The sequence below is a fragment of the Podarcis raffonei genome, chromosome 9, assembly GCF_027172205.1.
Source record: "Podarcis raffonei isolate rPodRaf1 chromosome 9, rPodRaf1.pri, whole genome shotgun sequence".
Lineage (NCBI taxonomy): Eukaryota > Metazoa > Chordata > Lepidosauria > Squamata > Lacertidae > Podarcis > Podarcis raffonei.
In genome coordinates this window covers 13398086-13519981 of record NC_070610.1, presented here as the reverse complement: position 1 = coordinate 13519981, position 121896 = coordinate 13398086, and the positions used below count along the sequence as shown (strand labels likewise).

The window sequence follows — 121896 nt, the reverse complement described above, 5'->3', positions numbered from 1 at the left end:
GAAGCGGACACGGAGCAATGGATCCAAACTACAAGAAAGAAGATTCCACCTAAACATTAGGAAGAACTTCCTGACAGTAAGAGCTGTTCGACAGTGGAATTTGCTGCCAAGGAGTGTGGTGGAGTCTCCTTCTTTGGAGGTCTTTAAGCAGAGGCTTGACAACCATATGTCAGGAGTGCTCTGATGGTGTTTCCTGCTTGGCAGGGGGTTGGACTCGATGGCCCTTGTGGTCTCTTCCAACTCTATGATTCTATGATTCTATGATTCTATGATTCTACCTCCCGAGGGAGACCCTTCCACCATCGAACAACCCTTATTGTCAGAAAGTTTTTCCTGACGTTGAGTCGGAATCTCCTTTCTGGTAACTTGAAGCCATTGGTTCGAGTCCTACCCTGCGGAGCAGGAGAAAACAAACTAGCTCTGTCTTCCATGTGACAGCCCTTGAGTTATTCACATGTGGTTACGTGTATACAGTGGTACCTCGGGTTACATACGCTTCAGGTTACAGACGCTTCAGGTTACAGATGCTTCAGGTTACATATGCTTCAGGTTACAGACTCTGCTAACCCAGAAATAGTACCTCGGGTTAAGAACTTTGCTTCAGGATGAATACAGAAATCGTGCGGTGGTGCAGCAGCAGTGGGATGCCCCATTAGCTAAAGTGGTACCTCAGGTTAAGAACAGTTTCAGGTTAAGAACGGACCTCCGGAATGAATTAAGTTCTTAACCAGAGGTACCACTGTACTATGATTTTCTGCCCCTCGGGTTGCTGATAACAGTCACAAATCCAGGCTGGAGTTTTGTTTTGTTTTGGTAACCTGACGACCCTATTTACTGCTGGTAGAAATAACACACCCCAAAGGCACTTCTTGTCCCAGGGTCTCCTCATGTAAACAATGGCGGTGGTATTCTTTGGAAAGGAAATATCCAATAGAGACTTCTGACAGTGCTCTCCAATGCTACACCTGTAAGCTCAGGTGTCCCCTTGGGTGGAAAGGAGATCATGGGGAGCTTTTATTTCCATAGAGCGCTGCCAAGAGTAGTGGTGTTTGCAGTTCCTGAGCTCAATTCACCCAGCAGGAAGAGAGCTGTCGATTTTGTGACTTCCAGAGGGGGCAAAGTACCGAAAACACACAAAGGCACGGTCACAAGAACCTTGCTCGGATTGCTACAGAAATAGCCATTGTGTAGTAAAGCCATCACGTGGGCTGCTGGAGGTTTGTTTGCCCTCCCCCGCCCTCCATCCTGCAGGAGCAATGAAGTTTGGCAGGTTTCCTAGCTTGCAGGTAAAGGGTTACAGAGTCTAGGAAGTATTAAATGCAAACTTTAAAGGCTTTTATTTTCATCTTCCGTCACATGACTCCTGGGTGCCCAATGACACTCGCGACAGTGTCTCTCATTAGGAGGTCATGCAAACTCCCGCCTGCTAAAGGAGGCATATTTAGCATTCAAATGCAGAAGCCGGGCTTAAGCTATGGGAGATCCTAATCAGGAGCCAACTCCGTTTCCCCAACAGCGCAGAAGCTGCAGGTAAGCGAAGCTCTTCTCTCTTTCAAAACTTCTGCCACTTTCCCTGCGAGGCTTTTGAAACTGAGACACCTGGCATAATGTTCTCTGTTGTAGCAGAAGGACTGTGATGCTACTTTCGGATAGAAACCTATTAAGAGTTTCACCTGTTGCTGCAAGAAGCACTCTTGGGTTCTACTTTAAAACCAGCAAGTACGTTCCTCTAGCCATCAGTGGCTCCAGACTTTTGAAAACTTCTCGTTTGTGCATTTCTTCAACAGATGGGTTGAGGTTGAATGGCGCTGTCGACAGGTGTTTATCGTGGGAACAGGGCTACTCGTGCATGAAAGGCTTTTTGAAGCACCCACACAATGTTGAAAGCATCAGGTGCCAGCCTATATTTCCTCTCCCCAATTCCTTGGCAATTTAATCCAGATTTACCCTTGGGGTGGGATCTCCTAAAGTGGGGAGACTGTCTGTTGTCGGAGACCTCTTTGTGATTCTACCGGTTTGCAAATTAAGCCCCAAATTTGGAGCTGAATATCAGGTTGACAGACTCCTGACTTTAAATTGTAACGTGCACGGGGATGGGTAGCAATTGGTGGGAATTGCTTGGGGGGAAATAATATATATTTGGCACATGTCTCTCGAAAGTTTGTGATATGTTTTGTGTGAAAAGTGGCTTCGCCTATTGATTTCAAATTCCATGAAATTCAAGAGAATTCTTCTTACCATTGAAAAGAAGTGAATGCATTAAATGCACCTTTACAAACTTGTGTGTGATAACAGATACAGTGGTACCTCGGGTTAAGTACTTAATTTGTTCTGGAGGTCCATACTTAACCTGAAACTGTTCTGTACTTAACCTGAAACTGTCCGTACTTAACCTGAAACTTAACCTGAAGCACCACTTTAGCTAATGGGGCCTCCTGCTGCTGCCGCGCCGCCGGAGCACGATTTCTGTTCTCATCTTGAAGCAAAGTTCTTAACCTGAAGCACTATTTCTGGGTTAGCGGAGCCTGTAACCTGAAGCATATGTAACCTGAAGCGTATGTAACCCAAGATACCACTGTATACAGATGAGGATCTCTGATGAGTGTGTGTTTGGCAGGGAACGTGGGCAAAAACATCTCGCATAAGAAGCTAGTGGCTGGGGGTGTAAATGGGATTTTAAGGAAGCAAGTGAATAATGATAGAGTCTGAAAAAATAGCATGCTTCTGATTCTAAATCAGGTGCTGGCTGAGCTCAGCTGGGGCCACATTGGCAGAACTTGCTCAGCCCAGCTGAGCCAGGTCTATACTGGCTCAGCCAGCTTAAGCCAGTGAAACTTATTCTGGAATAAGTCCCCCAAAAGTGTGGTTTGGGGTATAGCAGGGGCAGGATGAGCAAGGAGAGACTTACAACTACAATCATACCTTGGTTTTTGAACAGCTTAGTTCTCGAACGTTTTGGTTCCTGAACACCAAAAACCCAGAAGTGACTGTTCCGGTTTGCGAACTATTTTTGGAAGCCGAACGTCCGATGGGGCTTACGCAGCTTCTGATTGGCTGCAGGAGCTTCCGCAGCCAATCAGAAGCCGCGCTTCGGTTTCCGAACGTTTTGGAAGTCGAACGGATTTCCAGAACAGATTCCGTTCGACTTCTAAGTTATGACTGTATTCCAAACCTCTTTTAGCACAGTCATGTGACATGGCAACCAAGAGTGTGTGAGGCCAAAATTTGGCGCCCCCAAATGGATCTTCTCAATTATGGATCTTCTCAATTTGGCACCCTGTTGGCTCTGTGCAGTTTAGGGGCAAATCCACCCACAGAGCCTGCCCTAAATCAGACACAACTGGTAAATTAACCAAATTTACATTGGCAAACAGAGTGCTGTAAGTCAAGTTCTATTGTAATGGCTTGTTTTCTTTCTGCCAGACTTGAGCCACCTCAGCTGTCAGTTGTCTCAATCCTGAATAGAGTTTGGAATAGGATGAATTTATGTTAGCATAAATTCCACTGGCTTCCTATACAGTACTTAGGATTGCTCTGAAACACACTTATTATGGCATAAGCTTTCACGAACTAGCATTGTCCTTTAGACATAAACCAATGAAAGTATGTGGTATATAATAAAAGTATTAGTATTTAAGATGTTGCCAGACTCTTAGTTCTGTTGCAGGGGGAAAAACAGTCACCTTTCTCCTTCGGGACAGTTCTGTTTTGGGAGGGAGCGGCCTATAAATCTAATGCTATGATTGTTCTAGAACACAATGCTGTTTTGCTGTGCTCAACTCACTGATCTTGTTAGTTGCTGTGTCTGACAATCCTGGTATCTATTTTCCTATCAGTTATTTCCATTGGGGATTTAAAGAGACTTTGTGCACATACTGTACAGCCTTGTAGATGTTTGCATTAAACATTTGAGGTGTCCCCTCGAAAAATTAGCTACAGTGTGTTACATACTGTAACTCATGCATTTGTAGTGGCTCTGGTGTGCATCTTAGAGAACTTCGCAAAACTCTAAAAAGAAAGTGTTGCTGTCTGAATTTAATAAACAATATGGGCATGCTGACTGCAGACCAATCAGTTAATCTCCTGGATCATTGATCTGAATCAGAAACCCTAGTATTACTGATTATTTTTATTTTTAAAGGGAGGGGTATCGAGTCATGAGGGACGCGGCTCCCTCGGCCAATAAAGCGAGATGAGCGCCGCAACCCCAGAGTCGGCCACAACTGGACCTAATGGTCAGGGGTCCCTTTACCTTTACCTTGTACAGTCATGAACCTCCTGCCATTTTTTCTAGTTATGCCCAAGATTATGGTGATCGGTGGCTTCTGATTCAGGAGCAGAGGTCTTGACCATTCTAGATGAAGTCATTCTTCTTCCAAAGGTGAGGTAACTGCATCCTGAAAGGAGTTTCAGGATCCATCTTGGTATTCAAGGGTCCCCTTGTGGCGACCAAGTGAAAGGAGTGTTTTATATCTTGTTAACTACATTAGAAGGGAAGCAGGTGGCGCTGTGGGTTAAACCACAGAGCCTAGGGCTTGCCGATCAGAAGGTCGGCAGTTTGAATCCCCTTGACGGGGTGAGCTCCTGTTGCTCGGTCCCTGCTCCTGCCAACCTAGCAGTTCAAAAGCACGTCAAAGTGCAAGTAGATAAATAGGTACCACTCCGGCGGGAAGGTAAACGGCGTTTCCGTGCGCTGCTCTGGTTCGCCAGAAGCGGCTTAGTCATGCTGGCCACATGACCCGGAAGCTGTACGCCGGCTCCCTCGGCCAATAAAGCGAGATGAGCGCCGCAACCCCAGAGTCGTCCACGAGTGGACCTAATGGTCAGGAGTCCCTTTACCTTTACCTAACTACATTAGAAATTTGCTTGGAACTTGCAGCTGTTTCAGAGTCATTAATTAATGCCAATATTAGTGAGCTTATTTCACCAATGCTGAAGGAACTGAGTTTCAAAGTGCTGGTCTTGTCCGTCAAAGCCCTATATTGCTTGGGCTCTGCATATCTTGTGAGATGTCTACTCCAACCTTCTGAGGTCTACAGGGGAAGCCCCTGATGTAGGGCAGAGCCTTCTCGATGGTGGCACCACTTTTTGATACTAAGGAAAGAAAACAGGAGAGGAAGCTGGCAATCTACTCAAATCTAGGGCATGCTATGGATGAAGCCTTGACTTTGGAGTGATCTTGACTGCAGTTGTTGGCAGAACTGATGGTGTATCGTGGAATCAGTTTCAGCTTAGACTGGAACTATTAAATGGTATCAAACACAGTGGTATCTCAGGTTAAGTACTTAATTCGTTCCGGAGGTCTGTTCTTAACCTGAAACTGTTCTTAACCTGAAGCACCACTTTAGCCTTCTGCTGCTGCCACGCCACCGGAGCACAATTTCTGTACTCATCCTGAAGCAAAGTTCTTAACCTAAAGCACTATTTCCGGGTTAGCAGAGTCTGTAACCTGAAGCGTCTGTAACCTGAAGCGTATGTAACCTGAGGTACCACTGTACAGTCATGCCTCAGGTTACAGACGCTTCAGGTTGTGTTTTTTTGGGTTACGGACGCGCCAAAACCCAGAAGTACCAGAATGGGTTACTTCCGGGTTTTGGCAGTCGTGCATGCGCAGAAGCGCTAAATCACACTTTGCGCATGTGCAGAAGCGCCGAATCACAACCTGCACGTGCACAGACGCGGCGCTGCAGGTTGCGAACTCTGCGGGTTGCGAACGTGCCTCCCGCACAGATCACGTTCGCAACGGAAGCGTCCACTGTACTCACTTTAAGGGAGGGTGGTGGTGCGGGTTGTGACAGAAAAACAGATCTATCAAAATCTGTTTTGCATGATACTGAAGTGGTATCTCTGTCTTCATAGTCTCTGAACACCAGATACAGGGAATAAATATCAGAATGGGGTTGTTGTCTTTTCTATGGCCTATTTGTAAGGTATTTGGAACCATGTGGCTAGCCACTGAATGCCAGGCGAAATGAACTCTCAGTCAGTTCTTACGTTCTTGGAACTTATAGATGTTTCCCACTGAAAAGTAAGGGACAAGAAGTGCTTAGCTGAATGGCCCCTATACATATATATATCTATTTAAGGAAATACAGACGATTGCTGCTACTGTTTGCTTGCTACGTCGCCAGTGTGGGGAGGGAGTGGCCACCAAGCTCTTTTATTGTGCCTTCACTTTTATTTTAAATAACGACTGTACATAGTAGCTGGGTGGGTCCTGGACATCCAGCATTGTAAGATACTCAAAGGTAAATGTGAGAGAGATGTTTAGTGACGTCATATGTTCCTGGAACACTTTAAAAGAGAATAGCAAATATTTGATCAGGGAGGTAAATACAACTGTTCAATGTCTTTGGCACAACACCAATAAACCATTCCTAAGCGAATCTTGTCTTAGTCTGGATTTCATACCCACATTATTCAGAAGTGGCAAACAGAGCTTAGTGTAAACTGGCTTTTTATAAATTGTCTCCAACGTATATTGGAATACAGTGGTCCCTCGGGTTATAGACGCTTCAGGTTACAGATGCTTCAGGTTACAGACTCTGCTAACCCAGAAATAGTACCTCGGGTTAAGAACTTTGCTTCAAGATGAGATCAGATATCGTCCTCCGGTGGCTAAAGTGGTACCTCAGGTTAAGAACAGTTTCAGGTTAAGAACGGATCTCCGGAACGAATTAAGTTCTTAACCCGAGGTACCACTGTAGTCCTTTTGGACACTATCTCTAAAGCGTTATGAAAATATTAAATGCATATTATCCAGAAGTGCTCTTCCTGTACTTGTAACTCTCCTTTTCTCCCTGCCTGAGGGCTTCCTTGCACATTGCAGAAATCACTTTTCCACTTCCTATGCATTTACAGTAATTTTCTCTGCACCAGCAAAACTTTTTTGAGTCCCTGCTGAAGGCATTTAAACATGCCTACCCAGATGTTTAGAAAGTTTGTAGGAGATTTAATTTGTTTTAGTCTATTTTATTGCCGTTTTAACCTTCTGCGTGTTATCAATTATGGTTGTCAATTTTTTAGCAGTTATTTTTATTTTGTAAACTGCTCTGAGGTTTTTCTAAAAGCAAGCGGTACATAAATTTTGTGAAATAAATGAATAGCATCTCCTGCTCTGGCTTTCGGAGCAAAGTGTGTTGATAAACTGACCATAATGGTGTGTGGGTGCTGCTTTTAACTTACCAAGATTTAATAAAATGCCTAATCCCACAATGAAATTGCTTGTGCTTATTATAGCACAAGGGTGGCCAACTCCCAAGAGACTGTGATCTACTCACAGAGTTAAGAGCCAGTGATCTACCTGTGATCTACCACAGACATCCAGTGATCTACCAGTAGATCACGATCTACCTGTTGGACGTGCCCGTTATAGCACAATTGCAATTCAAACACATTTTACTGTCTGTTGTGGAAAGTAGCCAGTGTGCTGTCATTCTGTAGCCATTGAATGTTGTTCATTGCATTATTTATTGTGGTTCACCTGCCCTTAGGATTTTATCCTTAGAAATAAAAATAAAAGAAATAAAAAGGTGTGGTTCACCTGCCCTTAGGATTTTATCCTTAGAAAGTAGCCAGTGTGCTGTCATTCTGTAGCCATTGAATGTTGTTCATTGCATTATTTATTGTGGTTCACCTGCCCTTAGGATTTTATCCTTAGAAATAAAAGGTGTATACCCCCCCAAACCTCAGAGTGACCCTGAGTCTGCTAATACCTTCCTCCTAGACAAAGGTGGTACTGGTGACTTGGTTACACTTGCATGAGCAAAGGAATGCTTAGAACTGGAACTACAGCGAATTACAGTGATAAATTTGGCACTTTAGCGCCAACAAATGCTGGTCCAAAATCTTTTCCCTGAGGCAGCCGCTTCACGCTGCCTATTTACACAGGAATTCCCTTGATCTCTCAACCTGAGCCTCCTGGTCCACACACTGTGTTGTTTTACAGGTGAAACTCAGAAAATTAGAATATTGTGGAAAAGTTCATTTATTTCAGTAATGCAACTTAAAAGGTGAAAGTAATATATGAGATAGACTCATGACATGCAAAGCGAGGTATGTCAAGCCTTTATTTGTTATAATTGTGATGTTTATGGCATACAGCTGATGAAAACCCCAAATTAACCATCTCAGAAAATTAGAATATTAAATGAAATCAGCAAAACAAGGACTGCAAATAGAGCAATATTGGACCTCTGAGAAGTAGAAGCATGCACATGTACTCAGAACTTGGTTTGGGCCCCTTTTGCATCAATTACTGCCTCAATGTGGCGTGGCATGGATGCTATCAGCTTGTGGCACTGCTGAGGTTTTATGGAAGACCAGGAAGCTTCAATAGCAGCCTTCAGCTCTTCTGCATTGCTCGGTCTCATGTCTCTCATCTTTCTCTTGGCAATGCCCCATAGATTCTCTATGGGGTTCAGGTCAGGCGGGTTTGCTGGCCAATCAAGCACAGTAATCCCATGGGCATTACTGTGGTTTTGATATTTTTGGCAGTGTAGGCAGGTGACAAAGTCCTATTGGAAAATGAAATCAGCATCCCCATAAAGCTCATCTGCGGAAGGAAGCATGAAGTGCTCCAAAATCTCCTGGTAGACGGCTATGTTGACCCTGGACTTAATGAAGCACAGTGGACCAACACCAGCTGGTGACATGGCTCACCAAATCTCTTTTCTGATGAGAGCAGCTTTTGCATCTCACTAGGAAACGAAGGACCCAGAGTCTGGAGGAAGAATGGGGAGGCACACAATGCCAGATGCTTGAAGTCCAGTGTGAAGTTTCTACAGTCTGTGTTGATTTGGGGAGCCATGTCATCAGCAAACTTTTTCAACAGGGGGCCGGTCCACTGTCCCTCAGACCTTGTGGGAGGCCGGACTATATTTGGGGGGGGGAGAGAAAAGAACAAATTCCTATGCCCCACAAATAACCCAGGGATGCATTTTAAATAAAAGCACACATTCTACTCATGTAAAAACACCAGGCAGGCCCTACAAATCACCCAGAGATGTATTTTAAATAAAATACATTCTACTCATGTAAAAACACACTGATTCCCAGACCATCCAAGGGCTGGATTGAGAAGGCGATTGGGCTGGATCCAGCCCCCAGGCCTTAGTTTGCCTACCCATGGTCTAATTCCCCGCTTTCATCACAACTGTGATTTTCACATTAGTCTGACTATCTGTGATTGTTATTCTCCTACAGACTGTGGTGAGTCAAAAAGCAGCCTTTTCACAGAATCATAGAGTTGGAAGGGATCACGAGGGTCATCTAGTCCAACCCTCTGCAATGCAGGTATCTTTTGGCCAGTTTGAGACTTGAACCCACAACCCTCAGATTAAAAGACTCATGCTCTACCGACTGAGCTCTCTCTTTTAACAAGTTAATTTTCCCACTACCATAATTTATGGCAGGAGGGAAATCTAAATGATCTGTTGCTGTCGTCGCTGACAATTGTTTCCATTGTGACTCACGCATCACCCGTTCCATTTCACACGGTCATAAATTCCAGAAACGTTCATCTGTGTGCAAAATCAAAGAAGGGTTTAAAAAGTTCTATATAGGCCAAGTAGGTGCTACGGAAAAATTAGTGTTCAATCTTAAATACAGTCAAGGGGCAATTCTCTGTTGCCCCAGAGTGCGGGACTGGATCTAATGGGCTTAAGTTACAGGAGGGTCAGTTCAGGTTCAACATGCAGAGAAAAATGCTGTTTGCAATAAAAAATCATCAATCTTTATTATGGTCCAGAGACCCAACAAATCATTACAAAGCAATACACAATTCACACAGCCTACCTCCAGGTTAAGCAAGCATATTGTTTAGAATATAGGGATCATTTGTTCTTGCAACCACCAATAGAAACTTTGCCACTGCTAATGTTCTAGCATTTGTCCGGTCTTCCAATAGGAACCTGTCATAGTGAGCCTCTGATTTTCCTGGGAAAGGTACCAGCAAGGATAGTATCAGTTCAGCCCTGGCTTGCTCATATTTTGCACAATGCAACAAAATATATTTTATGGAATCGAAGTCTTGAGCACACAAGCAAAGTCTGTCCTGTTAGGGAACTCCTCTCAACCTGCCATCCGACACTGCAGAAGGAAAGACATTTAGTCTGGCTTTGGTGAAAAGCCTTCGATAGTTTGGTACTGTCAGGTTTTTAATGTAAGATTTTAACTTAAAGACATGCCCATATGGTACACGCAATAAAAAATTGTGTGATAGGAACCTGCTACCCAGAGGACACACAGGTACGTGTACACAAGCAATCTTCCTTTTCAGGCTTTCTACTTTATATACAAAAGGTAGGCACAATGATGTCACCTGTATGAGGAAAGGAGGAACTTGTGGCATGCTATCTTCAGTTAATTATTTCTATAAATATAAATCTACTGCCCAAATTCGTTGGACTCTGATTGACTTTTAAACAAGTTTTAACCGATTAGCCAAGCCCTTTAAACATTGCAATCTTAATGTTTCTAAGTTTGAATCATCCGAGGGTGCCTTTCGTCTGCCACTGTTTTTTTTCTGGGCGAAGGCTCCGTACGTTTAACACTCCTGGCAGATGTACAACAGGGGCAGCATTTTCCTATCGCTGTGTGCTGAGGGAACCCTACACCCACTGGTGGCAGAAGTTACTGTGCAGTAGTTAAAGGCACGAGGCTTGGAGAAAGAATTGCATGGCCAGACCCTCCAGCATTTCTCTCATGAAAATTTTGTTGTTCTCTTCGTGACCCCCTGGACCAGAGCATGCCAGGCACTCCTGTCTTCCACTGCCTCCCGCAGTTTGGTCAGACTCATGTTTGTAGCTTCGAGAACACTGTCCAACCATCTTGTCCTCTGTCGTCCCCTTCTCCTTGTGCCCTCCATCTTTCCCAACATAAGGGTCTTTTCCAGGGAGTCTTCTCTTCTTATGAGGTGGCCAAAGTATTGGAGCCTCAGCTTCACGATCTGTCCTTCCAGTGAGCACTCAGGGCTGATTTCCTTAAGAGTGGAGAGGTTTGATCTTCTTGCAGTCCATGGGACTCTCAAGAGTCTCCTCCAGCACCATAATTCAAAAGCATCAATTCTTCGGCGATCAGCCTTCTTTATGGTCCAGCTCTCACCTCCATACATCACTACCGGGAAAACCATAGCTTTTACTATACAGACCTTTGTTGGCAAGGTGATGTCTATACTTTTTAATATGCTGTCTAGGTTTGTCATTGCTTTTCTCCCAAAAAGCAGGCGTCTTTTAATTTTGTGACTGCTGTCACCATCAGCAGTGATCATGGAGCCCAAGAAAGTAAAATCTCTCACTGCCTCCATTTCTTCCCCTTCTATTTGCCAGGAGGTGATGGGCCCAGTGGCCATGAGCTTTGTTTTTTTGATGTTGAGCTTCAGACCATATTTTGTGCTCTCTTACAACAACAACAACTTTATTATTTATACTCCATCCATCTGACTGGGTTATCTCAGCCACTCTGGGCAGCTTCCAACATAATAAAAACATAACGAAACATTAAACTTTTTTAAAATTAAAAACCTTCCCTATACAGAGCTGCCTTCAGATGTCTTCTAAAGGTGGTATAGTTACTTATCTCCTTGGCTCAGGGGGTCACATAACTCCATTCCCTCCAACATTTTTTAGATGAAAATAGGAACGCCCTAAGCAAAAGTGGGACATTCTGGAATCAAATCAGAAACTGGGATGGCTTCTGTAAGTCCGGGGCCGTCCTGGGAAAATAGGGACACTAGGAGAGTCTGCATGACAGGCTGGCTAATGGTGTAACTGGTTTTAAATGGTTGAAGCAAGTTAATACAGTCATACCTCGGGTTGAAATAGCTTCGGGTTGAGCGTTTTCGGGTTGCGCTCCGCGGCGACCTGGAAGTAACGGAACATGTTACTTCTGGGTGTCGCCACTTGCGCATGCGCAGACGCTAAAAATGATGTCACACACATGTGCGGAAGTGGTGAATCACAATCCGTAGACGTGGGTTGCGTTCGCTTCAGGATGCGAACGGGGCTCCGGAACGGATCCCATTCACATCCAGAGGTACCACTGTAAAAGGAATTAATTAAAATGAGGCAGACTCTACACACTGAGTGACTGCAGTCGTAAGCAATTAAATGGATTAGGAATGTCTGCCAAAGCCCAAAATCCCTTTGCTTAAAGAGATGTTTGTGGTACCTGTGGTTGGTAAGTAGGATTTTGTGTTCTTTTCTTGACCTGCTATATGCCCTTAGCGGTTCTTATTTCCTCCCTGCTCAGTGACATCAGCTTAATGCCCACCCAGCAATGGTTTTCTCCCGTAACACCACACACCTGTCACATTTTAAAAGCCAAACAACAAATGTAACACCGTACACCCCTGCAAGTGAACTGCATGGTCGGAGACAATGTGATAATTAACAAAGAATAGCTTCTTACTGCCGGAATACCAAAGCAGAAAACAAAATCTGAGCAGATTACCCAGCCGTACTTTTTCCTGGTTGCAAGTTGATGATTAAGAGCAAAGCAAGCACTTTGTTTTCGTTCTGGCAGAGTTCCTTTAACAGTTGCCTGACAGGTAGAAATTCAGTAAGGCGATTCTTTACCTGTCATTGTATTCCCACGCCAGGTAAGACTGCACCTGTAGTGTACGTCTTTTGTGTTTTGCTTGCCATTCAGCTATTAAAGGCACAGGAGTCCAGCAGGAAAGCTGGCGACCATTCAGAGCTAGCAGCGTTCGAAACTCCCATTGTTCTACACACGTTTTGTGACAGGTAATTTGATGAATGCGAGCAGTTTCTGAGCTCTGGGAGCAGTACTGAGCACCTAAGATTTCAGATTAAAACTCCCACTGCTGGAAGGAAAGATGGACCTTTTTCTGCCTCCCCACTTCCAGCCACTCTCTGAGGACTGGAGAAGGGACTTCCAGCCACTCTCTGAGGACTGGAGAAGGGCAGGCAGGGGAAGTAAGGCTTTGTTTTTTGCAGTCTTCAGATGAGGACTAGACCATGTGAAAAATGAATATAAGCCTTTAGCTGCAGTTCATTCATTTTCAGCTTTGTATTCTTGTTATAAAAATGCGCGCCTAGACATTCTGTTGTTGCGCCTATAACCTAGGCTTAAGGTGCCATTTAGCTCCTAACTTTCATATCTCAGTTTCTTACACTGAGGGCTAGTATATTTAGAGTGGTTTTACTTCCTTTTTTCCTCACCTTTTACATCTCCTATTTTAATATTAAATTAATTTAAGAAGTATTTCAATACTACTATTTTAGTACTGCTATATAACTGTGAATCACGTTCCTGCAAATTACAGTTCAGTTTTAGTTCCATATTCAAACTGTTCAGCCACTGCACTGACAGGATGCTGAACTAGATGGGGCCTTCCAGCAGGCTCCTCTTACATAATTCTACAAAAGAGTACAGTGATACCTCTAGTTACGAACTTAATTCGAGAAGGCTACCATATTTAATTGCCAAGAAAGCCATTTCCAGTTGTTTTTGTTGTTTAGTTGTTTAGTTGTGTCCGACTCTTCGTGACCCCATGGACCAGAGCACACCAGGCACTCCTGTCTTCCACTGCCTCCCGCAGTTTGGTCAAACTCATGCTGGTAGCTTCAAGAACACTGTCCAACCATCTCGTCCTCTGTCGTCCCCTTCTCCTTGTGCCCTCCATCTTTCCCAACATCAGGGTCTTTTCCAGGGAGTCTTCTCATGAGGTGGACAAAGTATTGGAGCCTCAGCTTCAGGATCTGTTCTTCCAGTGAGCACTCAGGGCTGATTTCCTTCAGAATGGATGCGTTTGATCTTCTTGCAGTCCATGGGACTCTCAAGAGTCTCCTCCAGCACCATAATTCAAAAGCATCAATTCTTCGGCGATCAGCCTTCTTTATGGTCCAGCTCTCACTTCCATACATCACTACATTTCCAGTTTCCACCTGCCTAATGTCAGGTGGTGGGAGAACCTCAGTGAGAGCATCCTTCATCCTTCTCTGTGTTTGGGCAGGCAGTCATGTTTTTCTACAAGGCCCCTGTGCCTTTTTAGCTAGTGCGTAACAAGCTGAAATTGAACAGGCAAAGCTGTTGCATCCTGGGGAAGCCCTTTCCTCCATGAGATGCAGATCATCATGCCATCTTTTTGCCCCTTGGTCTGCTGTGCTTTTTAGGTTCCTAAGAAAACCAAAGAAGCTGTGAAGTCAATGCTGTTTCCATTTCTAGAGCTCCACTCAGCAGAGTTCTTTTCTGGAAAACTACATTTGGGCCTAATCGTGCTTCATGATCATAGCACTGATTATAGAATTGAGTGCTACAATACATCTATAAAGGAAAAGCCAAATATGGTGCCCTGGATTTCAAAGTTTTGCTGGATAAATAAACTTCACTTCTACTGTCTGAAAGAGGTTATTGTCTCTCTAAAACTTAAAAAAACGTCCTTGTTATCAGCATGTATTTTTGGTTTGCCTCCTCTGGGTGGGGCATGGAAAAGACAATATTTGCCTGCCTTGTGGTTCTATTCTTTTCACGCTTGTATGTTGTATTCTCTTGCCCCACACCCCCAAATTGACCAGATGGATTTATGTCAGGCTTTTGTTTCAGTTGTCAGAATACAGTGGTACCTCGAGTTGCATACGCTTCAGGTTACATACACTTCAGGTTACAGACTCTGCTAACCCAGAAATAGTGCTTCAGGTTAAGAACTTTGCTTCAGGGTGAGAACAGAAATCATGCTGTGGCGGTGCGGCAGCAGCAGGAGGCCCCATTAGCTAAAGTGGTGCTTCAGGTTAAGAACAGTTTCAGGTTAAGAACGGACCTCCAGAATGAATTAAGTACTTAACCTGAGGTACCACTGTACATGGAACTGTTTATACATACATATATATATATATATATATATATATATATATATGCATTGTAAAGTTTCGTAAATATTAATAAATTTACCAAATTAGCATATGCAAATTTTATGCAAAACTGGGTCCCCTCCCCCCCCCTTTATGTTGCAATTCCTCTTTTTCAGTAACGCAGAATTGGGTACCACTTATTTTTTTCAGGCTTATCCACACAAGAATTTGGTGTGGGTTTGAAACTGCAGGTGCCTTGTTAAGGCGGAACATTCTCCACATGGGCGTTCATCCCCATCCGCAGTGGGAAATTTAAATATATGTGCTCTTTTTCTTTTTCTCTCTCTGAGTTGCAACCCTGTTTCAACACAGGAATTATCTGAGTGAATGAGCATTCAACAAAATAATCATTTTTAAAAACAGAATCTACCGCCTCTTTGCCCTTGTGTCACACATTTCAGCGCAAGAAATAGCAGGCTTGGAAACCTGTAATGTATCATGTTGTGACAAGGAAGAAACATCACAGTGTAGACTGGGTTTTTCCCCTCCCAATTTCCTATTAAATAAGCTTCCAACAAAGCAACTTAAAACAATATAATCCTGAGACTAAAGTTACAGTCGCTTCACTTCAAAAATGAAACCTCTTCCCAACCTTTGGCCTAGCACAGCGTACCATAGATCATTTGTTTGCATGTCCTGGAAAGTGTCATTAAGGCACATAATTATCATATGCACCCTAAGGTGAAATAATGTGGTATCTATATAAGTAAAGGTAAAGGTAAAGCGACCCCTGACCATTAGGTCCAGTCGTGACCGACTCTGGGGTTGCGGCGCTCATCTCGCTTTATTGGCCGAGGGAGCCGGCGTACAGCTTCCGGGTCATGTGGTCAGCATGACTAAGCCGCTTCTGGCGAACCAGAGCAGCGCACGGAAACGCCATTTACCTTCCTGCCGGAGTGGTACCTATTTATCTACTTGCACTCTGACGTGCTTTCGAACTGCAAGGTTGGCAGGAGCAGGGACCAAGCAACGGGAGCTCACCCCATCGTGGGGATTCGAACCGCCGACCTTCTGATCGGCAAGTCCTAGCCTCTTGTGGTTTAACCCACAGCGCCACCCGCGTCCCTCTATATAAGTAAGTGAAGCTATTACACGCAGTGATGGAAGTGGAGAGGAGCTTCCATACCTTGGAAGTCGAACGGAATCCATTCCGGAAGTCCGTTCGACTTCCAAAACGTTCGGAAACCAAAGTATGGCTTCTCCTCCTGCAGCCAATTGGAAGGTGTGGAAGCCCAATCCAACTTCCAAAAATAGTTCACAAACCAGAACAGTCACTTCCGGGTTTGTGGCTTTCGGTAGCCAAAACGTTTGAGAACTAAGTTGTTCGAAAACCAAGGTATAGATGAATGTCTTGAAAGGGTAGCAAATTCTTTGTTGCTTACTAACTGTGGTTGCCTTCTTAACAGCAGGTAGTGGGGAGAAGTATTTGAGTTATTTTTCTGCCTCAGAAGCCAAAATAACCCTGTTGACCTTGGGTAATATGCGCCTTGACTTGGCACCATTTTGTCCTTTGCCTCAGGCAGCAAAATGTCTTGAGCCAACCTTCCTCATTGTTTTGAGGCAGCCTGCTGTTAAAGGCTCAGCTGGGAGAAAAACAAGAGGAGTGGAATAAAGAATAAGGGAGAGTATTTCCCTGTGTATACAAGCCACTCCTGTTCATTGGCACCGTGAAGTTAAAAAACAAGATCTCATTGGAAAAGTTTACATACTACTTCTGAGCATGTGGCATCACAAGCTGCCCTCGCTAGGCTGGAGCCTCACTTTTTGTTGGTAACTTTAGGTGAACAGAGAGCCTATTCTTCTTGAGAGGGAAAAATGGATTAAATGGCTAGTTGGCTGGACTCCAGACAATGCTAAATCTCTTAAAGGAACAAATGTTTTCTTCAGCTTTTAAGCATTGTTCCACTGCAGGACTGCAAAAGACTGTAAATAACATTAAGATAAAGAAATCAAACACCTTTCCATTCAATAGCAGGATGGAAATAGAAACTGTGCTTCACATTATAGTCTTTCCCCTGTATATATGGATTGCAACCTGCCCCTTGGGTCAATTAATTGGCTTTGGAATTCACTAAGACACAATTGCTGGGATTTGAACATTTTACTCCAAATGGTTGTGGCTTTATAAGAATGCAAGTCCTCCTGTCACATCTCTTATAAATGTGTCAAGGAAATTCTTTTTGAGAGAGATAAATCAATTGGGGGAAAGTATCTTAGGTCTGAGATACAGATTAAATTATATGTTCTACACAGTTGTTGAACCCTGTCTTTTTTATATAAAAAAGAGACAAAATTGAACGTGATGTTGGACTGGGAATAGACCAATTTGAAACAATTTTCGTGAGAAAAGTATTGAGAGACCACAATCTCATACCTTCCAACATTTATCCAATGAAAATTACCTCACAATGTACAAGGGAAGGGAATGAAATAAAGTTTTTAGCTGTAAGCTAACTTGAGTCCCTGTCATGGAAAATGGCAGGGAAGAAGAAGGAGAAGGAGAAGGAGAAGGAGAAGGAGGAGGAGGAGGAGGAGGAGGAGGAGGAGGAGGAGAAGCAACTGTGAGAATGATCAGGAACATACCAGAAAGTAAATCCTATTGAACTCAGTGAGACTTAGTTCTAAGGGAAAAAATGTTTAGGGATTGCAATGTAAGACTGCACAATCTTTACCCAGTTACAGTACCTGGGAGTAAGCTCTATTGAATACAGTGGGACTTACCGTATTTTTCGCCCTATAGGACGCATTTTTTCCCCTCCAAAAATGAAGGGGAAATGTGTGTGCGTCCTATGGGGTGAATACAGGCTTTCGCTGAAGCCTGGAGAGCGAGAGGGGTCGGTGCGCACCGACCCCTCTCGCTCTCCAGGCTTCAGGAAGCTCTGTGCAACCCTCGGGAGCCTGGCGCGAAGCCGCGCAGGGCTCCGGAAGGTTGCGCAGAGCTGCCTGTGCTCCCGGGCTCCGCGCAGTTCTGCGCAACCCTCGGGAGCCCAGTGGGAAGGCGCGCCAGGCCCCAAAAGGTTGCGCAGAGCTGCCTGCATTCCGAAGCCTCGGGCGCGCTGAAGAGCGCACCCGAGCTTCGCGCAGCTCTCCGCAAGCCTGGGGAGACTGGCGCAGCTCCCTAGGCTTGCGGATAGCAGGCTGTTCTGGGGGCTGGGGTCGGGGGAAGCTCGGGCTTCCCCCGCACCAGCCCTGTGCCTGGGGGGGAAATAATTTTTTTTCTTTATTTCCCCCCCCAAAAAAAAAACCTAGGTGCGTCCTATAGGGCAGTGCGTCCTATGGGGCGAAAAATACGGTACTTCTCAGTAGACAGTGTAAGCCTCCATTTACAATAAAGGAATAAACACTCCACATGTTTCCTTAAAAATGGCTGGCAGCTGAAGCATTGCAGTGACATTTCCCTTCAAAATTATAGGAAGGGCTTCGTACGCTTTCAGGAATTTTATTTTCAGTATAAACAGAACTCAGTTTCTTGCACCTACACACACACACAACCACTTTTAATTGTTCTCCAAGATATAGAGGGGAGGAAAAAGAGAAGCCGGGACATTCTGAGATCAAATGGGGTGGCTTCTGTATTTTCGGGACTGTCCCTGGAAAATAGGGACATCTGGAGGGTATGCAATCTTTCTTTTCATGCTGAACAGTTGCTGGTGTGTAGACGGACTGGATGCGTAGGGATTGTGCCAAATGGAGAAGGAACTGGAAAGTCTTGTGTGTATCCCAAAGCACCAGTCTGTAACGTCCCCTAGGCCAGAGTGATCCATTGTGAGCTCTTCTTGGCCTTTGTGTTAGATGGTAAGGTAAAAAGGTAAAGGACCCTGGATGGTTTAGTCCAGTCAAAGGCGACTATGGGGTTGCCGTGCTAATCTGGCTTTCAGGCCGAGGGAGCCAGCATTTGTCCACAGACAGCTTTCCAGGTCATGTAGCCAGCAGGACTAAACTGCTTCTTGCGCAATGGGGCACCGTAACGGAAACCAGAGCACACAGAAATGCTGTTTACCTTCCCGCCGCAGCGGTACGTATTTATCTACTCGTACTGGTGTGCTTTTGAACTGCTAGGTTGGCAGGAGCTGGGACAGAGCAATGGGAGCTCACTTCGTTGCAGGGATTTGAACCACCAACCTTCCAATTGGCAAGCCCAAGGGGCTTAGTGGTTTAGACCACAGCACCACCCACATCCCTAGATAGTAGGCTCAATGGATCATGGACTCATCTTGGATATTAACATTGCAAAGCGCTTGTACACTGTGTAAAAAGAATTTAATTGCAGAGTGTGAGCAAGAACCAGGCTTTGTTAACAATGCAGCACTTGGACATGTCTTCAGTGCTGGTCTTTATCTTACCTGATAGCCAATAACTCTGTCACTGTTTTCCTGCTCTGCAGAGGAATGGCCTAAAGCAGCAATTTGCCTGAGGCCATCCAACAGGAAAATAGCTAAGTCACGGATCTGAACCCAAGTTGAGGGTGAATGTTGTGTCCTCAGGGCCATTATTGGTTCCATGCCTTGTGCCCTTTAGTGGAAAGATACAGCTGAAGTTATCCTGCTGTTGTTGCCATTGTTTTAAACTATCCTGCCCATTTTTTCCTTAGCATAAGAAGCGATAAGTTTAGAGCAGGTGGAACAAAGTGTTCGCAGTGCGTTCCAGTGAACCCCAGAAATATTTTCATTTCTGTTTACCTTCCAGCTTTGAGAGTTGATAGTAAATGACAGTACTCTCTCAAGTTTTGCAATCTGTCACACTGAAAATGCAATCTCAGCTGTTATCTCTGTCTCCTTAGAAAATAACAAAAAGTACTGTTTTCTTCTCTAACACTCACTGCCTCCATCTATATATCCTATTTAGTTTTTAGGGAGCTAGGATTATTTCTCCCCTTTCAAAATCCTGTTTAAGTCTCTTAAAGCATGTCTCATGATGTTTGGGTCTGCAGATCATTAGTTCTGCAAACTTCATGGCAAATCCCTTCCCCCCAATTTTGTTCCAGTCTGATGTGGAGAAGATGCTGAAAAATTGAAAATACTCATTTCATGTTCCTAACTAACTATTCTAAACCTTCAATTTGCAATAGTTGCAGATAATCTCCTAGCTGTTAAGAGCTAAACCAAGGACAGTGGTACCTCTGGTTATGAACTTAAGTCATTCCGGAGGTCCATTCTTAATCTGAAACCATTCTTAACCTGAGGTACCACTTTAGCTAATGGGGCCTCCTACTGCCGCCATGCCGCCACCGCGTGATTTCTGTTCTCATCCTGAGGTAAAGTTCTTAACCTGAGGTATTACTTCCAGGTTAGCTGAGTCTGTAACCCGAAGTGTTTGTAACCCAAGGTACCACTGTAAAGATCTAGTATGGTTGCATTCTGTTCTATAAAGACCCTAGATGCATGACTCTTTGCTCTCAAAATACAATGAAGTTCATCACAGATATTTCTTTGACTAAAGCAGTTTTATTTAGTCTCTCTTTCTGTTAAGTTAAGCTTTCATGGCATATCGTTTTGCTATAAGAGCAAAAGAGGGAATAAATAAAATTAAATGTCAATTTAACAAGTTGCAACTTGAATTGAATTGAATTGTTATGTATTCAGTGGTCTGTTTTTGCCTGAGCTTGAGTCTGGAGCCCCTGGACTAAGGAATCTGAGCCTGTGTTCTGATTCATGATATCCAATCACAGAACATTTCAGGATTTGGGCCTCTGCCATTGGCCCTTAAATTCTGACTTATGATTCGCAGCTTAGAAGTTTGGACAGCCAATCACGTTGGGAGTGGGAGTGGCCCAGGCCTTCAGAAATGTATATAAGCAGTTGCTTTGCCCCTGTTTTCCAGTTCTGTTTGTTCAATACAGATTCTTGCTGTTATCACTGTGTCTTGCCTTGTCTTACACTTCATAAATAATCAACAAAACCAAGCCTTATTTACTCTGCTGCTGTTCAGGGTATAAAAAGGGCCCGGTTCACTATCCTGCTGACCAAGGAACCCTGTTGAACACTGGCCCATTTTTATTCTAACAACCTAGGCTAGATTGAGATGGATTTGATGATGTACAGCTGAATGTGCGGAACCAGCTCCACTGAAAAGCATTACTTTGGAGATGATGCAAGATGCAGGCTCTGTTCTGTGACCTTTCACCATTCACACATGCAATCCATCGCATTAAGTCGCAGTGATCAAATAGTGTATACACACATGTGAACAAGACCTTGGTCTTATGAAGAGGTCTTTTGGTTGACTGACCCATTGAGGATCATGAGTAGTTTTGTAATATTGGAAGAATCAGGAAACATACAATATCTGTTTACTAAATGCTCCCTCTGATAGGCCTGGCTCCCTTAGGCACAGTGTGTGTTAATCAGTGTTTTACTCAAGAGCCACAGCCAAAGCAGTAATAATTATTCAGTGAAATGCGTGATTACCATCACAAATGCTTTCATTCCTAATTATTGCTATTATATTCATGAGTCGGAAACTGAGGCGACTTCTAGGGAAGCAGCATGCAAAAGGTTACATGGGAATCTATGCAGAGAATTAAACTACACACCACCATCTCTCCTACAATGCACTATGTGTGCTATACTTTTCCTACTATAGTGGAACCTTGGTTCCCAAACAGCTTAGATGCCGAACAAATCGGCTCCTGAATGCCGCAAACCTGGAAGCAATTGTTCCAGTTTGCGAACGTTTTTTGGAAGCCGAACATCTGGCATGGCTTCCGTGGCTTCCGATTGGCTGCAGGAGCTTCCTGCAGCCAATAAGAAGCCGTGCCTTGGTTCTCGAACTGTTTTGGGAGTCAAACTGACTCCCAGGGCGGATAAATTTTGGGGAAGTGTGTTCTCCTTTATAGAGAGCACATGTTGCGGTGGGGTCTGACAGGCCACCCCTCTGTTGCTGGGCAGGTTAGTATGGATGACCATCCACAGTGATTGGGCAGTTGGGTTACTGGGCAAATTTTGGTGTTGCCATTTAGGGGGACGGACCAAAGGTTATAAAATCAAGTCACGCAGCACTGACCGGGCTCTTTTGCTGCATGCATCGGATCACCCGCCCACCCTCCCTAATCTTGGGCTATTGTGTTGACCTTGCTATGCCTGTCATGGGGTCGTCTGCTTTTGGGACAGGGGCCTGGTAAGAATTTTGTCCATTTGGCTGATTGGCTGGTGCCATTTGGTTTTTGCCTACTGTGTAGCAAATCGTCACAACTTGTAAGATTGCGGTTAGGCATTGGTTAAAATTGGTTGGTGGAGGGGTAAGGATTGGCGGTGCCTGCCCCTCCAATGCTGCTGCTGCAAGGGAATTCCGTTAAAGGAATCTAGGGGCTTGCCATTCTTTTGTCCGTACCCCTGAATGGGGCTTAGGGCCACGCAAGCCCCCGGGAGCATGTGGGGGGAGGGGCGATGAGGGTCTGGTGCCCGGCTCCATGCTCTCCCCAATATTGTTTTCCCTTATTGGCTTTTGCTGGAATCCGGAAGTCAGTTCTGTCCCTGGGCGTGGGGACAGATAGTCATAACCAATGCCTAAGCAACCACTCACATTTATGTATTTTGGCCAAAATTATGCCAGAAACCTTAAACAAAAATTATGTGTGAATTATGTGTGCAGGCATAGATATATTTCTTGCTGTCTTGCTGTCTCTAGAAGGGTCTGTGCTCCCAAAGCCAAGTCTGAAGAGGCAGCTGGATTCCCAAAGCCCAACATTCTCTTCCACTTGCAATGGATTGACTTGCTCTATATTCAAAAGACCACTTGCTGTTAGCATCAGTCTGTCTCAGAGGTAAAGTCAAACCATTGTGGGGTTGCAGTGCCTGCTGTGGCTGTAGAGACTGATAACAGGAGAGACATGTTTTGTTGCAGCTGGGGCAGATGAAGGCGTTTCTTCTCTCTGCACTCCTTCCAGTTCTTCCTTCCTTCCATTCCTCCTCTGATCATTGCTGCAGATGCACAACCTGACTGTCTGTCTCCAGGTGTTGTGATCAACTGCAAGGGCTACACGGTCGATGTTGCCAGCCTTCGTGTAATGTTTGCAGACATCTTTGTGACACAGATTTGGTCTGCCAGGGGGCCTGGTGCCCATAGAGCATGTCCTTGGGGATCCTGCCATTTTCCATTCTGCAGACAGGACCAAGATAGCATAGACATCTATGCTATGACACAGGAGTGCGAAGCTGCTGCAAATGCAGTACAGAGTCTCAAATCTTTGTTTGAGACTCTTCCCTTCAATGTATGTTCACCACACTACCTGTCCTTGTTAAAAGGCGGGTTGTGGCATTAACAAATCCTTTTGGTAATATCCTTTTGGTTACTGTAATGAGAGCCACCATACTGAAAGCTAGTGTGGTGTTAGTGGTTAAGAGCGGTGGACTTGTAATCTGGTGATCTGGGTTCGCTTCCCCGCTCCTCCACATGCAGCTGCTGGGTGATCTTGGGCTAGTCACACTTCTCTGAAGTCTCTCAGCCTCACTCACCTCACAGAGTGTTTGTTGTGGTGGAGGAAGGGAAAGGAGATTGTTAGCCGCTTTGAGACTCCTTAGGGTAGTGATAAAGCGGGATATCAAATCCAAACTCCTCCTCCTCCTCTTCTTCTTCTTCTTCTTCTTCTTCTTCTTCTTCTTCTTCTCTGCAGAAGTAAACAGTAGCTTTCTAAAACTGAAATCAATTGTCCCAACAATGTGTGATAATTACAGAGCATGAGAAAAGTTTCTAGTGTAGGTGGCTGCCACATGTCACAGCACTGACATTTCCTCCTGGTGTAGTTTCACAAACCTATTTATCACTTGCAACATCAAATGATGGCTTCCACTTCTGAATGGGATACATCAGGTGTCGCTCACAAGATGGTGTGTCTGTGTTGCTTCACATCACCTGAAATCCAAAAGTTTTGAGCAGGAACATTCCACACATACATTATTTGGAAAAACTGAGTTTACAGCTTTCAATCTACACTCTATGTAGAGAAACTGAGTGGTGTACCTAGATGAGTGAACCTATATGGCTTGATTCAACTTCTTCTTTCTTCTTTGGCGATCACTTGTAACTGAGTAAGATTGTCTTCCATAAACACGGTTTTAACAGTAAGTGACTGTGGAGACCAATTCTGGATCCACACGTCCTTCCACAGTGGGGACATAGGTTTCCGGGCAGGAGTTGAACATGGTGAGGGTTTACCAAGTGTGTCTTCCTCTTAGCACATTTCTCCCTTTCCTCCTGAGTTTGAGCATCTTCAAAGCCCATGACACCTTTGGTAAAGGCTGTTCTCCAATTGGAGCGCTCGCAGGCCAGTGTTTCACAGTTGTCGGTACTACATTTTAAAAGATTTGCCTTGAGAGAGTCTTTCAACTACAGTGGTACCTCGGGTTAAGTACTTAATTCATTCCTGAAACTGTTCTTAACCTGAAGCACCACTTTAGCTAATGGGGCCTCCTGCTGCTGCCACGCCGCCGGAGCACGATTTCTGTTCTCATCCTGAAGCAAAGTTCTTAACCTGAAGCACTATTTCTGGGTTAGCAGCGTCTGTAACCTGAAGCGCATGTAACCTGAAGCGTATGTAACCTGAGGTACCACTGTACCTTGTTCCCAGCACTAGTGCAATAGAGCTTCCATCACACACACCCTTTGAAACCTCCAGATGTGCTCTGGCGGGGTCAAGAGAGCCCCAAAGCAGCATGCAGGAGCAAGAGAGGGGAATTTGTTCCAATCGAGCAAGCAGAAATGCTTCTGCTGAAAGCACAATCTCCTTAGAGCTACTTTAGAGCTACGAAACCAAATACCAAATACCTCGCCCCTGCTGAAGTATTAATTATGATTGATATGACTTTATTTAATTGTGAGCTCTTAATAATACAGGAGCAGCGACAAAACGAGAATCCGATCCAAGCACAAGTTGCCCACGCCCCAAATAACTCTCCACTTTAGGATAATGACAAGGTACAAAGAGCGACTTGAGACAAACAGGTGAGAATCACATGGAAGGAGGTTAAAGGGACGATAATTTATTCTCTGCTGTTTACACAATGAGGACACCACCTTCGTCAGTTGGGCCTGCAGCTGTTTCCTTCAGATTGCATCTCCAGGAGAGTGGAGAGAGAGAGAGAGAGAGAGAGAGAGAGAGAGAGAGAGAGAGAGAGAGAGGCAGGCTTCACCCTTGGAATGCAGCCGGACTTGCTAAGCAATTGAGACAATTAGAAAGGGAAAACACTCGCCTGTCATGAACAGCAGCTCTGACTCCAGTAACCACGAAACTTCAGACTAATGTACACAGCTTTTCCCAAGCCCCTATGAGCTAGCATACCATGCCCACCAAAATTTCTCCAGTGAAAAGAGGGGCAGCCTATTTCATAATCCTAATCCTTATAATTTCATTATTTGTACCCCATCCATCTGAATGGGTTGCCGCAGCCGCTCTGGGTGGCTTCCAACATATATAAAAACATAATAAAACATTAAACTTTATAAAAACAAAACACCCTTCCCTATACAGTGGTACCTCGGGTTACATACGCTTCAGGTTACATACGCTTCAGGTTACAGACTCTGCTAACCTAGAAATAGTACCTCGGGTTAAGAACTTTGCTTCAGGATGAGAACAGAAATCGTGTTCCGGCGGCACAGTGGCAGCAGGAGGCCCCGTTAGCTAAAGTGGTGCTTCAGGTTAAGAACAGTTTCAGGTTAAGAACGGACCTCCGGAACAAATTAAGTACTTAACCTGAGGTACCACTGTACAGGGCTGCCTTCAGATGTCTTCTAAAGGTTGCATACTTACTTATCTCCTTGGCTCAAGGGTTGCATAACTCCATGTCCTGCAATATTCCTCCAGTGAAAATAGGGATGTCGTAAGGAAAAGCGGGACATTCCAGGATCAAATCAGAAACCAAGGCGGCTTCTGTAAATCCGGGACTGTCCCTGGAAAATAGGGACACTTGGAGGGTCTGGCATACTTTTCTAAGTTAAAATTTTGAAGCACACTTCAGTCATATGCCCTGGAAGACTTGTTTTGGGGAGTATAAACACACTCAGAAGAGCTGCCCCCATGTTTCTGCAGGGATCCCTGTTCTGGGTGTGGCTGCTGACTAGTAAAGGTAAAGGGACCCCTGACCATTTGGTCCAGTCGTGACCGACTCTGGGGTTGTGGTGCTCATCTCGCTTTATTGGCCAAGGGAGCCGGCGTACAGCTTCCGGGTCATGTGGCCAGCATGACTAAGCCGCTTCTGGCGAACCAGAGCAGCGCACGGAAACGCCGTTTACCTTCCCGCCGGAGCGGTACCTATTTATCTACTTGCACTTTGACGTGCTTTTAAACTGCTAGGTTGGCAGGAGCAGGGACCAAACAATGGGAGCTCACCCCGTCGTGGGGATTCGAACCGCCGACCTTCTGATCGGCAACTCCTAGGCTCTGTGGTTTAACCCACAGCGCCACCCGTGTCCCTTGCCTGCTGACTAGGTGAAGTCTAAAACTTTCGGTAAACGATGGGCAGGCATTCTCCTTTGATGTCGGGTCATCTCTACACTGGAAGCGATTGAATGATTCACTGTCACGTGCAGAGATGCAGCAGGGATTCAGAGCCAGATTGGAAGGAGAGGAAGGGATGTAGATCAGCAGCAGAGTTCAGTGCATGGCATCAACACCAGTACATGGTCCAATAATCAGTATAAGGCAGCTTCCTATTTTCCAAGGAAGCAAGGCCAGAGAATTCATTTGTGTAAAGGTGTAGCTGACAAGTGTCTCTGTAGGTCAGTAACTTGGGCTAAGAGAAGCCCTGACATTATTTACCATATTTTTTGTTCTATAAGACTCACTTTTTCCCTCCTAAAAAATAAGGGGAAATGTGTGTGCATCTTATGGAGCGAATGCAGGCTGCGCAGCTATCCCAGAAGCCAGAACAGCAAGAGGAATTGCTGCTTTCACTGCGCAGCGATCCCTCTTGCTGTTCTGGCTTCTGAGATTCAGAATATTTTTTTTCTTGTTTTCCTCCTCCAAAAACTAGGTGCATCTTGCGGTGGTGCGTCTTATAGAGTGAAAAATACAGTATTTGTTTCCCTGACAGAGCCAGCTCAGCCATTAGGGAGACTGAGGAGGTTGTCCAGGCCCCATCGCCAATGCAGAAGTGGTGCCAATATTGGCCAAAATCGCTTGAGATCTTGCAAAGTGGGCAAGACCTTGCGAGATGTAATAATAATAATAATAATAATAATATATATATATATATATATATATATATATATATATATATATATACACACACTGCCCATCTGGCTGGGTCTCCCCAGCCACTCTGGGCAGCTCCCAACAGAATATTAAAAATACAATAAAACATCAAACATTAAAAACTTCCCTAAACAGGGCTGCCTTCAGATGTCTTCTAAAAGTCAGATCGTTGTTTATTTCCTTGACATCTGATGGGAGGACGCTTCACAGGGCAGGCACCACTACCGAGAAGGCCCTCTGCCTGGTTCTCTGTAGCCTCACTTGTCACAATGAGGGAATTGCCAGAAGGCCCTCGGAGCTGGACCTCAGTGAACGATGGGGGTGGAGATGCTCCTTCAGGTATACTGGGCCGAGGCAGTTTAGGGCTTTAAAGGTCAGCACCAGCACTTTGAATTGTGCTTGGAAACGTACAGGGAGCCAATGTAGGTCTTTCACGACTGGTGTTATATGGTCTCGAGCAAGATCTCGGCCAAAATTAGCGCGCTTTTCCACCAATGGTGGAGGTGGCATGGCAGGCAGGGAAGTGGGGACAAGCAGCAGCAGGTGAGCCAGGACAGGACAAGAGACACTTCCCATTTCACCTGGTGGCAAAACAGGATGCTCTGACCCTGATTCCTAATTTGACTTAGCATGCATAGTTGACAGTTACTATCAATGGAAAGAACCCTTTTGGTAGTTCCTCCATCAAAATCTGGGGGTGGGGTGCCCTGTAAGAGGGCATTTGCTGTGCAGACTCTTAAGTTGTGGGACTCGCCACAGAAGGGCAACTGGAAACTTCACGATATGATTTTCAGTGAACATTGATTACACACCTTTCATTCTTTCTTCCTTTCTTCCTTTCCTTTCCTTATATATATATATTTTATTAAATTTTCTAAATTACATTTCAAAATATTCACTTAAACAACCTTAAATCAATGACTTCCCTTCTTCTCTTTCCGTGGTTTGTTTTGCATACCATACATCCCTGCATATTTTACATGAACTAAACTGTTCATTAATCCATTGTTGCTACATCCATCAAAACTTATTTACACTGTTGAATTTATCTTAATGCTACCAGTATTTTTAAACGCAATATTCACCCATATGTTCAGTAAACATTTTCCAGTCTTCTTTAAACGTGCATTCTTCTTGCTCTCTTATTCTATATGCTAGGTCCGCGAGCTGTGCGTATTCCATCAGTCTAAGTTGCCAACCTTCTTTGGTTGGGACCTCGCACGTTTTCCATTTTTGGGCTAACAAAACACGGGCTGCAGTAGTAGCGTACATAAATGGTCTTTTTTGACACCTGGGAATTTCCCTCTGAATTATCCCCAACGAAAAGGACTCTGGTTTTTCCCCCGAAAGTTACTTTTAAGCATTTTTTTCAATTCATTATATATCATTTCCCAATATTCTTTTGCCCTTTTACAAGTCCACCACATATGATAAAACGTACCCTCAACCTAGTTACGTCTCCAGCACAACACACCTCTTTCCCCTGAATTTTGATGTGTGCAGTGTATAGTTTTAAGCTCCACTCTGTTTTTGTGATTGTAAGTTAGAATCATAGAATTGTAGATCGTACTAGTCCAAACCTCTGGAATGCAGGAAATGTTGTGTTTTGATTGTCGTAACCTGACCTATGACTTTAGGGTGAAGGCTGGGTAATAAATTAAAACAGCAGCCACAACAACAACAACTGTTGCAAAGCAACTGTGCAGAATTTTTTTTAATAAAAATGTGAAAATGTTTATTTTTAAATGCTACTTGATAAGCCAGCGTGGGAAAAACCACACTGCCTTGATGCCCTTTTAAGCCCTCTAAGCTAGAAGTTTTCCGGATGCTTGACAACACTAATGAGGAGAACTTTGAACAAACACTCTTAAACTAAGCAATATAGAGAAGCTTATTTAATGGCAATATTTTGTGTGGTGGGCTTTTTTTAAAAAAAATACCCGTGAAGTTTACACACAGCCATACTTAATTCTGAGTGAAAGCAAACATTTAAACTTCAATGGCTTTGGTCGAGGATACCTTAGGGATTAAGGGACGCGGGTGGTGCTGCGGGTTAAACCACAGAGCCCAGGACTTGCTGATGGGAAGGTCGGCGGTTCGAATACCCGTGACGGCATGAGCTCCCGTTGCTTGGTCCCTGCTCCTGCCAACCTAGCAGTTCGAAAGCACATCAAAGTGCAATTAGATAAATAGGTACCGCTCCGGCGGGAAGGTAAACGGCGTTTCTGTGCGCTGCTCTGGTTCTCCAGAAGCGGCTTAGTCATGCTGGCCACATGACCCGGAAGCTATACGCCGGCTCCCTCAGCCAGTAAAGCGAGATGAGCGCCGCAACCCCAGAGTTGGTCACGACTGGACCTAATGGTCAGGGGTCCCTTTACCTTTACCTTAGGGATTCTCCCCTCCCCCCCAATACTATCCTGTCTCCTAAGATCAGAAGGAGAAATCTGCCTCCATGTTCTTCCTAGAGTGAAAATGACTGGGTGCGTAAGAGTCTGAGACTTTTCTCGGTGACTTTACCCATGTTATAAGACATCTTGTTACATGAAATGTGGTCCGTCCCCCCACCTCACACTCTTTTACACGTCACTGAAGACCTTTCCATTCCAGCAGGCTTTTACTTTATGAGGCAGATAGCATTTTATGAGCTTTATTTTAACTGTTGACCTTTATCTTTTCTGTGCAATTGTTTCATATATTTTTTAAAAGAAATGTTAATGTTTGATGTTGCAAGCTGCCCCGAGTGGTCCGTTTACACCAGCAGGGCAGGAAAGAGAAGGTTCAATAGCTGTTGCTTTAGCCACAGTGCAGAGAATACTACCTACATGCAAATATTAATTTATTCATCCACAAGGGGTAGGGGAAGGTTATTTTAAATGTATGCTGACTAGTACTGAAATGGAAACACTGTTTTTTGAAAGCAGTTCAAATAGTAAAACAAAGAGCAACATTTGTCCCCACTGCGGTGGTGGTTTATTTGTTTGTTTAACAAAATCAGTAATAGTAGTAGTAGTAGTAATAATAATAATAATAATAATAATAATAATAATAATAATAAAAAATTTAAAGGTTCTGCAAAACAATGCACAAAAAGCATGAAATTCCCATGCAGAAACAAGGAACTTCTTATTTATTATAATAAAAAGCCAGTGTGATAACTTTGCAAAGAAATGCTAAAGCTCCAAGTCTCCACTCAGTCACCCCAGCAATGATATTTTTTAAGAGAACAGAAATTAGACTTTTTTCCCTTCCCTATATGTTGCTCTATACAAACCCATGGTGCTTCCTCCTTTTATAACTGGGCCAATTCATTTTTTCACACACAGGAAAAAACTTCACTATAGGGGGGACGATTATATATTTAGAGGGCTGCTGCAAGAATTACTAAATCAATTGACGTAAAGCACTTCAGGATTTGAAGATTGCTACATAAAATCTGAGCATTTTATGATCAGTGTTAAAACATACCTAGCAAGTGTTCAAGACCATGGGACAACATAGTGTATTAACAGTCATTTGTCTTTTTCACTTAGAGTCTGTTATGTGAGTGGGAGATAGTGGCTTCTTCAAAACTATTATATTTTTTCCGCATTGCACTTCCAAAAGAAATAACTATTCTCACAGCTGCGAGATGTATTGTGGATTGTTTAATAAAATCTCCATGGAACACATGTGCAAGCTCCGATCTTGCAACATCTTGGTGCCCAAAATAAATTTCCTTACCATAGCAAGCAAACTTTCAACACTTATGTATGCTGGTGTTTTGTTTTGTTTTTCCTTTTGAAATGCAGCTGCAATAGAAGCTAGCAATTGAGACCTTGTGCCTTTCTACTAGTCAGCATAGTGCACCCTCCCCAAAAAATCCATTGCAAAATTCTGACCTTACATTCTGAAAGGTGAACTGTTCACATGCTGAACCAAAATAGAGTACCGTATTTTTCGCTCTATAAGACACACCAGACCACAAGACGCGCTTAGTTTTTGGAGGAGGAAAACAAGAAAAAAAATATTCTGCGTCTCAGAAGCCAGAACAGCAAGAGGGATCGCTATGCAGTGAAAGCAGCAATCCCTCTTGCTGTTCTGGCTTCTGGGATCGCTGCGCAGCCTGCATTCACTCCATAAGACGCACACACATTTCCCCTTGCTTTTTAGGAGGGAAAAAGTGAGTCTCATAGAGCAAAAAATACGGTGCATCTTAGGGTCCTTCATAAATACAGTTTCCTCACACACAGAAGCAAAACAATTTGATTATGCTTTCTTGTAATTTCTTGGGAATTACATAAATATCTGCAGAACCTCATTTACAACTCGCCCTGCTGTTGTCAGAAACGAATATAACCTTATCTCAAAAAGGAGACAAATAAAAGGTAGATAGATGGTACTATAATGGTAAAGACTTTGAGCCCCACTTTGGGTGAAAGATTCCTGCGTTTCAGGGGGTTGGACTAGATGACTGATGGTGTCCCTTCCAACTCTACAATTCTTTGATCCTGTACATGGAGGAGCTAATCCAGAGGATGTGGAAATTATTGCATTCTATTGTCAAACCTTGGTTGTCGAACGTAATCCATTCCAGAAGCCTGTCCGGTTTCCGAAATGTTCAACAACCAAGGCATGGCTTCTGATTGGCTGCAGGAACTTCCTGCACTCAAGCGGAAGCCACATTGGACGTTCCGCTTCCAAAAAATATTAAAAAACCAGAATACTTACTTCCGGGTTTTTGGCGTTCAGGAGCCGAAACATTCCAAAATGGAGGCGTTTGGGAACCGAGGTTTGACTGTACCTGGTTCATGACAAAGTAGACATTTGATCCAAGGACACTAATATGTAGCTTAGCCACAACTTGTGGCACTTGTCACCTCGAGTGATTTCTCATTGCTTAGGAAATTCAGGAATGGCAATCGTAGATGGGAGATCCACCACTTTCTAGTTCCAAGCTGGAATTAATGGAACTAATTCAACAGAAAGAATTCTACACTGCTATCAGCCACAAGTCACTCAGTTGAAGGTGCTCTACACATGTTATCATGAGTGGAGTTTGCTCATGTAAACCTGCATGCATGCAACCTGTCCACATCTTTAGAGAATGCCTTTGCCGAAGTCATATGCCTTTTCACAACTTATGCAGAACACACATACAGAGCAGGAATAAGGACAGATATATCTGAACAATTCAAAGTGTTGGTGCTGACCTTTAAAGCCCTAAATGGCCTTGGCCCAGTATACCTGAAGGAGCGTCTCCACCTCCATCATTCAGCCCGGACACTGAGGTTCAGCTCCGAGGGCCTTCTGGTGGTTCCCTCCCTGCGAGAAGCAAGGTTACAGGGAACCAGGTAGAGGGCGTTCTCAGTAATGGCACCCGCCCTGTGGAACGCTAACCCATCAGATGTCAAGGAAATAAACAACCACCTGACTTTTAGAAGACATCTGAAGGCAGCCCTGTTTAGGGAAGTTTTAATGTTTGATGTTTTATTCTGTTTTTAGTCTTCTGTTGGGAGCCGCCCAGAGTGGCTGGAGAAACCCAGCCAGATGGGTGGGGTATAAATAACAAAGTAACAGTAGTAGTAGTAGTAGTAGTAGTAGTAGTAGTAGTATAATTCCATTACTATGAATACGTGTGAATTTGCCTCTGGCTGCTTTGCTGGAAAAGGGAATTTCATCTGCTGTAATGAGGCATTTCCTGCCAGCCTAGCAGTTTGAAAGCACGTCAAAGTGCAAGTAGATAAATAGGTACTGTTCCGGCGGGAAGGTAAATGGCCTTTCCGTGCGCTGCTCTGGTTCGCCAGAAGCGGCTTAGTCATGCTGGCCACATAACCCGGAAACTGTACGCCGGCTCCCTCAGCCAATAAAGCGAGATGAGCGCCGCAACCCCAGAGTCGGCCACGACTGGACCTAATGGTCAGGGGTCCCTTTACCTTTACCTAATGAGGCATTAGTCTCCTGTTCTTTCCAACATTGAAACATAAATTATCAACGCTGCAATGTGATTTAGATACCCAAGATTGTCCTCTGGTCACACCAGTGGCGTAGCGTGGGGGGTGCAGGGGGGGCCGGCCGCACCGGCGCAACATCTGGGGGTTAGGGTTAGGGGGCGCAAATCCACGCTTTAGGGGGCGCAAATTACTTGCCTTGCCCCGGGTGCTGACAACCCATGCTACGCCACTGGGTCACACTAAGCCCCTCGAAGACAAATATTCTTTCCTCGATTCTCTAAATGCTGCTCTTATTTCTGTGCCACTATTACACAGACTGTTTCCACAACTAGCTGTGGGGTTCTTTTCCTCACCAACAGCCGTAGAAACTGATCGCTGAGGAGAAAAGTGGAGCAAAGAGCAAGTGTAACATCCTGTTCCTTGCAGTCCACAGGACTACAGCCTAGTCTCTGTGACCTGCTCACTGCCTGCATCTTCAGCAACTATCAGGAGGCTCCCTGTCTGTGTACACAGCTATTATAGCTGCTTTGCGATAGACAAGTATTCATCCACTTCTGAAAGGGGATGGAACTGGGCCAGGCAGCAAAATGGTGAAAGCAGTCTGACCAGCTTGACGTGTTTTTTATGCTTTTAGCTCCGGGGAATAAGTTCCAACTGCGCCTGTTCCTGCCTCTATCTGAATGTCACATGTGGGGACAAGATGCTTCGATTCATAAAATAGTACCCAAAAGGATCAGAATACAGTGGTACCTCGGGTTAAGAACTTAATTCATTCTGGAAGTCCGTTCTTAACCTGAAACTGTTCTTAACCTGAGGTACCACTTTAGCTAATGGGGCCTCCCACTGCCGCCGCACGATTTCTGTTCTCATCCTGAAGCAAAGTTCTTAACCCAAGGTACTATTTCTGGGTTAGCGGTGTCTGTAACCTAAAGCGTATGTAACCTGAAGCGTCTGTAACCCGAGGTACCACTGTACAGCAGGCTTGGGTTAATAGCCCTTGGCTGTAAATTGGTCTGGCATATTCTTCTTACAGTCTTGTCGTTAATCTTCAGGAAATACTCTGTGTGTTTTATGACAAAGCAATTCCTGTCCTGCTGCCCCCCTCATCTCCAGTTCTTCAGCTCCAGCTTTTCTGGTTTGATGAGAGCTATCTGGGAGAGCTTTTTTAAAATGTTAACAAGCTAAAGAGAGGACTCTGTTTCTGAAATATACTCAGAGTCGAGAGTGGATTTCATGCTCTTTATTCAGCTCATAGTGGTGAGGAGGAATGGAAGTTCCCCCAGAATGTCTGCTTTCTATACATTATTTACACAATGGGCCCCACGTGATTGGCTAATTCCAGGAATCTCCTGTAGGCCAATCAGGTTGCGGATTCACCCTCCACCTGGAGCTGGATTGGGTGGCTCCTGTGGACCAATCAGACCGCTGCATTCTGGGTCCTATTGTTCTAGGACCAATCAGACTGCTTCATTCTAAATCCTATTGTTCTAGGACCAATCAGACTCCTATATTCTGAATCCTATTGTTCTAGGACCAATCAGACTGCTGCATTTTGGGTCCTATTCAACTCAGTACGTAACAGTTTCTCATTTATCTACCTCAGGAGACACCAGCAGCATGGTTCACATGTGCCTCCAGAGGTCTTCTCCAGAAACCACAAACCCTCCTTTCCCTGATGAAATTAGGCAACAAATGCTTGTTGTAGCCATTTAATATATGATATTTTAAGATAATATGCAATAATGACAGTGTTACAAATACGTATTATACGCAGATATGCTGATCAGAGGGCTAGTTTGGCTCTGGCTGGCTGTCAGGTGTTTACCTAGTGGCATACCTGGGATGCAGGTGGCACTGTGGTCTAAACCACTGAGCCTCTAGGGCTTGCCGATCAGAAGGTCGGTGGTTTGAATCCCCACTACAGGGTGAGCTCCCATTGCTCTGTCCCAGCTCCTGCCAACCTAGCAGTTCGAAAGCACACCAGTGCATGTAGATAAATAGGTACCTCTCTGGCAGGAAGGTAAATGGCATTTCCGAGCACTCTGGCTTCCACCACGGTGTTCCGTTGCGCCATAAGTGGTTTAGTCATGCTGGCCACATGACCCGGAAAGCTGTCTGCAGATAAACACCGGCTCCCTTTGCCTGAAAGTGAGATGAGCACCACAACCCCATAGTCGCCTTTGACTGGACTTAACCGTCCAGGGGTCCTTTACCTTTACCTTTACCTTTTACTGGTGCCTGGGGTTCCTACCATGTTATGTGTGAAACGTGTTTGGAGGAATCAGAGAATTGTAGACCATGAGAGCATCTAGTGCAACCCCCAGCAATGCAGTAATCTTTTACCCTTTGAACCCATGACCATGACATTGAGTTCCTTGCTCTCAGGACTGAGCTATAAAAGCTGATGTATAACTAACCCTCCCACAATGTGAGCAATTAAAATGCAATACTGCAAGCAAAGTGTAAATAGAAAATGGATCGTTGCCACAATTGGTTAAAGTACAGCCCCTCTGCTTTTATGCAGAATTGTTTTATTCATGCTTTTGGTTTCAATGTATGATGCTGATATTAGATAGGGATGCAGGTGGCGCTGTGGCCTAAACCACTGAGCCTCTTGGGCTTGCTGATCAGAAGGTTGGCGGTTCGAATCGCCGCAACAGAGTGAGCTCCCTTTGCTCTGTCCCAGCTTCTGCCAACCTAGCAGTTTGAAAGCACACCAGTACAAGTAGATAAATAGGTACCACTACAGCGGGAAGGTAAACGGTGTTTCCGTGCACTCTGGTTTCCATCACGGTGCCCCATTGCGCCAGAAACGGTTTAGTCATGCTGGTCACATGACCCAGAAAGCTGTCTGCGGACAAACGCCGGCTGCCTTGGCCTGAAAGCGAGATCAGTGCCAGAACCCCATAGTCGCCTTTGACTGGACTTAACTGTCCAGGGGTCCTTGACCTTTACCTTTCCTTTACCTTTTTACCTTATGATGCTGATTTTAGTAATTTGAATGGCACTTACTATATTTTATTTCTTTTTGTAAGCTGCTTTGAGTTTTATTTTAAAAGTGGGGTATAAATTTTTGAAGTGCGCACACAAACACACATAACATCAGGGATGAAAAGGTTAAGCTCTGTATTCTTCCTCCTTGATCCTTACCTCAAAGGGATTCTGGTATGCTACTTGGTTGCAGAAAAGCACAAGCTGGTTTCATGTAACTGTGCATAACAAAGCAGCCCCAGTCTGGGGCCAGACTTCCTTAAGAAAAGCATTCCTTTAGGAAAGCAGGGAAATCGTTCTATAGCCTGCAAGAGAAGAGAGACCAACTTGAGCAATCCAAAACACTGGGATTTGATCCTAGGTGAAAATTCAACGCATCAGTGTACATCCAAGTCTTCCCTGCCCCAGAGACTGCAAAAGGTCAAACGCCAAGTCAACTGCGCCTTTGATGACAACAATTTTAGTTCATTCCTATGCTTTGAGGGGAGGCTGGGACATGAGCTTTAGTGCAGGGCAGCTCAGGAAAGTGCCAAAGCTGGCTTAGCATTTTTCGTTGAGATTTTAACCATGTGACATGGAGAGAACATATTATTCAGGAACAAAATGGAAGATTATAGCAAGTGCTAGGAACTGCCATCAACTAGAATTCCGTTTTTTTTAATATATAATCCTCATAGAAAGGTGCAGAAAAATCTCGGCAGTTTACAACACACACGCCATACATCTTCTCAAACCATTGACAGTTCCCACCAAAGATCTAGAGCAGGGTTTCTTCAGCTGTTTTTGGACTACACTTCTCATCATCCCTGACCACTGGTCCTGCTAGCTGGGGATAATGAGAGTTGTAGTCCAAAAACAGCTGGAGTCCCAAGTTTAAGAAACCCTGATCTAGAGCATGTGCTCATAATACATAGTATACCATATTTTTTGCTCCAAAAGACGCACTTTTTTCCTCCTATAAAGTAAGGGGAAATGTGAGTGCGTCTTATGGAGTGAATGGCGCTGTGCAGAGAGGTAGAGCTGCGCAGTGCCCCTTCAGCAAAGCGGGAGGAGGAATGGAGCCCCTTCTGTTCCTCCTCCCGCTTCGCTGAAGGGGCGCTGCACAGCTCTCCCTATCTGCGCAGCACCTCTCCATGAAGGCAGGGTGAGCCTTCATCCCGCTGCCTGAGAGAGGCTGCGTACGGCTATCCTATAAGCCAGGACAGCAAGAGGGATCGCTACACAGCAATCCCACTTGCTGTCCTGGCTTCTGCCTTAGCCCCACGCAGCCTCTTCTGGGCAGGGGGAGCCTTCATCCCACTGCCCTGAAGAGGCTTGGCGCAGTTATCCCAGAAGCCAGAACAACCACACGGTATCCCAGAAGCCAGATCCCTCTTGCTGTTCTGGCTTCTGGGATTCAAAATATTTTTTTCCTTGTTTTCCTCCCCCCAAAACTAGATGCGTCTTATCGTCTGGTGTGTCCTATAGAGCGAAAAATACAGTAATCTACCTGCCATCACACACCACATGCTCCCTAGGCCCTTCTCCACACGGCTTTGCATGCACAATTTTTTTTCTCCCAGGAACTCTGTAAACCTTAGGTTTTCTGCCTGTCACTTCCAGAGCATGTGTCTGGCATGCTGTTTGCTGGGTCAACACATTGCACAGGCCTGCCTTGCAGCATTCTAGCAAGGTAGATCATGATCATCATTGCTTCAATGCAGATATGAGGCTGAGATAATAGTGGCTGGTGCAAGGCTACCTGGTCCAATATGGCTGAATTGAGATCTGAACAGGGGTGTATTTGGGGAATATTTTGTCATAAGGTGCCCTGTGTGAGGCCAAAATCTGGCGTCCCCAAATGGATCTTCTCAGTGCTATTTTTCTAGAAAAAGAGGTGCTGGAACTCGCCATGAATGCCTCCCTTGTTCTCTTATAATGGAAATGGTGCCCACCTGAGAGGTGAGTTCCACTGTGTTCCAGCTGGAGGAAAAACCTGGATCTTCTCAATTATTGATCTTCTCAATTTTGAGTCCCCTTGGCTTGGCACGCTGTGCAGAGGAACGGCCCACACTGCCTGAAATCCAACGCTGATCTGAACTTTAAATTTCCCTGGTCATGTGTTCTCAACATCAAGTCAGCAGCAGCACTACTGATTTCAGCCAAGACAATGGACATCAAACATCTGTCAAAGGTCTTGGGCCTCTGCATGTCGGCCGCTCATGTCACGCCTTGGTCAAGACGCCATACCAGAGTTCTTCAGTGGTTTCTGCTGCCCCACCAGTAGGCAATTACTCACAACCAGCGAAGACTGCTCAAAATGCATTGTGAGTGTCTCTGGGACTTTTGTCATTCGCAGTGGTTGTAGGAAAAATAATCCCACCCATGCAGTGATCAAAAGATGGAAAAGGCTTTCGACATGGTAACATAGGCAGATCCATGGTCCACGTGGTCTTAACACATGCACTGCAGCAGCAGCCAACATGGTGCTCGTCTAGGGCTTGTTGAACTCCCATAATTCCTGGCCGCTGGCTATGCAGACTGGGGGTGATGGGAGATGTAGTCCACAAACAACTGGAGGAGCCCATGTCGGTTACTCCAGAGTCTTCAGACTCTTCAGAGTCGTAAAAAGTGAAGATGGAAAGGGTCCATTCTGCATAAAGTCAGCCGGCCTCTATTCTGAAAGTCATTCCATTTTAAACCTATGCATGTGGGGGGGGGGATGATGCTTGAAAGGCTCGCCTGCATTACTCAGATAAAAAATGTTCTGTTATTACTTTATATATTGCAGATATAGATCTTTACATTCATGCCAGGAGTAAGCTATGGTTCAAATTAAGCTGCAGTGAAACCTGTCAACATATAATCTAAAGAACATGCAGTGAGTGAGAAGGGGCAGAAATTTCCTCAAGTGTGATCTTGAGGCCAATGTGCCCCCCCCAAAAAAGGATGCATAATTTCTGAGCATGTTTATTCTACTCAAATGTTTGTTGTCCCAACTCTGCTCTGTTGTCTAGCACCAGCGCTTTTGCCAGTCAGCAAATGATCTGGTGAGCTTCCTGTTTTTCAGACGTGTAACTTCCACATAGTGCAATATTTAGGACAAGAGATTGTGACTCAACAATTTTCGGTGGCTGGCGTATAGTATTTGCTGTGACTCTATGTCATTTGCCAACAAGTGATGAATGGAAGATCTTCTGTTGTGGGTTTTGTAACACCAGCTACGAAAGAACATTTCTACCAATGAAAATGATTCACCTTAAGGCAAACCTGTTACCTTCCACATGTTGCAGAACTCCAAATCCCATCATCCAACTCCCAGTCTATAGGCCATACTGCCTAAGAGTAATGGGAGTTGGAGTTGAACAACACCTACATTTTCCCATTCTTTCTATAAAGAAGAGTCTTCTAGGAGGCTGTTATGTACTGAGTTGAAATGCAGCAGTCTGATTGGTCCTAGAACAATAGGATTCAGAATGCAGCAGCCTGATTGGTCCTAGAATAATATGCTCCAGAATGCAGAAGTCTGATTGGTCCACAGGAGCCACCCAATCCAGCTTCAGGTGGAAGTGAATCCGCGACCTGGTTGGTCTACAGGAGAATCCCGGAATTAGCCAATCACGTGGGGCCCTTTGTGTCAATAATGTATATAAAGCAGACATTCCAGGGGACCTTCCTTTCCTCCTCACCACTATGAGCTGAATAAAGAGCATGAATTCCACTCTCGACTCTGAGTATATTTCAGAGGCATTCAGACTTATAAATATTTTTCTCTTTCATTGACAATGTGGGGTGAGTTTTATGTATTATAATGTGTTGTGCCTCACCTTTCTGGCTCATACGGGGCCTCCAGGGCTCATAAGCATGTCCATAGGCGCCGACTCCATGGGGCTTGAGGGGGCCCGAGCCCCCTCAAAAATTCGTTTGGGGGGGCTCCGCCCCCCCAATAATCTCCGGCGCCCCTCCAGCAGAGCGCCATCGCCGCCCCTCCCCCAGCCCAAAATGCACAGGGGGGGCGGGCTGCATGCCTCCTGCCCTCCCTCCCAAGCAAAAGCTCCACCCAATTTCCTTTGGAGCTGATTAATAGGCGCAGCACGCTCTCCCCTATTCGCTCACGAGGAGGCGGCGCCACTTTATTTGCATATTCATGAGCTTATTTATTATTCATGAGCTTTCCCGGGCCCCCCCAATATTTTTTATAAGTCCGCGTCGCTGAGCATGTCAGAATAAAATAATGAGGATCAGAAGGTGGAAACAAATTTCCAACACAGTATCACAACAAGGCAACACACCTACACATTCTCAGGACACCTGTTTAACGGAGAGATTGATCAACACTGTTTCCCCTGTTACCTGAAGATTATTCTTTACACCCTGAGTAATCCTAAATGTTCTTATATCTGTAGGGGGCAGAGAACTCTTGTGTTAGGCCTTCAGCAGACTCTCCAAGTCTCCCTATTTTCCAGGGACAGTCCCAGATTTACAGAAGCCATCCCAGTTTCTGATTTGATCCAGGAATATCCCGCTGTTAATTAGGACGTCCTTATTTTCATCGGAGAAATGTTGGAAGATATGAAGTTAATCTGACCCCCAAGCCACCTGAAGGCAGCCATGTATAGGAAAGGTTTTTTAATGTTTAGTGTTTTATTGTGTTTTTATAGATGTTGGAAGCTGCCCAGAGTGGCTGGGGCAACGCAGTCAGATGGGTGGGGTGTAAATAATAATAATAGAAGCAATAATAATATGTCCTTTTTCATCGGAGAAAAGTTGGAGGGGATGCTTCGGTTCTCTGACATGAACGATTGAATTCCCGGTCAGTCACTTGTCTGTGGAATATTTGCTTGAAGGAAGGAAGAGCACTGGGCTGTAATGAAACTGAAAGAACATATTTCATATTTTATCTTTTATTTTATCAGCAGGGGTAGTTTGTGTCTATAGCTTGCAGGAAGCAATATTCAACATAATGGGTATGCCTTAAGACAACAATAGCTTTTCTAGATAACTCTGAACTTGTCAAAATGGCCCAAGGCTATTCTTATCAGCTTCCTGGAAGAACATCAAGGAGTACTGGCAAGATTAGGACTTTGGGAGATATTGTAGATATTGTAGCCTTTTAATCAAAACTGGTTGTGCAGTTGCATATTACGGACTTAGCTTAGTTATAATCTTTTAAAGCTCTTAGACCCATCTCCTCCATATGATCCTACCAGGTCCCATCACACATAATTGATCACAAGATGTGGTGCACACAAACCATTTGAATGGCAATGCCCATCAACTTTGGGGGGACTTGGCACCCTCTAATATTTGGGGGCTGAAGGGACCTCAGCCCCTAGGAGCTTGCTTCGATCCACACTGCCCAGGCTTGTGCGTGAGGCGGCAGTTATGAGTTAATCGGGTCCTCCCTTAAAGAGGGCATGTGTTGCGGTGAGACCTGGACAACCGACACCCTATGTTGTGGGTAGGTGGGTACGTTTGGATAGCCACAACACCCGATTGGTGGGTCCCTTGATGCAGGGTTCAATCAGGCCAATGGGACGCCAGCTAAACGGATCAAGGGACCTATATATACCTATGCACATGACCCAGAGCTTCCTCTTTCGGTTTGTGCATCGGAACACCCACCCACCTTTCCCTATATTTAGGGCTGTGCGCTCGACCTTGCTGTGCCGTCGTGTGTCGTCTGTCGTTGGGACAGGGGCACGGCAGGAATTTCCCCCACTTGGTTGATTGGCTGGTGCCATTTGGGTTTTGCCTGCCGCGTAGCAAATCATCACAACTTGTAAGGTTTTGGAGAGGCTCTGGTTCAGGTGATAGGGATGGGAGAACGCTCTTGCCATCCCTATGTGAAGGGTATTCCGTTAAAGGAATCCAGGGACTTGATGGTTTGGTCAACCCCTGAGAGGGGGTTGTGCCCGTGCCTGAGTCCAGGGGGACATTTGGCTGGCGGAGATAGCCTGTTCCTGGCTTTCCGCTTATCCAGGTGTTCACCCTAGGCTGACCTATGCTGGTGCCCTGGGTCAGCGCTACCTGAAACAGTGCAGGGAGCTAGTCGAACCAGAGCCTATGCAACTATTCACTTTTGTATCAATCCAGTATATTTTCTTTTAATTGTCAAATGATTCTATGATTGCGAATGATTGTGGCAGCCTTTGACTATGTGCAATAAAACTGACTGACTGACTGACTAAAGTTGTGGCCTAAATTCTGCCAAAAACCAAACCAAACCATTTGAGTCTTGTCTGAATGTATTTAGGGGGGAGGTTTCTGGGTCTGAACACACAATTAAGCCCTCTGTGAAAATGTTTCAATGGAGGAAATGGCAGATACGAAGGACCCACTGACGGGCCCCTGCTGTCAGTGGGCCCTGGCAGGATATTAGCTTGCAGTGACAGTGTACCAAGCAATGTTTGGTACTCAGGTCTAGCTGATCTCTTAATTTCCCATAATGCCCCAGAATGATGCTAGGTTTAAAGGTCTCAACACGCAAAAGGTCTCTGCAGCTACAGCAGGTGCTGTGATTTTCCAGAGGTTTGACTTCACCCCCAGAGGCACACTCCATTGTCTCTGGAGACAGACTCATGCCAATAATAACAACAACCAATCCTTTGTCACACAAGGATCTTCTTGTCTAGGCATCACTGAGATTCCTTACGTCTGAAATTATATTGTCAGAAGGCGACAAGCGTAATAATCATCTGATTATTTTGCTACCTTTATCCCGAATTGTTTTTTTTTAAAGGACGATATGAAGCCAGAAGTAGTGAGGCTGACCCAACAGGTTCAGAACAATGCTTCCTGTGTGTTTGTGTGTGGTGAGAGTTGTCGCTTAGAAATCCTGACAGTGATTAGCCTCTGGCACAAAGCTGTGGTGCTTTCAGATGGCAGCCAAATGGGAGCTCCAGTACTGGAAATGTGGCAGAAAATCCATCAGAGAACAAGTGTCCCAGCACAGGAGTTTGGTGTAAGTCATGGCGGAAATGAAGATGTTCTGAACTGCCTCCTGCCGTCACATGTTGGCTTGGTCTTATGGGAGTTGTAGTATAATCAACTGGAGGACACCAGGAGGGCTTTAAAGGCTCTGTCATCTGGTGGTGGTTTTGATTTGAAAACAAAAACAACCCGCGCTACACCTTGGAAGCTAATACCAGTTTGCCGACATTCTAAATATTTTGGTTTGCTGGTTTATAAAAATAAATCTTTTTTTTTCTTTTTGCGTGTTCAGACCCAGAAACCTCCCCTCTAAATAAATTCACACAAGACTCAAATTTTGGTTTTGGTTTTTGGCAGAATTTAGGCCACAGCTTTATTGATTACAGCAAGTGACTGGTTGCATAGGCTCTGGTTCGACTAGCTCCCTGCCATGCAGGTAGCGCTGACCCAGGGTTCCAGCATAGGTCAGCCTAGGGTGAACACCTGGATAAGCGGAAAGCCAGGAACGGGCTATCTCCGCCACCCAAATGTCCCCCTGGACTCAGGCATGGGCACAACCCCCTCTCAGGGGTTGACCAAACCATTGAGTCCCTGGATTCCTTTAATGGAATACCCTTCACATAGGGATGGTGAGACCATTCTCCCATTCCTATCACCTGAACCAGAGCCTATCCACAACCTTACAAGATGTGACGATTTGCTACGCGGCAGGCGAAACCCAAATGGCAACAGCCAATAATCCAAGTGGGGAAAATTCCTGCCGTGCCCCTGTCCCAGCGACAAGCAGCACACGACGGCATAACAAGGTCAAGCACAAAGCCCTAAAAGTAGGGAGAGGTGGGCGGGTGTTCCGATGCACGCACCAAAAGAGGAAGCTCTGGGTCACGTACATGGGCATTAATAGGTCCCTTGAACTGTTTAGACTGCATCCCATTGGCCAGATTGCACCCAGCTTCGAGGGACCTACCAGTCGGGTGTTGTGGCTGTCCAAACGTACCTACCCACAACACAGGGTGTCGGTTGTCCAGGTCTCACTGCAATACGTGCCCGATTTACCATGCATTTATGATATTTTTAATTTGTAAACCGTGTTGTGACCATTTGGTAAATGTGGAAGTGTAATCTCTAAACACAGAAATAAAATGGGTGCTGGAGTCAAGAAGCAACAACCCTCCTCTTGAAAGTAAACTTCTAGATACCAGCATTGCAAGTTGAAACCTGCAGAACGCAACCTCATGCTTTATGCACACTGATCAAATTTTTAATAGGTGTCCCAACATCTTCACAAAATGTGACATAGAGAGCATGTTACCAAGGACAACTTCCAGAAAATAGAGACTCCCCAATAGTTAATAGGGACAGTGGGGGCCCTGTGGTCTAAATCATGGGTAGGCAAACTAAGGCCTGGGGGCCGGATCCGGCCCAATCGCCTTCTAAATCCGGCCCGTGGATGGTCTGGGAATCAGCGTGTTTTTACATGTATAGAATGTGTCCTTTAATTTTAAATGCATCTCTGGGTTATTTGTGGGGCCTGCCTGGTGTTTTTACATGAGTAGAGTGTGTGCTTTTATTTAAAATGCATCTCTGGGTTATTTGTGGGGCATAGGAATTCATTCATATATATTTTTCAAAATATAGTCCACCTCCCACACAAGGTCTGAGGGATAGTGGACCGGCCCCCTGCTGAAAAAGTTTGCTGACCCCTCCACTGAGCCTCTTGGGCTTGCCGGTCAGAAGGTTGGTGGTTCAAATCCGCCCGGCGGGGGGAGCTCCTGTTGCTCTGTCCCAGCTTCTGCCAACCCAACAGTTCGAAAGCACACCAGTGCAAGTAGATAAATAGGTACCACTGCGGTGGGAAGGGAAACAGCATTTCCATGTGCTCTGGTTTCCGTCACAGTGTCCCATTCCTCCAGAAGTGGTTTAGTCATGCTGGCCACATGACCTGGAAAGCTGTCTGTGGACAAACGCTGGCTCCCTCGGCCTACAAGCGAAATGAGTGCCACAACCCCATAGTCGCCTTTGACTGGACTTAACCATCCAGGGGTCCTTTTTTATTTATTTACCTTTATATTGTCAGGGGTGTTGATTCAGCCTGCCATGGGATAATATAATAATTAAGCCATCCAATAAGCTGCCCAGGCCAGGAGACCAATATTATGAGGGAGCATCAATTAATCTCACATGGTCCATGAGCTGTGCCCCAGAAACCCTTGGGGTTAAGCAGAGGTTGCTGAACCCTAATTCCCAGGGCAACTGTTTGCAACTGTTGGACTAGATCTGAATATGCCTGTCATTTCCTGTAACTCTGTAGTTGCTGGAAGAATCACCCTAAGTAGTCAACAGTACAAAATCCTCTCATTAGTTGATGAAGATGGTTGTTGTGTGCTTATGAGTCCAGGGAGTAGAATACGTGATTATATATATTTCCCACCACTGGAACCTCAGACTAATTATTTGTCTGAGTGGGAGAGAACAATAGCACCTGAAGGTCAATTCTCTCCTTCTGCTGGAAAAAAAAAATCCATTCCTGACACCCTTCTATTTCTAAACAAAATCAGATTAGAAATTGATCTTGTTTATATTAATTCTTTAGGGACGCGGGTGGCGCTGTGGGTTAAACCACAGAGCCTAGGACTTGCCGATCAGAAGGCTGGCGGTTTGAATTCCCACAACGGGGTGAACTCCTGTTGCTCGGTCCCTGCTCCTGCCAACCTAGCAGTTCGAAAGCACCTCAAAGTCCAAGTAGATAAATAGGTACCGCTCCGGCAGGAAGGTAAATGGTGTTTCCGTGCGCTGCTCTGGTTCGCCAGAAGCGGCTTAGTCATGCTGGCCACATGTCCTGGAAGCTGTACACCAGCTCCCTCGGCCAATAAAGCAAGATGAGCGCCGCAACCCCAGAGTCAGTCACGACTGGACCTAATGGTCAGGGGTCCCTTTAAAGGTAAAGGTACCCCTGCCCGTACGGGCCAGTCTTGACAGACTCTAGGGTTGTGCGCTCATCTCACTCTAGAGGCCGGGAGCCAGCGCTGTCCGCAGACACTTCCGGGTCACGTGGCCAGCGTGACAAAGCTGCTCCGGCGAACCGGCACCAGAGCAGCACACGGAAATGCCGTTTACCTTCCCGCTATAAAGCGGTACCTATTTATCTACTTGCACTTAAGGGTGCTTTCGAACCGCTAGGTGGGCAGGAGCTGGGACCGAAAGACGGGAGCTCACCCCGCCACGGGGATTCGAACCGCCGACCATGCGATCGGCAACTCCTAGGCGCTGAGGTTTTACCCACAGCGCCACCTTTACCTTTATATTAATTATTTATCCATGAGCTAAAAACTGACCCTGTTGCATGCTGAACATCATGCTGCATTTGCTTCTGTTCAGTAACCTCTAGGACAATCTGTATTTCTCTGTTACAGTTCCATGGTGCTTCAAAAATGCAAATAAAGACAGTGTTCTGTTGATAATACAAACAGCAGAGTCCAAATAGAATCTATCTCATTTGCCTATTTACAGCAGGATTAGAAAGCTGGAAAGAGCAGGGGTACCTCAGACTGGAGCCATTAGCAGGAAGGCTGTGTAGTGTAGCCAAGGAAACCTGGGTTCAAATCCTGCTCCATTATGAAGTTCACTGAGATCATCTCTCGGGATTTTCGTGGGATATATAGGGGTTTTATCCCCATTTACACTGGCCTAAGGAGGTTGGAGGAGAAATGGGATGCATATGTAATAAATAAAACAGTTGCTAGAACTGGAGGGTGAAGAATCAAGGCATATTTTATTCCTCTAAGACAGTGGGATGGAAAATTGGATGGTCCACACCATCCACCATTGCTGAAATAAGGAGAACCATGTCCTATTTCATACTGTCGAGCCTAGTATGGCCATAGCCACACACCATCTAATATCTGAGATACTATGGTTGCCTCTGTCGTACAAAGAGTTGGTGATAACATTCTGTTATGTACTGAAGTTCTCACCTTGGGCCAGCAGGGGGATACTGTAGATAGTTATGCAAGTGAAGGATCGAAAGTGACGTTCAGTGATTGGATAGTTTTAGAAAGTTGCTACAGTAACGTTGTACTGGAGCTGTATATAAGCAGGCTGACTGAGCCCTTCAGCTCAGTTCTGTCCTGGCCTGTGAATAAACAGGAGCTGTTTGAAGAATCGCTGTGTCGTCTGATATGTTCACCCACAACTTAACACATTCATATTTTTTATTTTTTAAGTCATGTTGCCAGTGGAACCATTCTTTGCAAAGAATAATTATTATTATTATTTCAGAACCTACAGTGAAATCCTAACCATGTCTACTCAGATGTAAATCCTATTGAATTCAGTGGGGCTTACTCCCAGGTTAAGTGGGGTTAGGAGTGCCGCTCTAGCCGTTTAAAGGAAAACACCAACATTAGTAAGCAACACTAGCTCCCAAAGTGGGGTGGGGAGACAGGCATAGGCAAACTCGGCCCTCCAGATGTTTTGGGACTACAATTCCCATCATCCCTGACCACTGGTCCTGTTAGCTAGGGATGATGGGAGTTGTAGTCCCAAAACATCTAGAGGGCCAAGTTTGCCTATGCCTGATATAGGGATATAAACATATAAGGAGTAGCAGAAGTAGCTTATTTTGGTTTCCTCTGTCACTTAAAGTTGCGGGGTGGTGTGTGTGTGTGTGTGTGTTGATGTTCCCATGTTCTTATTTTTTAAGTTACCCTCGTCATCCTTTCTCAAGTGTGTGTGTGTGTGTGTGTGTAATTTTTATTAAATTTTCTGTTTTACAATTTAAAATACTTATTTTACATTCTGAAGATATCAATGACTTCCCTTCTTCTCTTTCCATGGTTCATTTTACATATCATAAATCCCTGCATATTTTACAAAAATGATACCATTCAGTCTTCCATTACTGCATCCATCAAAACTTGTTTACACTGTTGAATTTATCTTAATACTGCCAGCGTTTTCTGCTGTACACAATTATTTCCCATATATTCAATAAACGTTTTCCAATCTTCTTTAAACGTATGTTCTTCTTGTTCTCTTATTCTATATGTTAAGTCTGCAAGTTGTGCATATTTGGTCAACTTACGTAAGTTGCCATTCTTCTTTAGTTGGGATCTTGCTCTTTTTCCATTTGTGGGCTAACAAAACGTGGGCCGCAGTAGTAGCATACATAAATAACCTTTTCTGACACCTGGGAATTTCAGTCTGAAGTGTTTAAAGCTGGGGTTGCAGCTGGAAAATGATAAGGCTTCCTCAAGCTGAATGTTGAACTGCCCTATATGGGAATCCTGTGCAAACCAAGCAGATTACGAAATCTATGTTCTTTCCTGCGCCTTCGAGAGATTCCTTCTGCTGCATATTTCTGCAATAGATGGAGCGTTCGCTACCCAGAGGGGGGAAAGTCACCAATCAGCTGCTAACACTCAGGTTGCAACATGGCAGCCCAATGCTCTGTTGCCCTGCCACTGGCTTCAGATGGCGTCAAACTAAGCTAGCAGAGGAAGAAGTTATTCGTATAGACAGGTTGTCCTGAACCCTTAACCAAGCTGTCATTCTCATGGACCCAAGTCATCTGACAGCCTGTTCTAGGACCTCCTGAATATTGCAAAGGCTTTTGAACGAGGAGAGGAAAGGCAGAAAAGGCTTTAAGACTGTACTCCAGTTACCTGGGAGTAAGCCCACCTGGACTGCTTAGTCGAACTACACAAGATTGCACCGCAAGCGTTCTGGACAGTATTGACCGTGTTAACCGTATTAACAGCATGAGGTGCGTGCAGAAAATACCATTTTTTATTTCAGGATCTGTGATTATTTGAGGCCAAGTAGTTATTGAAGCCATTGTCAGGCTTCTTGTTTAGGATGGCTGTTTGTGAGAAGCATCACTACATGTGTTGTCCCTATGTGCTTTGCTGAGGGGGGCACCTGTAAGTGGGCTGTCCGCATTGTAATGGGAAATGCAGTGTTGATAATAGCGCATGAGTGGAGTTGCTTGTTCTCACAGCCACCCTTTGGACATATATACTGCAATGTGGATATTTTTGCACTTTTACCCAAGCCACACCATTGCCCCAAACACCATGGTTAAAAACACACATATTAAAAACGCTGTGAAAAGGGCTTGCTGATCAGAAGGTCGGCCATTCGAATCCCCGCGATGGGGTGAGCTTCTGTTGCTCAGTCCCTGCTCCTGCCAACCTAGCAGTTTGCAAGCACGTCAAAGTGCAAGTAGATAAATAGGTACCACTCTGGCGGGAAGATAAACGGCGTTTCGGTGCGTTGCTCTGGTTCACCAGAAGCGGCTTAGTTATGCTGGCCACATGACCCGGAAGCTGTACGCTGGCTCCCTCGGCCAATAAAGCGAGATGAGCACCGCAACCCCAGAGTCGGCCACGACTGGACCTAATGGTCAGGGGTCCCTTTACCTTTTACAGTCATACCTCAGAAGTCGAACAGAATCTGTTCCGGAAGTCCATTCGACTTCCGAAACATTTGAAAACCAAAGTGCAGCTTTTGACTGGCTGCAGGAAGCTCCTGCAGCCAATCGGAAGCCATGGAAGCCCCGTCAGACGTTTGGCTTCCAAAAGAACATACGAAAACCAGAACACTCACTTCCGGTTTTCAATCATTCGGGAGCCGGAACGTTTGACTCCCAAGGCGTTCAGGAGTCCAAGGTATTTATTTAGAAAAACACCACCCTTACTCTGATAAATGCCCATAAGGCCTGCAAATGCTCCCATTTTTATTTTGCAGTTCATGAGATAAGGCTCTCTGATGAACAAAACAGCGATGAAAAACAGGTTAGCTGAACAAAAAAGCAGCGCATGAGTCCATTAGCACTTGCAGTTCTGAGGTGAAACGATACGACAGCAGTATATTGGTGCTGTCAGCCCCTAGGAATGCTAGTCAAACAGGCTGTGCTGCTGGCACAGCTATGGTTCACCTCCAAACTGGCTCTGTGTTGCATGGTCCGGTCATGTATTTTTGGAGCTTTGATGCAATGTTGATGACCACCCTTGGTCTACATAGACCACATGCCTGAGCTTCCAGCAATCACAGTGACTTTTGAGTAGACTACTGTTGTTTTTTCAAACTGCGTTTGAGGTGACCCTGGAGCCCGTAGGAGCTCATCGCTGAGAAGATTGGTCATGACAGAAAAAGCTTCCTCTCCAAAGACCAGTAGAAAAAAGACAGTCACGGAACTGCGAAATTCCACAAAACAAATGAAATACCATGGAAATCCCTGAAACGAGAAGTAATCGACTAGAAATATTATCTTATGAAAATAAACTAAATAATAAAAATCAAAGAGTTTAAGGGGAAAATAAGATGGAACAAAGCCTTAACGGGATGCCAGCTACAAACCTCGTATTCAGTTTCCTCAGAAGGAAATAGAAAAATCATAAACCTTAAACAACCAAAATTCACAAGAAGGGGGTAGAACTCCCAAAAATTCTGAAGTATTTATAATCCTTGGTCGACCTAGGTCAAGCAAAGCACAGCAATAAAGGATTGAGGACTCAAAGGTACAATTTCTAATATGAATTTACAACCATCTCGTCCTCTGTCGTCCCCTTCTCCTTGTGCCCTCAATCTTTCCCAACATCAGGGTCTTTTCCAGGGAGTCTTCTCTTCTCATGAGGTGGCCAAAGTATTGGAGCCTCAGCTTCAGGATCTGTCCTTCCAGTGAGCACTCAGGGCTGATTTCCTTAAGAATGGAGAGGTTTGATCTTCTTGCAGTCCATGGGACTCTCAAGAGTCTCCTCCAGCACCATAATTCAAAAGCATCAATTCTTTGGCGATCAGCCTTCTTTATGGTCCAGCTCTCACTTCCATACATCACTACTGGGAAAACCATAGCTTTAACTATACGGACCTTTGTTGGCAAGGTGATGTCTCTGCTTTTTAAGATGCTGTCTAGGTTTGTCATTGCTTTTCTCCCAAGAAGCAGGCGTCTTTTAATTTCGTGACTGCTGTCACCATCTGCAGTGATCATGGAGCCAAAGAAAGTAAAATATCTCACTGCCTCCATTTCTTCCCCTTTATTTGCCAGGAGGTGATGGGACCAGTGGCCATGACCTTAGTTTTTTTGATGTTGAGCTTCAGACCATATTTTGCACTCTCCTCTATCACCCTCATTAAAAGGTTTTTTAATTTCTGCTCACTTTCTGCCATCAAGGTTGTGTCATCTGCATATCTGATATTTCTTCCAGCAATCTTAATTCCGGCTTCCCAGCCTTTCGCATGATGAATTCTGCATTTCTCATGATGAATTGGTTTTTTGCCTACTGTGTAGCAAATCGTCACAACTTTGTAAGGTTGGCAGTTAGGCATTGGTTCATTCTTTGGTGGAGGGGATTATGGATTGGCTGTGCCTGCCCCTCATTTTTGTTGTTGCTGCTGCTAGGGAATTCCGTTAAAGGAATCCGGGGGCTCGATTTGCTCTGTCCAACCCCCTCTCAGGGGTAGGGCCAGGCCAGAGTTCCTGGGACCGTCTGGGGTGAACTAAGAGGCGGAAATCTGCCTCTGTGCTCCCCCAGTATGTTTTCCCTTACTGACCTCTGGAGGTTCCAGTTGTCAGTCCTGTTCTTGCCGGTGCTGGTTCAGGTAGTCCGAAGCAATGTCTAAGCAACCACTCACATGCTGTAAACAATAAAGTTGTGGACAAATTAATGCCAAAAATCTTAAACAAATATTCTGTTTCCTGTGTGATTTATTTCAGAGGGGATTTGGGGTACTTCACACGCAACGTCTTGTCTAGCGCAGCAGGACTCAGGAACTAGGCGATGCTGAAAAGTTGATCTGCACCTGCCAGGTGTAGCACAGGGGAATCTAAAAATCTTGGAATATGCGGGCAGACTTCAATAGACATAGAATAACTTCGTTTTTGTGACTTGCTACTGTGCCCTGGCACGTAGTTTGGGTTCTTGCATGAGGGTGACCGTATGCCTACAGCAGATGGGTATCTACTAATCAAATCACATCACTGTCATTTCAGATGCCTCTGCTCAGCCAGAAGTTAAAATCATGGTCCTTCAACTCTCACTGATTTATTGGTAAGTAGGATATTAAATTACATCTGCCGGTGGCCCCGCACAAAGTGTGTGTTTTGTTTACAATTCCAGCTGTCCCTCTTGTTTGATGCCTTGCTGAAATAATGTTTGTCTCCTCCTCTGAGGCACTAGTCTTAAGCTCTTCCCAAATTCCTGCTATTTTGGAGGCGGGGGGGGGGGAGAATTAAATCACATACCAGGAAATTGAAGTGGTGCAGCTACAGCTGTTTCTGGTGCTGTTGTGCAGCAAACCCACTTCCCCTAAAAATCAGGGCAATGTGACAGGAAAATGCAGAGGAAAGTGATGAATAGCAATTGTCCGATGTTAACGGTGACTAACCTCTATGCAAATTAATCAGATGAATGCTCAAAAAAAGAGCTGGCGTTGTCTAACCTTCCCGCAACGTTTTGTGCAAACAAATTGGGATGAATGCTCAATAAAGGGGTTGTCTTAAAAGTGAACTATGTCTGGTTGAAGGAGATCAACAGTAAAGACCAAACAGTAAAGGAACTGGCCTCTAAGACCCTCAGATTAGAGCGTTTTTAGGGCAGCCACTGTTTTCAGGGAGAAAAATTTGAGAAGTAACAGGAAAGGTCAAAACCTGGCACCTCTTCAAAGACCAAAGCTAGCTAACTAAAGAGAAAATGTATGAAGATTTCCCCAGAAAGCAGTTCTGTGGATCAAAAACCACTTCTCAACCTACCTAGTTGCAGAGAAAAGTAGACTCCAGGGCTGTGAAAACTCTCTACCTTTCACATTCTTTCCCTCAAAAAAACCCCGGGTGCCACGGTTTACCTCTCACCGAGTTAAAATTCTCAGTGACAGTGCCCAGAATTCTTTGAGGGCAAGAATGTGCCTCCAAGGCATAGCCTAAGTGTAAAATAATAGTGATAGCTTCTTCCCTGAGCAGAGGAAATAGCTATTAAGTCTGTGGTGTAAATATGTCCATAGATTTTCAGGCTCCATGGTAGACACTGTAGCCCCACTGGCTAGAGACAGGCCACCTCTCCAGATGAGTGGAATGAGGAATAAAGCAAATATATGTTTGTGAACAACACAGAGCTTATCTGGGATTTTTTTGGTCAGCCAAAGGTTCGAAGCAGTAGGCCAAAGGTGGTCCAGGGATGGCCATGTCACCTAGACACATCTTTGATGCAAAGACGATCCAGCCTTTGTTAGCTTTTCGGTGGGAATAAAAGTGGGTCAACCAGCCGCTCTGTGAAAGATTAACTTATATGCAAACATGGTGTTGGTTACTCAGAAGTCCGAGTATTCAAGGAAAAGGCTTACAAAAATATAAAAAAGAAAAATGCAGCTCCTTTAAAAAATCCAAAAAAATAAACCCTTAGTTCTGAACACCTGACAGAATTATATGTTTTCAAAATGTTCTCAGGGAAATTTGAAGAGCTTTCCAAGTTTGGAGGGTTATTTCATTTCCGACAAAAAGCCACAAAGTGCTAAGAAGCGGTTTGTGCCGGTATTTCAGATTTGAATTCTGCTTTTTGTACCAACCTGGGTTAAAATTTGAACCAGTCCCTATACCTGCGTTTGCCATGCTCCCTCTCTGATTTCTATCTTAAAACCACAGGTTGTGTTGTGCGGATAAACAGGCCTTCGCCACATAAAGCAAAGAGCAGCTTTTTAATGAGAGTGGGCGAACATTCCTAATGTTTGCTGCAGTGATGTAATTAGCATGCATGTAATTACAGAAGTCTGAATGTGCATCTCTCTACTCCCACCTCACTTTTCAGGAAGGACTTCTATTTAATTTGAACTCCGGCTTCAGGGCTTGTTTGCAAGGTGGCGCTGGTTAATATTTAACCAAGGAAATACTCTCCATTTTCAGTTTTCTCCCACTGCACAACAAGGAAACACCTTTGCTTTTCATCTCCTACTTGACCCTTGCAATATTCCGGGAATCAGCGTGTTTTTACATGAGTAGAATGTGTCCTTTTATTTAAAATGCATCTCTTGGTTATTTGTGGGGCATAGGAATTTGTTCTTTTTTTCCTTCCAAAATATAGTCCGGCCCCCTACAAGGTCTGAGGGACAGTAGATCGGCCCCCTGATGAAAACGTTTGCTGACCCCACGACCAGCCTGTCAAGGGATTTCCTGATTGTGCTCACATATTGTTGCTTCCCTAGATTTTTATCTCAGAAATCTTTGAAACCCACTGTGGGGCTATGTTATCCTATTTCCCACCTTCAATCAACACCCTTCTTTTATATATATATATATTTATTATTTTCTTGCATTTCTATTCCGCCTTTCCTCCATCATGGAACCCAAAGGGCATCCATGTAGTTTTAGAAGACATCTGAAGGCAGCCCTGTTTAGGGAAGCTTTTAATGTTTGGTAAAGGTAAAGGGACCCCTGACCATTAGGTCCAGTCGTGACCGACTCTGGGGTTGCGGCGCTCATCTTGCTTTATTGGCCGAGGGAGCTGGCGTACAGCTTCCGGGTCATGTGGCCAGCATGACTAAGCCGCTTCTGGCGAACCAGAGCAGCGCACGGAAACACCATTTACCTTCCTGCCGGAGCGGTACCTATTTATCTACTTGGACTTTGAGGTGCTTTCGAACTGCTAGGTTGGCAGGAGCAGGGACCGAGCAACGGGAGCTCACCCCGTCGCAGGGATTCGAACCGCCAACCTTCTAATCAGCAAGTCCTAGGTTCTGTGGTTTAACCACAGCGCCACCTGCGTCCCTTTAATGTTTAATAGGTTATTGTATTTTAATATTCTGTTGGAAGCCGCCCAGAGTGACTGGGGAAACCCAGCCAGATGGGCGGGGTATAAATAATAAATTATTATTATTAATTATTATAGTTTCCAGAAGGTCTCCCATCCAAACACTGAGCAGACCCTCACACTGCTTAGCTTCAGCAATGTGGTGGCCTCGTGCCTTTTGACCAACTATAAGCGCAACATACACATGCAAACTACAGTTTCGAGCCTTTTTTAAAGCTGTGGCCCTAGCTGTCTTGCCAAAGGCAAGGTGGTTCTTTTAAAATGAGATTCAGAAGCAAAACAAAATACACAAGTGAGTGAGAAGATTAAAGATGTTATTCTAAAACAGCAAGCGATGTACAGTGGTACCTCGGGTTAAGAACTTAATTCGTTCTGGAGGTCCGTTCTTAACATGAAACTGTTCTTAACCTGAAGCACCACTTTAGCTAATGGGGCCTCCTGCTGCTGCCGCGTCACTGGAGCATGATTTCTGTTCTCATCCTGAAGCAAAGTTCTTTACCCGAGGTACTATTTCTGGGTTAGCGGGGTCTGTAACCTGAAGCGTCTGTAACCTGAAGCGTATGTAACCTGAGGTACCACTGTATACATACAGTCCTCAAGAAGCGGCGAAGTGACTCCCCCAGGTAGCCTGTTTGCACGGCCCTGCGGCCAATCAGTCTTTGCAAAAGCTTCCAATAAATTCTGCCCAAACCGTCTGGTTTTATAGATATGCCTCACTTTCTCAAAACAACGTCCAACATCAAAGGAGGTACCCAACTGATTAAGGCAGCTGTGTGTGGGACTTCCCTTCCAGCTGTTCTCAGGACGTTAAAGACTGTTTTCACACCATCAAAAAACTTAACAAGAGGGAGGGAGGGGGAAGGAACAGAGGGAGGAAGGGCTCCCTGTCAGATCACTAGCTCCTCAGTACATTTTCTCTCTTCCGGATGCATTTCCCATAACCTAGCCAATTTAACCATCGTGCTTTGTCATTGGGACAAGTTGAAATGAGTGGGACTTTGCTTGAATGCTGTTGATGGAACTGGCACCGTCCTATTGATTTCAGCTGGACTTAAATTCAGCTCATGGGTCCAGTGCAACTGCCAGCATGGAAATCATTCCCCAAATATGTCCATATTCAACTGCCACTGCAAGGAGTGGGGCAGATATGTTATGTAAAAAGAGCAGTAGCTCCCTGTTTGTGGAATGTTCTCCCCAGGGAGGTTTGCCTGGCACGTTTATTGTGCACTTTTAGGTGCCAGGCAAAAATGTTCCTCTTCAACCAGGCCTTTGGTTGATCAACATCTGGTACGTGGGTGGCGCTGTGGTCTAAACCACAGAGCCTAGGGCTTGCTGATCAGAAGGTCAGCGGTTCAAATCCCCGCGATGGGGTGAGCTCCCGTTGCTTGGTCCCCGCTCCTGCCAACCTAGCAGTTCGAAAGCACGTCAAGGTGCAAGTAGATAAATAGGTACCACTCCGGTGGGAAGGTAAACGGTGTTTCCGTGTGCTGCTCTGGTTCGCCAGAAGCGGCTTAGTCATGCTGGCCACATGACCCGGAAGCTGTACGCCGGCTCCCTCAGCCAGTAAAGCGGGATGAGCGCCATAACCCCAGAGTCGTCCATGACTGGACTTAACAGTCAGGGGTCCCTTTACCCTTTTAAATGTGATGTGGGAGTCAGTGGGGAGAGGGGGATATTGGCTTGTTTTTGTTCTTGTTTTTAGTCTGTATTTTGTTTTGTTTTTAACTTGTATTTTTATGTTGTGAGCCGCCCTGAGATCTATGGATAGAGGGCATTATGCAGACTTAATAATAATAATAATAATAATAATTTATTATTTATACCCCGCCCATCTGGCTGGGCCTCCCCAGCCACTCTGGGCGGCTTCCATAAAAACCAAAAATACAGTAAAATATCACACGTTAAAAACTTCCCTGAACAGGGCTGCCTTAAGATGTCTTCTGAATGTCAGGTAGTTGTTTATCTCTTTGACATCAGCTGGAAGGGCGTTCCACAGGGCGGGCGCCACTACCGAGAAGGCCCTCTGCCTGGTTCCCTGTAGCTTTGCTTCTCGCAATGAGGGAACCGCCAGAAGGCCCTCGGCGCTGGACCTCAGCGTCCGGGCAGAATGATGGGGGTGGAGACGCTCCTTCAGGTATACTGGACCGAGGCCAGTATAAATAATAATAAATTAATATTACTATTTTATAATCTATAATCCAACAATCCCATTCAAAAATAAGGAGTCAGCTATTGCTGCTTCTTTTTGCAACATTTCACATCCTGCATGAAATACCTGATTTCTCATGTCTACTCTGCCTGTTTTCTGTCTTTTCAGATAATTAACAAAGAAGAATCCAGATGGGGTGCAGGTGCTGTAAAATGATACAAAGGTACAGACAGACTGAGGCTGGATCTATACAGATATAAAAAATGCTATGGGGAGAAAAGATTGTGGGGGGGGGGGGAGCTCCCAAGGCAATACTGTATGCCAGGCATCCCCAAACTCAGCCCTCCAGCTGTTTGGGGACTACAACTCCCATCATCCCTAGCTAACAGGACCAGTGGTCAGGGATGATGGGAATTGTAGTCCCAAAATATCTGGAGGGCTGAGTTTGGGATGCTTGCTGTATTTCATTGACTTTGGATTCCTCTCTACAGTGCCATCTAGTGTCACATTTTTATAATGCATTTTTAATGTTATAAATTGACCTTTGTAGCTGAGTCCTGAGTGTCATTTGGGGTAGGGCGAAAATGATAATAGTTATATGTTCTATGTTTAGTTATATAGTTCTATGATTCTATGATTATATATCTGTAAGGATATCTCTGAAGCTGCACCAATGTTGCTGCACTCCGGATCCCATCAGCCCCAGCCAGCATGGCCAATGGTGAGAGGTGAATAGAGATGTGGAACAGCAGCATCTAGAGGGCCTGGGATTCCTAGCATTATTTTAAGCTACCGTATTTTTTGCTCTATAAGACGCACCAGACCACAAGACACACCTAGTTTTTGGAGGAGGAAAACAAGAAAAAATATATTCTGAATCTCAGAAGCCAGAACAGCAAGAGGGATCGCTGCGCAGTGAAAGCAGCAATCCCTCTTGCTGTTCTGGCTTCTGGGATAGCTGCGCAGCCTGCATTTGCTCCATAAGATGCACACACATTTCCCCTTACTTTTTAGGAGGGAAAAAGTGAGTCTTATAGAGCAAAAAATACGGTTTATATCTGTAAGGATATCTCTGAAGCTGCACCAATGTTGCTGCACTCCGGATCCCATCAGCCCCAGCCAGCATGACCAATGGTGAGAGGTGAATAGAGATGTGGAACAGCAGCATCTAGAGGGCCTCGGATTCCCTACCATTATTTTAAGCTACGGTAAAAATTGGTGGCATTTCTGAAACTTTCAACAAAGACTGCATGTTTGGAGCACGAAACTGACCCTTTTTTTATTTATCACGAAAAGAAAATGCTAACTGCTGCTCTTAACCTTTTTCTAGTTACATCTTTGAACCCCAAGACGTGCCAACATCCGGGTACATCAATGAAATAAACAACTTCAAGTCCGACGAGCAAGACGGAGGCAAATTCAAATGCAAGCAGAACAATGACATCCAAGTACACAAAAACGAGCTGCAGACCGGGGAATTACAAACAGCAGCAAACAGGCACAAATTAAACAACAATAAAGAGGCCGTTCTGAACCACAGAGGCGGCGCTCTTCGTGATGAAGGACTTGGGAATCTTGCCGAAAAGTGCCATTTCAATGTGAATGGGATCCATTCCCATTCTGGTGCGAACCTTCATCCCAATCCCAGCACAAACCGAAACAGAGAGATCAGCACGCACACCTGCTCTGCTCAGCGAGCCGGTTTTTCAGTCCAAGGGTTGCCTCAGCCAAGCACACGCAATAACCATGAGATTCTGGAAACTGAAGTTCTCGCAAAGGCATCTTCAGAAAAAAGAAGTGCCCTATATGAGGAATCTCAGAGAGCTCCAGGAAATGACACGCACCTGCCAGGACCCACTGATCCCCCCAATGGCGGCTACGCTGGAAAACAGAGAGCTGCGGGAAATGAGAGTCCATCAAATAACCACATACATACAGGCCAAAACACAGAACACACCATGTTAAGCAGTCAGCAGAACCTGCCATTAGGTGAGTCTAAAAGCTGGGATTCAACAGACAAAGCCTGTAGAACAGGCCAGCCAAAGGTGTGTTTCAAGGACAATGTAACCGATAGCATCCCGTCTCCAAGGACCAAGTCAGATGCGGTGCGAGAAGCTAGATTTGATTGCCATAATGACATTAATGGAGAACTGGAGGAGGAGGTTGATGCCGAAGTAGCAGAGGCTCTCGCAGCCCTGGAGGCTGCTACGGCAGGAGAAGATTTTGAGGAGGAAGAGGACTATTAGGTGACAACCAAGACGCCAGTAATAAGCCTCGCTTCTGGGGCTGCATGAAATGCTGTGTTTCCAAGGCCTGCCACTGCAGGTGTAAGCCTTTGCCCAGGACTCCCACAAATAGCAGAGCGGGATATATCACTAGGCCAGGTGAGCTAACAAGAGCAGCCAGTGTTGTGCCCGGTGCATTGCACCTAAGCTGATATATCACAATTAACATCAGCCGGTCTAATGCTTACATACCAGCCCACCTGCACCATGAGGTACCTGCTACTGCCAGCCAAAGCAGTCTCTCTTGTTTGCCAACATGACCACTCTGGCTGCTATGAATGCAGCCAAGAATAGTTACCAAATATGTCCCACTCTAGGGAGAATATTGCCCTCTGGGTCAAGTTTGCTTCCAACTGGAGAAAAAGGAGGAAATATTTGGTTAAGGAAAGCCCCAAGCTTCCCTGTAGTCCAGTCACCGGGGAGTAATATTGATCTCTCAAAGAAGCCAGTATGTTGAAGGTTTGTCTTTTTCTTGATCTACCAGGGCTTACACGCTAGGCTGTGCAAAATGTCTCAAAGCAAACCTGGAAAGTGGCACTTTTAAACAGAGCTCACCCAAAACTGCTGCTCTTTGTGAGATTTTTCAGCAGTGCCAAACGTGCCTCGCCTTTTTGACATTCTTCTCGTGCTCCAGGTGAAAATGTTTGTTTGCTTGTTTACGAGGACCTGAGTGACATCACCAGACAGACAAACCTAATTGAATGCGCTGGTTTATGGTGTCATCACACTCGCTGTTCAGTCACTAATGATTAACTCACGAAAGCTGGAAGCAGCCGCAACCAGGGTGCTCAAAAGCATCAGGTATATAAATGGATATTTGCACAGTCTAAGGCTGCCTTCACATGATAGTTTATTCCACTGCCCTGACCTTTCCCTAACTGTTAATTTACACATTATATTTGAGCTTTCGTGTGATGTAAAAGCCTCTTCTGGAGAACCAACACAATATGGTACATGTTTAGTGCCCATTTCTGTGTTACTTGATTCCAGAAAAAAATATGTTTGAGGCCCCTTAACCTGGAAAATTGCAAGAGTAAAGTGACAAAACTTGGGCTGGTATACAGCTTTTTCCAGCTGTTGTCAAAGAGGCATCATGGGGGAACAAAAGCACACATGTGGAAAGGCTGAGGGGAGTAGTGGCATTGTTCAAAAATATTCGTTGTTGTGCCACAGTATGTTCACTGGTGTGAATGAAATTTAGCGTGACAGTCGAAGAGCCACAGTTCCATAACATAACAGGTACTGCAGTGTGAAAGGAACATTCGAAAATAGGACACAAGTGCTAGCATTATAATCAGGAAAACTAATACAATATTCCCCACATCCGAATGCACGCAGAGCTTGCTTTGGGGAAACTTCTGCCACAGTGAAATAGTAGATGCTTCGCTGATTGCCGCACAAAAATCAGGGCTGGAGACATTTAGCTCTAGTGCCATGTATTTCCCCCTTATAAAAGTACTTAAAAAAAAAAATCTTGATTAAACATTTATCTTGAACCACTGCCTACACGTTCCCAGTTGGTATCAAAGTATCAATCCAAGCTAATTATGTGCTACAAAAGTTCCACCCAATTGCATCCGCCTTTCTGCTGATTTCTAATGGCGCTTCCCATGCTGTTGGGAATGTGTCTTCGTGCAGCAGCAAGTGCCACTGAGCCACTGAGTTTCCTTAGGGATAATGATGACAAGTGTTAATTCTCAGCAATGCCAGAAACGAGCATTCCAGCAAGCTCACGAGATCCGCCCTGTGGAATGAAACAGCACGAGACCGAGGTATTTTCATGTGGCGGTCGGAAGTGCGATTAAGTGCAAATTAACACGAAACTCAAAATGTCAGATGGTTGTGAGCACAGGGCAGGTTTGCACATGCATTTTGATTTCCGGTGTCCTTATCGCTCAGTGCGCTCACGGTGGAATGCCTCAAAGGACTCCGTCCGAGAGCATCATTTGGGACAATTTGAAAGCTCTGCCTCCGGTGTGTGTTTGAACATTCACACATGCAACTGTACTGATAGCAGCAAGCTGCAGAATCACGGTGCCTGTTGACCACAGGTGCAGCTAAGCACCGTATTTTTCGCTCTATAAGACGCACCAGACCACAAGACGCACCTAGTTTTTGGAGGAGGAAAACAAGAAAAAAAAATATTCTGAATCTCAGAAGCCAGAACAGCAAGAGGGATCGCTGCGCAGTGAAAGCAGCAATTCCTCTTGCTGTTCTGGCTTCTGGGATAGCTGCGCAGCCTGCATTCGCCCCATAAGACGCACACACATTTCCCCTTACTTTTTAGGAGGGGAGAAGTGAGTCTTATAGAGCAAAAAATACAGTACTTAAAAGTCTTGGGATGGAGCTGTATGACACAGCTCCTCAAAGAATTTGTATATGCTAATTTATATGTATAGATGACTGGGGGATTAAATGGCAGGTGACTGGAATCTCACCTAGGCACCCTATAAGCAAATGTTTTACATGGAGTTTTAAAGAGGGTGGGTGGAAGGGATAGATGATCTGGGGCCCACCACAAAAGACCTGTTCCTCAGACCTCACTGGGCCACCCCCTATCAGAGCCCCTGTTGTCAATTGCAGAAACATTCCCAGAAAAGCATTTTTAGACACCTGCTTTTATTGAAATTTAAATATAACACGACAAACAGAAACAAACATTTCAGTAAAGCAAGAACCAATGGAGGACAAGAATTTGGCACTTGTACACATTTTATTGTAATTGACACATCTCAGGATATTTTCCACTGGGCAATCCTTGGAATGTTTTCCTGTGCCTCCCCAATCTGAAATAGTCCTGTTTAGGGCCAACTAAAATGCATTATTTTTAACAACAACAATAAGAATTTATTATTTATACTCCGCCCATCTGGCCAGGTTTCCCCAGCCACTCTGGGCGGCTCCCAACAGAATATTAAAAGCATGATAAAAGATCAAACATTAAAAGCTTCCCTAAACAGGGCTGCCTTCTGATGTCTTCTAAAGGTCAGATAATTGCTTATTTCCTTGACATCTGATGGGAGGGCATTCCACAGGGAGGGCGCCACTACTGAGAAGGCCCTCTGCCTGGTTCCCTGCAACCTCACATCTTGCAGTGAGGGAACCACCAGAAGGCCCTCAGTGTCTGGGCTGAACGATGGGGGTGGCCGAGGCCATTTAGGGCTCTAAAAGTCAGCGCCAACCAATTGTTCTCGGAAACGTACTGGGAGCCAATGTAGATCTTTTAGGACCGGTGTTATATGGTCCTGGCAGCTGCTCCCAGTCACCAATTTGGCAGCCGCATTCTGGATTAGTTGTAGTTTCCAAGTCACCTTCAAAGGTAGCCCCATATAGAGCACATTGCAGTAGTCCAAGCAGAAGATAACTAGAACATGCAGCTACTCACCTGGTCCTTTAGATCTACATTTTTCCTGTTCAGAACCAGGAAATATCCCTATCCCCTGGAAACATTGCTTCTGTTTTGTCAGGGTTCAATCTCAACCTGTTGACCACCACCCAGTTTTTAAAACTTCCAAAGGTTTAGGCATGTTAGTCTCTGTGTAGCAACAATCCTATAGAAAGGGTCTGGGGGCCATTTTGAAGATGAACCAATTTATTGTGGCACCAGCTTGCGTCTGGGCTAAGGGAAGAATGGTAAGCAATAAGGTTAGAAGCCAAGAGACAAAGTTAAAGCCGATTTGTCTGAACTCTCCTGCTGCCTGATTTTCCCGGTTTCTCTCCCTCCTTCCTCCATGGTTTCTGCATCAAAATGGGGGTTGCTGACCAGCAAATTAAGCGAGTAGGCAAGGACAAGAGGGGTGTCCCAATGAAAGCAGCCTCCAAAACAGTACAATGAGGATTCATGAGGACATGAACCAGTTTTCCTATGACAGTTTGAGTAGAGCCATAGAAACCTGGTCCCAAATTTAATTTACTGATATTTGAGAAACACTTGGCATACCGGAAAATATTTCTTCTTTAACTATTGGCCAGATATTCCCTGGAATTTCAAACTACTGTATTTAACCTCATTTCGTTAGCTCTGATTTTGTATTTGTCAAGAAAATCTACTGTAAAGTGTTAATAAATTGTTTTAAATATATCAGTTGACTTTTATCTTAAAGCCTCTCTTTCTCCTAAAATGTCCTTGTATGTGTGTGGGTTTCACCCCCATACTCCCCCAATCTATTTTATTGATTGAGAATGTGCAGCAGCCTAGTCACTTTCATGACTGAACAAGGATTTGAATACAGATCTTTCACATACTTTGATGGTGCTGTGTCAGACAATGTAGTTGTTTTGCCAGCAGCAGCGATTTCACAAATGACTGCCTTTTCTCTGCTTTAATTACTCCTTGCACCCCATCTTCTCCATACATGAAAAAGGGGAACAGACAATAAATGCAGGGGGGGCGGTATAAGAAAGGACAGGGGGGAGGCCAAGATTACTACTGTTTCCTAAAACAGCCCAGTCATCCAGCATTCCTTCAAAGCGCTCTCTTACACTCTAGGAAAAAGCAATGTAGGAAAATGTTTTTGCGGTTCAATGCTACGAAAAAGGAAAATGGATAAAAACACCTGGTATTTTTGCATGCTGTACACAAGTTAATACAGTTGCCCAAACTCCAGATCATTTTTCTCTCTGCAGGTGTACAGCAGAGCCATCTGCAGGACTGAATAATTACTGCAGCTATTATCACATCTGGAATAATTCTAATGTGGTAGCAGTGAATCATTTATTAAAGCAAGAGCCAAGGCTACCAGCTGGGATTAATTACTTTTAAAAGGTTCGTTAAAAAGCAAACGGTAGCTGTGCTGGTTCACAGGGAGGCAAAAAACACCCCTCCAAAATCCAACCAAAATGTCACAAAAGTGCATCTACAGCTATTGTGCATGAACAACACTTCCTTTGCCTATATAAAGATCCACATTGAACACTGGAAATAGAAATAATGAGGCATTGTTGTGAAAATGGGACTTTTAACCTTCTGAAGGCAGAAGCAGCAACTGCAACATTTTTTTTAATGATTACCAAAGTTTATTGATTGCTATTAAATATAACTACAGTTGTACCTTGGAAGTCGAACGGAATCCGTTCCGGAAGTCCGTTCGAATTCCAAAACATTCGGAAACCAAAGCGCAGCTTCTGATAGGCTGCAGGAACGTCCTGCAGCCAATCGGAAGCCGTAGAAGCCCTGTCAGACATTCGGCTTCCAAAAAGAGTTCAAAAACCAGAACACTCACTTCCGGGTTTCAATCGTTCATGAGTCGAAACATTTGAGTACCAAGGTGTTCGACAACCAAGGTACGACTGTACATTTAAAGCACATTTGAAGCACTTTCTTCCCTTCAATAGAATCCTGGGCACTGAAATTTCCACTTACAGAGTTACCATTCCCAGCCATCCTTTAAAAACTACAGTGTCCAGAATTCTTGGGGTGGGGGCGAGAGAAGAATGTGCTTTGAAAGTTCTTTGTAGTGTGTACACAGCCTCAGGCTTCCAATTTAATATGAGATCCAGCAACCAAATGTAAAAAACTTTGCAAATAATAAGGAATAGTGTTTATTCAGGTCCAGGTATGTGTCAGTTGTGGTATTATTTCTTTGAATGTCGATTTCAGGTTTTATTTTTACTGATCTTTTCGCTAAAGCAGACTGTATCTGTGGCATGGGCCAATTTCGAAGAGGAAAGGTTAAATAGGTCAGCGTAGGGTCTCTCTATGTAATAGATGGAGATAGAAGAAACGTTAAAAATGGATCACAAAGAAAGTAGCAGAAGAACATTTCAATCCTGCGAGACTCACTCCAACATTAAGATCACCGGATTTAAAATAGAAAGTGACCTTAAGGTCAGAGAGAGAGAGAGAGAGAGAGAGAGAGAGAGAGAGAGAGAGAATCAGTCCCACAGGACTGAAGTGTTCCTTTGCTATTTCTCTTATTTTTAGTGCCTGGTCTAAATCTATCTATTACACAGCATAGGGACTCTAGCTTGGCCCATGCAACATTTTGTCTTCCAAATTGCGTCATGACAAAATATGCAGCCTGCTTCAGCCAAAAGACTGCATTCGGGAAGAGAAGCTGGTGGTAATCGTCATTTCCCAGAATTAGCCTTCTTCATGCGCACCCTAGGGTATGAAGTGGTATGGTTGGAGTTCATCAGCAGTTTTAATTGAACTTGCATGGTTTCCTGCGAATGCAACCCATTTGAAAGGTGACTCTAATCTGGTGTGAACATAACATTGGTTCTCCTTCGCTCTCAAGCATGCCATGGCAGTGACGGTCGTCACTTCTTCTTTTATATATATAATTTTTATTAAATTTTCTGTTTTAGAATTTAAAATACTCATTTTACACCCATAAGATATCGATTACTTCTCTTCTTCTCTTTCCATGGTTCATTTTACATATCATAAACCCCTGCATATTTTACAAAAACGATACCATTCCGTATGCCATTATTGCATCCATCAAAACTTATTTACACTGAATTTATCTTAATGCTGCCAGCATTTTTAGCGATACACAATTATTTCCCATATATTCAATAAACGTTTTCCAGTCTTCTCTAAACGTATGTTCTTCTTGTTCTCTTATTCTATATGTTAAGTCTGCGAGTTGTGCATATTCTGTCAACTTAAGCTGCCATTCTTCTTTGGTTGGGACCTTGCTCGTTTTCCATTTTGAGACTAACAAAACACGGGCCATAGTAGTAGCATACATAAATAACCTTTTTTGACACCTGGGAATTTCAGTCTGAATTACCCACAACAGAAAGGACCCTGTTTTTTCTGGGAAAGTACTCGATGGTTGTCACTTCTTACTGGTCCCCAACGGATGTTGGTATGGGGATATATCATTTCTGACCATGGAGGTGCCATTTAGCTTTCTTTGCTACCCTACAGATTCTAATTCCAATTAAATTATCTGAGTGCCAAATATGTAGTCAGTGTAGCATCAGGCACACAAGAGAGAGGTGTATTAGCAAGCCTGGGAGAACTTCAAGGTTTGCAAAGTACAAAAAAATATTTAGCGGAGTGAGGAAGCTCATGAGAAAAAAACCAGCAATGGATCAGTGAATATTGATTATGGGCATTGGGTACATAATGCTGAATGACAGTAAGGGCGAGGAAACAGAAAACTGGAAGACAGAGGGGTAATGAAATACAGTTGTACCTCGGCTCCCGGACGCTTGAAAACCCGGAAGTGAGTGTCCCAGTTTTTGAACGTTTTTTTGGAAGCTGAACGTCTGGCACGGCTTCCGCTATTGTTTCTGGCATGCCTACGCAATCGGAAACCAATCGGAAGCCGCGTCTTGGTTTCTGAACGTTTCGGAAGTCAAACAGACTTCCAGAACGGATTCTGTACCAAGGTACAACGGTATAATAATAACTTTATTATTTGTACCCTAAAAAACCATCAGATATGTAAAGGAGAACTGTGATAAGGAAATGGAGTTTAAGAAAGATTTTGAACTCCTTGATAAAAATTTCAAATAGGGAACAGAAGTCACAGAAGAAGAGTAAAAATAGGGAAAAGTGATGAGCACCTCTGAGAAAAGAGTTTCCATGTGCTTTCATAACTACAGAGTGTGGAAGGCCGTCTGAAAGACAACGAAGTTTGTACCACCAAAGAAGAGAGACCGGCCTCAATGAAACATTTTCGTTTCAGTTCCAGTCGTGAAGGTCCAACTACACTGGATCTGGATGGAGAAGCTGATCGTGCGACAACAGGTTGTGTTGAGGAGGTAGAGGCCGCAGATTAGTCGCTGCCAGACAGGTCAGGATGGGAAAAACCAAAGCCTCCGAGACCAAAAGATGCTACTAGTAGGTCTTCTTCCCTTTTCTCCCTCAGCTTCTTCAGGATATGGGGAGAAGAGGGAAAGAAGGAAGAGCATAAAGATTTCCTGGAGGCCACAGTGCTGTGAGAGAGTCGACTGCTTCTGCTACTGGAACAGTGTGCTTAGATACTTAGCAGTTCATGAGAGACATGAAGACACCGGCTTAATTTTCTAGGCATAGTCCATTTTTGCTAGCATTTACCCAATGCTGGGACACGGGTGGCGCTGTGGGTAAAAGCCTCAGCGCCTAGGGCTTGCCGATCAAAAGGTCGGCGGTTCGAATCCCCGCGGCGGGATGCGCTCCCGTTGCTCGGTCCCAGCGCCTGCCAACCTAGCAGTTCGAAAGCACCCCCGGGTGCAAGTAGATAAATAGGGACCGCTTACTAGCGGGAAGGTAAACGGCGTTTCCGTGTGCGGCTCTGGCTCGCCAGAGCAGCGATGTCACGCTGGCCACGTGACCCGGAAGTGTCTCCGGACAGCACTGGCCCCCGGCCTCTTGAGTGAGATGGGCGCACAACCCTAGAGTCTGGCAAGACTGGCCCGTATGGCCAGGGGTACCTTTACCTTTACCTTTTACCCAATGCTGCTAAGCTTTGGGAGCAAATGAGAGCACAAAAATGAGGTTTGCTTCTCAGCTTTGCAGGACGTGGGGCGGGAGGCAGTGGGAAGGCAAAGAAGTGAAGCCAAATTCTTCCAGCCTGGGTTGGAAAGAAGAGAGGAAAATCTGAGGAATCTTTGTGCTTTTTTTTGTATTTTACATAAAGCAAACAAGTGGGAATGCAAAAGCTGATAAGAAAACAAAATGGTGGGAAGGAGCCAGGGACTAAAGGAGAAAAAGGAACAAAAGGCAGAAAAAAGTATCCTCTATCGGCCTTTGGGTGTCTTGGGGACATTTTCAAACCACCCCAAAAAACAAAACCACAGTAAAAAGGACAACTTTGAAGCAACACACTAGCAGGGAATGGAAACCACGAAGCTAAAAGCAGAAACAGACCGGATTGCAAGGCCTCAGAAGTCTCATCAAAGTCAAACAGCAATTTCTGCCTCAGACCTTAGGAGGAGCTCAACTCCCATCTGATCTTATTTCAGCCTCATTTGTTCAGTGTGCAGTTTCTATTCATTTGCTACATTAACAAGATCCATCATGCTTAATCCTGCCACACATTCATTCATTTAGAAAGGCAATGCCTGAAATGTGCGTTTTTATGTCCTGCTCCTTTGATCAATTCCCAACCCCCGTCTTTTCTGTTTAAATTAAATTAAAGTTGTACTAGGGGTTTTCTTTGGCTCAGTTAAAAAACACTTAGGCCAGCCCTGCTTTTCCAGGAATTTAAAAAGTCAACATCTTATTGGAAAGCAAATGACGTCTGACTTGAAAAAAAGCAACAGGAGAACATTTTTTTAAAGAGTTTTGTATTTTTATTGTTCAAGTAGTACAAAATCTATATACTAACCGTATTGTTAAAATACATTTAACACAATGTGAAAAGCAAGCTTCAGCCTTACTATGTCAGTCTGTATATCATACAATCATAATGATAGAGTTTCATGTGTTATAAGACAGTTCTGCAACACTCTTGTTCAAGCATAGCAGACACCACAGCCGCAATCCAAATATTTTTGTCAACTTCAGCAAATATACACACAAGAGTATGAACAAACATTTCCCCACTAAACAGATCCTCAATGCAGTCTGCTCTAGCCCAACCAATCACAAATCTGAATTAGGCATGGCGAAACTATTTGATTCAGTTCGCATTTAAAGGCAAATAAAGAGAATTCACATTTCCCGAAACGCTATGTGAACTGCCATCTTTCAAAATTCACACGTTTCCAGAATTGGCAAAGCAGTTCTCCAGCCAAGTAATGTGTACAAAAATGCATGTTGCGGGGATACAATTGTGAAAATGAGCAAAAATGCGTTATGTCAGGGAATATGTAAATATAAGGAAAACGTGGCTCACAAAAATATGTATATTAGGCAAAATCGCATACATACATGTAGGAAAAATTCACACAAAAATGCTGGTGAATTTTCAGAATTCTTTAAAAAAAAGTTATTGCAAACTGATGTAGAAAACTGAATTTAAGACTGGTAAAATGAGAAAGTGAAGCAGATTCACCAATCTCCTATCTGGAATCAGACCCTTCTGAAGAGGCACTGGATGAATCAGGTGTTAGATGCAAAGGTTCGCCTTCAGAGGTAGGATTGCATCCTGTTTCCACATGTAGATTAGGCTCCGGAATTGGGGTTCACATTTTTTTTTGCATACCTAACACATTTGTTAAGCACAATCGCATTTTAAAATACCTTCCATTAAAATTGCAGGACTGTTATGGGTGTTAGTGCTTTCAGAAGGTGAAATGTTTTCTCAGCAACCTTTATTCACCTCTACTGGCTATTTTTTTTAAAAAAAATAAATAGCAATTTATGATACAGTGGTACCTCGGCTGTCGAACGTAATCCGTTCTGGAAGACCATTCGACAACTGAGGCACAATGGGCTATCAGCAAGTTCAATGGGGAAAATTGGGAAGCACGCCTCGGAAGCCGTTCAAAAACGGAAGGAATTACTTCTCGGTGTTCGGGTTCTGAATTGTTCGGCTCAAAAACCGAGGTTCCACTGTACTGAGACAAAGTGATCCTACCAACCAGGAATCGCATAAGCCAAAATCCTAGGCCACCCTTACAATGGTGTAGCATCTGTTGCTAACATCCAGGGTGGCGCCAGCCCTTGCCACCAACACTGCTGGAGCAATCCCACCCCCAGCGGAACAAAGTAGGGCCACGCTGAGCCGCCTGAGCAAGGAGGAGCCTGACCAGGCCGCAGGTGGGGTCACCTGGTCATGTCTGCTCAAAAACTGTGCGCCTGGGGCACCCCTGGCACCCCCACACTACACCCTGATCCTTAACTCCTATGGGTAAAACGTAAAGGGACCCCTGACCATTAGGTCCCGTCGTGGACGACTCTGGGGTTGCGGCGCTCATCTCGCTTTACTGGCCAAGGGAGCTGGCGTACAGCTTCCGGGTCATGTGGCCAGCATGACTAAACCACTTCTGGCGAACCAGAGCAGCACACGGAAGTGCCATTTACCTTCCCGCCGGAGCGGTACCTATTTATCTACTTGCACTTGACGTGATCTTGAACTACTAGGTTGGCAGGAGCTGGGACCAAGCAACAGGAGCTCACCCCGTCGTGTGGATTCGAACTGCCAACCTTACAATTGGCAAGCCCTAGGCTCAGTGGTTTAGACCACAGCGCCACCCGCATCAACTCCTATGGGTAGGTGTGACTAATTCATCATACCCTCCATTTTTAAAGAGATGGGTTTGGTTCCTCGTGTAGCCCAAAGGACACCGTCTACGCATGAGAAGGAACTATTTAGCAAGCTTCACAAAATTATGATAAACAATCGCTTTCTTTGGATTTGCACCATAATTATTATGACACTGCAAGGTCACTATGCCACACTGTCAATCTTAGGTATGAGACAACATCAAAAAGCCAATTTGGGGTAAGGGGTATTCTTCATTCCCTCATTCAGGGGCAAACGTTTTCTGCAAAAAGTGCTTTCCTCCTCCTGTTCGGCTCAGTCCTAGACAAATGTACTGGATATCTGGCAAGGGGTCTGTTTATTTAACCAAGTCATACCTAATTTTAAGGGAGCTATCACAATACAGTGCAACCTACATTTTCGTCTACTTTGAAGCCATTACTGTTAAGTGTTGGTGTTGTTATGATAAAATTTCAGGTTTATGAAGCCCACAGAACTTGTATTATGCTTATCTGAATAAGGCTTTTGGGTTTGTTTGTTTTTTTGTTTTTGCTATTTTATTTTAAACCTTAAATGGAGGGACTAAAACTACATTTTCAAAACAGGCTTTGGTTTTATTTCTTTTTACCTTATTTATTAAATTTATATACCACCCTTCACCCATAGAGCTGGTGGTGGCTCACAACACAAAAATACAAGATAAAAAAACCACAAAACGCGTAATAAAAACAAGAACGAAAATGAAACAATAACCCCCTCCCTGAAACACATTTATAGGGTTTAGCCCTGGTTAAAGTTGAAGTATTACTTCTCACGCCTTTTATATGAGCCCATTTCCATTGTGCTACAAATATATTTTTTGATGTGCATGAATAATCAATTTCTGCTAGTAGATACTAATTTAAACTACATAGAGGTAGGGAAAGTGCTCCCAAAAAAAACAGAAATCTCTGAATTGCAAACTCCTACTTTTGCTTGGTTCAAGCTGATAAGATTTTATTTACTGTTAGAGTGGATAGCTTCCTAATCTGGGCATCTTTATAAAATTAGTTATGTATATACAGCGAATCTGTTGCAAAGAAAAGAATGAGGGGTTTTTTTTAACTCTGATAGTCTAATCAGTTATCTTCCCAGATAATGCCCTACCACTATCACGAAAAATATTCCTCACAGTTTAGAGGCCATTTGGCAATGAACAGTAGCAGCTTCTCTGAAACATGCCACTAGTGGAGAATTTCAGAAGGTTCATTGCCTTCAGAGTTTGCCTTGAAAAGCACCATCAACCAAAAGTAAAAATATTTCTCTCTATATATATTTGTTTATTTGTTTCATAAAATTCATACACCGCTTGATTATACAAAAACCTCATAGTGGTTTACAAAAAAAAGGATAAAATTATCAATAAAAAAATTGACAATAATTTAAGGCCAATGCATGCAGAAAGTCATCAACTGCCTCCACAGTAATTCAATCCCAAATCTGCAGGAGCAGAATATGGTGTTTTGGGGTTCTTTCGAGATTTAATACAACATCTATCAAGGTTCATGACCAAAACAGGTTTGTTAGAGATCGTAGAGCAGGCTTCCTTCACCTCGGCCCTCCAGATGTTTTGAGACTACAATTCCCATCATCCCCTGCTAGCTAGGGATCATGGGACTTGTAGGCCAAAAACATCTGGAGGGCCGAGGTTGAGGAAGCCTGTCACAGAGGTTGCTTTGAGCACAAAAACGGTAATTGTGTAAGTACACTGAGAAAATACAATTAAGCAATGCTTAATTCAGCAATCATTGGCATTTAGCAATAAATGCAAAATATAGCTCGACTTTGGTCACCTCCCTTACAGAAACAGCCAATGTATCAGACTTTGCTCCTTGGTACATCAAACACACGACAACACATTTTAACACTGCAATACGGCAGCAGAGGCATCTTGGCAAACTGATTATTGTTTGTCACTTCTAAGAAGGATTTCATTCAGTTCAACTTTATTCAAAGTGGAAAAACATAATGTTTTATAAATATAAAAATTGCTGACTGGGTGCTCCAGTAACTCGTCAAATAACTAAACTGTCCTTAAAATTTTAGTTACTAGAGCACGTAAAATACCTGGGACCAAAACCTGCATGGATTCAGTCACAAAAATTATGCGCAGCGCTAGTGCATTTATATACTTCTCTTCGGAGACCTCAGTGTCCCAGTTTTGAATTTTCCCCAAAGCTATTGTGTGTGCTTTTCCTCAAAAGCCTCCATCTGCAAGAGAAGAGAAACAGAAACGTGCCTCACTTTAAGGGACAAACGGCCATTTTCCAACGTGCATCTCTTTGGCAGAGAGCCTTCTTGGTGGTGGCGCCTGCCTCGTGGAATGCCCTCCCATCAGATGTCAAGGAAATAAACAACTATCTGACTTTTAGAAGACATCTGAAGGCAGCCCTGTTCAGGGAAGTTTTTAATGTTTGATGTTTTATTCTGTTTAATATTCTGTTATGAGCCGCCCAGAGTGGACAGAAACCCAGCCAGATGGGCGCAGAATAAATAATTTGTTATTGTTGTTGTTCCTTTAATATTAAACTTGGCCCAATAACTTTGATCATCGTACAAAGCATCAATATTCTGCAATTCAGTGCTCACATTTTCAAGGGACACTTACTCAGAGTAGACCCACTGAAATTAATGAACATGACTACGCTAGGTCCATTCATTCCAACAGGTCTGCTCTGAATCAAAGTGATAATGCCACCCATTATCTCCATGCATATCCACAGACAGAACGTTAATAAAGGTAAAGGGACCCCGGACCATTAGGTCCAGTCGCGGACGACTCTGGGGTTGCGGCGCTGATCTTGCTTTATTGGCCAAGGGAGCCGGCGTACAGCTTCCGGGTCATGTGGCCAGCATGACTAAGCCGCTTCTGGCGAACCAGAGCAGCGCACGGAAATGCCGTTTACCTTCCCGCCGGAGCGGTACCTATTGATGTACTTGCACTTTGACGTGCTTTCAAACTGCTAGGTTGGCAGGAGCAGGGAACAAGCAACAGGAGCTCACCCCGTCGTGGGGATTCGAACCGCCGACCTTCTGATCGGCAAGTCCTAGGCTCTGTGGTTTAACCCACAGCGCCGCCCGCGTCCCAGAACGTTAATACCTAGAGACAAAAGACGCTTTTGGAGTTTATGTAATGATATTATCCCTCACAGACCTGAATTTTGTCAGAAACATGGCAATCTTGCGTTTTATAAACCTACCTATAAATTATTTAAAGTCCTATGTTCAGAACTGACAACATACTGACCTCTGCTTGGACTCCCATCACATTTTGGGTCCAGCTGTCATGCTGAGCCAGATCTCGACCTATCCTCCTGCTTGGCAGGTGTGCGCTGCTGATCATCTGGTACCTGTTTGGCAGCAGGTGTGACTGGCGCCTCTTTCGAGGCTTCTTTGACAGGGGTAGCCGGCATTTCACCATTGACACTTTCGACGCCACTGACAGACATCAAGTTCTTACGTTCCTTGGAAGCAGATTTGTGTTCCACCTTTGTGACTCTAAACCTGTAGGGACAAAGCTGAGCTATTAAAGCAATCCAGCATTTCACTACCGCCTCTGCAAAATTAGGAAAGGTTTATCTAAATTTACAATTGTATTGGTTTTGAAATGACTGAGGGGCTTATTGCTTTGAAAGATGTCTTGATGATATTGCTGGGAGACTGTTTTGGGGGGACAGGGGGCGGACGGGTGGGGGGGACTCCCTGGTCCTGAATGGGGCAACTGTGCCCTTGAAGGAGCAGGTACGCAGCCTGGGAGTCATTTTGGACTCACAGCTGTCCATGGAGGCACAGGTCAATTCTGTGTCCAGGGCAGCTGTCTACCAGCTCCATCTGGTACGCAGGCTGAGACCCTACCTGCCTGCGGACTGTCTTGCCAGAGTGGTGCATGCTCTGGTTATCTCCCGCTTGGACTAATGCAATGTGCTCTACATGGGGCTACCTTTGAAGGTGACCCAGAAACTACAACTAATACAGAATGTGGCAGCTTGACTGGTGACTGGAAGCGGCTGCCGAGAGCACATAACACCGGTCTTGAAAGACCTACATTGGCTCCCAGTACGTTTCCGAGCACAATTCAAAGTGTTGGTGCTGACCTTCAAAGCACTAAACGGCCTCGGTCCAGTATACCTGAAGGAGCATCTCCACCCCCATCCTTCAGCCCGGACACTGAGGTCCAGCGCCGAGGGCCTTCTGGCGGTTCCCTCACTGCGAGAAGCGAAGATACAGGGAACCAAGCAGAGGGCCTACTCGGTAGTGGTGCCCGCCCTTGTGGAACGCCCTGTGGAAATAAACAACTATTGGACATTTAGAAGACATCTGAAGGCAGCCCTGTTTAGGGAAGTTTTTGATGTTTGATATTTTATTGTGTTTTTAATTTTTTGTTGGAAGTTGCCCAGAGTGGCTGGGGAAACCCAACCAGATGGGTGGGGTATAAATAATAAATTATTATTATTATTATTGTTATTATTATTAACCATCTAAACGATATGTGGAGAAGTAGGCGGTTAGAAATTATCGCTGCGCTTCAATTACAAATTCTAGAAGAGTAACTATGTTGACAAACTAATGGATGCTCTTTTAAGAATTTGTCCCATCAGAGCAGAGTCTCAAACATTCTACTGCTACGGTAGTTCTGAACACAATTCAACTGTTTTAATTCCCTAAATATTATTCCCCCACCTCTCTTTTGCACTTTAGTCACTGTTCTTACCAGCACTACAAACATGGGACTTCATCAGAATATAGATTGTAAGCCAGGAGCTTACAAACCATGCAGAAACAAATGTGTTATAACACACCTAGAAATTTGTCTTTGGCTTTTTCCTGTAAAGCAGTTGCAGCAAAGGGTCTTGAGTCCTCTTTCGGTTTTGAAGCGGGCACGCCGAGCCCGACAGAGTCAGGATGCCCTAGAGTTCCCTGCACCAACGCAAAAACCTACGGGGAAACTTCTCCATTCGCATGGAGCCTCCAAACTCATTTTCTGCACCAGTTCGTCCTCAATAGAACCACAGATAAAAGGAACGATATTCCAGCTGCTGTGCATCTGGGATTACAAAGGACTAGGCCTGCACAGAAAAGAAGCTGGCCAATTTCTGCTGAAGAGATAGACTGGCCTGTTTCACATTGTAGTTGAACTAAACTAGACGTAGGGTTGCCTTATCCTGAAGAGCAAAAAAGAGGACAGCTTGAGGCCTCTTTCCCCAGCTCGGGTTGGCAGAAGCCACGCCTGAGCCCACACCCAACAAACAAACAAACAACACCCCAAATGTTCAAGTTAGAAGGAGAAAGTGTGATGGACCTTTAATACCAAAATCCCAGGCATTTTCTTTAAAATATAAACACCACCACCCCCCGGATGAACATGTTGCCTCCCGCAAAAAAAGAGGACATATCCAAGATTTCCCAGATGTAAGGGAACCCTAAACTAGAGTTTAAATGTGAAGGTGCACTACGAACACGCACGCCACCGAAACTGCGAATCCACCACAGTACTGAGAATCAAGAAGAGTTTGGATGAAGAGTTTGGATTTGATATCCCACTTTATCACTACCCGAAGGAGTCTCAAAGCGGCTAACATTCTCCTTTCCCTTCCTCCCCCACAACAAACACTCTGTGAGGTGAGTGGGGCTGAGAGACTTCAGAGAAGTGTGAGTAGCCCAAGGTCACCCAGCAGCTGCATGTGGAGGAGCGGAGACGCGAACCCGGTTCCCCAGATTACGAGTCTACCGCTCTTAACCACTACACCACACTGGCTCTAGTCAAGTCATGGTTTCACCTAAAATGAAATTATAAATGGGCACACCTTCCAACAGACAACACTGTAACCTCCCCATGCCGAGCTCTTCTTGGTTCTTTGGCTTTTTTAGCTGGACTGAACAGGTGCCACCTCTTCTGATTGCAGCGGCTACAGTCACCCGTTCCGGCAACTCCACCAACCGTATGCAAATGGCGGCCTCGGCAAGTGTGTTTCAGCTGAGGACCTCCGGACGATGAGGGAGACACTGGACTTGTTGGACTGCCTGGCGTAGTCGGACTAGTAGGGCTATATTTAAAGAGCAAAAAACACAAACGTTACAGGACAGAAACTTAGTGTGGTATGGTGGTGGACATGTGGTGGACAGAGGACGAGATGGTTGGACAGTGTTCTCGAAGCTACTAGCATGAGTTTGACCAAACTATGGGAGGCAGTGGAAGACAGGAGGGTCTGGCGTGCTCTGGTCCATGGGGTCACGAAGAGTCGGACACGACTAAACGACTAAACAACAACAGCAACTATCTACAGTGCCGCTTGTACACATTCATCACCTTTTAGAAAAATATAACAACAATAAAAAATCTCTACAGTGGTGCCCCGCAAGACGAATGCCTCGCAAGACGGAAAACTCGCTAGATGAAAGAGTTTTCCGTTTTGGAGGTGCTTCGCAAAACGAATTTCCTATGGGCTTGCTTCGCAAGACGAAAATGTCTTGCGAGTTCCTGCGGGGTTTTTTCCTCCCCCCCCCCTTTTTCTAAGCCGCTTATCCGCTTATCCGCTAAGCCGATAAGCCGCTAAAAGCCGCTAATAGCGCTAATCCGCTAATCCGTCAATGGGCTTGCTTCGCAAGACGAAAAAACCGCTAGACGAAGAGACTCGCAGAACGGATTCTTTTCGTCTTGCGAGGCACCACTGTATTTAAAAGAGGAGAAAAACAATGCCAGCCGTGGAGGGCCGGTGCTGTCACAAGCACAAGTCAATCCACAGCTGGCTTCTCAACAAACTTGCAATGCCAGTTTCTCCTGAGCAAGACCCTGGAGGGAAAATGGTTTGAACAGTGAGTCTGCTTCCAGAACAACTCTCCCCCATCAAATGTTTGCATCTGTACACAGCCTAAGTTCAAGTATGTGTGACCAGAAATATTCTTTCACCTTACCTATGTTTCCTTGCCTCCTCTCTCCTGCTCTACTGAATGTTTAAATTGTTAAAGTTCGCCAGAGAACTTACCTTGATGATGCAATTATAGGTCCATGCATATGTGCGAGCATATTTCTTATCTCACACGGACAGGATTTTTGTAAAAAGATGCCGCTATCTCTAGCTTAATGTAACATGCACCCAACTTTTAAAGACACGTACATGAAACTTTAAGAACTTCACTATTACAGTACAATCTGTCTGAGAAAGCCTGCATTTGCAAACTTCAAACAAACCACCTTCTGCAACAACCTCAAAAACCACTAACATCTTGTCTCCACTGAATGTGGAGCATAAAATAAAAAAAAAAGGTTTTACCTTTCAGGATCATATACAGAGTTATCTGCCACCATGGCCTTCAGAACATCTGCGTTAGCTGCAAGAATGACATAAATAAGAAACACTTAACATTTTGGAGTTGATCTCTTTGAACATGGTTGGCCTAACTTGGACATTACGCACACTTATATCAATAAGATAACATGCCGCAAATAACTTTCGTTCTACTCCTGACCCCAAAGCAGTTTGAATCCTTGGGGAAATATCTCTTTGGCATGTATGAATGAGAAAGTGTATACGATGCGTGCTGTGAATTAAAAGTCCTAAATTAAATGTCTTCATTACTTCCAAAGGTTGCATATTGGCGGTGAGAAGAGGCAATTCAAAAAGTGGGAGGGGTCTCTCCCCCCCCCGCCCCCATCATTCCTCCTCTCTCTCATTTACACATATATCTTGAAGCCATTTTGATTGAGAAAAGCATTGGAGAGAAAAAAATGATTGCCAGGGGGTGATCTTTGTGGATCTAGCAGCATATGGTGCGGGGTGTTTCATAAATATTCCTCCCCCTCCGGCTGCTGATACATGCCTAACTGATACCTCCAATTGGAGCCAAAGGAAGCTTAATAAAAATGAGCCTAAATTCTGCAGATGGGAGGCATAGTGAGGGGAGGCTGTGGGACAGAGGTTCCTCATGACCTGCACATATTTTTTAAATAGCCCTATTGCATACCTTCATTTTTCATAATGTAGTCAACTATTTTCCCCACGGTGTCACCATTATCATTCGTACTTTCGTTCAGCTCTGGAAAGAGAAAGAAAGATTCGGCTTGTGGGCTGGATAAATAACCAACCAGGACTGGAGATGTAAAGAATCTGGTAAAGTTAAAGCTATGGTGGCTGGGGTGGGGAGCAATGTCTCCCTGAGCGGGGAGGAATAGAAAAATTGCAACAATGCCATGTTTTCCTCCTTATCAAACCTTACTTTGCTGCTTTATCATAAGATGCACTGTTTTTTACCATTTGACATATTGATGAAATTTACTGCCTAAAAATAAAATGTATGCACATAACTTTTTTAATAACTGAAGTCTTGCTTTCCCAGTGTGATGGATACGGCCTGTTTTTGTGGACAATTCTGTGAAGTTCAGGTGTAATGCTTATCAGTTCTGGCCTTGGATCATGTTCAGCAATACAGTAGTACCTCAGAAGTCGAACGGAATCCGTTCTGGAAGTCCGTTCAACTTCCAAAACGTTTGGAAACCAAGGCACGGCTTCCGATTGGTTTCTGATTGCACAGGCGTGCCAGAAACAATAGCAGAAGCAGCAGCGGACCTTCGGTTTCCGAAACAAGTTCGAAAACCAGAACACTCACTTCTGGTTTTCGATCTTTCAGGAGCCGGAACGTTCGACTCCCAAGGCGTTCAAGAGCAGAGTTACGACTGTAATACCTTTAGCCAGGAAATAGTTACGGGAAATTAGTAAATTACACAGGTATCATATTATGAAAATCACAGGCCCTGGGCCAAAACCTTGCTAACCTGCTGAATGATCTGGCTGTAGTCATCAGGGAAATAAATAAATCAATTGCAAGGTTAAGTTCAGTTTTGCAAGTTTCCAAGGTCCACCTGAACAGAGCTTAGAGACCACCAGTGGTATACAGACCATAGTTTGAGAGCCTCTGACCCAAGCACTATAAAAATGGGGTTAATGCTTGCTGTTCCTTATTTCCATATTAGCACAGGCACCAGACTTTTAAATCATTCTCGCCTACCTATCTTTTCCCCAAGCTGCTCCTCCTCTTGCTCAGATTCTGTTGTACAGCGATATCCTTTTTTCTTTAGCATATGGCAGATGAAAACCCCCAGGAGTCCCATGAGGAAAAAGACAGGAATCAGGAAATATGCAATATATTCGGGGTGCTGCCCGTTTCCTGACGATCCACTTTCAGGTTTATTTGCAACATCATCTGCGCTATGGCTTGCCAAGGTACGAGGGCCCCCTATGAAAACAAGGGGGGAGAATGACTACAAAATTAGTGAGATTTGTACAGCAATGCTGATATTTTATGCTTTCTACAGCGCTTCTCAGTCCAGAAACTAAACGGTCCCCAAAAGCAAGGCACCGGATGAGCAAATCCTGGATACTGTAGCCAAGTATGTATTTCATTTTGATGGCAAGTAAAATTGAATTCTATAATGCAATTGTTTAAATTACTTTAATTTAGCTGTTCTGCTTAAGCATAATTATAGAGTTAACAACATAATTATAAATTAATCCACAGCATTGCATTATTATGTGTTACAATGTTTTGTTATTTTTATGCATTAAAAGAATGAATTCATCAACAAGAAGTGGGCTTTGCTCGTGGAAATATATACCGTATTTTTCACTCTATAGGACGCACTTTTTCCCCTCCAAAAATGAAGGGGAAATGTGTATGAGTCCTATGGAGCGAATGCAGGCTCCTTGGCTTCAGCGATAGCAACACGAAGCCTCCGAAGCGCAGAGGGAGAGCTCCCCCCACGCTGCGGAGGTTTCGCGTTGCTTTCGCTGAATCCGCCTGAAGCCCCCGGAGCGCAGGGAACTCCTGCTGCACTCCGGGGGCTTCGGGCGGCTATCCACAAGCCTTCGGAGCACAGCAGGAGATCCCGCTGCACTCCAAAGGCTTGCAGATAGCCGTCTGAAGCCTGGAGAGCGAGAGGGGTCGGTGCACACCAATCCCTCTTGCTTTCCAGGCTTCGCTTCGCTGGAGAGGCACTGCACAGTTTTCCCTCTCTGCGCAGCGCCCCTTCAGCGAAATGGCTCCGTTTCTCTTATCGCTTTGCTTAAGGGGCACTGCGCAGAGAGGGGGAGAATTTTTTTTTCCTGTTCTCCCCCTCCTATGCTCTGGTTCGTCCTATAGAGCGAAAAATACGGTAATCAAACTTATTGACTCAATTTATACAATCACACCATACTACTTAGACATGGTGTCAAAAGTGGCCAGCAATGGTTCGCAACTCTGTATGACAACCAGCACCAGAAAACCTTGGAAAAACCATTGCCATCTCCAAAGGCATCATGGAAACAGGAGTGAAATTAAGAAAGCCAAGTGCTGAGAAGAGTTGAAATGAAAGCAGACAAGCAGCTGTAAATCAGTTTGTTTATTCCAAATGCTAAAAAAGAAAGAAAATTGAGCCTGTATAAAGCCTCTGAGTGCTTCAGAAATTCCCACAATGTAGTATGCAATATTTCAAGTTATACCAAACTATCTTTGTACACGAAAATGTGACATTTTAAGCAAAACTGGAATAGTTCACACCTTCTTTGAATTCTTCTCTTATTCTAGAAGGAAGCTAAGCTGTAGCCCTTTCTACTTTACACCTCCACTTAATTTCTAACACCCTAATATTTAATCATGCCTTCCTCACAAAACCACAGTACCAGCAGAGACACTTACTTACACAGAGCTTCTAATGGTAAAGCCCAAGCAATATTTATAAATTCCCAATTTCTGAAAAAAATGTGACTTCCTGCTGAATATCCAGCATTGCTTCCAATGTTTGGGATAGATCAAACGGTCTGTTCGCAGGTGGGCTGAAATTCATACCTATGGTTTCCCTTCATCTGCAATGTGCTAATTATGAGAGCTGCCAGAGTTCACACCAATTCCTAGACAAAACTGTGGTTTTGATGTGTAGCTTCCATTTTCCCCCCTCCTTGGGTTCCTCTCTCTTTTTGACAAACAGAAGCACATAAGGAATCCAACAGCGTAGTCAATCACATCAGAGACAGTTCAGCAGTTGTTGTTGTTGTTGTTGTTTAGTCGTTTAGTTGCTTAGTTCTGTCCAACTCTTCGTGACCCCATGGACCAGAGCACGCCAGGCACTCCTGTCTTCCACTGCCTCCCGCAGTTTGGTCAAACTCATGCTGGTAGCTCCGAGAACCCTGTCCCACCATCTCGTCCTCTGTCGTCCCCTTCTCCTTGTGCCCTCCATCTTTCCCAGCATCAGGGTCTTTCCCAGGGAGTCTTCTCTTCTCATGAGGTGGCCAAAGTATTGGAGCCTCAGCTTCAGGATCTGTCCTTCCAGTGAGCACTCAGGGCTGATTTCCTTCTGAATGGATAGGCTTGATCATCTTGCAGTCCATGGGACTCTCAAGAGTCTCCTCCAGCACCATAAATCAAAAGTATCAATTCTTTGGCGATCGGCCTTCTTTATGGTCCAGCTCTCACTTCCATACATAGTTCAGCAGTACTTGACCATTGTTAGCATCCTTCTGCCTCGAGAGAGCACAAACCTGGGCAGTGTGTGCATGGAGGTCCTGGGTTGCCCAGGTGACAAAACCGCCCTCTCAGCCTCTCTGATGTGGTCCAAAGGAAAACAAAGCAATACATTTGGCACCAGCTTGGCTGCAGGAGTTGCCAAAAGGAGGCATACAAAGCGCCACCCAACGATTCCAATCTGGATTTGTGCAGGATTTACTCCTTGGCCTTTTCTTCTCCTTAAGATGTCCCGCAAGGCAGTGGAGGTTTAGAATCAGAATTTTCCTTCTCAAAGATGGGCTACATTCCCAGGTTGCCCCTCACTTCCCTCTGCAGCACATGCAGAAACTGCCTTATGAACCATTGAATCGGCTATTGGTCCCATCCGCTCAATCTGCCAGAGGTTGGCTTTGCATACAGAGGAATTCCCTAACTCACCAAGCATTTGAGACCCATTGGCTACCTTCATCCGGTTTAGATAGTCAAAGTCATTTCCCAGAGTGTGGCTGCTGTCACATGCTGACAGCTTTTAGGAGCTACAGGTGGGAGCTGAGTGGAGTACAAAGGTGGACCAAAGTGGGGACAAAGGTGGACAAACAGAAGGAGAATGACGTGTCCCCCAACAGAGGTACAGTGGTACCTCGGGTTACAGACGCTTCAGGTTACAGATGCTTCAGGTTACAGACTCTGCTAACCCAGAAACAGTACCTCGGGTTAAGAACTTTGCTTCAGGATGAGAACAAAAATCACGTGGTGGCAGCGGGAGGCCCCATTAGCTAAAGTGGTACCTCAGGTTAAGAACAGTTTCAGGTTAAGAACAGACCTCCAGAATGAATTACATTCTTAACCCGAGGTACCACTATACTAGGTAAGGTAAAGGTAAAGGACCCCTGAACGGTTAAGTCCAGCCAAAGGCGACTATGGGGTTGCGGCGCTCATCTCGCTTTCAGGCCGAGGGAGCCAGCATTTGTCCACAGACCAATTTCCAGGTCATGTTGGCCAGCATGACTAAACTGCTTCTGGCGCAGCAGAACACCATGGTGGAAACTAGAGCTCACAGAAATGCCGTTTACCTTCCTGCCGCAGCGGTACCTATTTATCTACTTGCACTTTTTGGTGTGCTTTTGAACTGCTAGGTTGGCAGGAGCTGGGACAGAGCAACGGGAGCTCACCCCGTCACGGGGATTCGAACTGCCAACCTTCTGATCAGCAAGCCCAAGAGGCTCATTTGTTTAGACCACAGAGCCACACGCGTCCCTCTAATACTACTTCCTCTTCCCTAATAACCCATACATCCTGGAGGTTCATATACCCCATCAGATATATGCCTAGGGTGGAGCAGAGGTGTAACAAAACAGATGTTTATATTGAAGTACAGTGATACCTCGGGTTACATACGCTTCAGGTTACAGATGCTTCAGGTTACAGACTCCGCTAACCCAGAAATAGTACCTATGGGTTAAGAACTTTGCTTCAGGATGAGAACAGAAATCGTTCTTCGGCGGCAGCAGGAGGCCCCATTAGCTAAAGTGGTACTTCAGGTTAAGAACAGTTTCAGGTTAAGAACGGACCTCCGTAACGAATTAAGTACTTAACCCGAGGTACCACTGTATAGCCAAGAGGGGACAGTTCTCTTGACTGACTGACTGACTGACTGACTATAAGTGCAAAAATGAGACTTTCTGCACCACCACTGACTATAATTGCAAAAATGAGACTTTCTGCACCACCACTGACTATAATTGCAAAAATGAGACTTTCTGCAGCACCAAGTATCTTTATTTTTCTACTAAAATATGAAGAAACTGCTCTCAGAGACCCAAGTTGACGAGGAGCAAACTAAATTAGACAGGTGATTAAAATCAGCCAGATTTTCATGCTGATAACCCACAAGTCTGTGCAAGCTGGCTAAAGTTAGACCTTTCTATCAGGAGGAAGTTCCACTCTAAGTAAAGGCACAAGGCTTTCCGCTCTTTAACAGCAGTAATGATGTCATTTCATCTTCCTAATCTAGCCCTTTAGGAAGCTTGGAGGCAGAAAACAAAAAGCTGGCAGACAAACGGCAAGAAATGTTTTCCACAGGGTGAGAAAAATGATCCTGATAAGTTCTGTCACAAAAGCAACAAGAGTGAATAGCTGCTAGATATGTGTTTGTGTATTACTTTAAGGAAGTCAGCGGATTAAGCAGTTATTAGCTGATTAACTACCTTTGTAGTTTGATCCTGCTGGGTACTGTTTCTCCAGCATGTCACCCAGGCAGTGGCAAAGCAGAACCCTCCAGCTAGCAGGATTGAACCCTCTGCTCATCAGCTGTTGAGCAGAGGGTTCAATAGTCCTAGCCCTGATCCTTCTGTACTTCCCTGTGGGGAACAAGCAATGCCTTCCCTTATCACCACCATCAGATGTTGGCCCACAGGGGTGGGTGGAGATAATAATCTGACCCACTGGACGATAGGAGTTCATCATTCCTGCCTTATGGACTAGATTCTGAATACCAGATTATCTCCCAGTTTCCTGGAACAATTGTCCTTCTGTAATTCACAGCTGACTTCATTTTATTTTTGACTGATCAAATGCCCAACCTTGCATGCGCTCTACAGCAGCTGCTGCTTACAAAAACTGAAGCAGTTTGCTGAGTGGCCTCTATGCTCCTATCAATTTACAAATTTTAACTTTGATGTTTACTGGCATTTTTATTTGTATATTTTCTTTTGTGCTCCAAATTTAACCAAATCGGTTGAAATCATGCATAAGCAGTATTGAGAAATCTGAGAGGGATAAAAAAACAATAAAATCAGAGAAGCCATCTTGGTCCAATAGTGTGTGGTGAATATCTTTAGGAGGACCAACTTATTTTATTTTATTTTTTTAAAAAAAACATATGGTTAGCGAGTTTTGAATTCACCAAAGCTCATCAGGATAGATGAAAAATATTGGGACATGAAAGAACTCTCACTTCTTTGTGAATTTTCAGGTCAACCCTGATAAATACAGCTTTTGGACTTTACAAAGATAGTTGGTGAAATTGATCTTGACTTTACTAACAGAACAGCAAAATGTAAGACGTATCATGCTGCTTCTGTTCCTGCTGAATTCGCTATTCAACGCTCAGCAAAGCTGATCTTTCTCTTCCAAAAAAACCCCCAAGATTCACTAAACACCAGACAGAAACAGAAGCTGCATTGTGGCTCCTTTTTAAAAAAATATAGCTGAGCACCTTGGAGAGGGAGTTATGTGAATATAAAAAGTGTAAGTAGTGGCCTATTTTACAGGGTGCTAATAAGTATTACTGAGTTAACATAAGGTATTAAGTACAGTGGTACATCGGGTTAAAAACTTAATTCGTTCCGGAGGTCCGTTCTTAATCTGAAACTGTTCTTAACCTGAAGCACCACTTTAGCTAATGGGGCCTCCTGCTGCTGCTGCGCCACCGGAGCACAATTTCTGTTCTCATCCTGAAGCAAAGTTCTTAACCCAAGGTACTATTTCTGGGTTAGTGGAGTCTGTAACCTGAAGCATCTGTAACCCGAGGTACCACTGTACATGCCAAGAAAACTATGACTACATCTGATGTAACACTAGTAATATATGATGGGAGAAGAGGCCTGGGGGTTAATCTGGTGAACCGGGTTCGCTTCCCCACTCCTCCACATCAGCTGCTGGGTGACCTTGGGCCAGTCACACTTCTCTGAAGACTCTCAGCCCCACTCACCTCACAGAGTGTTTGTTGTGGGGAAGGAAGGGAAAGGAGAATGTTAGCCGCTTTGAGACTCCTTTAGGGGAGTGAAAGGCAGGGTATCAAGTCCAAACTCTTCTCTCTCTCTCTCGCTCTCTCAGAGTCCAGACTAACTTTGATTTTGAAACAGACTTCCAGAACCGATTAAGTTTGAGAACCAAGGTACCACTGTAACCCACAACCACCAGAGGGCACCAGGTTGACACAGGCAAGAGAATTTTTGAGAGCAATTTTCCTAAAAGCCAAAGTGTTCAATCTAATAGAATCAAAACAGTCACGCTCGGATTGTAGCACTTTAAATTGCAGGTGATGGATTTTTTTTTATAAAAAAACTTCACAATTTAAAAAAACAACATCTCAGCACCAGGTAAAGCTAAATTCCAGTAAATGATACATTCATCTCCCCTAGTGCCAAGATTTGCAGAAATCAGTCTGATGTTTAGAGAAAGCAAATCTTTGAACTTGTTTAGATTTCCCTTCTCACACAAACATAAACCAACCATAAAATCACAACTCTCTTTGAAGTTCATCTTGCATCCTTTAGCTAGCCCAAAGGGGATTAAGTAATACATCTGTATGGTTAGTTAAGGATCAGGAAGTGATGGCCAAGAAAAGAAAAGCTGTAACGTGAGTCTCAAAAGGTAATTGTAATCAAGTTATCCATACTTGACTTCACGGTTAAAATGGACCCAACCTCCCTTATGTAGCTATCCATTCAAATTGTCTTCTGTCCTTTGCCTCCACAGAAATGTGCTGCTTGCTCCTGCTGTCTCAACTTTTTCTCTCCCTGTTAGCTGTTCTCTCCCTGCAATGTAGCTTCTACCATTCACAGAAAGCACTAACCATTTCCTCACTGGTAAATCCAAGGGTCTCTGCAGCCTATGGCCTCCTCCTCCTGCTTCCTGAGCTCTCTGCTGCCTTTGATAATCGATCAAAGTTATCATTTGCCTAACTCTCTTTGTTCCCTAGGTCTTCATGATACTATCCTTCATTCATTTTATTTCTGTGCAATCAATTCTTTTAACGCTGCCACAAGTGAAAAGGCCAAGCCTGTTTTTTTTCCTCCCCTCGTTCCAGCCGCCAGGTCTATTCAAAATTCAGCTACCATAATCACTCGCCTCAGCCGCTACTCCAACCACAATTGTTCTACACAAGCACCTGCACTAATACCCTGTTCACTCCCAGATCCAGCACAGGCACTTCATTTATAGTTTCACGGTTCTTCAAAGCTTTCCATTAACCTGATTATCTCTTTGCTTTTATATCCTAGAATCATAGAATCATAGAGTTGGAAGAGACCACAAGGGCCATCGAGTCCAACCCCCTGCCAAGCAGGAAACACCATCAGAGCACTCCTGACATATGGTTGTCAAGCCTCTGCTTAAAGTCCTCCAAAGAAGGAGACTCCACCACACTCCTTGGCAGCAAATTCCACTGTCGAACAGCTCTTACTGTCAGGAAGTTCTTCCTAATGTTTAGGTGGAATCTTCTTTCTTGTAGTTTGGATCCATTGCTCCGTGTCCGCTTCTCTGGAGCAGCAGAAAACAACCTTTCTCCCTCCTCTATGTGACATCCTTTTATATATTTGAACATGGCTATCATATCACCCCTTAGCCTCCTCTTCTCCAGGCTAAACATGCCCAGCTCCCTTAGCCGTTCCTCATAAGGCATCGTTTCCAGGCCTTTGACCATTTTGGTTGCCCTCCTCTGGACACGTTCCAGTTTGTCAGTGTCCTTCTTGAACTGTGGTGCCCAGAACTGGACACAGTACTCCAGGTGAGGTCTGACCAGAGCAGAATACAGTGGCACTATTACTTCCCTTGATCTAGATGCTATACTCCTATTGATGCAGCCCAGAATTGCATTGGCTTTTTTAGCTGCCGCGTCACACTGTTGGCTCATGTCAAGTTTGTGGTCAACCAAGACTCCTAGATCCTTTTCACACGTACTGCTCTCAAGCCAGGTGTCACCCATCTTGTATTTGTGCCTCTCATTTTTTTTGCCCAAGTGCAATACTTTACATCCCTGTCCAGAAAGTCTCCCAGCAACTGAATTAAATGCGCACTCACCCTGTTTATCCCACCTACCATTTCCATCACCTTCCTTGGTTCTTTTCCCACGGTAAAATTTTAAACTGTAAGCTCCTCAGGGCAGGGACCTGTCATCAAATAGTTTGTATATACTGTACTGTTTTTAACACTTGATTGGGAGCCGCCCAGAGTGGCTGGGGAAACTCAGCCAGATGGGCGGGGTATAAATAATAATAACTATTATTATTATTATTATTATTATTATTATTATTATTATTGTAAAGCACCATGCCCAACGGGTGATCGAAAGGATCCCTTCCTCTGACATAAGAAGACTTCCACTGGAAGGAGGGAACTTTTGGATCCAACTCATTGCTCTCCCCTCCCCAAAAAAAGAAACTGTAATTATTTAAAGGTTTTTAAACAATAACACAATTCAAACCCAACACATTTACAATATGATTTGAAAGGTGATATACATACAAATGTGTAAGGTATTTTCCTGTTACAATGATCACCACGCAACACAATCCACAGGTAAATTCGCATTCACACCCACCCATGTTCCCCCATGATGTGGTACAGAGAGGTGAGGATCCACACGATTATCCATATAGTTTATAAAAGTGGAACAGAGCTTATCAAGCCTGTCCTAATAAACCCAATATATTAGAACCATCAACTTATAAGCATGCATGAAATTTCAGGTGAACAAAGCAAGCCAGTGGGCATAATATATGACTAGACTTGTCCACTAAAAAAACCTCAAATCAGCTTTTTGTAGAATTACAACGTAGAGCGCTTAATCATAAACTGACACATATTTTCTGGCATGTGCCCCATTAATAACCTTGCAAATCAAGCTGTTCCTAATTTTCCATGTCCTCTTATTATTGAAAGAAAGCCTCCAATTTTTTTAAAAAAATATTGTTTGCCAATAGTTTTTTTTTTTTAATCACATAATGGATAGTTTCCCATCTTAAAACATCCTGTTCCAGCACAATACATAAATCTGTCATGCACATGCAATAATTTTATGGGACCAAAAAATAAATTCTCCATGACGAGGATTCTTTACAGAAGTTTCAATGACGGAGCTTTTAACAAATGCAAAAAGAATGCGCCACACATTCCCCTCTCCCACTGCTGCTGAGATGCACTCCTTTGCGACAAAGTACCTAATGAAAAAATAAATTAATGAGCATACTGTAGATTGATGCAAAATGTGTACATAGAAGAACAACAAGTTCCTATTTAAACATGTGTCAGTTTCAGCAGCCATATGCATAACATACTAATTGTGGGCCAATCATTTATTGCTTTATTTAAATCCTGCTCTTCTTTCAAACGTAACAAAATTCTGGTTACAACAACGAAAAGAGCACGTTATGAAATATATCAACCCTGCAGAATATCATTAGATCAAACTATGCCAAGAAAACTTAAGAGCAAAGCTGGAGGCTACAAAAGACAGAAGCATTTTTCAGCACCTCATTCCTGAATATAAAGGAGTAGAAAACTGAAATGAACCTTGAGAATCACACATTGGCTTGTTAGAAATTACTGGTGTTCGCTTTCAAAGGGCAAAACTCTATTTTGACACCAAGCAAAGCAGTCAGTATGTAGTTTCCATGTTTATCTAAGGAAAACAAGGACTGGTTTATTCCCACCACCAGTTACGGCTTCTCATTCAACCTCACCTGTCCCAGAAATATTTCTAATTCATGGTTAGGAGAACGAGAGAGGGTAGGCCCAATGCTACCCTTCTTGCTATAACTATTAAGTGCCACACTTTTTATTCCAATCAACTTTCATTAGGCTGGAGAATGGAAACAGAATCATTTTCCTGATCGTTGTTCCAAGAACCCTAAACACCTTCCTGGAATAAAAAAAAGGTAAAGGAATATGTATATTCCTGGAATATACAGATTCGTTCCAAGGGCTTGTCCAGTCACTTTCCCAGGAAAACCTGCTGTTTCCACCAAATCAGAACAAACGGCAACAGTGATGTTCAAAATTAGCCAGGCGCAGGCATGTTTTGTGACTGGCATGGGTCCAATTGCAACCACGTGGAGATTTCTGGATGCCAGGATGGCGACTGACATTGCTGGCTGGCTGGCCGGCCCCTCCAGCTTTCTTAAGCAGGTAAGCAGAAGCTTATTTATTGATTTATATCCCATATATACAGTCCTTTTGTGACAGACCCAAGGTCATCCAGTGAGCTTCTCGACCAGGAGTCAGCAAACTTTTTCAGCAGGGGGCCAGTCCACTGTCCCTCAGACCTTGTGGGGGCCAGGCCTATATTTTGAAGGGAAAAAATGAACTAATTCCTATGCCCCACAAATAACATAGAATTGCATTTTAAATAAAAGCACACATTCTACTTATGTAAAAACACCAGGCAGGCCCCACAAACAACCCAGAGGTGCATTTTGAATGAAAGGACACATTCTACTCTTGTAAAAACAAGCCAATTCCCGGACCGTCCGCGGGCCGGATTTAGAAGGCGATTGGGCCGGATCTGGCCTCCGGGCCTTAGTTTGCCTACCCACGTTCTTGACTGAATGGGGATTTGAACCCTGATCTCCCAAGGTCTGAGTCCAGCCCTCTAACCACTACACCACACTGGCTTCCTGGAGTACTTCTGCTACGGGGCAACTCTATAAATTAATTAGGTAAATAAATATGGGGAAAGCCAAATGCCACTTAGAGAAAGATCTAAAATATTTTCATTGAAATAATTTCCATTATAACTTTGTTTTATTTGGGATTGTTTTGTTTGATGTTTTGATGTGTTGCAAACTGCTTTGAGATTTTTTCCCTTTAAAATATAAAGTGGCATAGAAAATAATAATAATATGATTATATAGCCAAAATAAGGCAAGGAGCTTTCAGCATCACTGAGAGAGCCCAAGTCATTGCAGAAATAGAAATCGTTTCAGGGGAAAAAAACCTAAATTGGGAGAAAACCAAACAACGACTGAGCATGCTCAGAATGTCAAGTGTCTCTTGTGAGGACTAAAAATAGAAAAACTGGGTTTGGGGGAGAAATATAATGCAATGCCCTGAAAAAAGGCCAGGCTGGCAGGCAAACTTCAAACTGCAACATTCTGTGGCAGATCAGATCCCTCATACAGAATCATCTAATCAATGAATTGTAGAATTGTAAGGGACCACGAAGGTCATCTACTCAAAACTCCCTGCAATGCAGGAATCTTCTGCCCAATTTGGGGCTCAAACCCACAACCCGACTGAGCTATTAGATGAAGCCGCCTTTTCAGTTATATACATTTGAAACAACTGTAGCAGACTTTTAAAAACAAACTTTAGTCTAAAGATGTATGTGCCAGCTACATGCATCCATAAAACATAAGCTCCTTCTTTTAAAGTACAGGAAATGTCTTCATGTCAATACACTCATACGAGATACCCACAAGAAAAGCATGAGCTCCAGTTTAATCACTTTTTAACAATTTGGGCTATCCCTGACCACATCAGTCCACAGAAAAAAGTTTTGCAGATTTCCAATAACAACTTCCAATGTAACTCAGCCAATGAACAGTTTCATTTTCAAAACCCAACACAGTTTCAGCCCATAAGTAGGCTCTCATTGCACGGTCTGCATACTACAAGTAGATAGCCCAGGAAAGCTCAAAATACTGGGGGTGGGGGGAAGTAAGGGAGATGGTAGAGAAAGAGCAGCTGTACATGAGACAATTTAATAGTGTTTGGGTTTTAATGCAAGTATTCCAAGGCCAGATTTCCTTATTCCAACAACCAGTGTTGTGTCTAAGATCCAGAGCAGGGAATTAGCAGATTGCAAGAGAGAGAGAGAAATAAACAGAGACTACCCTTGATTTTCAGCAACATAGTACACTATCAGCAAATCACAAAAAGTATTCGCTAAATTAACCCATCCCCAAAAAACTAATTAACCAATGAATGTAACCGTTTTAATCCTCCATAACACAACACCAATGAGTCACAGTTCTATGATCTATTGCTGTTATAGGAAAGAATGACAGTTATGAAAGCAGATAGACTCCAACCATCGTGACTTAGTATCCTGTAAAATAGAGAACTTGAAAAGGTGATAGAGGGCAGAAATGAATTAAAAATACTAAAGGAGGGACACACTAATGGCTACTTTTTACTTTATACTAACATAGATTATCTGCCACCATTTACCAGCCCAATTCTGCAGCTGCTTCACTGAACTATCTTTCCATCACAGCTCCGCATACAAATATATTGATAAACATAATACAATTTACAACTATTAACTACCCTTCAAAGTACGTTCACAAAGGTGGTTAACACATAAAATAAAGCAGCTATGTAATTTCTTTTTAGTTATCTTGAACATGCACTAGTGGGGCACAATTAAGTGGACTGAACTTTTGACTGAGGAAAAGTCAACGAGGCATTGCAAAAAAAAAATCAAAAATCCTGTATGTTAAGGAATCAGCATGCAATCTGAGTGACAGTCTTCCCAAATGCAGCAATCTGTTTCATTGCACTCAGTTGGAACTTCCTTGCATACAGAAAAATGCATACATGTGGTACTGTTGCAGAGAATTGATTTACACATAATTTACACTCTAGTATTCCTACAAATAAGTGCCTCCCGTGGAGGAATCTTGTAACATGGGCTCACAGTGGCATCTGGCACTATTTCACTGTAAATCTGGTAATAAGATGAGGATAACTGAAATTATTCAGAAGTAATTACACAGCAAGAAACAGCAGAAGGATTGCAATAGGGGGCTGGGGAACGAAGACACCAAAGTGCTATTTCTGGATGGATAATTTCTTTGGAACAAAGCTTTAGGTGAAGCCAGTGATTGGTTGCAAAAAGAATGAAAAATGCAACGACCTGTGAAGCACAGTCTACTATCAATTTTGCCGATTGTTCTGTATATATCGCCTTGACTCCTTTTATGAAGTGAGGCAGAGTCGACCAGTCTCAAAGTCTGAATCCTAGAGAGTGCAAGAACAGCTGTGGTTATCTGGAGAAAGCCTAGCGGCTCTTTGCACATGCCCTGAAGCACAGTTTCACAGCTGAGCTGGCTGGGAGTCAAAATAGCCTCTGGAAATGAACTTGAACCTAGCGGCCGAAGCCAGATGTTGTCCTTTTGCACAACGGAGGTTGTAACAAGCCCAACCCTTGGAGATCATGTATTTACTTTCTGGCTGAGGAAGAACGATTATGGGGAAAGAAAGAAAAAAACCCTATAAAGAAAAAGACTGAACTAGAATCGGACGTGCAATTTAAAACACACACACACACCAACAACTGCCCCATTGCTGTGGGTTTGACAGCAGCCTGACATACGTACAGCAGCTGAGATCCACCTAAGGGATAAGCTTCTGCTTGCTAATCTGCCAGGAAAAGCTTAGTTTCTGCATAACAGGATGGCCCAGTTGGGAAAATTAAAAGCAAAAAAGGTGGCGCCAACCTTAAGCAAGGAGTGTGAGAGAGAAGCAAGGGAGCGGGGCTGGAGGGAGGGAGGGCTTCAAAAGTCAGGCGGGAGTGAAAATAAAAAATTAATCAACAGCAAGTTGGGAAGTGCTGGGGAAAAGCAGATGAATAACGGAAATTCATGGGGAAGAGAGAGAGAGAAGCGCCCACGATGGAGGGCAAAAGACAACTGCACCCCAGTGTTTCCCCTCCCCATCCCCAAATGCAAAATATAAAGTCTGCGCCCAGAAGGAGGAAGCCTTTTCCGCACCCACCGGGAGCCGAGCGGTTGCCCGCCTGGGCGGACGCGGCTTGGAAGAAAGCAGCCGGGTAGGCGGGCGTCGCGGCCGGTCCTTGAGGAGCCATCCCTGGGCCAAGAGACCACCCGCGTCCCGGGACACTGGGCTGCTGGGGCGTCTGCGGCGCGCGCAGGAAATCTCCCCCAGTCCGCCCGGGCGCGGCTCTGGCCTCGAGGCTCCGCCCACCTCTTCTCCATTCCTCCTGGGGGGGGGGGAGAGCGACTGAGCATGCGCGGTGGCGGCGCCGCTCTTCGGCAAGGCTGAGGGGAAGGCGGAGTTTCACTGTGGAAAAGGCAGCTGGAGGCGAGCAGCCTGCTTTTGCCTCCGTCGGGCGCTGTCCAGTCAGGCGCTCTCGCGCCCCGAGGCAGCAGCGCCGAGCGAGCAAAGTCCCAGTCAGTTGCTTTGCTCTAGTTATGAGTGCAGTAAATGTAACACTAAAGCACTTTCTGGGGAGCAGGGGTATCAACTTTAATAAAATATTTGGGGGGGGGCTGGTAACAGTCTGTGACGACGTTTTACAAACTTCAGTATCTCCTACCTGCATTGTATGTATTTAATCTGCAACTGCAAATACACAGAGAAAAAATTATATGTTAGTTCATACTTCAAATGGAGTGCCTTGTGTAGTTTTTTATAGGAAGGAAAAGAGGACTAATTTAAAGAGTCAAACAACCCAGGGCTGCTTTCCACATGCTCTGCAAATGGAAACTAGTGTCCAATTCACATTTTTCAAAACGTATTTTTTATTAAAGATTTCTTGGTTTACAAAAGTATGGGCAATGGCTCTTTTTTCAAGTTACATTTTCAAGAGATCGGTTTCATTTGTTATGCTCCAAAATCCAACTATTCTGTTCAACAGCCATATGAGAAATATGCAAAATAACTAAGCAAGTATTAGAAGTCACCCCAGAACTGGCCCTACTAAACATCTTCCAAGATCATAATGTCCACTCACATTACTAAGAGCTAATTCACACTTTTGGGTGGGTGGCAGGACAGTGAAACAGGACATGCTGCACTTGCGCCTCAAACTCCACACTGAAACGTTAAGAAACTCTCAAGTCATTGATGAAAGTTCTTCAGTTTGTTGAGCTTTTGAGAGCGGGGGATTTCAAAGATCCAGCCAATTTCCGAAATTCCACCAGGACACTAATTCCATGGCATCCCTATGTAGCGTCCCTACGTCTATTGACCTCAAAGGGCTTTGCTTTAGGAAAGCTGCTAAGCTTTGATGTGGCTGACGAGGAAGAAGAGGAAGAAGAAGAAGAAGAAGAGGAGGAGGAAGGGGTTGAAGTGGAGAAGAAAATATGTTGCTGGCAAAAGGCGCAGTAATAGCGTGTCTACAATCAATGTTTTGTCCTTTTGGGGATCTAAGTAGCGATGGTGAGCAGAAGTCTTATCTCACTTGAGACAAATGCATGCCACTGTAGGCATGTTCATCTCTCACATTTGACAGCCCAGTGTGATGCCTAGTTAGATGGGGATGAAGCCATTGAAATCACAGGGGGAGATTTCATATCATACAGCCTCTTTTGAAGCTCAAGACTTTTCCAGAGAGGCAGGCATAATATTCACCTATGAAACATCAATTTAGAGAACTGTTTCTGTTCTAGTGCTTCCCCCTTCTCTCAACAAACAAATAAAACTACTTTGCTGGGGTCTCCATGAAAAGCCTGCAGAGTCCAGACATATAATATTATTTATTTGTTTATAAGCATATTCATAAGCCGCTGTGTCATAAGAAATATAGCAAAGTGGTTAACAGCAATTAAATATAAAACGGTACAATAAAAACCATTAAAAGCTATAAACAGGCATCGGTTAACTGTTGTAGAAGGATTGCCTCCATAGGCTTGGCAGAATAGAAAAGGCTTTTGGCAGGCATTTAAAAGTTGGCATAGAAGAGACCCGCTGAATCTCTATTGGCACAGTATTCCACAGGACTGGGCCAATGTCGCCAAAGGCTCCATTTCTTGTTTTTTGGGTCAAATGAGCCTCACCAAGTTGGGGAACAACCAGTGGCACTCCTGCAGATAATCTCAGTAATTGAGCTGGAGCCACATTCAGCCCTTTGGCCTCAGGGTCCCCACCCCTGCTAATTGGTTGCAGGTTAGTGAAATTTACATTACTGTATATACAAGGATAGGGACATGGGTGGCACTGTGGGTTAAACCACAGAGCCTAGGACTTGCCGATCAGAAGGTTGGCGGTTCGAATCCCCGCGACGGGGTGAGCTCCCGTTACTCGGTCCCTGCTCCTGCCAACCTAGCAGTTCGAAAGTGCAAGTAGAGAAATAGGTACCGCTCCGGCGGGAAGGTAAACGGCGTTTCCATGTGCTGCTCTGGTTCGCCAGAAGCGGCTTAGTCATGCTGGCCACATGACCCGGAAGCTGTACGCCGGCTCCCTCAGCCAGTAAAATGAGATGAGCGCTGCAACCCCAGAGTCGGCCACGACTGGACCTAATGGTCAGGGGTTCCTTTACCTTTATCTATATACATGGGTGGCCCATCCTGTTTTGCCACCAGAGTAGAAATGGGAATCGCAGCCTTATATTCCCCCTGCCACTGCCCACCATCATGCCCCCACGCTCACCAAACTCAGCACCAGTTGGGGTGCTCCTCAAAGTGTTGGCACTCAGCTTCTCTTCAGGACGGGGAGTGGGCGGGCGCCGATCAGCAACATGGCATGCAGGAGCACCCCAGATCTCATTGAACTTGGCGGGAGCTGGGGCGCTTCTCAAAACCACTTGGCTTTTCCCCCAGAGGCAAAGAAGATGAGTGACAATACCGCACACCAGAATGCCTCCCTCTCGCTGGTGGTGGAAATGGTGGGATGGCTGGGGCGCTGCCTCTTGCAAATCTAGTGGGTGCTTCACCCTGCCTCATGGGCAGACTGGCTCTGCATATATATTGTATTTGTTTACAAAGCCCTGAGCAACTTGGGAAAGTGTAGTAAACCAACTGTTCTTTCTCCTAACCGTTATAAGAAAAAAAACTGCTCCTTTCCCCTTATGCGGTAACCTGGAGACTTCAGGTCAGCCCCAAAGGTCTAGCAACTCTTGGTAGCACGCAGTACTGACCAGTGAGGAAGGTGCAACAGACTTGTAAGGGACAATTTTTCTGATAGCCTCACGCTGCATACCAACCAGTCTGGAACAGTACCAATAGCTAACATTGTTTATATCATTAGAAACCACAAAGTATAGATCAACGGAAATGGAAGAGGAAAGAGAAGGATTATTTGTACTCAAAAACTATCATTATCTGTTCTGAAAATCATGTAATTAAGTTCTGTATTGCTGGTAAGAAAACGGATGAGAAACCTTACATTGCAACCTTTAAAAGCAACTGCTAGGTGGATATAAATCTCGGTGTTACCAACAGAATCATCCATATGTCAGATTGGCTTAAAAGGGAGCCATTGCAGTGGTTATATACATTTTTATTATTTTATTAATTATTATATTTTTATACCGCCCTCCGTCCAAGGATCACAGAGCGGTTTAAAATATAAAAAGCTTATTTCAAGTATATTTGAAATAAATTAGTTTATTTAGTTTCATCATGCCCAGGTATATAATTGTGTTTCAGGGTGAATTTTAAAATATTGAGGGAAAGTATAATCACTGTGATGTGGTGGGTAAAGCTGGCTTTGGAGCTTAGGAACTTTGCTTCCCCACTCACCAATGAAAATCACTAGCTGACTGTAAGCAAATTGCCTTCCTTAGCTTAACTTAACCTCTCACAGCTTTGTTGCGATGAGTGAAAAGTAGTGGGAGCAATCCAAACAAAGAGCTGTGGGGAGGTACGAACAGCAGATATAGTGTCCTGCATTATGAACGCATCAAATGCCTTTAAGAATGGACCCTTATTTGAAAGGAGAAACAATTCAAATCTCTTGTTAACAGTTTACCATCCCCTGAGATGATAATAGGGTCTAATAGGTCCAATTAACCACATAATCCAGAGCGTGACTCTAATCTTTTTCTGCCTCTTTGCGTCCAGGGTCATACTGCCTGCCACCATAGAAATTGGCTGGAACGGTAATAGAGGAAGAATCAGCTATTGTCCCCAGGCAGGAAATTTTCCGGGAAATGGTACTAAACACCAAACAAATGCATTTGTGTTTCAAACAGCATGTCTAAACCGCAGCACCTTTTATTCCACCGCCACTGAATAGACACCATATGAAATGTGCTTTGTTGTTCTGAGGCAGCTTTAAATATTTTATTTAGGTGATAATTCAATAAATAGAACATGGTCTCATTGCAAGCAAGTGTCAACATAAGCAGCTGATTAGGCGAACTATGAGCTTATTCCCAATTCTTCCTTAAATTCCTAATCCAGTTTTTGTCCCTTTTTCGATTAGGAATGCAGACCTTCCAAGTGTCCCTATTTCCCAGATTTACAGAAGCCATCCCAGTTTCTGATTTGATCTTGGAATGTCCTGCTTTTCCTTAGGACGTCCCTATTTTCATCGGAGAAATCTTGGAGGAGACATCTCTATTTTCATCAGAGAAATATTGGAGGGTATCTTCATCCCCACATTTACAATTTAGTAAAATGCAAGTTGGGAGTTTACTCTTTAGAGATACCTGTACAACAAACTAATATTAGCTTTGTACCATTTTAAATGACTTGGCTTCAGTATTCTGGGTATTGTAATTTGAAGAGCATGCTGACAAAGCTCAATTCAAGATCCCTAGCCTCCTCACAGAACTGCGCTTCTCAAAGCTCCCAAGAGAGAGATGGTGACTACTAAAATTAGTAGTCAAGGGGAAATTATATTCTCTAGAATGCCTAAAGGTCATAGATGGAGCCTTGATGTTAAAATAAATACATCCCTTTCAATACGCACATTTTTGAATAGCTATCTTCATGAACATACATGCTCTGCGTGTTGGCAAATTGCAAATTGGGCCAATCTGAAGCAGTCTTCCTGCACAGTTAAATGTCAAGAAAATGCTCATTCAGCTCTCAGGAGGGGAGAAGACATAAATGTCTATATTGCCATCTTTTTTGGTTATGCAGTGTATTCTTGTTTTGAGTGTTTTTTCCTACATCTATTTGCTAGTAATCTGGAGTTTTCCCCTTCGTATTCATAGAAACGTTGTTTAAAGTATAGAATGTTGATCATTGTTTTGTTAATTTCTAGGGAGTCTAGTTCTCTCCCTTTTTGTTGTATAAGTTTGAGGAGTTTTTTAGATCCTGTTTGTTTATAGCATGATGAGAGGGCTGTGATGTCTGGCCCTACTAAACATCTTCCAAGACAACAATGCCCATTTACACCACAAAGAACTCATAACCCACCACTTTCAGCAGCCAGAAACACCATAACCAGACACTGGAGAGACCTGTCAGGGGTAAGCATGGACCAATGGTACCAAATAGTATGGGAAACAGCCCTACTAGAAAAATTAACCAATAAACTGAAACTAACACGGGGACAAACAGAAGAAGACACCTTTACCCTGGTATGGTTTCCCTTTATCACATACACAGCCCAACAAGACAATGGCAATAATCCACCAACAGCATACAAATCAATATGGCTAACCTGATCCAAAACACCCACCCACCCCACTCACACACGAAAACAAAGATCACCACAGCCAACCACAAGTAAACAGCCACACCCTAGGCCAACCCCAACCTCTCTCACCACCAAAGGAACACAAGTGAACAGCACAAGCAACGCTGACACCAAACCCTACATACATTAAGCATAATAGAAACATCGCCACCCGACCCCAACCCCACCCATCTTCCCCCCCCACACGTCTTTTTTTTTCTCCCCCTAATGTCTCAACAAATGAAATGGATTTGTAAAAATGTTACATGGAAAAAATACGAGAGACATTACACATATTTCTGTAAAACAAGAAAATCTTTAATAAAAAAAACCTTAAAAAAACATAAATATCTATAAAAAGTAGGAAGATCAGCTGGCATAGTTGCACAGAGGAGGGGGAAATTTCAGGTGTTCCATGTCATGCAAATATCTGTTAAAATTCTCTCCTCTATTACAACTATTAGAGGCGAAGGAACCCTGTTCCCTCTTTGCATCTGACCACTCTAAAAAGCCAAAGAAAATCAGAGTGCCAAACTAAAAATGACTGACCAATCACTGTAGGAAATACTTTGCAAATAGTAGGAACTGTGAGTGAAAGACCCTGAGGCATATGTAGCCCTTTGGTTTAGTTCCCTGAGAGAAGACTGTGAACCTCATTAATAGTGTTCGTTAGCTTGTGATCCAACAAGTAGGCCAAAGTGTTTTATCCATAATATATGTTTAAGTGAATCATTAACTTTTTTCTGTAGTCATAAAGAACAGCAGCACATAGGAAAAGACGCAAGCCCTTCATTTATGATGTTTGCTGGTTTGCTTCGGCCCATGCACAGAAGGAATGCAGTTCTGCTATGAACAGGCATCAGTTTGCTTACTTTATCCAATCGTAAAAACTTCAGCATTCTGGTTATGTTTGATCTCACTATTTCTTAGATGTATGTGAGATTTGGCTTGGTGCAATGAGGGAGACTGAAACTCTTTTTCAAACTCTCTGTAAATGAAGGGTATTTCAAACAGCACTCGAAAGGTAACTTCCTATGCAGACATGCAAAATTAGCTAGGTCAAAGACTTAAACACTGAAAAGTTATTTTCCCTGGGATGCGTAAAGGTCATGCATTTGCATAGAGCCTTGTTGCCAAAATAAATACGTCCCCTTCAATATACACATTTTTGAATAGCTATCTTCATTAACATAAACAGTAACGGTTATGTTTAAATCTTTGTGTGTTTACGCATCCCTTCGGTAGTTTTGGACTTTTACAAAGACAATTGGTTAGAAAGGTGGTGACTATAACATGTACAGTGGTACCTCGGGTTACGTACGCTTCAGGTTACAGACTCCGCTAACCCAGAAATATTACCTCGGGTTGAGAACTTTGCTTCAGGATGAGAACAGAAATCGTGCAGCAGCAGCACGGCGGCAGCAGGAGGCCCCATTAGCTAAAGTGGTGCTTCAGGTTAAGAACAGTTTCAGGTTAAGAACGGACCTCCGGAATGAATTAAATACTTAACCTGAGGTACCACTGTATACTATTAGCAATCACAGTTCTCCATATGCTGATTTTTATGTAGCTGTAGCATCACCATCCAAGAACAAGAGATGGTACGGTGGTGACCATTTTGTGTGAGGGTTCCATTGCCAGTCCCTGCGCATGTTGGTAGAGCATGCATAAGCCTGTCCCACCCCTGATCTGTCCTCTTCCAGGTCCAAAAGGACCCATGCGTCAGCAATCACATGTCTAAAATGTTCACTACCTGTTTTAGCAGACTTGGGGAAAACCCAAGATGATTAAAAGCATCTTTAGAAACAAATGAGCATGCTCACGGGCAGCAAAACAACCTGGTCTGACTCTGCCAGGAGTCAATACAGGCAACTCCCCATTTACGCGGGAGTAACATTATTTTCTTTTTTTAAAAAAAAATATTATTTAATTAATAATTTCTTGTTGTTGTTTAGTCGTTTAGTCGTGTCCGACTCTTCGTGACCCCCTGGACCAGAGCACGCCAGGCACTCCTGTCTTCTACTACCTCCCGCAGTTTGGTCAAACTCACGCTGGTAGCTTCGAGAACACTGTCGAACCATCTTGTCCTCTGTCGTCCCCTTCTCCTTGTGCCCTCCATCTTTCCCAACATCAGGGTCTTTTCCAGGGAGTCTTCTCTTCTCATGAGGTGGCCAAAGTATTGGAGCCTCAGCTTCAGGATCTGTCCTTCCAGTGAGCACTCAGGGCTGATTTCCTTAAGAATGGAGAGGTTTGATCTTCTTGCAGTCCATGGGACTCTCAAGAGTCTCCTCCAGCACCATAAATCAAAAGCATCAATTTTTCGTTGATCAGCCTTCTTTATGGTCCAGCTCTCACTTCCATACATCACTACTGGGGAAACCATAGCTTTAACTATACGGACCTTTGTTGGCAAGGTGATGTCTCTGCTTTTTAAGGTGATGTCTAGGTTTGTCATTGCTTTTCTCCCAAGAAGCAGGCGTCTTTTAATTTTGTGGCTGCTGTCACCATCTGTAGTGATCATGGAGCCCAAGAAAGTAAAATCTCTCACTGCCTCCATTTCTTCTGCTTCTATTTGCCAGGAGAAGCATAAAAATGTACAGCCCACTACCGAGACCATGCCATTATAACTATCCAACCTCCCAAAATTTTAACACCTCTTGCGCTCGTTTAACCCCTTTTCATTTTGACAATACAAATTCTACAAACACTCTCCATAGCCCTCCAAAAATAATTTATCCTACATATTCCCCATCTTACCTTAATGGCACATGTTAATTTATCATTAATAGCTATATCCCAAATCTCTTTGTACCATTCTCCCATTTTATATTCTGCTTTTCCCCTTCCACTTTCTAGCTATAATAACTCGTGCGGCTGTCGATAAATTTGTGAGCAAGTCCTTCGTAGCCTGCAAATCTTCCACCCCATCGGAAGTTGATAATAGAGCTACTTCTGGGCTTTTGGTTAGCTTTAACCCAGTGATTTCTGTTATCTCCTTAAACACCCTTTGCAATAAAAAATTTAAAAAGTACATATTTACACCCCTAGTTACATTCTAAGGCACCATGCATTTAAGGGAAATCATGTCTATTGGGGAAACTATTGAAAAAGCCTGCAAAAACCCTCGAGGACCTTCTTGAGTCAACTTGGATGTTTGTCCTCATCTGCAGAATCACTTTTCTGCAATATTGCACCCACAGCTGGATTTCCTTTCAAGGTGCTGATCCTTGGTTTGCCTTTTGCCTTGCCTTGCCTAGGAAACAGGAAATATTGTCCTCCCCTTGCTTAAGCCATCACCTCTCCTCAGTCGTGGGCATCCCTGTGGATCGCAATAAAGGTAAAGGTAAAGGGACCCCTGACCATTAGGTCCAGTCGTGACCAACTCTGGGGATGTGGCACTCATCTCGCTTTATTGGCCAAGGAAGCTTCTGGGTCATGTGACTAAGCCGCTTCTGGCAAACCAGAGCAGCACATGGAAATGCCGTTTACCTTCCCGCCTGAGTGGTACCTACTTATCTACTTGCATTTTGATGTGCTTTCGAACCGCTAGGTTGGCAGGAGCTGGGACCAAGCAACGGGAGCTCACCCCGTCATGGGGATTCGAACCGCCGACCTGCTGATCGGCAAGTCCTAGGCTCTGTGATTTAACCCACAGCACCACCCGTGTAATAGATAATATTTTAATCTGTTGGATGTAGTCCCTTGTCACAATAAATCTTTTGTTGAGAGTGTCCCAAGAGTTTTTGTTGCAAGCTACTAATTTAGCTACCCCTCTTTAATTTTGACTTCCCTTTCCTGCTTCAGTATGAAGGGATTTACCAGTTCATAATGAGAACTGGATTTCTGCCATGATCGTGGATCTATACCACAGAATGGGAACATCGAAAGGAAAACTACTGGCCTGTGCAATTTACATTCCAATTCGTTTTATTAGAAGTACAACATGGACACTCTGCAAAAGTTTCCCTACAGCTCCGAATGTGCCTTTACATGAAAATTTTAATGCAAAATTCTTGGAATGTTCCATCCTGTTCCATTCGTCCTTCATGGTGTGAGTCTAGTGAACTCATAGCATCAAGAGACGACACATCCCAAACGAGAGATCAAGATTTGTGGCTGGTTTTAGTTTCATTGGAAGTCACAGGGAATGCATCTGCTATCACTAGCTATAAAGCTCATCAGAGATTTGGTCCATGATCTGAACTTAGGGCCAGTTCATAGCAGGAAAAGGAGACCCTTGTGATTTATACGATCTATTTCTTTTGATGCATCCCTTAATGTACCTCAAGTTATACCACAGGGTACTATAAGCAGTGGATTTTGTATGCGGAAATACTTGATAAAATAGTCAAGGGTTTGTCGTCAAGCAGTTCTGATTAAGTTGACGCACATATTTTTACAGAGAAACCTGTATTATTATTCCATGCTGATTTAGGGCCATAACCTCCTGGCAGGTTTTCCTGCTTAAGCCCCACTGAAGTAAATCCCACTGAGCTGTGTCTACAGTTCCCATTAATGTCAATGGCGTTAAGTTGTGGGTGAACATATCAGACGACACAGCGATTCTTTCAAACAGCTCTTGTATATTCACAGGCCAGAACAGAACTGAACTGAAGGGTTCAGCCAGCCTGCTTATATAGAGCTCCAGTACAACGTAACTGTAACAATTTTCTAAAACTATCCAATCACTGAACGTCACTTTTGATCCCTTATTTGCATAACTATCTACAGTATCCCCCTGCTGGCCCAAGGTGAGAACTTCAGTACCTGGAGTCCTTGTGCGCAGGCAAAGTTAACATGATTACTGAGGAGACTTGAGTTATATATGATGTGAGCCATGGGGAAAGCACTCACCCAAACATGACTTATCAGGATGGAATGAGATTACGACATCTAGTTAACATATCAGCAATCAGCAACCCTAAAAAGTAGGGGAGAGTGGCATGGCGATGGGCCAACACACATGGTGAGCGTGTTTCAATGAGACAGGCCCGTGTGGGGTGCTTAGAAGGTGTGTGCTGTACTTCTGGCATATGTTGCAGGACTCAGCTTTCTTTCCACAAAATATTTTAAAATATGCTTTTTGGATCATTGCAGTTGTCCTGTCCTGTTATGCAATGCCATGATACAGTGGTACCTCGGGTTACATGCGCTTCAGGTTACATATGCTTCAGGTTACAGACTCCGCTAACCCAGAAATAGTGCTTCAGGTTAAGAACTTTGCTTCAGGATGAGAACTGAAATTGTGCTCCGGCGGCGTGGCGGCAGCAGGAGGCCCCATTAGCTAAAGTGGTGCTTCAGGTTAAGAACAGTTTCAGGTTAAGTACGGACCTCCGGAACGAATTAAGTACTTAACCTGAGGTACCACTGTACATTAATGGTGCTGTGATTCAAACTGTACTCATACCCGTCAGCTGTCCTGATTTAACTAGGACATCCCAAAATATACCTCGTTGAGAACTTTGCCCCAGGATGAGAACGGAAATCGTGTGCCGGCGGTGCAGTGGCAGGAAGAGGCCCCATTAGCGAAAGCACACCTCTAGTTAAGAACAGTTTCAGGTTAAGAACGGACCTCTGGAACAAATTAAGTTCGTAACTAGAGGTACCACTATACTTTGCAATCGTAGTCCCTTGTCAAGGCTCTTCCAAGGCTTTGGGAAAGCTGTTCCTCCCCGGTTGCAGCGAGAGCAGAGAAAACAAGGAGAGTCCTTTTTAATGAGTTTCATTCAGTCCTAATAGCAAGAGACAAAAGAACACAACAAGCCTTAACATGGCATTGATCCAAACTGGGCTCCTCCCTGCTCCTCCCTAGCAAGAACATCTCCCTCTACGGTGGCTGCTTGTGGCCAAATGTCTCTGATTCCATTGTTCCTGCACCCTTAATGAACGCTGAGTTCTGGGAGCAGGGGGATCAGAAACACTCCCCAGTGATGATGTGTCAGCTGGTTGCTCTATCACAATTCCCCCCCTTCTTCTAACACTTCCAACTATTTTGTTCGTCTCTCTCTGAGATGTGTCCTTGCTCAAACCCCTGCTGTAATTCAATGCTGCGTTCTCCTCCTGCCGTGTAAGGAGAAGTTGTGTGTGTGTGTGTGATCTCCACCACTCCTCATCCGTCTCGCCCTCTTGAGTCCAATCCCTGACATCCCTAGGTAGACCGGTGAATTGAGTTTCTGTAGTGCTAGCATAGCTGTCAACTTACAGATTTGAAAATAAGAGACCAGCAGTCTCAAAAATAAGGGATCAGCAGCCAAAATAAGGGATTTTCCAAGCACAGGTATGTTCAACTTCTGAGCCCCTCCGAGCCAAAGGCAGAAAGCCCAGCCAGCAGCCAAACGAAGCCTCAAGCGGTGATTCCCATAGCGCAGCAGCCCCCCAAAGGGGATGCAGCAAGGAAAACCACCATCACCTCTCCACTGGGAAGCGCTGAGCAAAGGCAAGTCCCCAGGCAACGCAGTCGATTTGATTGGCACAAGGCATGCAAGCTCCACCCCCCAGTCATTCTTAGACTCCTTATTGGATGAGCAGCGCAGCCAAGCAACACAGTTGGAGCCTCCCTCCTACCTGGCCGGCAGGGAGGGAGGGAGAGAAGAAGAAGAGTTTGGATTTGATATCCCGCCTTTCACTCCCCTTCAGAAGTCTCAAAGCGGCTAATATTCTCCTTTCCCTTCCTCCCCCACAACAAACACTCTGTGAGGTGAGTGGGGTTGAGAGACTTCAGAGAAGCGTGACTGGCCCAAGGTCACCCAGCAGCTGCATGTGGAGGAGCGGAGACACGAACCCGGTTCCCCAGATTACGTGACTACCGCTCTTAACCACTACACCACACTGGCTCTGCTTCCTTTGAAACCCGGGAAATTTAAGGGACGTCATCAATAAGGGACAGCAGCGGGACATGGTGCTGGGATAAGAGAGTTTCCCGCCAAATAAGGGACGGTTGACAGCTATGAGTGCTAGTGATAGGGACTTGTACTGCCAGGCACCTTTCATGGCCCACACTCCAGCACGGGGAGGGATTGTTGACCACCAAAGATTGCTGGCGCTCCCTCACAAATCTTCTCCCTATCCCTCATAGTCTCATGGCCCCAGCCATCGATGTTCATGCCTTCTCCAAGCGGCATAGCCCTGTCCACTCACTTGCATTGCCCCGTTTTATAAGGGGTAGGTGTGTAACTGTTGCACACATACACATATGCACAATCACACACACATGTGCACAAAATTTTGTAGCATCTAGTGTTCCTCATTAGGACCCCGGAGATCCGATCCTATTTGCCCTTCCTGATTTTCTACCCATGCAACAGTCAGTCAGCATTCTGTCTCCACTGAGCATGTTCAGGCCTCATTTGGCCTGTTTTAGTGGTCCCTCTCATGTTAAGGTTTTTCATCTTCTTTAAAATGTGTACAGTGGTACCTCGGGTTAAGTACTTAATTCATTCCGGACGTCCGTTCTTAACCTGGAACTGTTCTTAACCTGAAGCACCACTTTAGCTAATGGGGCCTCCTGCTGCTGCCCCTGCGCTGCCGGAGCATGATTTCTGTTCTCATCCAGAAGCAAAGTTCTTAACCCGAGGTACTATTTCTGGGTTAGCAGAGTCTGTAACCTGAAGCATCTGTAACCTGAAGCATATGTAACCCGAGGTACCACTGTACTTATGCAAATCTCAGAATTCTGACTGCTTAAGGATCTAGACTCTCAAATAATTAATTCGCTCTTAGTATAAAGGATCTATTATAAGCAATTTTCCTGAGATGCGGCGGTTATGTTCGTCATCCTTCTATTTCAGGTAATCAGCTTTTTCTCCATGTAACGGAAGAGACTTAAATTGCCTCCTTCAAGATGGCATTTCCATGAGAGCTATGTTAGAATGCCCAGTAAACAGGAAGCGTACAGCACGGTGTGAGGAGTAAATGTTCAGTTCACCGCTATGTAATTATGACATTCCTCACAGCCTTCCTGGAAGACAAGTGTTTACATACTTACGATAGACTGCACATGGAAGTTGTGACAAGGTTCAGGAGAACTCTGGATGTGAGAACACTCAGTTTAAACAACTTTCTTGGCTGCAATTTTTATATTCCAATAAATGTAAAGCCTGCAGCTGATCTCTGCAGACAATCAGGGCGAATGCTTAGCACTGTGAATGGATTTATAAGAAGAGATACTGGGAGTTTCTAGACCTTTTTATTGAGCATTCATTCTGGTTTTTTCTGCGGGGAGGCTAGAAAACTTTGCATCAAAGCTAGTTTTACCTCACGGTTTACAGTGACGTTTCCTGTCACTTTCTTTATTGGGAAAAGCCCAGTCTTGTGGGGCAGCAGGCTTTGTTGCACAAGACGTCAAAGTAAGCTATAATGTGCAACCTGAATTTGCCAGTATATAAGCACACAACAATCTGGAAGTGCCTAGAGAGACGTTGAGGGCCTTCTGGCGGTAGCCTTACTGTGAGAAGTGAGGTTTACAGGAACCAGGCAGAGGGCCTTCTTGGTGGTGGCGCCCTCCCTGTGGAACGCTCTCCCATCAGATGTCAAGGAAATAAACAACTACCCGAGTTTTAGAAGACATCTGAAGGAAGCCCTGTTTAGGGAAGTTTTTAATGTTTAATGTTTTATCATGTTTTTAATATTCTATTGGAAGCCGCCCAGAGTGGCTGGAGAAACCCAGCCAGATGGGTGGGGTATAATTATAATTATAATTATCAGGGACTAGTCCAGGTCTGCTTGCCCACAGTTACCGCTCACTCATCAAGGCAGTGGGTGGGGTTTGCAACCCTGTGTGGCCTTCCTGAGCCAGGGTGACACCCCCTTTTGTTGCTGTTGTCTGTTGCTCTGCCCCCTCCCTGGCTACCCAATTGGCTGCCGGCTGGGGGGCGGAGCAAAGACCAGGTATTGCAGGTATTGCAGGGCTCCAGCCAACCATCCCTCCATTTACCCCGCCCACTGCCTTGATCAGTGAGCGGTAATTCTTCTGCATCACAGAGCTCAGTTGATGAGAGCAAGACTAGATGTGCTGTCTTGGTCGCATAGTTTGGCATTGCAAAAAAAACCCCATGTGCAGATGGGTCTGAGCCAGACTGGAGTTATGGTGTGGTTGGATTTCAAATTGGTGGAGGAGAAAGATAAATGAATACAGCACACAACAGAACAGAGCTTGCAGTATTGTGTAAGGGCTTGCGGGTGGCCTCAGGCTGTGATCATAGGTATGAGGTGTGTTATAAAGGCGTCATTATTTTCATCTGTGGGAAATCTGGGAATATCAGTTTAGTTCAGGCATAGGCAAACTCCGGCCCTACAGATGTTTTGAGACTACAATTCCTGTTATGTACTAAGTTGAATAGGATCCAAAATGCAGCAGTCTGGATTAGTCCTAGAACAATAGGATCCAAAATGCAGCAGTCTGATTGGTCCTAGAATAATAGGATTCAGAATGCAGCAGTCTGATTGGTCCTAGAACAATGCAGCAGTATGATTGGTCCGCAGGAGCCACCCAATCCAGCTCCAGGTGGAAGTGAATCCACAACCTGATTGGCCTACAGGAGAATCCCGGAATTAGCCAATCACGTGCAGCCCATTGTGTAAATAATGTATATAAAGCAGATATTGTGGGGGAACTTCTATTCCTCCTCACCACTATGAACTGAATAAAGAGCATGAAATCCACTCTCGACTCCAAGTATATTTCAATTCCCATCATCCCTGACCACTGGTCATGTTAGCTAGGGATGATGGGAATTGTAGTCCCAAAACATCTGGCGGGCCGGAGTTTGCCTATGCTTGGTCTAGTTCAGTGGCTCTGTCTGTACCCTATCTGGATTGCAAACCCTCATGCTCTCGAAAGGAAACTGAAAACTGTTCTTAATTTAGAACCATACAATTGCTTAGCATCCTTAAATGTAATTAGAGTGCTGCTGTGTTGTGCCGTATGAAGCGATAGATATCTCTGGGCTTCCATATCTGCAAAGCAGATAGTTAGAGACATTTGCTTAATGGTGGCTCCCAGCTACTGAACATACACATCACACGTCTAGTGATAACCAGTTTGGCAGCTGGGCTGAAGCCAGTGAAGGAAACAAGTATTTACACGTTACTAGCCAGAAGGAACCTTAGGGAAATGGCTCTAAGGACTTAATATTTGTTTAGGGGACACTGATGCAACTTTAAAAGCTAGCGCTGATTGACACCCAGAGGGGTGGAACTGCAGCAGGATCTCAGTGGACAATGGCTGTTCCTTGTCTCTAGAACACAGGTAGAAAATTGTGTGTGATGCACATTCTCATTTTAGTGCACAGCCTGCCATTTTCCACACTGCTGTTTTGTCTGAACTGCAATGGTGTATCATCAGATGTGCTATTTCGTATATTTAATCACTTTAAGGTGTAGGAATAGCTTCCCAGCAGCAGTGTCACTGCCACTCACCATGTGGGGGGAGTGGGAGGCGGCAGCGAGGCTGGTGGAGCCAATTTGGTATTTCCACCAATGGGTTTTTGTAGTCCCAATCTTATCGATGCTTTGCCCTTCCTCCTTCCACTAAGCAACAGTGATACCCCTGTCAGGAGGCTAGTAGCACAGTTCTGGCCCACTGGGTAAGCTGCTCCTGGTGGCCACTTATCATCACATGACCCCCCAAAAGGACAAAAGAGGAGCCCAATCTGCATAGATTGTGCATAAGGTAAAGGTAAAGGGACCCCTGACCATTAATCCAGTCATGACCGACTCTGGGGTTGCGGCGCTCATCTCGCTTTATTGGCCGAGGGAGCCGGCATATAGCTTCCAGGTCATGTGGCTAGCATGACTAAGCCGCTTCTGGAGAACCAGAGCAGCGCACAGAAACTCTGTTTACCTTCCCACCAGAGCGGTACCTATTTATCTACTTGCACTTTGACGTGCTTTCGAACTGCTAGGTTGGCAGGAGCAGGGACCGAGCAACGGGAGCTCACCCCGTCGCAGGGATTCAAACCGCCAACCTTCTGTCCTAGGCTCTCTTGTTTAACCCACAACGCCACCCGTGTCCCTAATACAGTCATACCTCGGGTTAAATATGCTTCAGGTTGAGCGTTTTCAAGTTACGCTCCGCAGCGACCGGAAGTAACGGAACGGGTTACTTCCGGGTTTCGCCTCTCGCATATGCACAGACGCTCAAAAGGACGTCACACGCATGTATGGAAGCGGCGAAACGTGACCCGTGCAGTCGCGTGTTACGTTCTCAGGATGCGAACAAGGCTCCGGAACAGATCCCATTCGCATCCAGAGGTACCACTGTATTTCAGATCACTCAGAATCTGTTTTACTCATTTACCAAACACATAGGCCGCTTTTCAGTCAGGGGATTTCTCAAGGGAGCTTACTAAGCTCTAACATTTCTGTTGTCCTCAGGTCCTGTTTTCCGCAGCTTCCCATGACCATCTGGTAGGCCACTGTGAAAACACGAAGTTGGCTTTTCTTATGGTCTTAAAACTAAACTATATATACTCATACCTTGGTTCTTGAACGGAATCCATTCCGGAAGTCTGTTCGAGTTCTGAAAACATTCAAAAACCAAGGCACAGCTTCCGATTGGCTGCAGGAAGTTCCTGCAGCCAATCGGAAGCCCCATCAGATGTTCGGCTTCTAAAAAGAGTTCACACTCACTTCTGGGTTTGTGGCATTTGGGAGCTAAAACGTTTGGCTCACAAGCTGTTCCAGAACCAAGGTACGACTGTACAGTCAAACCTCGGGTTACAGACACTTCAGGTTGCATGTTTTCAGGATATGGACGCGCCGAAACCTGGAAGTACCAGAACAGGTTACTTCCAGGTTTCGGCACTCGTGCATGCGCAGAACCGCTAAATTGCGGTTTTCGCATGCACAGAAGCGCCAAATTGCAACCCACACGTGCGCAGATGCGGCGCTGCGTGTTGTGGATGCTGTGGGTAGCGAACGTGCCTCCCACACAGATCACATTCGCAACCCGAGCGTCCACTGTATTTAAAAATGTTAGGTATCTTCTGAAGGCACTCTGCTAGGCGTACAGTAGCTTCCAGAAGAGCTTTCCTTTATGGCTCACATTCCTAAGCATTGCTTTCCTTCTGTAATGTTTTTTTATTTTTCAATGAATCCAAAATGAAGCACGTCCTCTCATTTTATCGTTTATCGTTATTTTAAATGTATCCATCCGGGGTAGCCAAGAGCAGTCTGTTTGGAGGGCTTGCATCCATCAATACCAACTGTATTATTACAGCAGACATCGAAAAAACAAGCATTTGACGAAGTGCAATGGTTCAGTGGTTTCATGGCATCCATGCAGCTGACTTGGCACATTCCTTCAAAGCAGCATCATGTCTGGCTTAGGCACGCTTTCAATTACAAAACGGGATTTGCCCAGAATTCTGCCCTAGAAGCATCACTGCTCGAATACTTTGGAACATTTTTGCACAAGTAAGAAATTAAAATAAAATAAAACCCGGGGGGGGGGGGGAAGGAGCTCTTCAAAAACAATCCAGTGAGTACTGAGCATGTGCAGTGGGCACGCAATGCTGAGAGTCTGTAGGAAGTTGGGGAATAGATTATCCGGAGAGAAGGTGTGGCTGATCCATTTGCCGCAGCTGGAATCCTGAAGGGGAACATTCCACACTGCAACATTCTGCCGCAGCTCCCACTGTACAGTGGTACCTCGGGTTACATACGCTTCAGGTTACATACGCTTCAGTTTACAGACTCCACTAACCCAGAAATAGTGCTTCAGGTTAAGAACTTTGCTTCAGGATAAGAACAGAAATCGGGCTCCGGCGGCGCGGCAGCGGCAGCAGGCCTCATTAGCTAAAGTGGTGCTTCAGGTTAAGAACAGTTTCAGGTTAAGAACGGACCTCCGGAACGAATTAAGTACTTAACCCGAGGTACCACTGTATGTCTAAGGTCCCAGGTGCACTCTTTCTCTCTCTCTTTTTAATTATTTAAATTTTATTAATATTTTCCACACAACAACAACAACACAAAAAATATCGAAAAATAACAATAAACACAGAAACCAACATAACCAAAAAACCCCCACAAATCCATATCTTACAAGTTAATAATATAAACACTAAAAAGAAAAACAAACATTGACTTCCACCAATCCCACAACACCTCCTTTACCTCTCATTGTGTCTTCCTGTTTTCCTGATCATCTCTATCCTAGCATCTAGATATAAATCCCTCTTTCTTATCCTTTCACTTTACAAGGTTATTTCATTTAAACACTCCCATTCCTTTTTCACTTCACTTTTGGGTTTTTGTCTTATTATATCTGTCAATTTGGCTAATTCTAAGTACTCTGAAAGCTTACATAACCATTCCCCCCTAGTGGGTAACGGATTCCCTTTCCAATACTTAGCCATCAGGATTCTTGCAGCAGACATTCCCAGGTGACTCTTACATCTCCAGCTGAAAGGACTGGGTGGGGGACATTCCGTTGATGAAATAAATTCTACTTATTGGCAATGTGGGACAGCCTGAGTTACTGTTATTTCCTGGTTGTTGTTGTTGTTGTTTAGTCATTTAGTCATGTCCGACTCTTCGTGACCCCATGGACCAGAGAACGCCAGGTACCTCGGTCCTCCACTGCCTCCCGCAGTTTCGTCAAACTCATGCTGGTAACCTCGAAAAATCTATCCAACCATCTCGTCCTCTGTCGCCCCCTTCTCCTTGTGCCCTCCATCTTTCCCAACATCAGGGTCTTCTCCAGGGAGTCTTCTCTTCTCATGAGGTGGCCAAAGTTCTGGAGCCTCAGTTTCACAATCTGTCCTTCCAGTGAGCACTCAGGGCTGATTTCCTTCAGAATAGAGAGGTTTGATCTTCTTGCAGTCCATGGGACTCTCAAGAGTCTCCTCCAGCACCATAATTATTTCCTGGTACAGGGGCACAAAAGATATTTAGCCATGGCAAAATGCATAAGTCACTGGCAGATTTTCAAGTTTCTTGGGATAGGTATTTCAAATCTAGGACAGATCTTGGTTTTTTTGGGTAATGAACACGTACCCATGTGTAATCAATAGCCAATCCTAAATACCAATTTTATTTCGCAAGACCACGCAATTCCTCTAGAAGGAAAAGTTAGAATATTTGGGGGGGGGTTCAGTTTAAGAAAAAAACAAAGAGGGGGACATGATAACTCTTCGCGAAATATTTTGTGCATAACTGGTTCAGTGGGTTTTGCTTCTCATGTTATTGGTTCCAAAGAACCAGCACTTCAAAAAGTTTTAGATGTCTTCTTTTTTTAAAAAAGGAAGCTATTTAAATCTTCCTTGGAGGACATGTGACGTTGAAAAAAGAGTTTTCTGTGAATGGCATGGGGGGAGGGTTTAATCTGGTAACAAAGTATATTTATCATAGGAAGTTTTCATAATTACTGTTTCAATTTTGTATTTACAAAATCCTTCTCAATGAGAGGCAACAAGGCACAAAAGAGGAAACTTTGCATTAAATATTTTCTTGTTTTTCTTTGAACTCAGAAAAAGCTGGAATGCACATACAGAATGCCAAAAGAAGAGAACGACAATTTTGGTTTTTTTGTTTTTTTAAATGATATTTATTGAAATTTTCAAAGTGTTACAGAATAAAATAGAGGCAAAGAAAAATACAAAATAAAAATAATTAACAAAGGAAAAAGGACAAACCCCTCCCACCATATAAATGCAGATTCAAACAAAAAAGAGGGAAAAAATGCAAAAATACATCACAAACAATTAAAAACATTTAAAAACAAATTCATTATTTCCAAATCCTCAACTGTCATTACCTTCTTTCTTAGACCTCCTCCTCCTCCCTTTCTTTGTATCCTAGTTATTAATTATCCCAGCAAATCCTTTCCATATTTCATAATATTCTGTCATTACATTACCCTAAACTGTTTTAGTCTTATCTTTCTATAATAAGATAAAGCTTAAAGCTTAAAACTTAAATCTTGTCCTTACCAGCTTCTCATAACCATAACATTCTTTCATAATTCTTTGAACATTTTTGCTAAAGCCAAGTAATTTCATTCCAACATTTTTCTAACGTTCATCAATTTTATAAAGCAATTCTAATGGTAGAGAAAAGAGATACAAACAAATCCAGTCTTCATCCAACGTCCCTTCCTCCTGGTTCCGGGTTTTGTCAGTCCTTATTGTCGCGTCGATCTAGCCCATTAACCTGGCAACCTTATATCCGAGGCCCTCAAATCTCTTCCATGTCCCTTCCGCAGCTCTTCTTCATATTTGTAACTGTATTTTCCCTTGTCTCCTGCTCGTGATAGCTCCAGCTTGGCAATATTTTTAGCCCTTCTCGACAGATCAGCCCCTTTTCCATATCCAACACTAAGTTCCATATGGTGTTTGAAAGCATGTTTCAAAAACCCTCCAAGATTAAGAGCCCCCACAATCCCAATCATCTCCCGGCCCATTGCCATATTTGAAAAGTCCAAACATCTCAGCATAGGGGGGGTCAATCCAGCCCCCCATTTCCAAACCAAACCAAACTTTTTCTTTCCAAATCTGGCTTTTTCCAAGTTCATCTGTCAAATCCAAAAGCTCATATTCTTGTTGGGCCTGTTCTGTCAAGACACACTCCTGATTTAATTCCTGAGTGGGCTCCACATATTTTTCCACTGCCTGTTCAAAGTTTCCCACTGCCTGTTCCAAATTTCTAGTCGAAGTCGCCATCCAGTTCACCTTTTCATGTAATTGTCCCAGTAGGGCATTTGTTTTATAAAAAGCACACAACAAGGCTTCTGAATACATTGTCCTGCAAGGTCAGGTGCCTATTCCCACAGTTGTAATCTATAACAGCTGCCGGCTCCCTGGAGTTGGTTACAGTTTCACAGTCTCCCTCTAGGGGGAAAACTTCTATTTGTTCTTGCAACAGAGTTTCCCTTTTTGAGATACTTTGTCAATATTTATTCCTTTCAAATGCGAAAAGGAACAATGGAATCACTATGTTTCTCTTCTTTTAGCTATCTGTCAAAAACACTTATTTCTGGTCAATGAACTTCAAACGTCAGTCCTGACATCCCCACTCCAGTATCAGGACGGAGGAAAGTTACTTCAGTTTAAACTCACTTTAAACAATCTAAAAATAATCCTCCCCCTTCTCCTGCTGTCAAAGGGGGGTTTCACAATTATAAATGATGAAATCCAGTCCTTTAAAGCCGATTTTCTTAGCTCTAGCTTACGTTGTCTTTGCTTTATTCCGTTTACAAAAGAACGGAAGGCTGACTTCCTGTTTAGACCTTCCCGTTCCGTACCAAATTGAAGTAGGTATTTAAAGTCCAATTCTTTTCTGCTCGCTAGTCCTTATTTGATGTCCAATTGTTCAAAATCTAAGTACTCACGGGTGCTTATTTTAAAGTCCAAATTGTCCCAGGAAAAAGGCAGCGCTCTCCGGCAACGGCTATGCGGCTTCGCTCCACGGAAATAGCCGTTGACTCTCAGCACCGCGCCACCTTCCCCTCTTCACTTTGGAGCCCGTTAGTGGGTTCCTTAGCGAGTTGGGGGGGCGCTAAAGGTGCCCGCCGAGTCCCATGGTCACAGGCTTCATCCGCCTGTGATTTTTGAAAGGGTCCCCGCTTCGCCGTAGCGGAGAAGACCCGTTTCCCGCGGAGCTATTCCCTCCAGTTCAGAGGGAGTCCGCCGTTGCCGGTGGCGTCACCCCGGAAGTTTGAGAGAACGACAATTTTGACCATCTTGCTTTTAGAAACAAAAACTAGTTGGTGGAACAAACCACTATTACTTTGTATGGCTTTATGATGAATCAGTGGGGCAGTGGAGATACTAATCATTCTGTTCTTACAGTGGCCAACCGGATGCCTATGGAAAGTAGGGCTGATCAATATATCATCCAATACCGGTTTGAATTTTGTATCGTGGTAATTGTTTCAAAATATTTGAGCTGGCAATATATCGTGAATCGCAATGTGTGTAAGGGCTAGGCGATATCTGGTTTTCAACATCGCGATAACTCACCAGCTAAACACTGCAATGTTATCAGCAGCTGAACCTCACAATATCACCAGCTAAACATTGCAATCTACCACAATGTCTGAAATAAGGATGGAACTATTCAGAGGCAAACATGACAATGTCCAGGCAACTGCTACTACTTGTTGTTGTTGTTTAGCCGTTTAGTCGTGTCTGACTCTTCGTGACCTCATGGACCAGAGCACGCCAGGCACTCTTGTCTTTCACTGCCTCCCACAGCTTGGTCAAACTCATGCTGGTAGCTTCGAGAACACTGTCCAACCATCTCGTCCTCTGTCGTCCCCTTCTCCTTGTGCCCTCCATCTTTCCCAACATCAGGGTCTTTTCCAGGGAGTCTTCTCTTCTCATTAAACATTAAAAGCGTCCGTAAACAGGGCTGCCTTCAGATGTCTTCTATAAGTCTGGTAGTTGTTTTTCTCTTTGACATCTGGTGGGAGGGCGTTCCATAGGGCAGGCGCCACTACCGAGAAGGCCCTCTGCCTGGTTCCCTGTAACTTGGCTTCTCGCAGCGAGGGAACTGCCAGAAGGCCCTCGGCGCTGGACCTCAGTGTCCGGGCAGAACGATGGGGTGGAGATATATGGTGTGTGAAGAAAAAGAATATGGTGTCCTCTCCTAGCACTAAGAGCAAGACCAGCATGTGCTGTTAGCTTTCTGCTTGTGCTTTGTACCTTACCAACAAGCTGCCAGGATCTTTGGTATTTCAGCTGTTCTGATCTCCCAGAGCAGCAGTGATGGGAAATATGTTGTTATGGCTTCTGGCTAGCCATTCCAAATCTCTTCGCAATGGAATGTAATTGTTAGGCTTTCTGAAAGCTGGGGGATTTCGCACACAGAGGGTGATGCCAACTCGAGAGATGGTAGCATCTCTCTCACTGGCGAGAGAAAACAGGTGAAGGATGATTGCAGATTGTTTGAAAACTGTGGCTTGTGTAGAATTCAGCAGACAGATTTTTGACTGAGACCAGATGGTCTCTAAGCATAACACTGATTCTGGCCCAACTGCATTGGCTACTGATTAGTTTTGAGACTCAATTCATAATGCTGCTTTTGATTTATAAAGTCTTATGTGACTCATAGCCCCAATGCCTCTGTTTCTAGTCTACGTCACTTTCGCTTGTATTCATTCATTCATTGGTCCATTTCATCCACTACCACATTAATCTGCCATTTCTTCAACCAAATCTGCATGAAAATCCACATTTAAAAACCTATTTAAATGCATGTTTCTGAACATCTTTTCTCCAAACAATTTTCTCCCAAAATGTGTATTTTTAAATATGCTTTCTTCTCAAAATTTTCACGTTTAAATGCATATTAATTAATACTCTCTTTGTTAGCCATGAACAGCATCGTAACATTCAGAGAAGTGCAAACTTTTGATTGAAAAGTTTGTTGCAATTCAGACTTACTAAAGGACCAAGAAGGAAAATGGAAGCTAAAAGAGTACAAGGAAATAAAAGACGATTTTTAGAGTTGGCTACATTACAGGCAATTACATGAGATATACAAAGAAGACAGTGAGAAAGGATTTAGTTATTCCTAGATTTCAAGTTATAGAAGGGAAAGTGAAGCTGCTGAAAGGCGCATATAGTATTTTGTTAGAATAGGAAACAAAAGATGAGGAGGTGAAAAGTGACTAGTGGGGTGCCACAGGGTTCTGTCTTGGGCCCGGTCTTATTCAACATCTTTATCAACGACTTGGATGATGGACTCAAGGGCATCCTGATCAAATTTGCAGATGACACCAAACTGGGAGGGGTGGCTAACACCCCAGAGGACAGGATCACACTTCAAAACGACCTTGACAGATTAGAGAACTGGGCCAAAACAAACAAGATGAATTTTAACAGGGAGAAATGTAAAGTATTGCACTTGGGCAAAAAAAAATGAGAGGCACAAATACAAGATGGGTGACACCTAGCTTGAGAGCACTACATGTGAAAAGGATCTAGGAGTCTTGGTTGACCACAAACTTGACATGAGCCAACAGTGTGAAGCGGCAGCTAAAAAAGCCAATGCAATTCTGGGCTGCATCAATAGAAGTATAGCATCTAGATCAAGGGAAGTAATAGTGCCACTGTATTCTGCTCTGGTCAGACCTCACCTGGAGTACTGTGTCCAGTTCTGGGCACCACAGTTCAAGAAGGACACTGACAAACTGGAACGTGTCCAGAGGAGGGCAACCAAAATGGTCAAAGGCCTGGAAACGATGCCTTATGAGGAACGGCTAAGGGAGCTGGGCATGTTTAGCCTGGAGAAGTGGAGGTTAAGGGGTGATATGATAGCCATGTTCAAATATATAAAAGGATGTCACATAGAGGAGGGAGAAAGGTTGTTTTCTGCTGCTCCAGAGAAGCGGACACGGAGCAATGGATCCAAACTACAAGAAAGAAGATTCCACCTAAACATTAGGAAGAACTTCCTGACAGTAAGAGCTGTTCGACAGTGGAATTTGCTGCCAAGGAGTATGGTGGAGTCTCCTTCTTTGGAGGTCTTTAAGCAAAGGCTTGACAACCATATGTCAGGAGTGCTCTGATGGTGTTTCCTGCTTGGCAGGGGGTTGGACTCGATGGCCCTTGTGGTCTCTTCCAACTCTATGATTCTATGATTCTATGAAATCGGTCATGATCAAATGGGCACAAGATATAGGGCATAATATACAATTTGAAGATGGGAAAATCTGCGGAGAATGGATTTAAAATGTACAGACCGTTCCCTTTTGAAAGAAAACTATATGAAAATGATGTATAGATGTATATAACTCCAGTACAGATTGCAAGAATGTATAAAACTGGGTCAAATGTATGTTGGAAGTGTAAAAGAAAAAAAAGGGACATTTTATCATATGTGATGGGAATGTGGAGAAATTAAAAAAATATGGGAAATGACATATAATGAGTTGAAGAAAGTGTTTAAATTAACATTTGTAAAAAAAACAGAGGCATTTTTGTTAGGGATTGTAGGAAAAGACCTGCCAAGGAAAATAAAGAATTTATTTATGTATGCGACAATGGCGGCAAGAGGAAACCCCGACAAAAGAACAATGGTAAGAGAAATTGATGGATTATGAAGAACTGGCGAAATTGACATACAAACTGTGAGACAAGGACAACTGTGACTTTAAAGAAAAATGGGAACTTTTTACAAACTACTTTAAAAAACAACAAAATGAACTGGACTCCTTGGCAGGTTTTGAATAAACATACACAAATTTATTGACTGTTAATATGATAGATAGACAATTTAAGGATCTTTACAATTTTACAATATGCAGAGAACAACATGTGCTGAAAAATCAGAGAGAGGAACGGAGGGGAGTCTTGGAGGGGAGGGAGGGTTCTTTTTTGGGGAGGGGGAGGGGAAAATTGGGGGGGATGATGAAGATGATATGATAATTTGTTATATTGAAATTATTAATAAAAATTATTTTAAAAAAGAAAAGTTTGTTGCAATTCACATACTATTCTGGGGTTGCAGAGCAGGATAGTTTACAAAGACTGAATTTCTCATGCTTTCCTAGTGAGAGCATCACACTTTCTATCTACAAAGCACAGAAAGCTAGGATCCATGTGTGGGAAGACTACTCCTGCTAATTATTGAGTGACACAATAAAGATCTGTGTGATGCTTAGGCTGGATTGTCTCCTCTCTTGTATTATTTGCCAGGCAGAGTTTGTGCACTTTGGATATAGTCTTTATATAATTAACACACTCGGGTGGCGCTGAAGGGACGCGGGTGCTGCTGTGGGTTAAACCACAGAGCCTAGGACTTGCCGATCAGAAGGTCGGTGGTTCGAATCCCCGCGACGGGGTGAGCTCCCGTTGCTCGGTCCCTGCTCCTGCCAACCTAGCAGTTCGAAAGCACCTCAAAGTGCAAGTAGATAAATAGGAACCGCTCCAGCGGGAAGGTAAACGGTGTTTCCGTGCGCTGCTCTGGTTTGCCAGAAGCGGCTTAGTCATGCTGGCCACATGACCCGGAAGCCGTACGCCAGCTCCTTTGGCCAGTAAAGCGAGCTGAGCACCGCAACCCCAGAGTCGGTCACAACTGAACCTAATGGTCAGGGGTCCCTTTACCTTTACCTTTACACTCATGGTATAGACTTTGGTCACTTGATCACCCCTAGCAGTGATTTTATTATTATTATTATTGCAGGTGTGTACTGTAATTTGTACAGTTCAATTCCACTTTTGGTCACTTTCAAACATTTCTATACTGCCCTTCAATTCAAAATTTGCATGGAAGTGTGGTGGAAGATTAATCAGAGATTAAAAGGCTGAGTAAATAAAAATGTATTGGACCAGATGCCTAAAAGAAAGTTCTGTTGTTCAAGTAGAAATTATTGTGCTGACAGGACAGGTTAGTTGGATACCTCCCCAAATATTTATTTTCCATCAGCTGGAGACATTCTAGAGAGATATCAATCTATAAACTATGATTGTTATTATGGATTGAGTTCAAGATACGAACACAGTAGTGTGCAGTCTTAAAACTAGTTCCCAGGGTGAAAATATTTGATTCCATCATGTCTTCTCCCATCTGCTCTGGCTCCACACAAAAAAGGAAAAATATAGGAATGTCCACGTTGCCTCTACAGTTAAAATTCCCCTTAATTAATTGAAAATAAGTATGTGGGGGAAGTCCTTGATTATAATGCTTGCTGTCTGGACAGTGTTGTATGGTCTATAATTTGCTAACTTAATCCAGGCTCCGAGGCAATTTAGCATATTATTGACTTCCACGACAGCATGTTAAGGCGTGTGTGTATAGGGAGGAGCAGAAAAGAGCAGTTCCGTTTGGTGGTTGTTAAGGCATTCGGGCAGACAGTTTTAATTCCAGTGGGAATGTCAGATTCCAGAATGCAGGTGCCAAAATTCTGCACATTTGCTATTCACCTCAAGCAGAAAACTGGCAATGTATCTATCTGCGTGTGTTTAAAAGCCTATCATCTGCACAATGGTGCAGTTGATAAATCATTGGAGCCTCCTCACATACTGGGGCAAGATATTTGCCAAAGGCTTCTAATAACAGAGTATCCCCAATTGCCAACAGGAGTGTTCCTGTTCAAAGGTCTAGACGAGGAGCACAGTTTTGGACTTGTTGTTTTCGTTGCTGTGGAGGATTGCTTTGTTCCATTTAAATCCAGCCTTTCTTGGTTAGGCTATGGGTGTGTGACTGACCCAAGACTACTCAATGAAGTTCATGGCTGAATGGGATGTTGGAACTTGGGTCTCCCGGCTCCTACTCTTATAGTATACTCTAACAATTGCATCATGCTGATACAGTGGTAGCTCAGGTTAAGTACTTAATTCGTTCCAGAGGTCCATCCTTAACCTGAAACCGTTCTTAACCTGAAGCACCACTTTAGCTAATGGGGCCTCCTGCTGCCGCCGCGCCGCCGGAGCAAGATTTCTGTTCTCATCCTGAAGCAAAGTTCTTAACCTGAAGCACTATTTCTGCTTTAGCGGAGTGTGTAACCTGAAGCGTATGTAACCTGAAGCGTATGTAACCCGAGGTACCACTGTACTTTTTGCGTTATGCTGACAATTTTTCTCTTTTCCACCCTGCCGAAAACTTTCCCCGCTAGGCTATAAAATGCTAAAGGGTGGCGTTGTGGTTTAAACCACTGAGCCCTTTGGGCTTGCTGATCAGAAGGTCGGTGGTTCGAATTCCCGTGACGGGGTGAGCTCCTGTTGCTCTGTCCCAGCTCCTGCCAACCTAGCAGTTCGAAAGCACGCCAGTGCAAGTAGATAGATAGGTACCACTGTGGCAGGAAGGTAAACGGCGTTTCCATGTGCTCTGGTTTCCATCACGGTGTTCCGTTGCGCCATAAGCGGTTTAGTCATGCTGGCCACATGACCTGGAAAGCTGTCTGTGGACAAACGCCGGCTCCCTCAGCCTGAAAGTGAGATGAGCATCACAACCCCATAGTCACCTTTGACTGGACTTAACCGTCCAGGGGTCCTTTACCTTTTACCTTCATGTTGCAAGCTGCCACCCAGCCAATGGCAGGGGGTAATGTAAATTACATGTCTGCATACTCAAAAATATCTGTTTTGATGAGTGTTCAGATCAGTGAGGACACAAACTGAAATGGTG

The 121896-nt window shown here is 44.3% G+C and overlaps 2 protein-coding genes across 3 annotated transcripts; one reads left to right on the top strand and one right to left on the bottom strand.

Annotated features, from left to right (window-relative positions):
- The first annotated feature begins 1172 nt into the window (after positions 1-1172).
- On the top strand, positions 1173-61184 carry C9H4orf19 (chromosome 9 C4orf19 homolog). The gene is made up of 4 exons (XM_053404073.1): positions 1173-1530; positions 51886-51943; positions 57009-57063; positions 58171-61184. The coding sequence occupies exons 3-4, from the start codon at positions 57032-57034 to the stop codon at positions 59084-59086; spliced, it is 948 nt and encodes a 315-aa protein (XP_053260048.1). The 5' UTR covers positions 1173-1530; positions 51886-51943; positions 57009-57031; the 3' UTR covers positions 59087-61184.
- A 9560-nt stretch (positions 61185-70744) lies between these two features.
- RELL1 (RELT like 1) lies at positions 70745-93444 on the bottom strand. 2 transcript variants are annotated; one of them, XM_053404075.1, is made up of 7 exons: positions 93232-93444; positions 79258-79510; positions 78217-78288; positions 77526-77583; positions 76059-76298; positions 73502-73758; positions 70745-72465 (listed from the first exon to the last, which is right to left on the bottom strand). In XM_053404075.1, exons 2-6 carry the CDS (start codon positions 79358-79360, stop codon positions 73539-73541), a joined length of 693 nt encoding a protein of 230 aa, XP_053260050.1. In that variant the 5' UTR covers positions 79361-79510; positions 93232-93444; the 3' UTR covers positions 70745-72465; positions 73502-73538. The 2 variants fall into 2 exon arrangements, with proteins under 2 accessions (XP_053260050.1, XP_053260049.1); XM_053404074.1 differs by having other exon boundaries at positions 79258-79485; positions 93232-93428.
- Positions 93445-121896: the final 28452 nt, after the last annotated feature.

What these genes read in the sequence shown, in the direction of transcription:
- C9H4orf19 (XM_053404073.1), top strand. Translation starts at nt 57,032, where the DNA reads ATGGGGTGCAGGTGCTGTAAAATGATACAAAG. An exon ending in TGCTGTAAAATGATACAAAG is followed by an intron (nt 57,064 to 58,170) that starts GTACAGACAGAC and finishes ACCTTTTTCTAG; the next exon opens with TTACATCTTTGAACCCCAAG.
- RELL1 (XM_053404074.1), bottom strand. Translation starts at nt 93,322, where the DNA reads ATGGCTCCTCAAGGACCGGCCGCGACGCCCGCCTACCCGGCTGCTTTC. An exon ending in GCAGCTTGGGGAAAAGATAG is followed by an intron (nt 78,289 to 79,257) that starts GTAGGCGAGAAT and finishes TTCTCTTTCCAG; the next exon opens with AGCTGAACGAAAGTACGAAT. An exon ending in CTACATTATGAAAAATGAAG is followed by an intron (nt 77,584 to 78,216) that starts GTATGCAATAGG and finishes TCATTCTTGCAG; the next exon opens with CTAACGCAGATGTTCTGAAG.